This window comes from Corvus cornix, chromosome 3 (genome assembly GCF_000738735.6).
Source record: "Corvus cornix cornix isolate S_Up_H32 chromosome 3, ASM73873v5, whole genome shotgun sequence".
Lineage (NCBI taxonomy): Eukaryota > Metazoa > Chordata > Aves > Passeriformes > Corvidae > Corvus > Corvus cornix.
Window position 1 is genome coordinate 75,297,963 of NC_047056.1, and position 121,484 is coordinate 75,419,446.

The window sequence follows — 121,484 nt, forward strand, 5'->3', positions numbered from 1 at the left end:
TTAAACAGTACAATGTTAAAGAAAAACACATGACATTAAAAAATTTACTTAAAAATAATTCTCTCAAATTTTCTATCCTCTGAAGTTTATTAAAGAAAAATTGAATTGTGCTGGAGTCCGTATCCTGGTCATTCTGCAGCAAATCCAATGTTAGCAACACAGACTGAAGCTGATCATCAGGTTAATATTTTCCCATTGTTTTTCTTTACCAGTCAATCATGTTCTATATGACAATTAATGCACAGATCAAGCATCACTTTAAAAGTGCTCACATGGCTGTTTCCCTCTGTTCTGGGAAGAGGCTCTCCTGGAGCAGCACTGCTCAGCAGCAGCTGTCACCTTCTGATCTCCGGTTTATGTTAGCAACACAGACTGAAGCTGATCATCAGGTTAATATTTTCCCATTGTTTTTCTTTACCAGTCAATCATGTTCTATATGACAATTAATGCACAGATCAGGCATCACTTTAAAAGTGCTCACATGGCTGTTTCCCTCTGTTCTGGGAAGAGGCTCTCCTGGAGCAGCACTGCTCAGCAGCAGCTGTCACCTTCTGATCTCCGGTTTCCAGTGCTGAGGAGTTTAGTTGCCTTTGTTCTTAGACCAAATGTAGTCTCTTTGCTTACAGTAGCCATGTATCCCCTTCATGATCTACAGTCCTCCCCAGAGACACACTCCTCCTGCCACCCTTCTCTGCACCTATTCAAGTTGGTTTCATCTACAAAAAGAATAGAGGATCCAAACTGTGTAGAGTTCCCTTGGGTTTGTGATTTGGTAGCAAGGGGCTCCAGGAGGGCCTTCTGTGAGAAGCTGCCAGAAGCTTCCCCTGTGTCTGACAGAGCCAATGCCAGCTGGCTCCAGGATGGACCCACTGCTGGCCAGAGCTGAGCCTACCAGCAATGGTGGTAGAGCCTCTGTGATAACAGATTTGAGAAGGGTGGGTAGGGGAGGAAGGAGAATGGCTGTGGAAACAGCAGCCAAAGAGGAGTGAGAACATGTGATGGAAACAGCTCTGCAGACACCAAGGTTAATGAAGATGGAGGGGGAGGAGGTGTTCCAGGGCCAGAGCAGATTCCCCTTGCGACACATGGAGGTTCGTGGTGGAGCTGATATCTCCTGTCTGCCCCTGTAGAACCTCATGCCAGAGACATGGTGCCCAAGGGAGACTGTGACCCTGTGGAGAGCGTGTGCTGGAGCAGGCTCCCGGCAGGACTTGTAAACGTGTGGAGAGAGGAGCCCACACTGGAGCAGGTTTGCTGGCAGCACTTGCAGCCCTGTGGGGGGACCCACTGGAGCAGCTTCTTCCTGAAGGTATGCATTCCATGTAAGGGATCCCAGACAGGAGCAGTTTTTGAAAAATTATAGCCTGTGGGAGGCACTCAAATTGGAGAAGTTCATGGAGGACTGCCTCCTGTGGGAGGGACCTCATGCTGGAGCAGGGGAAGAGTGTGAGGAGTCCTCCTGCTGAGGAGGAAGGAACAACAGAGACAATGTGTGATGAACTGACCACAGCCCCCATTTCCTGTCCTCCTACACCACTGTGGGGGAAGCAGGTAGAGAATTCAGGAGTAAAGTTTAGCCCAAGAAGGAAGAACGGGTGGGGAAAACACGCTTTTAAAATTTTTTTTATTTCTCATTATTCACTCTGATTTGATTGGTAATAAATTATTTTTCCCTAAGTCAAGACTGTTTTCCCTGTCACAGTAATTGCTGAGTGATGTCTCTCTCCCCTTATCTACACCCACAAGCCTTTTGAAGTGTCCCCTGTCCTGCAGAGGGGAGTGATAGAGGTGCTTTTGTGGGCAGCTAGTGTCCAGCCAGGGTCAGCCCACCACAGGAGTGTCGCTGTACTTATGTTCAGGCATTGGTAGCTGGTGACAGAGACTAGGAAATAGCAATTTGATATCTAATATAACTTTTATTCAGACAATTTGTAGAAATCACATATATTTCTTACAATTATTCTGAAGTGAAAATGCACAGTTTCAGATTTGACTCTAGTGTATTTACTGCAGAAGAAATAAATAATTCAGCTGGTATTTCTAAAAATATAATTAGTTGATGAGTCAGAGAAGAATTTCATTTTCATAAATGTTAAGGCTGGAAGACTGGGAATATAATGATCAGTGTGTCTTGACCTGTGACTCTGTCATGTCTTAGGAGGCGGTCTGGTAATTCCTGCGTCAATTTGTAATTAAGCTGGAAGATTCTTCAGAGGAGACTGAATAAAGGGCCCAAACCACATTCTTGCAATGTGTTTGTTTGCTTGCGTGAAATGTTATTTCACACAAACAAGCAAAAGATACACCCCACAGGCAAACTTGAGTATGGTGATTCATCATTTTAATAAAAAAATTTAAGAGCATTAACATTTACTAATTTCTGATAGCTCAGTGCAAATTTTTAAAACATCATACATAACTGTGAACCACTATGTCTGTGTGTTTATATATATATATATTTATACATTTATACGTGTAAGACAATGAAATATATTTCTATTTATGGGAATCTAAGCTTTATCAAGAACCTGTCTCAGCCATGGGAGATGTGTAAATAGAAAAGAAAGCAGCTGGGATAAAATGAAAAACATAAACTAATCAAACTCTAGACTGCAATAAAAGCTGCCATGAAAGAAGAAAATGAAAACCAAAAATTAACACCACATAGAGCAAAAGATCAATATTTTATTGACTGGACAACAGACTTCTATGTACTCATTGGTCAGTCATTATCTGTATTGATTTTACGCCACTGCACTTTTGCCCTGGCTTAGCCATGCACACATATTCTTTTTTTTTTTGCTTTCCTGCCTAAAGTAATGGCTGTCTTCAGTATGAATAAAGGCTACTCAAGTCAGCCAAATAACTCTATGAACTCAAGGTCAGAGTCTAAAGAATGACTTAAAGACATGCAAGATGAGGACTCAAACTCTGTTGAACAGAGCAGAACCTGCCATTCCTAACATCACTGCTCCATCCACAATGGCCCAGTACATGAACCAGGCCACTGTAAGACACAGTGTGGAAGAAGGAAGAAGATAGATGTTTGTAACTCAGCTCTAGATGACCTTTAATAGTAGACATTTAGGTGCTGGAGGTCAGCAAGCAGATATAAATGCCGGCTACCTAGAAACTAAGAGCTTGTACTGCAAGCAGAAGCTGCCTAGATTGCAATGACAACATTACTAATTCTTGACATACTGTTAAAAAACCCGTGTGGCTAATGGTGAAATGAATCAGGAATTGGTTCTGGTGAGTTTACAGCCTACAGTCCACAAGCAGGAATTTACAAGCAGAGGGATGATCTGTGAATCAAAGACCAAGCAGGTGAGGCCCTTAACAGGGCTTCAATTGCTGGCAAAGCGGTTTTCAATGGAGGAAAGTACAAGGTTAAAGGGACCAGTATGAGTTGGCTCTTGCATCAAATATTAAAAAATATATTTTAGGCCTGTATTTGAAGGTATAGCAAAGACAATGGAAACAGTCTTAAGGCATATTAGTTATGGGAAAATGTACATCAGCACTATTCAATCTTGGGCAATCCTTATGTCTTGCAGTAGCTGAAAATATGGGTTTATTTATGTTCTACAGCAGCTATACCTAAAAAATTAAGTACAGTTAGCCAGTTTTGGGAAAGAACCTGTGCCATAGTATTTTGGATGACTTCTTTGGGTAGCAATCCCAGTAAGGAGAGGAAAGTGACCTTTTTCCCTTTAATTGGCCCTTGGAATGGGGCTCTCTGTCTCCGTGCTCCTCAGTGTGAAAGCACCTCCTACTCACAATTTCTACCTGTTTTTTCAGCATCTTTTTTTTGCCTGAAGTATGGAAGAATATAATATTTACAAGGTGTTCTTGAATGTTATGATCCAATAGAAAAATGCTTCTGCTCAGCTTTCCATGCCAAGGTGAATCAGTGCTAATGCCTCATCATTATTCATATGCCAAACAGACTTTTCACAATCCTCCTTGGTTCAGAGATGATAAAAGATGAATTTTTAAGCTTCTAACTGCAGAGTGCAGTGTGTTACAAGGAAAACATTTTGGAGTTAGACTTAAAATATATACAAACCTTTTCTGCATCATTTTATTAACCAGAATGGGGCAGTTGTTTAATTTTTGCTTATAAGCAGCTGAGAACTATGACAGAGTTAAACTGCTGAAGGAAAGTTACTTGAATGACTAAAAAACTGTAATATCTTTTATATGGTTTTCTTACAGCAGAGCAGTGAACTACATAGTTACAGAGTGAGAATAAAGCAGCTGCACAGCTTTCCTCGAAACTATGAAGCAGAGCCACATTCGTAGCAAAGGATGTCATCCTGCCGAGTGAGGAATTCCTGGCCCACCAGGGAGACAAAACATTTTGCACAGTTAAAGCATTCCCCATGCCACTGACGTTCCTCAAATGAGATGTATTTGGCACCTCCGAGAGCTGAAAGAGAGTGTGAAAAAAAAAGAAGATCTGAATCCAGTATTTCTGGACATTGTTCAGTAATGCAACAGATGACTTTTTGGTGTGTGATCAGGTCATCATTCATACAGCAAACAAACAAATGAACAAAAACCCATATTTGGATTCGGAAATATTCTTTGTTGGCTGAATTGAAAAATAACTTTAAAATTCATGCAGTGAGAAATATTTCAAGCAAAGACACAAGTCTCTTGCTCGCATATCCCATTGAGATCTGAACACAGTGGGTTTATCAGAATGTCCATTCAGGTTTACTGATCTTCCCAAGAAACTGTCATGAAATTTATTTGCAATATGTTGAAACATATAGTTTCTATACAACACAGAATGAAATTTAATAATTTCCACCTAAGTTTCTTCAAATGGATTCTTTTGGAAATTACTAGATCATGGGATTCCTAGCAGAAGAATCTGAAATAAAATCTTGAGGTTTGGGGGGATTTGGATAGTTTTGGTGTTGTTTTTTTGTTGTTTGTAGTTTGATTTTTTTTTAAATAATGTGCATGTGATTGGGTATTCATCAATTTCTTTGTCCACTGATATATGCAGCATGGACCTCTAAGAATCAGGCAGTACTTTTCAACAGTTGACTCCACACATAATAGGATTAAAATGCAGAACACCAACAAATGCTCTCAGAAAACTTCAACTATCATAGATCAGTGACATACATGTCTAATTAGAAGTCACATATAAGTATACAAGGATGCATTCAATAGAGCTATGTTGCATTTGGCAAGCTTTTTAATTTGACAGGTGTGCCTTACCAGCAGGCGGTTAATCTATGTTCAGTTTGATCACATTTGCATTTAAAAAAAACCTGACGATATCACAGAGGGACTTGTGTTTACTGTCATGGGAAGAACAAAAAAATGCCATTTTTTATATTCTTAAGGAGGAATTTACTACAGAAAGGTCTAAATCCAACAATGGAGGAACTCCTTCGGGCACATAAAACAACTCCTCATCCGTTAGGAGCATGTATGATCAGTATGTTCTAGCAACATACAGGACAAGTGACACACAGAGAGTCTCTTTGGTAGTTAAGTCCTTAAGTCTTTCATTCTGATTGGAGTATTTGAAAAGTTTTTTTCTAAAGTGAAAATCTTCTCTGAGAGAAGAATGATGATTCATTGCTGTCTGGCCCTCTCTAGAAGATGAGACTCACCTGTAATAGGTTTCTTGCAAGTAGCACACTTCTTAGCATAAAATCTGCTGAAACAGTCTACACAGTATGGATACTCATCTTTGGAAATGAATCTTTGTCCAGACAGCTGGGTTTTACACCCAGCACACACAAAGCACTCTTTGTGCCAAGACTGGTCATGGTAGATCACTCCTCCAGAAGTTATAACCTAATGTATTGACAAACAAGGACAGAGCAAAAGAACAAAGGTGTGAATCACGAAGGATTGTCCAATCCTTCATAAGTACCTCCACTTGCTTTCTCTCTTCCCATGTGCACAAGAGAAGAGAGTGTGGTCACATCAACTTTTTTTCATCTGGATTATCCATTTAACTACCTGGAGTTGGGTCCAACATGCTGCTGGTTTGTTATTCTCAATTTTCTATCACAGTAAAACCTTATAATTTGTAATAAACATGTTATCTTTTAATGAAATTTTTGTATTATATGGTAGATAAATGTTTAGAATCAGGCATGCTCTCAGAAGAGAAATTCTCAGTGATAAGCAGTGAGTGAGAGAACTGATGTTGAGATAAAAGTTAATCTCCAACCAGTATTTTGCTGTCTCTCAACAGCAACAGTATTTTAAATAGGAAAAAAGGCAGTAAAGAAACAGAAGTAAAACAGAAAGGAGATCTCCATGGTCAGAAGAAGAAAAAAAATCCTGTTTATCAGTGTCATCAACTTCTCCTTGCCAGCAATACACTCACAGCTCTGCATTGGTTATTTCTGAAAAGGGAAATTTCCAGTTTTTCTATGGCTCTCTTATGTGTGGTAGAGAGCCGGTTTCACAGAAGTTGTAAGAGACTGTACAGAGAAATTTCTACAAAGATGAGCTGTAAGATAGTGTTTCTACTATCAAGTCACATGCATGACAGGGAATGAATGAATGAATGAATGAATGAACTAATGCTGTCAGAACAGCAGGAGAAAAAGTTGGACAAACTTAAGTAAAAATAGTGGTATCATCAAATTTCCCCAGGGAATACAGTTTCAGGAAAATAAAGAATAGTACCGGGTCATGTCAAGCAATAAAGAGATTTAAATAATTCCTGATCCCTGTAACTTTCCAGTTTTGGACTACTTTGTAGTTATGTTTGCTTTTCCATTAAAATCTCAAAATCGCTGGCACAAAACTCAAGATTCAGTTTGCCAATTTAATCACTTTGGGCTCAATTCTCATGTATGGGAATTGATGCAAGTTTCAGAAATAAAAGGGTTTTAGCTATAATATAGAGGGACTCTGCATTCCTAGAATTTTTAAGAAGCAAATCCTGATTATTTCATGTAGGTGCTGCTAACATCAATGCCTCTGTCATGGTTTAGTGTAGTCTGGGTTTTTAGTAAAGAGGGCTCCATCAGCCACGGAAGTGATTCTCTTGCAAAGAGGTGCTTACAGCTTCCTCTATGACCTAACAGAACCTATCACCTGGCTAGTTTGAATATTGGCAACTTTTTAAGCCCCTTAAGAAGCTTGACACACCTCTGTGATCCACATTTAAGAACTAACAGAGCCTGGGAAAGCCCCCTTGCCTTCCGGATTTTGGACAGGTAACTGGGGGGGGGCCTGCAGGCAGCCCAGCAGGGCTGGGCCAGGCCTTGCTCAACCCGGCCGGGTCGGCCGTGGCGCAGCCCTGTTCCATCCGCAGCGTCCCCGCCTCGCCTGGGGCTGCTGCCCTGCTGCCCGGCAAAGTATCTGTGCTGAAATAAGCAAATGACTGTAGCTGTAATTGGGAGCAAAAGTGCTGAAATAAGCAAATGACAGCAGCTATAATTTGATGAGGACCCTTGCTCCCAGGGAAGGAGAAGACCTCTGTTCCTAGAGACGAAAGTGATGAGGACTCTTACTCCCAGGGGAGGAGGAGGGCCTCTATTCCTAGAGATGAAGATGCTCCCAGAGATAGGTGAAGAGAACCTTTGCTTCTGAAGAGCGCATCCTTAAAATGGTACCCCATTAGCTCAAGATTGGACCCTCGAAAGCAGTTGTGGGGAAAGCTGTAGGTCGGGGGAAGGACTCTCACATGATGAGAGCAGAGAACCAACCCGGGCGGCTGTCTCACTGTGACATTGAAGCCATGAGAGAACTTCTTGTGGAGATGTCTCCATAGCATGAGCAAGAGAGACTCCTCTCCCTAAGTGAACTGAAAAAAAGTTATTATGGAAGTGGTAAACTGACTGAACATCTCAAGGGTTGTCTTTTTACCCTGTCAGTGGGAGAAGGGAGAAAGGTGGGGGGAGATAAAATGTTATGAAGGTTTAGTCTGACTTTTTTCTTCTAGGTCTGTTAATAAAATTCTTTATATTATTTTAAGTTTTGTGCCTGCTTTGCTTTCTCCTAATTCTTATTTCACAAAAGGGAAATAAGTAAGTAATGGATATTTTGAACCAAACCACTACAGCCTCTAATAACCATTGAGCATAATTACTATAATTGCCATGTGCTCATTTAATACAAATAAAAGGCTAGATGTAGAGACATGGGAATATATAAAAGTACTTTCTAAAGTTTAACTACTGAAGAACAAAATAGGCAACATATTTTCCTTAAATTAAAACTTTTTGCTAGAGGTAGAGGTTTACAGGTAAACATTAAATAACTACAGAAGATTATAAGTTATTTGATGAAGAGACAAAGAAAAACTCCTTTCAGAATGATGCAGGTATTAAACAAAAAGTAAAATTCTGCCATAAAAAACAGCTTAAAACATTTCCCTAGAGTACAGTACCACACTAGAATAGTATGATGCTTTGTGCATTTTCATCAACCAGAGGCAATTTTAGAACATGAGAAATCAAGGGACAGAAGAACTGATTTATCTGTACTTGGGGGAAAAAAGAAATCAAACCAAGCTTTCTGGTACGATCATGTATTGAAGCAGTGGGACTCTTGACTAGTGTTATCACAATTGAATGTTAATTAATCTACCAAGTGCCTGATACATTTCAAAAAAAATTAGCCAAGATTGTGGATTATTTGCTCAGTTTAGGCGGCTAATTATGCATATGAATGTATCTGAAAAATTATGGAAAAAGAGCCGTGTCTACCAAGGCAAAATCAGAGATTTTCAGGAAAGAAGGGTTTTACATAACTTTCCATTTAACCTTTGCTAAAAAACACAATCAATAACTAAAGAAGCCCAAAGCACTTGTTTTGGTAAATAAGTGTATTTCAGATATAATCAGTCTTAGATTAATATTAACTAGAGTGGACAGCAGACACTGTTGCAGTTTGCTTTCAGCGCCTAATGTCAAAAGGAAGACTCTGCTCTTACTCTGGCAGACATTTCACATGATCCAGGCCTTTCCCTCATGAGCAATATTGTCTCATTAGGGCAATTTTTGCATTGTATGTTTAATTACCTTTTTGCAAGCATAGCAATGGTGAGCAAATTGCTTCTCAAAACAGGGCACACAGTAATTCTCATTGTCTTTGGTGATTAATGGTTTTGTTCCCAATGGTTGTCGACAATACTGGCAAACGAAACAGGATTCATGCCAGGAACTTCCCTTAAATTCCATTTTACGTGAACCTGAAAAAAACCAAAGTGAACAATCCCCTCAGATATGGCGTTGTAATGTAAGTTTTAAATGCTGGGAATGCTCTTGTTTTGAACCTTCTATCTCAGTATTAGATTACCCAAGAAAACACTTATCTTCAATTTAATAGAGCTTCTAAGGATGCACTTGAAATTTCAAGAACACATTCAGTGCCGTATAACCATCTGGCAAAAGATGTGCTGAATTGCCTAAGCTGTGATTTTTAGAGTCTGCTCTTATATGAATCTTTTCGGGTTTCTTCTTTGTGGTTATGCTCCAGTTGCTCAGTTTCTCTCCAGCCAGCCAACTCAGTGATAATGTTCAGGTACACAGCACTTTTATAAATTAGAGATTCATTTGTTGGAGGTTTAGTACATTTATTATTGTTCTGTCTTCTGTCTTCCTTAAACTAAGGCTCCTTCACTTATAAATGCATTATTTATCTTAATCAGCTTAAATTGGCAACTTTCTAAACGTTTTTTCTGTGATACAGCACATTACACTGCCTTTCTCTTATAGCTCATCATTTCTGACCTAGATCAACAATTCTTTTTATCATGTTTAACTAGATGCTTTTGATACAGCACAAGGACAGAAAGTTTCTCAGTTAAATGTTTGTCAGAGGAGTTTCAGAGCTTTTGTCTCTGTGTACAGGTGCTCTATCTTGATGTAGAAGCAAAAGTCTAAGATATGCACATATGTCTGAGAACAATTTTTCCAGTGGATCTCCATCATAACTTCTTACCTGTAGGTAGCATCAGACTGCACAGAGAGGTGCAAGGTGCTTTACCATCCTTTCCACGTGAAGAGGGTGGCTGCTACAACCGATTAATCCCACTGTACCTGTTTCCTGAACTGTGGGGCCAGTGGAGAAACTACTGGCTGTATTTAGACATGAAAAGTTTGCAGCTTCTTCCCAGTGATCAGAAGGCTAGCTTCACTGTCTTTCACAACTGGGTCTTGTCAACACAGAGCTAGCAAGCTGATGAGAAGGAAGTTAATGATACAGAGACTGGCTGGCATTCCCATGCCACTGTTGCACTGTTTCTCACACCTTCAGGCACTTGCTGCAAGGATTTAGACTCTGTCACAAAACATGCAGCATGGATATACACCAGAAGGTAATAATGCAAACCTGAGTGTATTCTGGTACTTTCTTGATCACATCTGGTAAGGTGTGCCTATTTGACAACTTTTAAGCAGTTTATAATCCTTAAAATGAACACAACTATATTTTTACAATATTTTTTTCCACTAAGGCAGATTTTACTTGTAATGAAAAGGAAACAAACTGTAAAAATACAAATCAGTGTTACAGGTTGAATGCAACATGAGTAATCTAGTATCAATAGTAAGACAATAATTTTGCACAGCCTGGACCTTACTGTTTGGCATTAAGATATACTGAAAAATAAATTCCAATGTTACTGCCGAATTTACTGATATTCTCTGTTCCAAAAGTTAGGGACCTACTTTCCTAAGCAAGCAGCTTCCTTTTGCCACAAGTGGTGCTGTGGCTTCTCTCAGATGCCTATGAAGAGGCAGCTTTTGGGTAATCACTCTGCTGTATGAGCTTCACAGATGTGGTGGCAATGGAAAGTCTAGAGCATGTCCTGAACAGCTGAGACGCAGTTTAGTGGAAAGCGCAGAATTATAAAGGTTGCTAAAGGCAGGAGGTAAGCCTATTGTAAACATGGAAAATACTGTAAAATGGACTTTTATTCATTTTAGTAAAAATGCTGCTAATGATTTGAAGGCAAATTGTCATGTTTTGTAAATTTAAATAAGAAATATTTCTGAGTGAAAGCAATACTATAAAGAACACAAGCACTGGGTCTGGTCAGTGTGGAAGTCATGCAGATGACTTGTCTAATCTGGCACTCCTGCTCACAATAGGTCAGTTTGTCTACCTATGCTCACAGCGGGATATGCTTCCTAAGAACTGCAACAGAATCAAGGACGTCACATGAACACACTTTACCATGCATTGAACTCTTAATATTTTTATAAGGATTCATAAGACCTGTCAGTGATGATAGATCAGAAGTGTGCCTGCCCTCTCCTTACTGCTGGGAGAGTGCTACACACTAACAAAGAGTAGTCACCTCAAAGATGTTCTGAAAGTCAAGGACCTTGTAGCTTGGTTATTCTAGGAGCTGGTCATAATTAAAAATGTAGTTCCATTTTTCACCAAAGGATCCCTGTTGTCTTACCTGGCATAATGGTCTTCTGGCAGTGAAAACACTTGGATGAATACTCATCAGAGTAGCATTCAGTACACAGCAAGACCTCATCCTTGGCAGCAAATGGTTTCTCCACAAGTGAGCGATTGCACTTGGCACACCTGAAGCACCCCTCATGCCAGTGGCGGCCTTTGTAGGCCAGATCCTTGAAGAAAGAAGGATCATGTTAAGGTAAACATTTCTTTACGGTGTTTTAATCCTTCAGGTCCTTCGAGAACTAAAATGAAAAATGGAGAGCATTGCAGTGGTGGGTCCAACCAGAGGTGTGCTCAGGAAAAGTGTAGGTACTCAATGTCACACTGTTGTGTAGATCTCTTCCAGAGGCCTTTAGGAGGTGCTTCGGCAGATACAGTGGGCCTTCCTTATGTAACATAGAGGTATGTTTTCATTGGAAGAATCATGTCATATATTACAGTTGTCTTTCGAGGGGAAAGAAGGGATCAATGTTTTTAATGTGCGCAGACCACTGTAGAGGAAGCCCTTACTCTATAGAATTTGAAGTGAACCTTATGTATTTTCAATGTTACTACTTCTTCTTCCAGCTGGCATGACATAATGCTAAATTATTGCAGAAAACAAGCAATTAAAATCTCATTGAGGACAAAATGATTATTAGGAAGATTAAAAAAATAATTGCTTTTGTTTACATCTGATATCAATCCCCCCGAAAACTTGGTAGAAATAATGTTTGTTTAAGACTCAGAGGGCTTAGGGGATGAAAGAACTAACAGTATGTGTATGAGATCCTGGCTAAGAATTCAAAAATGACCAAAGAGCAGATTTAACTTTTCCACAGTTAAAAAAGCAAGGGAAAAATGCACCTCCAAAAAACCGTCCCACCTCAAAAAAATCAACCAGAGCCTTCCAGGTCTCTTTTATAAGAAGCACAAAAGGGCACAAATCCAACTGCATTGTTCTCCTTTATCAAGTCTCCACCTTTTAAAGTGCTAAAAAAGAAAGAAATACCATGCTTCATTTTGAGAGCTGCTGAGCACTTACCATTTTAATTTCCATTGGCTGGCATTCTGAACCTTGCAGGAACCAGGCTGTCAGCCCACAGCAGCCTGAAGCAAAGATTGGGTGAGGAGGAGAGGAAGAAAACCAAGCTCTAGCCCCTGGCAGAGGTGAGACAATCAGCTGTAGATCTCTGTGTGCTGCTTTTCTAGATGTGTCTATCTGGGTCCACTCCTTTCTTATCACCTCTGCTTTTTTCTCCCATTTCTTCCTTCCACTCAGTCCAAAGACATGGCTTTTTGTTTACAATCTTCAACAATGGTAATCCTGTCACTTATTTAATTTTTGATTTTAAAAGTGAAATGAAGTGAACTCAAAGCATTTGTTCTCCTGGTGAATCTGACTGGTGGTACATGTTCAATGTTGCTGTGAGTAAAATGCTAATGAGAGTTTGAGGAGTGTCTTCATCCAAATCAGCGTTTGCCTTGGATGATTCCTGTACTCAGACAATGTGCTTTGAAGTGCTGGGCTGGGGAAGCCTTCCAAGAGGTTTATTTTAATAACTTCCTGTCCTTTTATTTCTAAGGAACATAGGCAAAGAGAGCATGGGGAGAAGGTGAGCACTGCACACTGAGCTTGGCAAAACAAATGCTTTTTGATGGGTTTCAACTGAACTTAAAATTGAAAGTCAAGTGTATGTGCTCTAAATTGAAGTATGGGGTATTAGCAACTCTGTCAGACCACAGAGGAATTTGAATTATTAATTAATATTGTAAAAAATGGAGAGGTGAAAGGAAAGACAAGGTTAGAAAAACTGCCACTAATATGCCATCTCTGAGATGAGCAAGGTAAGCATGGCATTAAGTAGGAATTAAAAAATACTTCATTTCCAAAAGAGAGAATATGCAAATAATAAACATGTTGTCTTCTCAGCTTGACATCTGTGTGTCATTTTTCGATGAACATCTCTCAGAAATTCCAAGGTGTCATCCAACCTGATACACTGAATTACACCAGCCACGCTATCACCCCTCCAACATTGTGCAGCCTCTACAGCCAGTGAGTGACTGGAGGTGAAGGATGGAGCCTAGCTGATGTCCACACACCACAGCCTTGCTGTATGCTTGGGGTATATGCATGTGCAGATTTCCTCATCTTTGGTCCCAGAGCTTTCCTATTCCAGGAAAATAGCACTGTTTCACTCTGCTGTATGTGTGGATGTACAACGGCCGTGCTTAGGTCTCTTCAGCAATACAGGGATACACAGAGGGGGGGATATGGAATCTGCCATTAAAGAAATTGGATTTGTGTATAATTTAACAAAGAACAAAAAGTGTAAGCTGTATCTTTACCTTGGAGTTACACTCAATGGGTTGCTTGCACTCTTCACAGGGGTTGGCATACAGGCTGTCATAACACGGAACACAGTAAGCATTTTCTTCTCTTAGTGCGTATTTCCTGCCACGGAGAGACTGAAGGCAGAAATGACAGTCTGTGTGACTGCTGGTCATCCTGCTGGGGCCCTCCAGGTGATCTGCAAAGATGGAAAAATCAGGTAATTCAGTGCATGACCATTTGCTTGCTCAAATAATAAGTAATGCTGCATTACCTGTGAAAGTTAGACAGGCATTTCCTGGTCATTTGCAGTGCCCTGGATTTCTCATTGCTGGGTTGTTCTACAATAAAAGGGTGGCCTTTAACAACATATACTGAGTACTGTATTACCTACATGATGGGGAGCAGGAGGGCTGCTTCAGCTTATTCTAACACCGTTTCAAGTCAGACACCTGAAAATGAGGCCATCTTCACATTCTCTATGCACAACTGCTGGCATTATGAGCATTATGTACTGGATTCTGAGACATGGATCACCCAGTAATAACGTAATGGAGATAGAAGCAATAATTCAAAAATTAAACCAACTGCAGAGTTAAAAGGCCAAAGAGAAGAGGCAGACACTTTATGGCGTGTTCCTGGCTTTCTCTTGATACTCCTGTCTTTCTGCTTTTTCCTTTCTTTTCAAAATACCCCCACATCTACCTGAACAAACAGAAGGAAGACAAGGGACTCCAGGATATATGACTGGTTTTTACATTATCCCAACTGTTGTGCTAGTATTTGGTGGCAATGTAAGGTCACACAAATACCCCTGGATAGCAAAAGAGTAAAGTATAAAGAAAAATAAACAAAATCATAAATCAAACAAAATCATAACTCAAAGAAAGTTTCCCTTGTTGTTATTGGAAAAGACTGTTTATTCTTACATATTTCTTTATTGCCGGATTCCATGTTGGCAGTGCCAAAATAATGCGAGATAGTTTATATTTCCGTGCCAGACAAGTGCAGGAAATACCACAAATCTATTGAGAGCCAGTTGTATGAATTTCCCATCCTTCAGTTTTTCAGGCTAAAGACGCTTGGACAAGCATCCAAACCTCAGCTGCTTATAGATCTGCAATACTGAATGTTTTAAGGATTTTGGAGATGAAGACTCATTTCAGTCTTCTTGTTGCTGATTGGATCATCACCACTTTGCTAAAATTGGGTCTTGATTCTTGGAAATGAAGGAAGCAGAAACCAGAAAGTTCAGTGAAGCAACCCCAAAAACATCTGCTGGACTCATTGGATTGCACTCTTCATTGAACTCAGAGGAGTTGAAAACAACCGGGGAAGGTCTCCTAAAATATTTACATGTCAGTGACTTTGGGCAGCTGAAATTTTTTCACTTTGAATAACAGTGCAAATTAGTTATCTTAACCAATGCAGCGCCTGAGAGTAAGGAAGAGCATACAGACGACAAGATTCGAGGGAGTGCTTACCCATGATGAGTTTTATGTGATACCCTTGGAAAAATAATATAACAGGGCTTAAGCCTGGACTTCCATTTCCTTAAGATCTAACAGAGATTAGAAGGTGTAACAAATAAACCCATTTATATGAGAAAATTACATCCATCAGCTTGCACATTTACAGAACATGACATATAAAAACCAGGCAGAGCTCAGTGCATTTACTGCACAATCACAGTCACGACCAAAGTCAAGGTTAAGTTTTGCGCATTTTGTTCTATATCAGGGAAGAAGTAAAAACTGGTGTCTAAGGACACAATCAAGGAGTGTTTGTGGTTAACTGTGCTCTATATTCAAGGTCACAGGACAGGCTTGAAACTGGCTTTCAGAGGAATTTTCTTTTCTTTTTTTTCAGTGGGAATTAAAGGTGTGAACTGCCTCGGAGGATAACCCTGAGTGAACCACCTTTCTAATCTCCTCCTTGCTGGATCAGTACTCCTGCTTCCTGAAAGAGTTTCATCTCAGCCTAAAAGTGGCAACAGCAAAATCCAAACAGGACATGCATGTAGAGTTTTGTTACTTACAGTGCTTTTTTGTTGCACAAAGCTCACCAACAAATAGCTTCCTATACCAGCAGAAACATCTCTGATTTTTCGTTCTAATGAATGTCAATCAAGTTTTTAGTTTATCAAAAACTCTGCATACCAAGTAATTTTCTTTAAAATGTGGTTCTCTTGATTATTGCTTTTTTCCCCTAGGAAGTCAGTCTGTTCCAGGAAGCCCAGGTTGTGTGCACAAACAAGACTCACTACTGTAATAGTTCAGAACTCCTGAATTTGCAATGTAATTATACTCCTGAAGCCTTATATGGATATGGGAGTGAAGTGCTATTAATCCTGTTCTACAGATGAGAGTTGTTGCTTGAGAACTTTAAAAAAGCGGCCCCAAGAACAGAGTCAAAGCCTGAGGGTGTCTTTGGGCTGCTCCTCTAGTAAAATGCTCAAGTTGCCCAAGGGTTTTCTTCAGAAATTCTTCAGAGTTTGACCATGAATCATCATTAAGGACCATGTTTGGGAATGAAGCAGCAATGGTATGCAAAATAATGAAGATTTTTGCAAATCTTTAGGCAAAGGTCTGGGTAACCTTTGAGAACTACTTTTACAATTAGAAAATGCAACAAAAAAGGTGAATCTCATCTCTCCCATCACCACTTATCCTTGCTCCAATAAATAAGTAGTGGTACGAGCACCACGCAGTTAAGTAGAATGTTTTTCTTGTGCTTTGATCCTAATCTCTAGAGAAATATGTTTACTTTAAGTTTGCTGGAAGCGAGACTTTGTGTTTTGAAGGTCAGTTAAGAAATCTCTGGAGATCTGGTGTTATTCACTCTCATGGAATGAAACGCTGACTCGAGCATTCCAGCTGCTAACTTGAGTCCTAGGCACAGGGAAAGACTGCCATTCCTTGGGAAAAGAAGATTTTACTATTTAAATTGGAACATTTTAAATTGGAAGCTAAATACTGTTGATTTTTATGTACCTAGTAGGCAGGGATACGTGGTATCATTTGTAGTGTTAAGAATATTCCAAGGAGGTGCAGAGAGATGTTGCCAAGGATGTGAGAATATTGTAACTGGAGTCCCTGGGGTCAGATTTGAGAATGCAGCAATTTCATGGACTTGTTTTCTCTCTGGAGCTAAAAAGCACAGCCACAAGGTTAATATATCTAAATTATTTATCTTGATGTTTTCTATAAATATATGTTAATCTCCCTCACATAATATAAGAATAAAAAGCCCAGAAACATTCATACTACTCAGAAAGGAATTAATATATACATACGGATGCAGATATGTGCATACAGGTAAAAATATTCTATCTTTCACTTCATGGCAATTCTAATGGACTATTTCCCAATCTAAACATACCAGCCTTTGAACTTCATAATCTTTTTCTTTAAGAACATACAGTTATTGGAACAAGGCTCTTTCTCAGAGAGACATAAAGAAAGAAAAATGGTGGGAAAAAAATTCCTTGGAACAACACTGAAGGATAAGAAAAACAATTTGATCTATTATGAGTAGGACACCCCTGCAAGCTTCCCTAGCCTCTTGTTCATTTTCAAGTAAGTATATGTTTTTACCTTCTAATGTGATTTGGCATATTTGCATGAATTTGCTGACTTCATTTTCCCTATTTCTATTTTTGTCTCATGCATTTACATATATTAAGGGTTCTGTTTGCTTTTTTAAAAATGGCTAGAGAAGCAATAGGAACTAGGGGTATATATTACAGACCAAGTCAAACCAAGTACCTACAGAAAAGAAGACACAGATGTTAACTTTGAGCTGTCTAATCTCTGTGGCACAGTACAGCAACACAGCATCAGGTCCTGGAAGCACCTGAGTGAATGCAGAGCTCTCACTGATGAAATTCTCCTTTCAGCAGCCAGGATGGATGCCAACTGGGACACAGCTGTAACAATCCGACTATCCTGCTCCATGGTACACAAGTCATACTGTTGAGGTGTCATGGCAAAGCAGGTATTTTAGAGGTTGATCTGGTAATTCATACTGAATTGTACTGTGTTCACACACCCCATGACTACAAGCAAAAAGGACAAGAGTTGTGGCTTAACTAGGGGAGAAAGCATCTCAGGAATTCTGTAATTTTTTCCTTAATTGGTATTACTGTCTGCTTTGTTTACACCATGCAAATTCAAATGGTGTAGTCATCTAAATTCTTCCCTTTTTTTTTTTTTTTTTTAATAATTCTTACCCACATTTTTTACAAGTTTTCACATAGTCTGGTAGAGCCAGAGTTTCCTCCGGTGTCATTATGGAACTCATTCCTTTCTGACTACTGTCAAATGTATGGAATAAAATGAAGTGATGAAATAATTCAGCTGTGCATTTTTGTAACTTTTAATGTAAAATCCTGTCAGTATTCTTAGTTGTACTTCCCAAACTGAACCATAAGACAGGTTTGAGGATTGCATCTGTTACAAAAGGCTCATATGATGAAGAATACTGAAATTGACTGGTGAGTTAGATGGGTCAGAGTGGCACCCACAGCAAACTGGCAGATGACACCACACCAGCAGGAGAGGATGATACACCACATGGGTGTGCTGTTATCCAGAGGGACCTCACTGGAACTGGAGAAGTGGGGTGAGAAGGGGCTCATGAGGTTCAGCAAGGGGAGTTGCAAGGTGATTCTTTGACGGACCACAGAAAAGTTTATCACTGCTGAAAGACAAAAGAGGGAGGGTAAAAGTCTCCACAAAACCTCAGTATTCTCTTTTGGGCGTTAGAACAGGAGTGGGGCCGTTCTCGTAACAACAACACAGGTCTCCTGTAGATGCCTTGTTGTGAGACCCCATCAAAGCTGGACATGCACTTAGTCTAAACATGTGAGTAATGCGATTGCTGTCAGCTGAAATATTCACATTCTTGAAGCTGAAGGTGTGCTCTAGAGCTTTGCTATCCATAACTTTGGAGCACGGAATTTGAAAGATACTTTCAAAGATAATATAAAAGTGTGATTTTTAAAAGTATAGAACTGATCACAGTCACAGCAGTGAATGCAAAGTCTTCTCCATTATTCTTTACACCTATTTTGTACAGTCCACTTTCCTGCCTCCACACTCATCTACAATCCATGATTAAGGAATCATGAATGATACTTCAAAAAGCATTTAAATAAACAGAAAATGGAAGTTACAAATGAAGACATGCGCTGAAGTCCTGATCTGACACTTCCACCAGTGAGTTCATCCCTATTGTGCAAATCATAGAGCCATAGAATTCTAAGGGTTGGAAGGGACCTTAAAGATCATCTGGTTCCAACTCCAATGCCATGGGCAGGGACATGTCCCACTAGACCAGGTTGCTCAATGCCCCATCCAATCTGGCTGTGAAAACTTCCAGATATGGGGCATCCATAATTTCTCTCTTCAACCTATTCCAGTACCTCACCACCCTCACAGTTAGGAATTTCTTCCTAATGTCTAACATGAATTTCCCATCTTTCAGTTGGTACCCATTACTCCTTGTCCTATCACTACAGTACATGATGAAGAGTCCCTCTTCAGCTTCCCAGTCGGCCCCTTCAGATGCTGGTAGGGAGCAGCATCAGAGGATGCTTTGGAACCATCTCTGCTAGAACAGCATCTGCACAAAATGCCTGCACAGCCGGGCAGAGTCCCCCAAGGAAACAGCAGCATCTCAGCCATTCACTGACACCACCGGGAAGGGACACACCTCCCTGAAAGTGACACAAGCCTGCCTTTGGGACTGAAAGCTTTCCCGGGAAAAACAGCAGCGATAAGAAATGATACCTGTGAGTGAAGTGCTAACAGGTCATGAAACAAACCATCTTGCCACTAACAGGAAGTAACAGAACTTCAATAGGGAATGCTGATGCTGACTGTAAGGTTTTAATGAAAAAATACGCAATTTCTTGTTTTTGCAGATGCTTCAGCTGTAGAGATGAGATTTCCCTGTCCTTATATTTTATTTCAGGAACAGCAAGGTGGATGAAGAGTACTCTGTTGTGTGAGAATGAGTGCATCACATGAATTACAATCCTTTTTTAAAAAAAACCCAAAAAACTACAAGTGACTGTACAGCACAACTTTTTCTAGATGGGTTATTTTAAAGCCTGTGACCTAATTAGAACTGCTTTAAGAAACAAAATGAGCAAAAATAAAAAGATCATCATCAGCAGCATTGTTAGCAACAAGCTAAAATTGGAAAGAATTTTCATTACCCTGTTTAAAAAAAAACCAAACTTGCTCCCCTCAAACCCAAACGTAAACCCCCCAAGTGATAATAAAGCATCTGCTGCAGTGGCTTTTCCTCTTCTCTCCAGCTGTGCTATGCCAACCTGACCTAGTTTTCTGAGGAAAAATATAAACCGAACCACAGCACTCTTTTAATAAAAGTATGACACCTTATCAAAATGAACCAAACCTAAAATTTTCTATCTCAGCCTTGTTAAGAGGTTGTGATGAGTCAGATGGCATCACAGCTTAATAAAAGCAAAGGCTACTGTCAGTAGTACCTGTATGTAAGATCCCTACTTCAATTATCATTGTTCCCAGGTATTTTGATTTGTAGGCCAACTGTTCTGTGGGCCAGTTTTGCTGCTTGCAGTGCTCCATCAGGCTTGACTGCCACCTTCTTATCAAGCTCATGTCTGAAAACAGGGATGATGTGGCTCTGCAGACAGGCCCGGGGCTGCTCATTGCACCAACAGGAATCATTGTTTGTAAAGCCACTGCTGTACAGTCTAAGAAATGCTGCCCACTGCAAATGTAGCACTGCAAATGTCTTTGCCTTATGTGTGAGATATTTGGAGTAACCACTGCTGTGTCAGTCTCCAATCCTTCCCAAGGGAAAACAGATTTCAAGGTGGGCAATTCCAAGAGGCAGGATCAAGTATGGTTTGGGTTGGAATGGTTTGGGTTGGACGGGACCTTAAAGATCATCTACTTCCAACCCCCCTGCCATGGACAGGGACACCTCCCACTAGACCAGGCTGCTCGGAGCCCCATCCAGCCTAGCCTTAAGCACTTTCAGGGATGGAACATCCACAAGTTCTCTGGGCAACAAGGAGAGAAGAAGTCAGCAGAAACATTGAGCAGAGCTAGAAACAGCTTGATCTCTACCGATGGACTCTGGGTTTTTGATTACAATTAACACAGTAGGTATGGGTATGATATTTAGCATTAATGATCCTCTGCAGTTGCACTGTTTTTGGAACACAGAGATACAATTATAACAACAGAAACATATTAAAATACATATTCATATATTGCATCTGCTAGGTAGACAGACCATGAAGCATCTAATTTTCTTCTAATCAGAAGAAAATCTGAAAGAAGTTTCACTCTTAGTATTCTATCATTTTTACAGTAATTAACTGGTTATATGATATAACTGAGACAGGTGGCATTTAGAAAGGTTTCTAGGAGAGCTCACAACAAAAAAGCAACATGAAAATATACTGTAGGTATTCTTCAACAGATTTATTTGACTTCCTTCTGCTTCCCTCTAAGTGTTACCTGGCCACCTGCTATGTCTTCTCTTAGAACAGATCACTTAGAACACTGGTATCTGTATTCAAATTCATGTAGCTGAATAATTGCTCTCAATTCAAGGATGTCAAATTAGGTGATTTAATATTTTCTGGACTAGGGTTTAATTCTGGATTTTAGGGTTGGTGTGCTCTTACCTATTGGGGAGTGCTATGCACAATTTGCTTATGAAGTCCCAGCATCTGCACCAAGGCTGCAGTTACAAAACAGTATAATTCGGCCGTGTATGCCTATCACCAATGCTATGGAATTATAGCAGGGGTTTTCTTGCTTTTATTTTCTGCCCTGGGTGCTTTAAACAGATTGTGGACAGGAAAACCTTATTAGTTTAACTACATAGGTGCATTAAGGACAGGCTGCTGGCTTTTGGGCTGGAGGAAAAAAAACCCAAACATTCAGATATACACATTCTTTTATATCATGTCCTATATTCACTGTTGATAGTTATCCAGCACATATTGTTCTAGCCCAGCCAAAGGATATATGAACTCACAGTATGAAAACAGTTTTAGAAGAGATCTCATGAAAGGAATTTTGAAGGCAGTGAACCTTTTTAAGAGAACCCTTTTAGCAGTGGGGCTGGTAGAAAGAGCAGGGAGTGGAGGTCTTTGGCTCTTTGTCCTTTACCAGGGAGGAAAAATAACAGTGTCACTAGGACAAATATAGAAAAAAAATGCTGGTGGTTTTCCTTTTTTTGCTGTTTTCTTTAAATATGTGGCTTTGTGCATCATCCATTAAGCAGGCAAAAAATGTTAATTAAAGACCTCTTGAGTCTTGAGCAGTTGAGTAGATAATGTGCTGTCAAACAAGATAGGGGATAACATGGCATTGACTCAGTTTTAACTTGAATCCTCACATCCTGTGGCAGCAACATTGACCAGTCCTTACAGAAATTCAGCCCTGGGTTCCTGCCAGTGACATATGCCACCTACTTGAAGTCTTCATGACTCTTACATTACCTGTTCTGCCTACTTGGTAGATGAAATCTGTGGAATAATTATGTGACTGGGTATCCTAACATTTCCCTTAAGCCCGAAAGTCTCTGCACCACACATTAAACATTTTCTTTCTATTTAAAATAGTCTAAAAGTGGTCATGATTTAAAATCAGCAGACCATGGTATTCTGTCTTTCTTTATTGCGATGTGAGGTTACTGACCCTTCAGTAACTGCCCTTCTGGGATTTTTGTAATGCCGTGATATGAAAAAGTCTCTTTTTTTTTTTTTTTTTTTTGGCACTATGACTTTGAGAATGAATTTATTTCTATGATTATAAATACACAATATCTGAAAATTGGTTCCAGTGTAGGGTTGACCTTTTCTGATTGATGAAAAATTAAGGCTGAAGTTTATCTGAACACCCAAGACAGTCAATATTTGATTCAGACAAATAAAACTCATCACTGAATCTTAGAATGCTGGATGAAATTTGGTAAGAATGAAGAAATTCCTTTCTAACTTTTAAGAACATTTTAGGAGCATGTAATTTAACTCAAGGATATTGTGGAACAATGAGTCCACTGATACCAGTAAAGTCTGGTGACGTGGATTTATTCAAGTGATGATGTGAAGATTGTAGCAACAACCATCTTTGCAAACCTAGAATGGAACTGACTGGTTTTGGTAGAGGATGGTGCTCAGAGACCATAACTCTGACCAGCTGTGGTGAAAAAGGTTGGTCTAAGGAGGGGGAGAGTGGAACACAGCAGCAGAAGCTGCACCAAGGAACAAATACAATCCAAGGCTTTCTTGCTAATTTATGTAAAATTTATTAAAAGTTTTCAGTAAAAAGTCCAAGCAAGTAATTAAACAAATTAAGAATTCTGCTACTGTATTTTAAAAAATCCAACAAACCCAAACTGTTTTGAGCTTTTAATTTGAAATATTTCTCAATGCTCTTCAATTTTGAAGCATCAAACTAAACACTGACAATTAGAAGACCAGCATGAAATAGTTTTTACTCTAAACACTTTTCCCCATGCAAATTAGACTTTTAGAAATCTAATTATGCCACAGTTTTGCATGTTTTAATACACAAATGAATCATGATATGGCTGAATTTGAAACTTGAAGAGCTCTCTTGAGCAAGACTGAGCTCAATAAGCATGTTTAAGCCTAATACTATTACGGGCTTCTGATAGATAGAACGAAAACCTAAATCTCTGAGGTATTTTACAGCCTTCCTTTCAAAGGTTCCAGAATGCTTTTCTAACAACAGTAATAAAGTAATGCTAAAACACATTTGTGAGATACTTGTCAACAGAAAAAATCAATACTTGTCAAAGGAAAGTAATTGACTTCCTCAAGGTCCATTCAATGGGTCTTCTCATCAGGCTGTATCCACAGCACTGGCCCAGGCTTGTTAAAAGCACTGTACCAACGTTGCCAACTGGTCAACTCCCAGTGCTAGAGGTGGAAAGCACTTCCAAATTTAGCCAAAGTAATAAAATGTTCCAGTTGCTTACTTTGCAATTGTCCTTTATGACTCTGAAGTTATGATGAATATTCTTAAGCAAAATGTTCTGTCCACAACTACACCATGCTCTAGCACTTGGGCATTCTTGCTATCAATTCTGCTACCTATGTACAAAGACACATTACAGGAAGATTAGTATTTTTCTGACTGATAAAGTCTCTTAAGTGTGAGGCCAGCAACCAGCTAGGACAGCCTGTTCAGATCCATTACCCACACTGTGCTGTGTAAGAATTAACCAGTCCTTTTACATGGACCTTGAACAAATTCAGATTCAAAGGCAGCCATAGCTGGGAAGAAAAGTAGCATACTAGCATGGATGAAGTAGAATCAAAGAAAACTCTTAGTCTAAGAAAGGGGAACAATAAAGGACGATTGTACCACATGGCAACAGAGAATGGGAATACTCAGAGAAATTAACCTAAACCTGCTCAGGCTAATGAGCAAGGCACTTTTTTTGCTAAAGAACAGATATAAATTCCTCTCCAGGGTGATCTAGCAGAAATCAAATTTAGCCATCATTATGAAGGAACTAAGGCAGCATAGCTTCCCTTTGCAAATCTTGTCCTTCACTTTATCTCTGCTACGGAATTTTATGTCAGGGGGTTTTATAAACTTGTTTTCTTGGAGTCATGTTTGCATGTTTCCACAAAACTGTCCTTATTTGATCCCTCTGCCATTTTACAGGAAAACACAAATGTATGAAACAAGGAGCTCACAGCCTCCTTTCTCATAAGAGCTACATGCCTCGTTCCCAGAAGCCCAAGTGGAGCATCAGCAGCATTTCACTGCACCAGCTTCCAAACTTAGGGCTCTAGAGATTTTAATAGAGCAGTTGAACTAGAAATGATTAATTTATGAGCATCATTTTATCCTAAATTGGCAGGGAAGTGTGCAGTAAAACTCAGCTCAGATTTACTCCCCAGGCAATCTAAAAGCCTTGATGGCACCTAGAGCTTGAGTCGGCAGGAGGGCTGCTCCTTCCAACAGGTTTGGAATTTCACCCTCTGATTTTGGGCTTGATGGTTGGAAGCATGCTGGTTAAAATATTTCTTTCTGTCTGTCCATGGTTAGGCAATACTAAAAGTTTTTAACTGCTCTTTCGAGAAATAAAACTCCAGTAGGGAAAATAAACGAAGAAAGCTGGGATTACTGGTACAGAACCGACGGAACATATGTCTTACCATGTCAGCCCAAAAATATGTGCTTTATAAATTATGACTGCTTGCAAATAACTTGGAGACACCATACACCAGAATCTATTTCAAGCAGCTTTTGAATTCATTTTTCTCTTACCCTGCAAGTTAGTTAGTATCATCTCAAGTTTCTACCAAAGAAACACCTTTGAGTCAAAGTGACTCCTGATCCTGCAGTAAAATTACATGGGAAAATTACATCAGCAATCCGATATAATGTTAATATAATAAATACATGACAGTTTCTTCTGTTACTGTAGAAATAACAAGTTGTTGCACAAAGAAAAGAAAAAAATTAACACAAATTAAAAAAAGGCATCTGAAACTTGATTTCTAAATGTAAATTCTAAACAAAATTATGATCCTAAAAATATGATAGCTGAAAGATAACACAAAGTGTCTTATGGAGGGAGAATCGGGAGATGATATTTGTTGTTTACAGCAATATTTTGACTTTTCATAAAAATCAGCTTGGAAACTGGTTTTACTTCCAAAATCAAGAATAATCCACATTAGCTGTTAAAATTACTTATGCTACAAACAAGTGACTTTACAGAAAAGGTACTATCTAGAAATTCTTCTTGCAAAAGCAAATAGCTATGAAAGCTTGCTAGGAGATAAAAATGTCATGGGAAACAGCATATGCATATTTTGTTGGATGGTTCTTTGGAGTAAACAAAACTCATCCTCATCTCTTTACAAAGGAAACCTCAAACAATCTTTCTGCAAATTAGTAGGTGAGCCAATTCAGTGAAAAGAATGAATAAAAAAATATTTTAAATTATTAAGTGTGGTATCTCTTTAGGAACATAAAATTATAAAAGTATTATATATTTGGAATTCTGCATCTAATTTATTTAGCAGTTTTGTGTGTGAGGAAAAACTTCCTGCATACTTGCTCAAAATATTAAATTAAGTACCTTCTATACTAACACGTTTAAAGATTATCAGATAAAGGAATAACAGAAAAGAGCCTCAATACTCACATTTGGTTTTAAGCTGCTTCTCTTGGTAACTTGTGCAGCAAAATAAAAGAAGAAATAATTATGCGTCTTCACAGAAACAAGCAGTCATGAAGTCCAAAAGAAACAGAACACTTTGCCAGAGCTATTTGAGGGTCCCATCAGAATCTGCCTGGATCAGGGAAGGCTGAGGGTCAGTTTGTTTCCCTTAGACCTCATGACATGCAAATATCTGGCTGCCTCACCACTGAATCAAATCATTCTTTGACATACTGTGTTTACAAATTGCAAATACATACAATGTAGGAGGTTGTTAAAGGAACATATTTCTCAGAGTTTTCAAAAGGAAAAAGGCATTTCTGTTAAAAAACAAAACTGTTCAGTGCAAAGTAAAAAAGAAAGTAAGATGGAACACTTTTCATCCTCAGATACATACTGGTTCATGCATAATGAATTCAAAAGACCTCATATGGGCTTGTAGATCAGAAAAGAAAAAGAAGAATTGCAACTACTAAAAGTCTGATTATTGTGTACAGGAAATGGGAGGGCAGGGAAAAACCTCCTCCAGTTTAATGAAAGATGTTCAGGGATACAGCAAAACTCAGAAGTTCTGCTGCTTCTTAAGCAGTTTCTGGGCTGTGACAATTTGCTGCTCTTCCAGCAGGTGGGAAGGTGTTCTCACAGGATTACCATCATCAGAGTGGCAGCAATGGACTCCTCTAGGCTCTCTCTCAGTGTTTCCCTGTTCCTGCCTTTGAAACACAGCCACCTCTACCTTCTGCTTGGACCCAACTGGGGCCAGCTTTCACAGACAGGCTCCTGTATGCACAACACATTCAGAAGTCCTTACACTTTGCATAAGACTCTATGCAGACCCTTAATCAAATGCAGCTGAAAGTAAGGATTTTGTGTTCATTTAAAAAAGCAGACTGCAGTTTGGCAGAGTGGAGAAAGGATGGCTGCTTGTGGTATGAACCACGACTGACCTCCAGGCAGATTTTTCCACAACCAAGAGCCAATAGATCTGAATCACTAGGTCTATAATGTCACGTGGGGGGGAGCTGTTTTGTATCACAGATAGACGAAAGAAGGAAATGTCTGAATGGTTTAAATATGCATTACGTTATCTGAGTACTTTGGTAAAATTGCCAAATCTGGACATGTGCTGGAGGTTATCTGTGTCTAGATAGCGTCTCACAGTTAAGACAGAGCCTCTGACTACTATTGCCAAGAACTGATTATCTCTGCTTGTGGTCTTGTAAAACTTCTCCAGACACTTAATCATTACTTAAACAAGATTGATCTTTTCCCTCCTATTTTTATTTGTGTTATAAGCTTTATTTATACCAAGCACCTTTCATTTCAAGCCTGTGATTTTAGCAGATTGAGGAGAGAGAGTATGAGTTAGGTGTGAACTTGAGTCTAGAATGAGAATGGGGAATAGTTTTCTCTTGTCTTTACTTCCAGAAAGAAAAAACTGATAGCATAGTTCTTAACCAAGTACATTTTCAAGTTCATAAATCAGATCAAGACAGAAGTATTTCCCAAGCAGATCTGTTGAAAGAGCTAATGACACTTAGAAATACTTCTAATACAATATGTTCTTTCCATGAAGGATGAGAAGTTCAGACACGTCCTACAGCACATCACTTTCCTTATGCTTCAAAGACTCAAATTTGTCTCAGCAGTAGACAGGGATAATTCTGCATCAGCAGAAGAGAGGCCCAGAGAAACATATAGAACAGAATCAGGGTTTTTCCCAACAAGTACAAATTAAGTACAAATGAGGAGGTCAACAAAAGTTCTGTTGTTTCTTCAGACAATCAGTTTGATGATTTATCTTGCAGCTCTCGCATTTCTTCCACAACTTCCTGAAACATAAAGCAGGAAGCTTTATTTTAGCTGTCCCCCGATACGACCTGTCTTGACCTACCTTCCTCTTCATGTTGAGGGTTTGGGAAATTCATCAAGCAAATGGTGGTTCTCTTTAAACTACTCAAGTTACTCTTTCCAATTTAGAATATTCATTTTTCAAAAAACAAAACCTCAAAGAGATGGCACTCCTTAGCAATTCCTAAAGAAAGAACTTGTTTTCCTGACAAAATACATTTGGCATTTACTGAATATGTTCTGTTATTTGGGCTAGCGGAGAGTATCTATAATAAAGTACAATTGTTCAAAAAGTTTGGGCAGCATGGATTTGGAGGCTCAGAAAGCACTCAAAGGAGAAATACTACATGCCTTGTTCTTATATTCCTCTCTAAGCGTCCACTTTTGGCCTCTGCTGGAGACACAATACTGGGCTACACTGACCTTCAGTGTGACCCACTACAGTCACTCTCCTGTCATCTCCAAGGGTACTAAACTTCCTCTTAAACAAGAAACCCCAATCTACTCAGATTTGTAGAATTTTCCATTTTCTTGACCTACTGTTACTTACTAGGAAAAACATTCAAGGAACAAACCCCTGCTTGAGTAGCCTTACTCGTGAGCCTACAGAGAGAACAGAACTACTGTAGTTTTATCTGAACAAGCTCTTGGATTCATGCAGACAACAAAACCCAGTGATATTATTTAGAAACCTGTGCCAAATTTTTCTAAGCAGCTGTGAAACAAGAGTTCAAAGTTCTAACAGAGCAACTATTTGCTTATTTCCAGCAGATCTGCAAATAACCAACTACAAAAGTCATCTTTTGCCACTTAAAATGAAGGGAAGGCAAGGCTGTTGCTGAGACAGGTATTACTCTACCTATGGCTAATGCACCCATTCCCGTCTGAGAGCAGCAGCAAACAAGGTTATGAAAAGAACATTTGTCAGTGCTCGTGTATAGGTACATACATGCATCTATACATGTCAGTTTATGAGTCTAAATAGAATGGGGGTGTTTAGACACTGTAAGTGAAGGCCATGAGAGGCTAACAATTAACACTTGAAACCAGAGTAAAAGAGTTCATTTGTACACTCTGTAGTGCCTTTCATTTCCCTAGATATTCCAAAGGGCATTTTTGATTTGTGAACTGCAACTCTGATTTGTAAGACAAGATTACGCTTCCTCCCACATACATTCCTCCTAGGGAGAGGAAAAAACCTGACAATTAGCAAAATTCCTTTTCTTTCTCTTTTGAAAGATACACTTCTGTATCATAAACCAAAGACTGAATTTCCAAATCAACAAAAAATACCTGGGAGAGTTTTTCCAACCACATCTCCTTGAATTCTGTTAGTAGTCAGAAGATATCTCTGAACTGCAGTGCTTCCACTATCTACTTCAAGGAATCTATTTTTTTAATCCTTCTTATAAAATAGGCTGTAATATAGCAAGCTGAACACATGATAAATTCTGTAGTAAGTTCATAATTATACCACCATAAAACTGTATCAAACAAAAATACAGGGACACTCAGAATGGTGTGTTCTAACAGTGCGTATTACCAATTGCTGTTTGAAAGCTGCAAGTTGCAAGATGATCAAACACTGGTGAAGTCAACAGAATGCTCTTTAAATACTTCATCATTTAATGTTATTAAAATAATTTCTTATTTGCATAAAGAATTTCATACGGCATATTATTTACAAAATAGCTCAATGTCATATAAAATTGTTTACATTCATTATAGGAACTTATTAATTATTCTGGCCAAATAACACAAAATCAACCCTATTCCCTGGATACGAACTATTTCTTCAACAAAGTCCAACAACCTGAATATTTTCCATCTTTTATTCCTCACTGTCTTTTACTGTCAGCTGTTATAACCTCCAGCCAAGGAAAGAGAAACAACTACCTTTGCTTCTGCCTTGCAACTCCGAATTGTTTCGCCTTATGGCTGATAAAAGATCAGCATTGGCATTATTGCCTTTTAAATGTGTGTAAAATTCTATTGTTTACATCACCAAAATTACCTTAACATTTGTTACTCTGTTACTGGGGTTCCATACCTGGCCTCTTCAACTTTCACTTGTTGCAATTTCAGGCTTGGGTACGTTTATGATTAAGCTCACAGGATAGGTGAATTGTTGCAAAACAGAAATATTTGAATGGAGCAGAATTTGCACAGAATTTGCTCTCTTTCAGCATCAATTTTGGCAAGAATGGGTGAATGACATTTTTCGTGAAAAGAACACTGTTTCTACTTTTATTACTCAACCTTGATGTTATGCAAACCCCTGAAATTACACACGTGAAATCAATGGGTATTACTGAAGTAATAGAACGTACATATTTCCAGTTTGAAAATTACCTTCTCTTAAAAATAAGTAAGTAGTATATTTGCCATACAAGAATTATGCCATTAATAGTGGCCAAATTCCATTTTTCACATTTTTGCACTTTCCTGAAGACATATAGTACTGCTCATGTAAAAATAACGCTGGCAAAAAACTTGAGGGAAGCAACATTTCTGTCTATGAAGTTTATGTAGAGAGATCATGAACTAAATTCTTTTCAAGAAACTCAGATAAAGAACACTGTAAGTTCTCTCAAGAGCTGACAGAGTGTAAACAAATGCTTCTACCTGCTATGGGAACTGGACTAAGCACTCAAGAAGTCTGCTGAATGAACACCTGGCATGTACAATATGGCAAGTGTAACAGTATTTATCTGCTCCCAAAATGCCAATGCAAAAGTGTCACCTCCTCTGCCTGAATTACAAGTTTTAAACAGACAGCTATTTCAGACATTAGCAGAATCCATCAGTAGTATGAGTGTGCTGATGTTCATGAACTTTCAGTACATTTTGAAACTCACATTAGTAGTGGGTCACTTCCCTTAAAGTGTATCAACATCCACCTGTACTCAAAATGTGTGAGTCCAGTGAACAGAAACTGAAAACCAGAGTAAAGATGGCCTTTGCTGGTATGCTATTAGGTATCAGAGTATGTTTAAAAATCAGTATTTGAAATTAAGATAGACAGGCTTATAGACACTTATACGCAATCCTTACCTCACTAGAAATCCAAATCAGGGAAGTAGAACTATCAGCCTCTGTGTGTGTGGAACAAAATACACTGTTATTTGAAGAGTAATTTCTTGAGGCCTCATATGAAGATGCCAATTGAAAACCACTGATTTCATAACCAAAGTGTCCACAACTGTGTTCTGCCACATCTACATTAATGTGTGTTAAAAGTACACTGTAGTAGTAACAAAACTCCATTTGCCACCATCAGCCAGCAGCTGTGTTCCCTGGCTGTGATTTGCAAATTACTACAAGCCAAATTTTAAAGTTTGTCAAGCACTTTCTGTAGTCTCTTTTTTTCAGCATAAAAGAAAATAAAATCTGACTCTATCATGGAGTTGGATGCACTGAATAATAGTTTATTCCTCTGTTCCAGAAAACTTTCTAGGTCTGAGAACAAGATCTTTGATAGAGGTAGTGATTTCCTGGAGCTCTTTTCGAATGCTTTCTGCTCCTTCCTCCTCTTCCATGTTATCTTTTGTGTCACTGTCTCCGTGTTCAGTTTTCTTAGTCTGGCTCATCAACTGTTTCACCACTAATCCGTGGTATTTGACTAACAGCAAATGCTGATCCTGAGAGCAAAAAATGGGAAAAAAACCAGGGAATGTCAATGTTACAGAGAAGGTAGACAGACCTATAATTAAAGATTTAATTTTTTAAAAAGCATTCTCCCATTCTTGGATAAAGAGAGTTAGTGATACAGAAATATATTTCCAACAAAGTATTTGACAACCTAAATTCTGAGAGATCGTCGAAGCAGCAGAAAACTGAATGTGCATCCATGCTGAAAAACAGGACAATAACCACTGAAGCATAAAAACAATGCAGTTAGTAAACTGCACTAGTTCTGGCACTATAAAATACAGAATTTCAGTATTTGCTCTTGAAGAGGTACATCTTTCTTTAAAGCTGCATTAGAAAAGTTTAAAAAGAAACGATGCTCTGGCTCAGAGGAAAGAGATTGTAAAAACGTTCAGTTGTAAGAATTGTAACATCCCCCAAGACAGGGCTGTCTCCATGGATAAAGGCAAAGGACTAGTAACAGATTCATTTTTAATTTTATAAAAGAAATTTTGGTGACAGATCCCTGAAATGATAGATTTGACATACAATACAGATCAGAGGAATTGTATATTCTGTACATAAAGTAATATTTAGATATGAAACCCAACAGTGTCAGGTTTATGCAGCAGAAATAGTGTAAGGCAAAACTTTCATGTTCTGTCATAGAAAAAAGGTAATTTCCCCTTAAAAAGCTAGAAAATGATACCTCTGGGATCTTGCCACTTAGGAAATTAATGATCTGTGGTACTGATCTTCCTGGTGCATGAAGCATACAGTGAGTTGAAAACTGAAATAACAATACTGATGTCAGGTGCAGAACAAGAGCTGGATCTTCTGTGACTTTGAGCTGTTCAATCAGAGCTTGTCTATGCTGAAACAGGACTTGCCTAAGCAACAAGAAGACATTAAACAAAAATATGATTCTATGATATAGTAGTTGACCACAGATGCTAAAAACTTACCTAACATCAATTAATTTTAATTTTCTCCTCTAATAGACCATTTATTTATATGAAATTCAAGAATAATTAAAAAGTGCTATCACTGGCATAGTTCAGATTTTGAAAGACCCCTAGAGAATTTATACACTATATTGCAGACAGTAGTGAATCAAGAAAATTAGCTAAATGTGAATTCTCCTCTCTTCCTTCTCCCATGGATTCAGGACTGCTTGACTTTCTATTTTTCAGTTAAGGAGTTCGGAAGGAGGACTGCCTCTTACTTACACAGTCAGTGTGACTGCTCCCATACTAACCAGATTTAGCAATATAGCTACATTTCATAGAATAAATAAAATTAAAGTACCTTTCCTTCTTTTTGTCTCCTTTTTTCACCATAATACCACAAATATCCACTGCAGAATCAAGGCACAAAAGAAAATCTTCTATACTCTATTAAAAACAATATAAATATTTAACCTGTGTTAGCAGATTATAAAAAAGTTTAACTACTGTTCACAATTAATCACACAAAAGATGACTGTGAATACACTTGAAATAAACTATAGAAAAAAGAGAAAGTAACATGTATTTAGTAGAAATTACCTTTGTTCATCTTGCAACAGCTCATATACTTAAATACTAACTCAAATTGTAATTCATTTGTCTTGGAAATGAAATTAAAAAATGAATACATGTTCTAGAATTATTTACAGATACATATTTTATTAAGAAACACCTCACTATAGCTTTTTGCATAAAAGAATTAATAAATAACTCTCCTTGTGTCTACACTGCCATAATCTGAACGTTTAGTTTTTTTTCAAAATATCCGTAATTTTACTAGTTAAGAAATACATGGGAGAACAATCAAGAACTTTGGGAAAAAAATACAAGAAACATCAACCACTTTACACTGGAGGTTCTCCCTCAGTTTGCACTCTTCTCACCTGCCCATGAAAGGCACACTGGATTCCATCAGGCAGCAAAGAGCCAGAGGTGACTATCAGTATCAAAATGCAAGATCAGCTTTTCATCTCTGAAAATTCACAGACATGAAAACACAACTCTCTCTCACTGCCTTACATGAATTCAAAAGATTCTTTTACCTTCATTCTTCATGGCAGCAGCAGTTATGTACTACACTATGTGTGCCAGCTATTTATTAGAATTGTATCAGCAGAACAGAAAATCTGAACTTGGATTCACTTTACCTTGCCATTCAGAGAAGTATGCAGTTTAGTTAAAGGACCTTTGGTATCTTCTGGCAGTTTACCTAAAATCTTGATTCTGCCCTGTATGGGACAAGAATAGAAATAATCTGTAATATTAATTATCTTTTTAGATTAGGCATATTTCAACTGAAGCAATTACTTATTGCACAAACATTACTGATCTACTTGAGACTGTTAGAAAGGAACTGTTATATCTGTACCTCACTTGTGATTGTAGAGTAATTTTCTGTTGTCATCATTGACTCAGATGCCAGGAAGTTGAAAACCAATTTGTAATGTCTGTACACAGGGTCTTCAACAAGTGTTTGGCAAGGTTAGTCTGAGTATCATCTGTTAAAAGAAGTAAGTGATTAAAGCCACTTATTACAGGTATCTGATTCCTATGATATTATCATAGCACTTTCTAAACTGGAGACTCCATTAACCATGAGTAGTATGAGAAAGTTATCTGGATACTTGAAGTTAACATCCCTTGTTTGCTGTAACATTCTTGTGGAACATTCTTCAGTGAAAAATGTGAGCTTTCCATTCTGTAAGAACATTTTAATGAGTTGCTAGTATTTCAAGGGTGTATCTGTATAAGCAGTAAACTAACTAGCCCTTGCACAGTCAATCCTCCTGAACCACTGCTATTGATCAAGTCAAAAGCATGCAAAGGAAAATTCTCCAGGACAAGGAGTTAAACAGAAGAACAGGCATGTGACTTTAAGACTGAAATACTGGAATTTAAAAAAAAAAAAGAAGCTACAGAATACATGTCCAAGAACAAAGGCTAATGGGAAATAATTCCATATATTCCAAAATACAGGAGTATCAGGCTGTTTTGCTAGCGTTTCCTTCTGCTAGAAGTTTTACACAGGGAAAATTCTAAAAGAAAGCTGAATACAGCAGAGAATCTTGGAAATGTCTACAGTATTTTCCTAATGCTAACTTTTCTGTCATGTCTTGCAAAGTATCCCCCTGCAAAACTAATCTACCACTTTCCCACAGACTCTCCTCAATCAGCAGGTATGTTCAGTATCAAACCCATGAGATTTAAACAGCAGTTTCTTCGAAACAAGTGGTATTCAATTCTTTCATTAGTGGCACAGCTGACAGAATAAAGTGATCTTACTAATTTTTTCTTTTTTTTTTTCACCTAGACAGTGAAAAATTGGAAGGAATGCAAATAGTTGGGAAAGAAAGACAAGAACAGAGTTATCTTGACATAAGATATAACAGAATATGGATATGAAATAAAGCGAATGTATTTCAATAACTGTGCAAAGTAATGGACTTCAGCATAAGGGCAGTGTTAGGCATAGTAAACACATCACAAGTTTTTTCTTTTTAGATTTTCCTTTTTAAACTCTTGCTCCTGTCTAATCTTTAATGTAGATTCTGGAATAAATTTAACACCCTTGAAGGAGCATATTCATTTTTCAAAGTATATATTTTGTACCTGTGAAATGCTTTGTTCCCTTTTCAAATAACCGAATGTTGTTGTACAAATTTGAGAATTCCTCCTGCAAGTCCTTCATAGCCTGTCTTCTGTTAGCTCCAGAGGAAGATGTTGAAGACGTAAAAACAGAACGCACAACTTCCTGGTAAGTTTTTGTCAAAGGTCTTAGAACAGGAAAGTAGAAGGGAGAAAACATTGAGCAAAGTGTGAAACTCAACAAGGTTTTTCCAAAGATATCAACAATAGAGAAAACTACCTCATTATGTAGTAAATGACTGGGACATGAATGTTATAGAATGGCAAGATAAACAAAAAGCAAATAATGGGAATCAGAAAAAAAAACCCCACAAGGAAATTAAAATTTACTTAATGGCAGATGTACTAATGTTACAGTACGTGTATAACATCCTCAGTGGGAACAAGGTGAAAGACAAAGGATTTTCAGAAACAATACTATTCACAAACTTTCAGGAGTCTCTGAACAAATTTCTAAAGATGCAGTTACTATTGCACTCCAAGTTTATTCGAGCTTGGCTATTGCAGTCTTATTATGTTCCTGTTGCTCTGAACATACATATACACATCCTCTCTGGTATGGAACATCTTTTAAAAGAAGTTGCTCATCTTTGCATAGCTCAGTTTGCTGACATAACTTACTACCCAGTTCTCATGGGTACCAGCGGAGACACAGACACCAGGAAACATGAACATATACCAAAGACTGTCTAGAAGATGAGACTGGTGAAACCCCAGCATGGATCAGTGTAAGGGAGTGAAAATACACCCATGAAGCTGAAAATAAGCTTTCAGGACCATAGTAAACAGAAGCACATTACTGTGTCAGCACAGCTTTCTAATATGTAAGACAGGTGTAACATGGAGATGTACAGAAAAAGAATATTGTGGTTCAGTTCTATCAACAAAGCACTTTTTTCTAATCAAGAAAACAGACTGAAGCATAGGTTCAACTGAAGTGAATCACAGATTTTCTAACTCCAGCTGAATTACTGAAATTACCTTCTTAGATGTTCAGCAATTTCTGTAATAAGCTCTTCAGGGCAATCCTGCATGCGGGTCTTTAAAACATCCTCAATTTCCTCTTGTGACATGAAAGGGAACTCCAGCTTCTTATTCCTACCTGTAGCGGCCATGAACAACAGTCACTGAGAAAACATTCCATTAAGTATTGCTGCAATTACTCTGTGGCATGAGACACTGGAAAATGTCAAAGTCCGAACACCACAGAAGAAATACATTATCAACAGTGGAAAAAAAGGGATGATTACACATGACAGTTGAATTTTACACACATGAAAAACTGACAAAATTTCCCTTTTGATCACTTAGTAGTTTCTGTAATAAACAACTTAAGTAGTGTATGAGGATATGCATTTTTGGTGAGAGTTTTCTTCAGACTGCTTGGCCCAGTAGTTCAGGAAACATAATGTCACTAAGACCAAATAGATTTTAAAACTGAATAGTGTTCCTACTTGAACGATTTCACAAGGTTGGTGCTTTTATTTTTTTAAACTCCATTTAGTAAGGCACACAATCATGTAACACAGTATCCTAAACTTGAGGTTACAGTATAAAATCTGAAACATGATAAATTAAACCAGACAAGGTGTTCCAGTAATAAAATCAACTTATATGCATATGATTTAGTGCATCTGTATTTCGGTTTTGCACAAAACATGAAGTTTTCCCGGTGCTGTAGAATTCAGTTTTTACATATAAGTATGAGATCAGAATGATGACAGAGAAGCAGAAAAGGACATGTTCCAGATGCACCTTAAAACAGGCTTATTCTGCACATAAAGTAACTGAAAGTACGGACACCAATGATGTTCCTCGTTGTGCCACAGTAGTAATGAACATACAAGGTTATTATAAACAAGTGAAAAGTGAGGTCAAATCAGGTTTTAAAAAGGATCTTATTTACATTTGAATGCTTTCATCTGATTTTACCTTCAGATTGTGGTTATAGCTATTTATTATAATACAGCAATACAAGCAGCAATAAGGGTAAAACAGAAAGCCTACATGAAAAAAAAAGTGATTGAACACTGTTTTACTCAGTAACTGAGCAGTGCTGAAAAATAATTCCATTTATATGTGAATTATAGTACTCTGAGAGCAGTATCAAACACAATTACTATACTGTACTTCACACTTCAAATATCATGTTTGAAAGTATTTTTCAGTCAGTATTGAAAGTCTGGACACTATGTATAAATGGAAGCACACATCTCTGGTTCTCCATCGAACGAAAGAACACAATGGCTTCATTCGCAACTACTGTTTGCTCTAAATCTAACAACGTTGGCTTTTGCTTCTTAGCAAGCCATTCATGCTCCTTGTAATAGTGAAGGTAGAGAAAATAGGGACCAATAAGAAGTGATATTAAAACTATCAAAACATTAGTTTTGACTGTATATTTTATCCCTATGAAGAAAAACTGTTTGATTGTGACGATTTGTTAATTTAGACCATTCATTTATCATACACTATGCAGCAGGTGTTACAAAATCAAGTGTAACATTCACCCCGAAGTCTAAGGCATTTCCGACATAAAAGAATAAATATAAAATATTATTATTTCCTTGACTTATATTTCTTTTTTAAAGACTAAGCTATACTTTTCAGTGAACATGTAATGTCCATTTAATTTAAATAGCAATATCATATCCATTGACACAATTTTAACTAAACAGTATTCCTATCTTGTTTGACATTTTATCTGATTTTACCTAAACAGTGGGGGAAGAACAGACGTGTAGAAAAAAAGCAATTAGTAAAATCATGTTGAATAGATATGAATAGATAGTTCCTAAAATAAAATGACAAACCTGTGGCAGTCCCTTGTGACTCTTCATCGCTGTCAGCATCCTTTCTGCCTTTCTTCTTGGTTTTCTTAATCTTTATTTCTCTGGCATTCCCACCGCCTCCTCCTCTCACGCTTCCACTGCCCTCTGGTGGGGAATTACTTGCTTAGTACACAGGAAAGCTGTAGCACTTAAAAAGTTTACAATACCATGGTAATTTATCTGTGTTACTTGTTAATGCTGGATTGAAAACCACAACCTGATTCTAAATACAACCTAGAAAACATATTCCAGAATCTTAGGGCTTTAAGTTTCATTCTTAAGAAAAAAAAGCAACTGAGGCAAAGCTTTGTTTAAGCTAATGTCATTAATAAACATGGCCACTAATATCAAATGCACATGTAATTAAAAAAAAAAAAAAAAAAAAGACCAGCGTCTTTCTTCAGCTAAAAACAGATGAGGTATCAGAGTTCATAACGTAATGGGGGATTTTCTGTTGGTTGAAAATAGCATCTTAGTAAGCATTTAGCATTTTTATTCAATGATGCTAAATAACTGAGCTTGTCAAAAATATTTTAGACAATGTAACTTTGTTAATTTTCAGAGAAAGAATCCTACACTATAAGCATTTATCCAAAATATTCTTGGAAGCACGCATTCAATTAACTAGAGCATGCAATCTTTTTTGACTTTTCCTAGATGACTACAGAGCAACGGGATGTTCCAGTTCTGACACACACATAACAAATTACTTTGTTCAGAAGTCCTGCAATCAATGTATTCAACTGCAGACAGAACCTCAATTTGCTATACAGTCCCTCTCCACAAGGCAAGCTGTTCTGGTCATTGTTCCCTTTTTCATAGCCTCTTCTGTTATTTTTTCGCTTGGAAGAAATTTAAACACCACGGTGCCTTACATGCACTATGCCTTGAGAAAGTAGGCATTTTTCCATTTAAATATGGTCCAAGATTTCAAGTAACTACATTATGTAACTACTATTGTTTAAGAAAAGGAAATACAAAGACAAGATGCTACTACTTATAAAGCTAACTGCAAAATTGGGGCTTTTCACAAGCTTATTTGAAATGTGACTGCACTACAGTTACATAAACCTGTTATGTTGGGGTGTTTTTAGGTAATGTACATTTACAGTCCATAATAAAACATTTCAGGGTAGTGCTTCCTGATGGTGTTAGCATGTTACCTGTGGATAGGAATTTGTCTAGACACGTAGTACAGGCTCAGTAGAGTCTCACTCCTCAGAGGGCTGGAAACCGAAGTAATTCTGACAGTTCAATTGAAGTTCAAGTTTCTCTACCTCAGCTATGGCCTAGAAAAATCTGCCATCTCTTCTGGCAAGAATAAATTTAATTTCCATGTCAACTCAGGCCTACTCATACTTTTTTTTTAAGAGTAGAATGTTCTATTTTGCAGATGAGTATACTGAATTAAGTCAGATGCATCTGCGCTCTAATTCTCTTACTTTCAGTAGCACAGTAACACGCTGCACGTGAGTTCAACAGATTTCTCAGCTGTGTTGTAGAAACACAAGAGCAACATAAAGTTTTTGGGACTCAAAATGCAGTCTTCAGACTGAATACTGTTTTAAAAGTCAGAAGAATTTCAAAGGGTTAAACCCCCACATTTTTATTCTTCCTTCAATTGAAATCTATTCCAAACAGTCACCATACAAATGGAGTAAGGTTTGAGATTAATTTAATCCAGGATATACCTCAAAGTAAACTGTTGTTTTGGGGTGACTTAATCTCCAAGTAACTGTTACACGTGCAAACAACAGAAAATTCTATGGCATGGTTTTCCCAGAAAAGATGTCAAGTATTCTTCAAAAAAAACCTCAAAAAATCATTCTCAATTTAGACAAAGTTATTTTGGACTCAACATCTCAAGACTAATAATAAGAAATATATTAATTTTCCTGGATCCCTGAAAATTAGAGACTAAAAGTGTTATCTATACTGTGTAATAAAACATGGCACAGAGGTCCCTGAGGTAATACTGGTTTTATTCAGTCTTATGTGATCACACTGTATAAAATAATAAATGGACACAGGATTCCTTGCTTCTAAAAAGTTACCTTGTGTTGAACTAACTCGAGACCTTTATGGTACTACCTCTGCATTTCTAAGTCTGAAATTAGTTCTCATGGGCATAGCTGAGATGTATCCACACCCACAGTATAAAGGTAAGTGGTTGGATTATTTCTTAAATATCTTAAGCAATGGACTGGAAGCATTTGATAGATTACAAAATATACTAACTTTATATTGAGTATGTCCAAGACAAAACAAGTTTGTTGTTTGTTTTTTGCTTAAGCTATATATTGATGTTTTACCTGTTGCTTTCTTTCTTCGTTCATCCTTTTTGTCTTTTTTATTAGCATATGAGTTCTCTAAACAAGAAGCCTGTTTTAAATCTTCTTCAGTGATTAAATTAACAGGGTTGTTTTTGATTTCCTAAAATGAAGAACATGCACTTCATAGCAAAAAGACACACATAGCAATGGAAGAAACATAAACATTTTAAGCCATTTGCCATTTTCAAGCGCACTAATCAATCAACATGTTTTCCAAGTGCAACACATGAAGAGAAAAACTGTTAGTGTGACTGCGCTTCCTGAGCGCACCAGAATGTACATTAAATCACACCCATTAAATATAGAAACCTGTTGTTAAGTTGTTTTGCTTTTTCTCCAGTTGAATTTCAGATGAGATGTACAGAAGTGGTAACAGCGACTAGAAAGTCACATCAGCTTTACCCCAACACTCAACGTGAACTGCATCTTGACCAATAAAAAAACCTACTGTACCTTTTCAGCTTTCTGTTGCATCAGATCAGAAAAGAGGTCAGCACAGGTGCTTAGAAATTTCTCACTGACTGCAATGGTGTCACTGAAGACTAAACCTGAAGAGCTTTTGTTTAAAGATCTCATCACTTGCTGAAGCAAAATCCCAACATCTTCCACTGACAATGAGCTGGGCAGAAGAGTCTAGGGTAAAGGAAATCAACGTACAATAATCTTGTATGTGGATAAACAGAATACAGATGTGCCATTTGACACCTGATAACTATTTAGAAAACACTGCACTTTTCAAATAAAGGTAGTAATTTAAGAGTACACACTGTTTTAAATATTCTAGCATCACAAATCAACATTGCTCTAGAAATATGTGTTACCTCTGGGCAAATGCATGGCAACTTCTTCAAACTGAAGCTCAACAGCTACAGACCAAACACATTATACATATGTGTAGTTTCAATAAAGTATCATTTGACACAAAAATAAGAAAAAATAAATAAATCCAGCAACAACCGAAAGGATTGCTTACTGCTACATCTATCCAGTTTCCAGAGCTGATGGCTTCCTCCACAGAGGCTTCAACTTGATCCACAATTTCTTGACCAACACAAGCTGCTCGCAGAAATAAGAGTTGTGCGGACTTGTATCTTTTTTTAATGTAGCCTGCTGGGTCAGGGATGCCAAGTCTATACAATGCATCAAATTCTATAAAATAGTTAGATGTCTGTTAAAATTTAGTTCCTTCATATACAGACAAGATCTTATGTGATGACTTTATGTTGAAAGCAGGAAATGAAGAGTTACACATAGTTTTTACACAAGTAAATGCAGCCTTAAGCTAATGCTGACCTAAAACTTAGCTCAGTACAAGCTACATCTAAATGTTGTTAATAGAAGTATGAAAATTAAATCATGGACATGACTTTGGTCTGAATTTAGAAAACTGTTTTTTTTCAGATTCTTATACCATTAAGTTTATATTTGCAGTCATACCTTTCCAAAGTATTCTAATATAGCACAAACAATATTTACAATACATGCAGTGTCCAAGTGTTTTGTTTTCAACTATTTAGCCGTTCTAGTGTGGAAAACATTCAACGACTGACACATACTCCATCAGTCAAGCAGTATTACAGGAACACTTAATACTATCACTGTAAGTTATGGCAAACCTTTCTAATCTCCAAGAGCAACTGCTACTTAGGGACTGACCCCTTGGGACCATAAGGGTACATTCCTTTCTTTATTCAGATCCACATTTTCCCACAGGTCGTGGTGCTTTAAAACACCATCATCCAGCATCAGCTTGAAGTTAGATAGAATTGTTTGGATTCAAATCAGGACACTAGTGCTATTCACTCCAGTTCTACAAACACCACTGTGGAAAAAAATTCTTCCTGAGTACTGCACATTTGGACTATTAGCAGCCAAAGTCTGGTTGTAATCAGGACATCCAGCCTGAAACTCCAGCCACGATGATCTGAAAACTCTACAATGAGCAGGCTAATAAGTGTTTTCAGAGCAGTAATAGAAGTAGCATTTGTAACCCGTTTTTGAGGAGTAGCAACTGTTTAGCAGTACGGCTCCCTCCGCTGAGATACAGCTCATTGTGATACAGTAACACACATCATTATGATCAAGACAGTCTTTTAGCAAAGGACTATCAACCACTGTATTGATTTCCACTTATCCTTATGAGGCTTCACTCTAAGCACAAACTAGATTAAGATAAGACCAATTACCTAAACTAGTTTTAGAAAGCTATTTTATCTGTAAGAATATAGATTAATTACCTAAGTAACCATTCTGCTTGAAAAAGGAATCCACCCAGTTGTTCTGTGTCCTGGAATAGATGTCTGGAACAAACACAGCCTTATCCTGTCTCCCACCAACCACGGTGCCTTTCAGACGACCAGCGTTAACAAGTTCTTCTAGCAAAGCTACAAGAGGAAAATACATGAAGAGACATTTCCTAAGTCAGTATATCCATTAATCAAAAGATAGTAATTATTTTCCCTGGTTTGTTTCTTCTTTCTTCCCACCAATTCGTGCTTCTAGTGAAACAATGCTGAGCTCTATCAATTATTTTTAACATTTACGAGAATTTCTTCAGGAAAGCTGTGGAAATCAAACAATGTTTCCAAAGAGTGAGCCGAAAGGGCAGGATCAAAATGTTTTTTATTGAACATATATCTGGCCAGTTTTAGCTTGTAATTTAAAAATGCAGACATAGAAGAATCTTTCTCTAGCCAGAAGAGTAGAATATATTAGCATTTTATTAAAAATTTTCTCTTTGAATTCACCTCTTGCATGTCAACCAAGATGGAAAAAAGAGAGATCTGAACATACTAAAATTACATGAAAAGTCATTATCTAAATTGCGTAACACATTTGTCAATAATAACCTTTGAGAAGGTACAAATACTGCTGACAAAGAACATATTGGTAACTGGTAGTACCAAAGTACTAAGCACTTCTCAGTGCTAAATAAGATTTTTAAAATCCATTAAAGTTGCACAGGAATATCTGATTTGCCTCCTATGTTCTGCTTCTGCCTTTTTGTCATACAAGAGATGTATTTAAAAAAATCAATGACATCAACTGCCAACTCTGCTGAATTCTAGAGCTTTGCCAGATGGCTATTTTTACACTCAGTTTATGTTCTTTTCTATTTCATTAAAAGACAGATTTTACTCTGGAACAAAACATCAAATGGTATCACATAGCAAGTCCTCTTCCTCATTAAATATGAGCAGCAGCCAACACTACAACATGCTTAGTACAACACACAGAGGTTTAGCTCACTTATGCAGGGAAGTTTACCTGAAAACCCCGTTCCAGAAGAAACAGTGCATATTAAATCATGATAGTTTTTGTCAGATATGCCCATAGTGAAGATGAGCCTCTGTAAGCTAGCAGCTATTGAACACAACTGCCACTAGCAAAGCTGAACAATACTTACACTGAAAAAATGCAGAAGAAAGAGAAACTGATTTAAACAAGATAGATCTTTATGAAATTTAAGACAAGAGCCAGAAATCATTTTCTGCCATGGTTCAGTTACACTGAATAAAATGGAGCTTATAAGACCAATTCTGGAAATAAAATTAGATTTTTATACTTCCTAATATTTTAGTTACCATAGAAAATAGAGTCAGTGTGCCTATTCCTCTTAAGCAATTGTCATAAAATATAGATTGGTTCTCTGTTAAAATTTAAACTTGTTTTATTCAAAGTTTTTAGGAAAAAGAATTAGACTTCACTACAGCTCCACAAAATTGGCTGAAAATCTATTAATGGACCAAAGTCTTTAGGGAATGAAGATGTCAGAAGAAAAGAAGTAAAATGAAGGTATCAATTAAATTCTGTATTTAGCAAGTGTCAGTTCTAAAACTCCAGGGCAAAGGAGTACTCTCAGAGATTTCACAGACCCTGCTACAATTATATCTGGACAGTATTCTGTTTTAAAACAACAGGACCTCTGTAGAACAACCATAAAGTCACACTTATTTTTAAAGGTGACCAAGTAGTCTGTAGTGTCCTATTAGGTCTCTGTCACAGTCTGGCAAAGACGGTAAGTGTCCCTCTATGTCTGTCCCACACCAGTAACATAATGCTTAGAAATGAAGAACATCTGTGATTTCATTATGCTTTGTAATGAGTGTTTTAAGTGAAAGAGTTTCTCATTTCTAAAACTACTTTTTATCATGACTTTATGCAAGCTTAAGATAAATAGCAGCACATCTATGAGACAAAACCAAAGAATAATGTTTATCCTGTCTAAACCCAAGTGTTGATTAAATAATTAGCTGTTTGCAAATGATACAAATATTACACTGAACTTACATTTTTTTTCTGGAAGAGACAGAAAACTGACAAAGACCACTTTTAAACACATTGCTAATAGTGACAAACATAAAAAGCAAAAACTTAACATCATTAAAAGGCACTTTTCAAGTTTCCATCATTTCTGAAATTGAAATGGCATCTCAGCAAATGGACACAGTAATATCAAATGTGGTCTGGCAGTAAACAAAAAGATAAAAAGCTCTTTGAAACTTAAGAAACTGCAGAGGTAATGAGAAACAGTAAGAAAAACTAAAGAAAAAGATGAACAAACTCACTAAAGACCCCCATGAAAGTACTAGAAATACATATTGTGATGATCACTGGTGTTAGGAAAACAGCTGAACTTCAATTCACATTAATACGGTACACGATCAAAGCATGATGATGTACTTGAAGGACTTATCTGAAACAGACTGTCACCAAATACTGAAATTTGCTGGGTATTGAGACATTACTATAATGCAATTGAACAGACTTTCCCTTTAATCTATGAATACCTGGATGGCATATTAAAAAAAAAAATAAGTGGAATTTTAAATTTATTACGTGGAAGCAGAATGTTTATATGATTTTATTTAAGTACTAAGATTTTAATTTTCAGAATAAGCTTGTGGCAGAGAACCAGAGAGTAAGCAGAGAGATACCTCAGTGGAGCTAAAGTGAGCAATGCCCTGAAGGCAAAAAGACCCAATCAAACAAGAGAAGCGTTAAGGTTCATGAGTAGACATAGAAAACTATTAAAGGATTTTAAAGACCAGCAGCACTTGGTCAGCCAGCATAGAAGACTAACGATGCTTGAAGCAGCATTTTAGAGAGATAGGAGAGGGCACACAAAGCGACAAACAAGTAGTGCTTAAAGATTGCAGCAGCTGAATAGGGAATCTTTATGCATTTCTATTTAGAAAAGGAACTGTGGAAAATAAAAACAAAAAGTTTAAGGATATGTTTTATCCCTCAGCATATGAAGTCATTTAACTAAGAGTATAACAAAAGCTTTGCCTCCATTATGACAGAAAAAGTCAGTAAATAAAATCCTGAGCAGTTAATGCCATTTGGCTACAGAAAATCTGTTCCCTTTTGTGTGCTTCACTGATAAAACTGCTAGCAGCTAAAGGCAAATAATGAAAGAGATGAATAAATAAGTACTGTACTTCTTGCATCATTCTGCCCCCAGAGGCATCTTGTCAACAAATGTTTTCATTGCTTTGGATGGAGAGAACATCCCTTCAGACGAAGGGTTTAATACTTTCTACGCTAAAGAAAAACACACTGTTCTGTATTTCAGAATTAAGGCTACATACCAAAACCCTTCTCTGAAAGCATACTTCTAGCAATGAAGAATGGATTTCCTAACAAACACACGAAATATTCTGAATGAAACTCACAGTAAAGTAAGTGCTCTTGAAATCCATACCGAGTGATCAAGCTACTTACAGGTGTAGGCCTTGGAAAAAAAGAAAAAACAAAACAATATAAATTAATGACATGAAAGTGATGTGGAGAATCCAGAAATAAGAGAGGTTACTCTAGATTAACAAAATTATGTAGCATCTTAGCCTCAAGGTGCTACACTAATGTTTAAAATAGCTTACAAAGTTTTAATTTTGAATTACTGTGAAGTTGTAAGACAAAGCTATGATAATTAATTGTAAGAAAACTTCTGCTAAGTTTTTCTACAAGGTGACACAGAAATTTACTGATTTAATAAGAAAAACTTGTCTATATTCACATGTAGCAACCTCATCAATAAGTAACTGACTAGGGAGCAGTGGAACGACAAGAGGATAGATATTCTACAAGTGAAAGAACTACAGATTGTCATTTTCTTCAGCCAAAATACTAAAGTACTTTGCATACTGTATATTGTTATACGTCCCTCGTTCTCATTTCAAAAGGGGGTCCCCATTTCTAACAAGTGAGTCTAACACTCACTTAACTGAGTGTTGGTCCCAGGAACTGAACTACAGTTAGGGGAATATATCCATAGGTTTTTATTTTCTTTTCTTTTTCCATCACAAGTGAATCTGGCCCATAAAGACCTATAGCAAAAATACTTTAATGTGTGGTTGCAGCCATTGCAATTTACCGAGTAATTGCAGTGAAGAGCCCACGAATGCGTGCTCGATGGCGGGACACAAAGGCTTCTGTAAAAATCACCCCACGGTTTTCCTGGTCTAGTTGTCCATGAATAATTCTGCCCAAACGCCTGGATAATGCCTGTAAATAGACGAATTGAGCTTTTCTAAGCATGCCTTCTTCCATAACATATATGGGTATCTAACACAGAGAACTTGGCAGAAAACAGAAGTATGGTTTGCAGATGCACAATGAAAACTAAGATATAACATTAGCACTGATTTTGTACGAAACAGTGACTTACAGCCATGGATGCTGCAAAGATAAAGAAAGAAGGTGGTCACAACCAATTCTGCATTTGCCAGGTTGGTGGCTTTCATCACCTGTAACAGGAAGTCTCCTGGAAGGTCGTATGCCTTGCAGAGTTCCGATATTGTCACCTGCCCAGATTCCTGTAGTTTATCATTTATTTCTTCCGCTAACTGATCCAGATAACTCCTTTTGTAAAAACAAGAAAAAGACAAGACAGCACATTAAGTGTGACATTCAAAGTCAACCTCAAGATCACATACTGAATAACTGGTCTATTTTAATATACCTCTTTCTGTTGCATCTTTGCAAAAATAAACTGAAAGTTATTTTAAATGAATAAAGGAGAACAGTGTAAGTGAAAATGGGTGTTGTTTTTTTTAAAAAAGCCTGTGAACCAGGTAGCTAGTACTAAGATGGGCCATTTATCTACTTGTATGAAAATTTTAAGAAAGAGAAAACACCATGCCAACGAAAATTAGAAAATGCCTTGAGCAAGCAAGACAGGTCTTAAGAATTTCAAGAGAGCCAGGAACTTCATGTTCTTTGACAAGACCAGATCCTGAAGCTTGATCAATCAAAAAGACAACCCCATAAGAGTATTACTCCAGTGGTTGTTAGTGTGCTGAAAGCCATGAGATAACTAGCTCAAACATCTTAGGCTTGTGAGGTAAAACAAGAGGTGAAAAGGTTTGTCAGTGGCTGAGGCAGACAGCAAAGCCAGAGAGCAAAGGAGATCTGGCTGCTGTACACAAAGACACTGGGTAAGAAATGAAGGCCCTTGAATGTAGGACAGTGAACACAAATGTTCAGTAAGGCCTTTACACAATGGATTCACTGGATGCTTTGCTGAAATAGGCTTCACTTGCCTAAAGTAGCTCTGATCACCACCAAATCAGCCAAGAAAAAAGTATTTCACTTCAGAAGCAACAAAGGTTGGACACTACATTTAGTCTGCATTTTAAAAAATAAATACAGCATGAATTATACATATTGCTCCTGAAGGTACTCACTCGTTTATAAGCTGTCCCAGAACAAGCTGAATACCTTTTTCAGATTTAACTATGTCATTAGCTCTGTTTTCAATGTGTAGAAGGTCCACATTTATTACCTAAAAAAAACACCTCTTATCAGAACTTTAAATTGAAAATCATTCTCAAACATTGACATGTTACTTACACATTCCTATACCTTGAGGAAAGATGCTTTTACTTTTTTCTACTGTTGCATACACACACACTTATCTGTGTTTTGGAATAAAGCACCAATGCTTTAGGGAAAAAAACTCTCTTTGCAACTGTGGCAAGGTTAAAAGAAATCTATATAATAAAAAAAAAAAATCAGAAAGTGATAAAAAAATACCAGAAAATAGAAAACTGCTTTTCATGAAGGTTTTCTGTTTCCAAGTAATTTTGCTCAAGCCTGAAGGGAAAATTAGCTGCAAAGGAATACTACTGGAGGACAAAGACTAGTGGAGACAAGAGAATAATGAAGGAAGAGGGAAGATCCAAAGAGGCATGCAAAGCTAATTATGCATGCTCCTGCAGCTTTAAATTTAAATGGGTAACATATTTCTTTTCTGTCTGCCCTCCTTAGTTTACAAAGAAAGAGTTCATAAACAAAAACTGTATATATCAATGGCGATTTCAGAAGTCCTAGATTATCACTAAGCAGAGAGTTTTCAACAAAGCAATAAATTGATGCATTAAGTAATCTGCAGTACCCTGACATGAGCTACCAGATCTTCATAAATTTGTTCTGTTTTAAAAAAATAACTTAGCTGGAATATAACTAATAAACTGCATACTCACAATACAAATGGTGAAGAAAATAGAGAAGTATAAAGTTTTTATAACTAAAGTTACCTGTTGTAAGTCGACAATGTTAACTCGACCTTCAAGAAAAGTTAAAATACACTTTTAGTACATGAAACATATTTGAACAGATTTAGAATATAGTACAGCTCATTGTGCACACAATATTTAATTACTTTTTCTGTAGACCAATTAAACTAGTCCATGAGTACCCAGAGATTGTTAAAACTTTCTACCTTTGCATGATGCTACTAACAAAAAACCCGGCAAATTTTAATTTAGTTCAAGCTGTCCCACTGGTATGATAAACAATGGCATAACACAAACTGAGGCATACCTGTGGTAACAGAGAGAAAATGGCTAATCTGTATGAACATAATAAGAAGTTAATTTTTCTAAACTTATGATATTGTGAAACTCATCCTTAAGTATAACTCAAAGTACAATACACTGCCTGCTCATTAAAGCCATCAACAAAAAGCTGTCTGAAGAGTACTTGCTTCCTTATATATCTAAGTCACATCTTCCAATACAGGTGGCTCTTTACATGGGTAAAATAAAACACCTGTCAACGATAATTTGCAAATATTATTATTACTAATGGTGTGAAAGGAAAATGACCTTGAAATTCCAAGACAAGCCCAAACATCTGGGCCAGGTACTTAACTATATTAAAATGCCAAATTTCTTTAATAAGCATTTTTATACAACTTTTATGTCAGAAATTCTGCATGTGTGAAAATAAACCAAGTAACATATCTTGATATGCTTACCTAAAACCTTGACACAGATCTGAAGTGAAAATAAAATAGCAGTAGATGAATTATTGTGTAGATGAAGCAAATGGAAGAAAGCTTTTTCTGAAAGATTAAGGGCACTGAAAACTTTCAATTTCTTTCTGTAGCCTTTAAAATTAACTTCCAAATACAAACGAAGAAGGAAAATGCCACACTTACCACCACAAACATGAAGCTCATCGTGGATCTCCTTAGTAATCTGTGCTGGAGTGACATACTCCTTGCCATCAAGAGTGTGCACTACTTCCAGCTGCTTTTCTGCTATCAGCTTTGTGACAATTTCTATACAGTTCCGTTCTGACAATCTATCAACAGCAGAAGGAGCCAGCAGTTATTCTAAGGAAGTACGTGCTAAAATTACCTTTAAATTGATGTTTCAAATATGCTAAACACGGGAAGTACAATGAAGATTACTTGCGGTTCTTTGCGAATATACTTTTTCAGACAAAGAAACTAATGTCTTTATCCTGCTTATCACCCACCAAATCATCCATATGGCTTCACTTAGGGGAGTCATCTCTCCAAAACTTTTACTCTCCTCCTGAGCAGTTGTCAGCCCTGTCAGTCGTAAGAACGCACCTGCTGGTGAATTTAGGAACGCCTATACTTACGGAATCCGTGTCTTTGATACTTCTGCGCGTTTTTATTTTACTTTTGCGCATTTCGGATTTATTTTTAACAACAGCAAATTCTGGGCAACTACCTCAATTGGTCAACCAGACATAAAGGAAGAAACCGAGCTCTGGTGCCGTGACGATTTGAGCAACTCGAACTTAGGTGTGACTACACACTCAGTCGGTTCCGTGGGCCTGTCCGCGCTCTGGGGTCCCAGATGGGCCCGCGGGGTTCCCGGCACTGACACAGGGACCTGCGGAGGGGCCGTACCTGGCCGGGCCCCGCGGGGGGCCCGGGCCGGGGCCGCGGGGGGAGGCCGGCGCGGGGAAGGGGAGCGGCAGGCAGGCTCGGTGGCGGGGCCGGCGCCGCCCTGCTCACCTGTGGGCCACCTCGGCGAACTGCGCCCGCTGGAAATCGGCCGCCAGCCGCCGGATCTCCTCCCAGGCCGCCGCCATCGCGCCGCGACACGTCAGCCCCGGGAGGGCGGCGGCGGGCAGAGAGCGGGGCCGGTCTCCGCCCGCAGCGCCGCCCCGCGGCACGGAGGCGCCGCTGCGCGGGCTCGGTCACTGAAAACAAACAAACGGAACAAAAGCCAGCTACGGAAAAAGCGGTTTCCGCACTCGGGCCTGGCTCCAGCAGCTGGATCCCGGCGGGGCGGGCACGGGAGCAGCTCTCCTGTGCTGTCAGCGGAGGCGCGGCTGGGCGGGGGCGGGTGCCCCGCGCCCCAGGATGCGGCAGCGCCGGCCCGAGAGCGGCTGCTCCGGGGCTGTGGCAGGTGGGCCTGGGGTGAGCCTTGCTTTGAGCGTGAGCCGCGCTAAGAGCTGCCGCTACCGAAACCTGCAATGACATTTAGAGTACAAGTAGGGTGTGAGACCAATAGTGCTGCCATATAATGGGACCGCTATTACGCAGTGAGGGGCAAGCTGAATTTATTTAGTTGTCCAGTGGTGAGCTGCACATATTTAAAGGCCTTTTTGGCACTTACCTGAAGCTGACTCGTCTGTGGCAATGGCAGAGAGCAGTGCGCAGGGAGTGCTCCCGCCCCGGGGCGAGCAGCGGGAGCCTCAGCCACCAGTGCACCTTGCAGGCGGGACAGCAGCACGGCGCTGCGAGCTGCCCAGCACCGCGAGGGTGGTCCGTGCTGCTGAGGCTCTCTCCTTGTCCTGCCAGATTTCTTGCTCCTTCCTGCACAGCCGGTGTTTTCACTGACCCTGACTGTCACTCTGTGACTCTGCCTTCCAAAAGTCCCAGGAAAATGTCTCTGGCACGATTGGTGTCGTGCTGGGTGCACTTTAAATAGCGTGAACAAAAGTTGTAACAGCATTTATAGTTTTAGTTTTACTGGTCGTTCTCTTCGAGATGAGAAATTAGGGGCAGGATTTATTTTGCTTGGGCATCTGAGGTGCGCTGTTGAGGTCTGGTCTTGGAGCCTTTGTAGGGAGCGAGACAGGCTCCTCAAAGAGCAGCTCTTCCTAAAACACAGATGTAAACCAAGCTCTAAACTAATTACAGCAGGACTCCTCTGCCGCCAAAGAGGACAGCAAGGGAGATTCTTAGCCAGATCCTTGATTTAGGCATACTTCTATGTAATGAATAGTGTAGTGGAAGAATAGAGGGGAAAAAAAAATGTGATAGTAGTTTTGGGGGCAGTTTTAATGAAGATTATATAGAAATAGCCTACCAGAGGGAACATCTGGAAAAAGAACTGGGGTCTTAGAACTGGATTCCTCCTACCTAACCCGAAGTGGATTTGTAGTCCTTCAATTATGTGTGTACTCTACCAGGCTGTAGAGAATCCCTTTCAACTAAAATCTGAATCACCGGACTGGTCAAATGGGGCATTGTAGTTAAGATCTAAAAGTGATGTATAATGGCTTGGACCTTCACTTGTGTGTGTATGACTTGAATTCAAGTCACAGTTTCCAGATTTTTGGAAATACTAATCTGTAAGTAGAGCTGAGTTATTGGGCTTTGGGGTTTTTTTAAACTTAGACTTATGTTCTACCCGTGTGCAAAGAAGGAGCAGATGAATCATATTAATACACAATAGTTATAAGCATTTGATATTTCCAAATTGCAGGTTATGAGTCCACAATCAAAGACATTTTGTAAGAACTCATTTCTTTGGAGATGTATGCACAACAGATGCATTAATATTTTCTATACCTTATTGCTATTCTAGTAACAATTCAGATTATTTTTTCAGCAGAAATCAATTTTCTTTATACAGCTTATAAATTATGTTAAATCTGGTTTTAAAAATAGAGTAACTGATTTATTTTACTATACTTGCACAAACCTCTTGCTGTTAACTGACCTCTAATGTTATTAGCATCTATTTTATGCAAGAGGTGTGATGCTGAAAAATGAAGTTGATACCATTTATTTTACTACCGTTCTTCTGAGTTCACTGATTCCAGAGCTATCACAGTAGCAGAAATGTTTTTGTTTCATTGTTGCAGGTGTATAAAATAAGTGCGAAGGTTTTTGTAGCTTTAATGATAGTAAAAGTTTAAATAAAATTTTACATAATTATTATAATATGGATTGTTGGCTATACTCCATTGACACAAAGCAAAGGAAATAATTTCTTATGAAAGCCATGCACAGTATTGCATTGATTCACTCTGGGAATATCAATTACCCTGTCTTAATTGGGGACAACGAAAGCAAATGATGAGGTTATTAATCCTGTCAAAATGAATCAATGCTGTCTGTATGACATAAAGTACATTGTGAAAGTTTGTATTCTAGTATTCATGTAACGATATAATAGTAATGTAGTGGGTGGTTTTTTTGACTACATAAAGTATTTTTAGGAGTATATAGAAAATTCATAGAAAGAATGAATAATGCAAAACAGAGAAGAACAAAGTTTCTAAGAGGTGTGGTTCATCACAGAACTTTTGGCTTGGTATAAAAAATGAATTGGGGGAATTCTGATATGCACAGTATATTTTCCTTTCCCTCAGAAAGAGCAGTGCCACACCTTGTTCATCTAGGAATGGAATCTTACCTGATATTTACAGGGCGGTTGGATTGTGTGCAAACTATATGTTTTTGATCTAAGGAATTTATTAAGATAAAGATAGGAAATAGCAGTGTAACCACTTTTTGGATGAAAAATTAGAAATTATGCAGGTGGAAATGAATAAATAATTGTATAATAGGATGTCTGAAAACAATTTGTAAACTGAATGAAATGGAGTATAAATTAGAAAATTTTAAATGGTTCTTTCATTCTGCATATGTCATGATATTCTCTTCATAACTTGCTGGATATCTATTCCTACTAAACAGGTAAGCTTGTAAATTTGAATGCTTTAGCTGTCAGGTTTTGCTCATTAATGTGTTTACTTTGATTTTAGCAGTCAAAAAGGTTACCTCTCATCTCATTTGTTTTTTACTGTGCTGGTATACAAAATATTAGTAACAATTTTGATGTGGTGACTCATCGGGATTACTCTGATGAAGGAGCAGGTGCCTAATGACCCCTTCCTTTATCAGAGAGATCTGGCAGGATAAAGCACAAGCTTTTTTTAAATGGTAACTGGCTGTTGGATTTACATTAGAAGAAGGGTTTTCACTCTGGCTGTTTGTGCCATGGGTAGCTTTGGCTTTTTTCATTGTCACAGTCACTTTTTAGTGCACAGTTATAAATAGCATAATGTTTTGCTTTTCACTGTACTCTTTTCCTGTCATTTGCACTGTGGCTGTGCTAATGGGAGGGTACTTAGCTTAACCTCAGGCAGCCTTTTCTGCATAATTGGTTCGGTTAGGAAACAACACACTTTCAATTAATTAGTGTGATTACCTACCTAACAGGAGGTAGGGGAAATATGGTACTCATTTGGTCTTTCTTTGCAGTGAATATTCATGTCAATAATAAAGTCTTCCCTGAGCAAAATGAATCTTGACATGCAGGGCATTAAACAGCACATGTATGTATGTGGAAAATCTCACGAGTACTAAATGCATCAGCAGCTGCCTCATTCATACACTTTGTTAATGTGGTTCAGACATCTACTCATAAAATTATATTCACATAAGTACCCTTTTTTTTACTATTTTAAGTAGCTCTTTATGCTAATATATGTATAGTGCTAACAAAGTTTTCTAAGCTTTGAAGTACTGAGTTCAATTTATATCCTTGTTTGGAAAGGTAGTTTTCTCTGTTTGGATTAGAAGACTAAATGTACTGAAGTGTTCAAATGAGCAAATTCCCACATTGTGTTTGACAAAACTGCCTTTGATCTTTTCTGAGGAATGGTTAAACATAATATGCAAAATTTAGAGTAACCATTTGTTTGACCTGATCTGTGAACATAATTCGAGGGAAGAGAGGTATTCCTGCAGTTTTCAGCCATATGCCCAGTTGAAAATTAAATGTTTGTAGAAAAAATTGAAAAGAACAAAAGCCACTGTAAATGCCCATGTTTTGTCATTCAGCTGAATATTTTGATTAATGCTAACTAGAGGATCAATTTTTCAGTAATAGCATAGCATGTCATAGTGAGACATTGCAAACATTAAATATATCTTCCTCTAATATACTGAACTATCATGGAACAGAGCACTGAAGTAGTATATAAAATTTTTATTCACATTGTGCTAGAAGCCCTTGTGATATATTGCAAACAATACAAAATATATGTTGCTGCATAAATAAACAAGCATTTATACTACCAAAGGCAACAGAGAAACTTTTAAGGGGTTTGTCAACAGAAGCTCTCAAAATCCAATGGCAAACAAACACTTAAGTAGCACTTAAGACCAGAGAATGAAAATAAAAGCCCTTAAAGATAGAAGGGAAGTACAGATTTATTGTTAATATAATTTAAAAATGCAATGTGGACAAATATGCAAATAAGAAGAAAACCAGACATTTTTTATTCCCAGAGTGCTTTTTCCCCCAGTGGTATATTTTCAAATACCTTTATAAGCTGCTTTCTTTGTATGAGGATTATGTTGTAGCTGAGCTGATCTCATCCTAAACCATGGAACTGAGATTTTGCATATTCTTGACAGGCTCTGAAACATCAGCAGAGGTGCCAGCTCAGAGCACAGCGTAGGTTCAGGTACTAAAGGTGCTGGAATTCCATTGCCGTAAAATGGGAGGGAACTTCATAAAAGCATAGCATTCAGTATTTCACACAGGAGGGGGAATTTTAGTGGAAAGGAAGGAACCAGGTTTCAAGCCTCCCTGTCTGTCATCTCGTGACCTCTGAAATTGCCCCTTTGAACCATGTCTTTTCCATCACTTTACAGGAGAGAAGGCTTTTGACTGCAGTTTCTCTGGCTCTCCCATCTTCCTTGGGCTGCTTTCAGCCCTGAATGAGAATAGAAACTTCAGATCACTGCTTTGCCTTCACTCATGTCACTTCACAGGAGACCACGTGTTCCTCATTTCAAAGTACGAGTAGTAACTGTGTTCTTCCCTCATGCTCTCTTCCAACTGGAAAACTGTTTTGGAATCAGTCTGTCTAGATGATTTAATCCAATTTCCAGATTGACTTAATGAGCATTAGTGTTTGTGTCACTATAGCACTTTAGTTGAATTAGTCCACAGAATCAGTGTGGCCTAAAAATGTATAATATTTGTGAGAAGGATTAATATGATGCAAGGATGCTTGAGGTCAGATATCTCTGGTAAAGATGGGAGTGTTAATGCCATGTTGAACGACAATGCTTATCAGAATCATGTACAATTCTAACTGTCCAAGTTAAAAGGAAAGGAAACCCTTTAAGATCTGTAGGTACAGTTTATGAGGACAAGGGAGTGGAGGGTCTATTTTACAAGAAGGATCTATCTTTGCGTTTAAGAAGTCTGAAATATGGTTGAGCTTTTAATCAGAAGGTAAAAAACTGATATATAGGGAAAAGCTATAATTAAGTAAGAGACAAATTTCTCTTAAAAACCCAGGACAATGAAGTTCTGTAACTACTTCAAGATTTGAGTTACAAGGCAAACAACTGAACTGTTTTTTAACTGGAGTTTTCCAAGGGAGATGAGACTCAGTTGCCTAAAATACCCAGGGTGTGGATCACTAACCTGCCAAGTTACAGTAGCCCAAATGCTTCTGATTGTGTTCTTGCATACTGTTTGCTAGTCCATTTCCTGACTGCTCTTACCAAAATTCATTTACATTTGTAAGTGAAATAAACAATCCTACACTTCAGCTCTTTTGTGAACTGAAAAATAAAATTATTTGAAAAAGTTAATTTTAACATCTTTCTAGAAAACTAATTAAAAAGACTCGAAGAAGTAGAAATATTTTCAGAGAAAACCTTCAAAGAGTGAATTTTTTATTTCTTTTTCTGTTTGTTTCAACTTAGAGCAGCACCAAACCTCTGAAATAATAGCCATGCTCAAGCAGAACAACTCTATTTTAGCTCAACATATTAATTAATTCAGTTCTGTGTTGTTTTGTTTGAGGGTGCCTTTGTGTTGCACACACTGTAAATAGCACAGATGTGCTAGGATAAAAAAAATCCAGTATCTTTTAGATGGATCTTTATGAAATACCAATGCATGCTGGGAAGCAAATTCATCCTTCTACTGGAAACAACACAGGAAAAAAAAATTAAAATCTCTGCTAAATGTGCATCTGCAAGTATTAGGTTTGAGGGGGGGAAAAAGATCTTCCTGTGCACCTGCAGAAATTAAGTTTGAGTAAAAAAGTCTTCCTAAGTGCTCCGAATAACCACTGAAACTAAGGAGTCAAATATTTAGGGGAAAAAAATATACCTTAGTTTTTGGCATTCTGCACAATGTATTTATTATTGCATTTCTTTTTTTCAGGACTGATGTAAACTTTAAATCTCAGAAAATTAGTTTGTAGAGATTTTCCTCTTCTGTTGTCTCCACATGGCACATTGTCTCAACATTTTTTCCATACAGAGGTCACCATCTTTTAATGTCAGTCTAATGAAAGGACACAGAGAAATGGCTGCTGGTGAGTAGTAGGAGAATTAAAAGCCAAAAAGTATAAGGGGAGAAAAATCATAGAGTTCATGAATTCATCTTACTTATCCCTTTACTACGGATTGGGAAGTGATGTCAAGATTAGTGGATTTTCTTGTACAATTGAGATACAATCTACAATTTAAAAAAATAATCTGTTTAACTCTGTTTCTTAGATGGGATTTTAAAATTTACTTTCAAATAGTGAAAAAGCTTTTGTATCAGTTTGGCACATAGGAAGTTTTCATAGAGGTTTTGTTTTCTTACAGAATTTAACAGATTGCTGGTATGTAGAGAGCGCTTCACACGTAAAGACGTGTCATGATTTCACTGTGCTTCCTCTACTGCAACAGGTCTCCATCTGCTATGTCTTGTCTTGTTATTAGATTGCAGGTTCCTAGGGCAGAAGTTTGCCCTTTTGTTGGTTACATATATATCACATAAAAAAATGGAGGCTCAGTTTGGGAAGAGTACCTAAACAGCTGTGATGGTACAAAGCTGTACCAATTGGTAGCAAACCAATGTTCCTCAGTTTTTAGGATGGGTTTTAGAGATTTTAGTTTTTAGACTGCTGTCTAAGGAGGAGCCAGCAGTTACATTGATGTGCGTTTGAAACTCTGTGCGTAACATTGGCTCCCATAATTTTGGTCTTACTAGTAATAGAATAGTCTTCTTGATTAATGCCCTCAACTGAAAGTTCCCGAGCATTTTATGCTTTTTGGTTTTTGCTTTTCTTTTTTTAATCTCTTCTAACAACCTTCTAGTTAACTTTAAATATAGATAAGAAATCTTGCTTGGGATTCAGTCTGAGATTAACGCTTGTCACCTGTGTGGATTTGATAAGTATAACAAAAGGCCTGAAAGAGTCCTTCGCATTTCTGAAAGTCGTATGGAAGACTTTAAACACCTCAAATGGTATTAGGTTCATATGCTTAGTCAACTAAAATGAACATCTAGTCAATATAGTCAGTGGAGCCCAGAGGAAGCTTCAGGTGACCAACTATGAGAGGTGGTTGTGCAGATATTGAGTGCTGTTTGAGATATTAAAGAGCTACTCTGCCGATCTTTAGCCACCACTCCAGAAGGACACTGGTCTTCCCCAAGTCCTCTGTCATGTTTGGGAGCCATGAGTCTTGAACACCTGATGACATCAGAAATAATTCTAGGTGTCTACTGATGGGCAATGAAATCAAGCTGTCAATATCTACTCAGTAAGATGGTGCTTTTTAGTCTCCTTGGATTATGCTGGTTAGATCTTGATTAGTTGTAATGAGATCCTAAGGAAGCAGCATGATTGTAGGCACACCTACCTTTGGGAAGGATTCAGCCTCATGTATGTAGATCTCTAGTGTCATTTATGTTTTGTAGGACATTTCTTCTGCTCTCTCACAACCCCTGTAGAAACATGTGTCTTCCTCAAGCATTGTGTCATGTTTACCAGCCCTATGCGGGTGTTTTGAATAGCTGAAAGCATTTTATATGCACTGGATGTCTGCACTTACTTTCCAGCTTTCTTAACCTCATGCGGAATCCCAGCCATTATCTTCATTTTAGAAAGAGAAGAAAAACATTTCCTAAGATAGCCCCAAAGTGCTGTGATCAGAGGTGAAATTTCCAGTTCCTGCAGAGGAAAAAAGACTGGGGGTGATCAAACTTTTAGCAGAAAGGCTAACACCAGTTAATTGACCATGAGAAGTTAACAACTTCAGTCTGAGGTATTCATGAGCCAACTCCCTCACTACTTCTGTAACACCTCTGTGCTTTTTTGTTTTGCTTATTCCCTCTCTTATGACGCATACTTACGGTATAAATACTTCTGGCACTTGCTGCATAAGAAAACGGGAGAATTACCATGTCTAATATTGTGTATGCAGAATTCCAAGCATGATGATACATTTTAAATAGTAAATCCACAAATAATTTGGGCTCTTTGAATTAAGTTTCTGCTTTGTTTAGTTTTGCTAACTACTGTAGCCTTGTCAACAGCTCCTCTCCTTGGAAATTTCAGTTTGTTCATTTCAGACAGGATATTTGAAAAGTTATTAGCAGAATTCTGAAAAGTCATAGATTTTTTTACTGAAGGCTCATATATAGTGCTACACTATATCATGTCTTTAGATATTAGTAACTGCAGGCTATGTAATGACTGTGTTTTAAGTTCTGAAAGATTTGCACTCAGAATCTGCCTGTCGTTATGAAGCCTGCTTTTCTAGGTGTTTCTGGACATATATTCCCAAAGAAAATGCCTATGTAGATATCTGATAATAGAGTTCAAATAATAGATGTTTTATGCAACCTTTATCCTATCTGACTTACAATCTTGGAAGCTGTTTAAGTTTAAACACTGAGTTTGGAGTCAGTGAAATGAATTGTCTGCAGGGAGTGATTCATCTTTTCTAAAACACCAGATTTAGGGTGAGATGAATTACCTTCTGGAGGTGCCTCATTCATTCTCTTCGTACATATAGGGCTTAAGGTTACTCATTTTGAAGTAGTCAACTTTGAGTTGACTGAAGTTGATGATACTAATCTTCCCTTTTGTAACTGGAATGTGGACTGCTGTGAATGTGCTAACAAGGTCTCGAGTTTTCATCAAAACTGCACTGACACTGAACACTCAGATTTAGCTTACAGATGGTAGATGTTTCTAGTGGTCTTTTGGTGTTGCCTCCAAAACAGTATCACAGGAAATTGTTCAAGTTTGCCCATTACTCAGCCATGAGAATCCATAACAAAGCTGCTTAGAACAGCTTAACTACATTTTAGACAAAGAAAATATGTGATGCATTTAGTTATTCAGCACTCACTGAGACTGTCACCCCAGGTAAAATTTAGAAATATCTATTTAATTGCTATCCAATATCTACTTATGATATTACTTTAGTTTACTGTGAGGTTGGCATGGGCAGGTCGAGCGTGTGGCAGTAATGGTGTTACACACAGCTATGTGAGCTGTGGCCATGAGGTTTGTGGGGGGCATGTTTAGTTTTTCAAGAAGGAACCTGCTGGGGGAAGGTCTTGCACAAGAGTGGGAGATGCCTGCGCCTGGCTCCTGTTTGCTTTTTAACTGGCATTTCAGGAGAGCAGTAACCTGGAGTGCTGCAAGCTGGAGCCACAGAGACTTGGCACTTAACTACCTTGGTAACTGGGTGAGCAATGGCTGTCCCTAATGCTCAGCAGAACCTGATCTAAACTCCGAGATGATGAGTTTTACTTTTCTGTCTATATTTTAAAATTTATTTTTTGTTGAAGGAATATTTTTTGAGTTCTCTATTTGCCTTCTTGTTTTACAGCTTTTTTGGTTCACTCCTTATATGTTCTCAGGAGCTATGAAGGTTGAAGATATGGAGGTTGATATTCGTCAAGAATAAAAATTAAACTCATGGAATTAAAGTCTGAGTAATATGCTAGTTTTCATGGCAGTTCATAAAGGTCTGTCTCTCATGGGAGGGACCCCATGCTGGAGCAGGGAAAGAGTGTGAGGAATTCTCCCTGGAGGAGGAAGGAGCAGCAGAGACAACCTGTGATGGACTGACCACAGCCCCTATTTCCTGTCCTACCTAGCCACTGGGGGAGAGGAGAAAGAGGACTTGGGATTAAAGACCAGGAAAAAGGGGTGTGTAGGTGGAAGGTGTTTTACTATTTCTCTTTATTTCTCATTATCCTACTCTGATTTGTTTGGTAATAAATTAAACTAATTTCCCCAAGTCAACACTGTTTTGCCCATGATGGTAATTTCTGAGTGATCTCTCCCTGTCCTTATCTTGACCTATGAACCTTTTGTTAAATTACCCTGTCCACCTGCAGAGCAGGGTGACAGAGTTGCTCAATGGGCACCCAGTATCCAGCCAGGGTCAATCCACCATAATATGGAGGCAAAAATCATCTTGTGGGAATGGAGTTTTAAAAAATAGAGAAAAAAGTGAAATGGATTTACAGAATCTTATTTGTGTAGTCAGAATCTGATATTTTAATCCAAGTGCCATATAATGAACTCAAATCTATTTGCTGCAGCTTTCCAATCTCCGAAATCAGCTGTGACTTTTTTAAACCTTTCATCCTCTCCTTGCAACAAATTTTATCTAATGAAAGCAGGGATCTAGACCTTTCTTAAGTCATTCTAGTTCCATATAGTAAAAAAACTTGTGGTATGAAGTGTGAAATACCTAATGAAAGAAAATATGTGTGCCAATGGATTAAATATGCTTTTATAAACCTCTGTTTTTTCTGCATTGGGCTGTGAGTGTGTAGGTTTCATGACAAAAATGCAGCTTGCAGGTAGCTGGGGCAGTAACTGTTAAAAGACTGGAAAGCAGAGTGCATAGAAATCTAAGTAATGTTTATAACCATTGAGCTGATAACATCTTGGATGATTTACAAATAAGTTCCACTATTTTATTCTTGGATTTTGCACAGAAGAAATCTGTAAAATAAATGCCAATGAGTTTGAGTAGCTGAGCTTAACACTAAACACTTCCCAGCGGGACTGAATTGTTATGGATCGTGCAATCTACCGTTAGCCAAGAGATGCTTGCATGCAAGGGCTTTTTGTTCCCTGTTTGGACTGCAGTCAGCAGTAGTAAAGCTGTGAGTGTTGAAGAGTCTCAGCTGACCTACAGCAGAAAGTTGGTCATCCTTTTTTATATACTTGAATTCTTGACAGAGTGCTTACTGGGAATTTTTTACTGATCATCTCAGTTCTCCTTATGGCAAGCCCAGAAGGCACTAACATTGTTCTCCTGTTCTTCAGCTCTCAGTTGAATAAAAAATCGAAACAGATATGAATATAAGGAAAGAATAAATGTGCTAAAATCTCATAGTGTTTGCAAGTAGCTGATATGTTAGGTAAAGAGCAACTAAAATGCTTTAATAAGGACATGCTAAGAAAACAGTCCTTTATGTTGTTTACGTGTGAACAGGTGTGTCCACATTAAGCACAGTCTTACAGGTGTCAACTTATTGAGGGCTAATAAGGAAGGGATAATTATGGCTCAGGAAGCCCAGAATAGTATTTGCCTCTGCTTTTCTAGCCATTTGGGCAGTGGAGCCCTTCCTTTGTGGGTAGGGTGGAGGAGTGTATGCCCATGAAATGTCCTCACTATGTAACGTATTCATTGTCTTTCCAAAGAAAACACAGTAATGTTTTCATTTGTGTGCCTGCAGTCCTGCTGAGATTGCCTTCCAATCCCTTGAAAAATGCTCTCTGCCTCACTCTATTAGCTGAAAGTCAGATGTCTTTTAGCTTCATTGAATCACGGGTAGGTTGCAAAGGGTGACTGCTGAACAACCCCAGCCGTGCATCCAGCAAACACCCCACAGTGGCTGTTGGTTTAGTAGATTTCAGCTGCTGGTAAAAAATATGAGAGAGAACACTGGTGGCTTTTAACCACCTAGGGAATTACAGATCAAAACCGTTATCTAGAACAGCACTAAAAATTATGTGCTGAAATAAATATGAGCCATCTGAGGTTCCAATGAACTTCATTATACTGCCACATGGAATACAGCAGCTCTGGCATTGCTCAGTGGAAGCAGACAAGGGTTACTGAGAACACAGACCTGATACTCTTTTCTCTGATCCTGTAAGATGAAGGGAAATTAATATTTCTTCCAATATACAGTCTTGGAAATACTTTCCATTTTCTCTAAACAAGCAAACAAAAAACCTAAGCCCCTAAAGTCCTCCTAAACCCCTCACCTAAAACTTAAATGTATTCTAATTTAAAGCATTAATTCTTGTCTGTGTTGAGAAAAGAATTTATCACTGCTCATGAGTGCTGGCATTTAATTCTCCCAGGCAAGCTACCTTTTGGATTTTACATATTGATCCTATACCTGTCTGAATCCCATCATATTTGTACTTCCCTGTTTATTAGTTTTAACTCTGGAGAAAAGGACTGTTATAAGCAGTATTCCAATATAAATTAAAACCTTAGGAAATATGGGTTTGTGGGGCTCATGAGAGAATGAAAAGTGAATATGGGCTCCGCTGCCTCTCATTTTTCCAGTGCAGTGCTAAGTCAGATAGCTTAGCTGAAATTGAATGGAAGAATCACACAGACCACTTAAGGCATTCTTTTTCAATCTGCTGGTTGTCTGATTTGCCCTGAAGTAATTGGCCACACTACATATTAGATACTCAGTGTGGCTCCTGATCTGTGAGCTCTTGACATCCTTCTCCTGGAGGGTTTCCATAGGTGACCAGCAGGAAGCAGACAGGGGTTAGGAAGTTGGGCAGAATGGAGGATCTGCAGGTCAGGTTTCAATTTCAGACCTAAGGGAAATACCTTCTGAAGGAAGTATCTTCAGTGATATTGTCTGGTCTAATAACCCTATATTTAACTAAGACTTGTTTTGCTTATGACCTTTGACAGTTGTGTCTAATGTACCTCTAACATCATGTGCTTTGTGATCCTGGAAAATGGCATCAAGGTGGGTGCTTTTTTTCAGTTTATACCTATAACTTTAAAATTTGTTTCCCCTATGGACTGATTTTCAGGATAAGTTAATCTCAGGTCACTGCCACTCATCCGGAATTTGTCTTCCCATTCTCTCATTAGCTGAAGTAATCAGACATGTCTGTAGGATATTGTCAGCTCCTTTCTGCCACACTTAATGATAGTTCCTCATGTGAGTCTGCTGTGAGGCTGTGGAATTGCTACCTGTGTTTCTCACTTCATCTCATTCTTCTTTCCTCAGTTGGTTTTCCATTTCTCTATCTATACTCTAAACTCCAACTTGTATTCTACTTATTTTTTTCTGTACATTTCAAAGAATTAAATTCCATCAAATAAAGGATTAACAAGAAACTAGGTGATCAGTCCAGGCTAAGCAACTGCATATTTTTGTGCCGTTCTTGTATAAATGGGGTTTGACTTTAGCAGTGTCCTCAGTTCCATGGGTTGGGTATAGCTCTCCAGAACACTAATACTAAGAGGCACCAGATCTTCACTATGCTAAAGGATATAAATAAAACAGTAACTAGTGAATAGAAATGTGTGAATGGAATGAATGGGCAGAATTTGTCATATTTCCTTTTAAATTCATCTGGTCTGGAAGACTGTTTGCTTTCCCTTGCAGAAGAGAAAGTTGGCCTGAATAGTAAGGCAGATGCAACAAAATTGCCAATACATTGCCCCATTTGGCAAAATTATAAGTATTGCATTGCCTGTGAGTCATTTCCACACTGTTTGTGCCAGTGCACCAGCAATGTACGCAAACAGGGTTTCCAGTACAGTGCAAACTGATGCAGACTGGTTCTGTAGGTTGGAATAAAATCTGAGCATGTGCAGTCCATTGTCAGATCATAACATTAACAGGCCAGATGTCTATGTAATAACAGACATCACAAACCACCACAATGATAGATAAGGAGAAAAGGTAGCTCTACACAGAAAGGGAAGATGGGGCAAGATTTACAAGGGCATGTAGTGGCAGGACAAGGGGGAATAGCTTCAAATTGAAAGAGAGTAGGTTTAGATTAGATCTTGGGAAAAAATCTTTACTGAGAGGGTGATGAAGCACTGGAACAGGTTGCCTAGGGAAGTTGTGGATGCCCCATCCCCAGAGGTGTTCAAGGCCGGGTTGAATGGGGTTCTGAGCAACCTGGTCTAGTTGAAGGTGTCCCTGCCCATGGCAGGGAGGTTGTAACTAGATGATCTTCAAGGTCCCCTTTCAACCCAAACCAGTCTATGATTCTGTGATTCTATGATATTGTATGGGACTGAATGGATTTCCTGATGGCATGCTTGTAAAACACATTAGAACCTTACTCTCTTGCCTATTGTAAGTGATATTTTTTATTTCAGTAACAATGCCCTTAGAGGGAGCCAGGGAGAATAAGCTACTTTGTCTTGTTTTCACTTTTGCCATTCAGCGTTCTTATTTTTTCACAGGAGGATATGGGCACTTAAACCATAGTTAACAAACAGTCTTGAGTTCCTGCTTTTTGAGGACACAAGACTATTCAAGTCCAGGGCCCAGATCCAAGTGAAGTCCAGCACTGTTAACTCTCTTTCTAGCATGATTTTAGCCCATATCAGGTAATAGTTTTTCCTGGACAGGACTTTAGGACTTAGTCTTCCAGGGCATAGTCTGGAGAGTAGACAGCACTTCCACTTCATGTTTGGTGGAAGGAAAATGTAGGTGCATGGTTTTAAGTTGTACTTAGTTACATGTCTCTATGACAGTAGTCTCTACTGTAGGCAGCAGAGGTATGAATCCACTCATTAGAAGAGAACTGACCACAAACCACGTTGTAAACCCTTAATTTTACACAAAGGGGCCAAACCAGTCTTAGCTCTAGTGCTTCCTGGAGAAGAGAGAATCCTTGTGTGCATGGCTCTGCAGCAGGACTCTTTCAGATGCAGCCTGACAAAGCAGGTGTGAGGCTCACTCAACTATTGAGCAGGAGGTGTTGGGTGTTGGCTCTCTTTCAGCTGCCTCCAGCTGGGAGGATCGTGGGGCTCACTGAACAGACACTGTCTTCTCAAGCCTGCTCACCACCATGCAGCACAGACACAGGGTAAGGCAGTGCTGATTTAGTTCAGTCAAGCTGTACCCTTACCAACAGCATGGAGACTTTGGCTTAAGCCTTCTGGATCAGCAATCAAATATAGTAAAGATCTATTCACTGTCATTCACTAGCAGGCAGAAGAATTGCAGATCAGCCTGTTACTGGGAATATGACCATGTTCAGAGCTCAGTGGAACTAGAAACCATCAATTTGATAACAGGCCAGCAAAAAGAAAGGAAAGAAACATAACATGAACTTGAGAAAAAACGGTATTAGAGTGTGAAGGAGCAGTAACAATGTTGTGGAGGGGAGAAAGACACAAGAGACTTTTCCATCATAGTCCTATTTCTTGTCCCAGTTCTGCTTGCTAAAGTATGCATGACAAAGTATTGCTTTGTAATGATTGTTGCTTACTTCTAATTGAAATCTATAATCCCATTACAAATGCATCCAGACACATTTAATCAAACCATATCCTGTTGAGCAAATTGAGATCCAGGTTTGTAGCTCATTTCTAAACAAATTACACACAGTGTGAGAGTCCAGGCATGGAATTAGGCATCTTGTAGCAAATGCTGCCAGGTCCTTCAGGTTAGCTGTGAAACTGGGTTGCTGCTATTTGCAATTTCTAAAGCATAGCAGGATAGCTCATTTTCCAGGCTGCCTTGGATTTCCAGTTAGGCTGCCTCATGGGGATATTTTGTCTTCTGCAATATTTTACTGATGGAGAGAGAGAGAAGCTTAGATATACTTTCTTTATGACTTTTTGAGAACTGGCAGGCTTTTTCATCAAAATTGAAGGCAAGGTTGCTCAACTAGAACATCTCTTATTCTGCTGACCATTATTTTTCAGACCTGGAAATTGAACTGGAAATAAACCTAGTTTTTAAGTATTCTGATAAATGGTCAGAATAGCAGCTCCAATTTGTTTTCCCATGCTAAGTTCCATCGTTCCACCTTTCAGTTTAAGATCTGATTTTGACCATTTCAGAAGGAAGCTACTTTCAAAATTCAAGATTGCCTTCTGCTTGCTTGACTATTCTTTCACCTTTTCCTGCTACATACTCTCCCAGAAACCAACACCCCCACCTCCACACAAATTGAATATTCCTGCCTGAAAGCTACTCTGTAATCCTTGTGTTCAGTGTCATAATGCTAGACTCTAGGTGGCAGCATCTGTGAGTGAATATTAGATGTTTTTGCTAAACTGCTGATTTCAAACATATCAGTTGATAACCATTGTAGAATAGTCTTCCTTAAAGCACTTATTTTTTTTTATTCCTGCTCTTTATTACATTACTTAGTAATGTACTTAAGGTACAGGTGTTGAAAGAATTCATACCAGCATGTTATCAGGGCTTCCATGATAGTTCAGTTCTTTACTGTAGCTTGAAGCACAGATGGAGAGCAGCATGGGGTGCTGAGCCATTACAGTTTGAAACACAAAGGACAATGTTTGGGTAGAAAATGTGCATTTTTGCTGCTGCCATAGAAGGTAAGGTGTGCCTCTGTGTCTTGGCTCTTCATCAGCTGCTTATGCTGTAACAGATGATTCCTTATCAGGGTTATAAAAGCCCAGGCTGGGAGCATAGCTACTGGAGTATTTTTCACCACAAAAATTAATACTCAAGCTGGGAACAACAATGTGCAGAGGGACAGCATTCATTCCAACAGAAGCATAGGGATGGTGAATATTACTGCAGTCTAAGGATGATCTGAGATACACAAAGCAGCCAGCAAAACCAAGTTAGCTGAGCACTAACATACTACAGCATAATTCAGGCAAGGAGCTTAACTGCATCTCCTGGACCAATGGGCATCGATGGAGGTCAAAGCAATTAAAATTTATTGATGTGCTGAGGACCATGACAATTAATTATCTAACTCCGACTGTTAGACTAGTAAAACTTTAAATGGAATAAAAATACATTCTTAGCTTCATTTATATGTTATGTTCCCTTTTGCTTGTAACAGGAGTTTAAGTATAACAGCATCTCTTTTAATCCAGCAGCTACAGCTCTAATTATAGCCCCACTGCCATAGGGCAAGTACATAGACAAGCCTGTGCCCTGATATAGTATGAGCTTGACCACTCTCACTACCTGGGCAAATCTCTTTTCAGCTGTTTCCCGTGACACTTCATAGTGATTAAATCATTTCTTTAGAGCATTTGTACAGGTACCGCCTTAGGCCTGAACAATTGGATCCCTGAGTGCAATGAGCACAGTCCCAAAATAGTTTTATTTTGTAACGATCTGATGTTACAGTACAGCACAGCACTACTGTTACTCAGGGAAAAAAAGAACCAAAGATGAGTAGCTAGGTCACCTGTCCAAGCCCTTACCTATGTGTGTAAACACACATACAGACACATAATTAAAACAGAGGATTAAATTAACTTGCTATGTGTTCCAGAATGGGCACTGAGAAGGGGGTGAGCTTGATATGTAAGCAAAATCAATTAACCTTTGCTTGCTCTCAGCTAACACTCCTCCTCACCTGTATCCACATCTATGTAAATAGAAAGTTACTCTCTATAACCTACAAAAGATGAAATATAGCAGCTGTTGAAATTCCTATTTATCCTTAAAAATGTCATTTGTCTCAGAAGGTATCTGTACTTCTCATTAACAGCAAACAGACAAGAACGTGAAAAAAATGGTGCAGATACTTTTTTCCCAGCTGTTAACATGTGTTTAGACTTTCCATTGTGATATTCTTGCTTCTGTGATTAGCACTTGGCTGGGTATGGATACATTTACAGACTAGAATCCTCAGAATTCCTGTGCAGTCAGAACAACAGAAGGTACCACTGATGCTGAAATGATTTTTGCTTTTCTATTTTCTTTATATATATTTGTAGCTCTGTAGACTATTGTTGTATTGTTGTGTAGTTCCTAGCTAACTCCTGTACTTTTCCTCCCGATAGGCAGAAAGACAAAATACATTCTCCAGAGGCTCCAAGCCCTGGGGGTCCAAGACTAAATTCTCTGGGAAGCAAGGATGGCCTACTCTCCCCAGACACTTTCTCATAAACAAAGTACAGCTAGTACCAAGGGGAGGGTTCCATAAAAGGGTTTAAGCAGAAGGGGGAATTCCCTCATGACCTGTGCTTCTAATTGTGAATTATTGTCAATTATACTAATTTGCTAAACTTATAAAACTTTACTCACCCTGTGTGGGGTGGACATTCTTCCATACCTTCCCCTGGAGGAATTAAAGAGCATCTCCATTAAAGAGCAGCTTTTATATTACCTCCTACACTAATGTTGTCTCAAAAGTGTGTTGTTTTATTTCTAGATCTTTAAGGCATCACCATATATCTACATTTGCCTCAGTCTTATGCTCTAGACAACAAGAAAACAATCTGAAGAACTTTTCAGTATCATCTAGCTGAGTGCTGCTTTGTCTTCTTATTCTGTAATAATTTCATTGTAATAATTAGTGATATGACCAGTGATACTGTGCAGTTCTATGGGACTTATTTTATACATGGAGTGCAGTGCATATATATTATGCTTTCCTTTGGATATATGCAGGACTGAATATAAGGATGTTAAGATTTTTGTATATGCATATATTTAAATAGTAATGAAAATAGGTTAAATGGGGAGACTCAAGAAAATGTCACACAAAACAGCACTCATTTTGTATACAAGCTCCTATACTTTACTCAAAATATGGCCCTGAAATTCTAAAGATTGTACTGCAGAATGTGAAAGAGAATTTTGAGTAATGCCTGATGCAGAAGGCAAAACAGTGGTCTGAATTCTGACTTGATTAATGAATGCTCTGCTCATAAAGCAAAAACAACATAGATATAAACTGGGTCAGCTTCATGGAAAGCAGTCTAAAGAAGCAAACCAAATATGAGCTGTCACTGCAATACTGTTTGGATTATTCCCATAACCATTGCTGCCATAACCATTCTTATTTATGTCAGAGCTTTTCAGAGAGACTCCTTGTTTCACTTACACTGATTTGCTCATACCTAGACAAGAAGGTGAGGTAGGTCTCAATCAGGTCCCGATATGGATGCAACAATATTTATGGTCGTATTTAGATGCTGGTTTCTCTTCCTCTTTGTGAACTAAACTGAAAAACAGAATCTGAGCTCCCTCAAGTTATGAAAATTAAATTCTAGTTCTTACTGCAGAGAGCCTAAGGCATAAGCATCTTCCTGAAAAAGAAGGGGTTTGTTACAAAAATCTCCTAAACAGGCATGTTCAGGCTAGCATTGTTCAGTCATCCACAATTTGTTTATGGAAAATTATCCATGCAGCCAGAAGGAGCAGAAAAGTTATATTTATGTTCTCTCAAATATAAGCTATGTCATGTGTGCTAGATTTATATTGGATTTACATAAAGCTGTTGGTTTGATGCTTTGCTTTAACATATAGCAAACATAAACACGTAGATACTGTGATGCTGAGTGTAAGTGAAATAATACAATTAAATAATTATGTAGAATAATTCTGTAGAATTTTTTTATTTCCTCAAAAGTCACTGAAAACAAATTCAGTCCCTTCTAACCACTACTCATGATTCTAAGGTCTTTAAACTGTTACAGATCTCGACAGAGGACTCTGGAGCAGACTTGTGTGTGAACATGCATGTAATGCGACATACTCAAGAAAACAGTATCATACAAAACAGGAACATGTAGGTTTTTCACTGTCAAAATAATGCTAACAAAATTAAGGTGTTTGTTGCTTTATGTTGAAAAATGGGGGAAAAAAAGGCCATCCCTTTACAAAGGACCTTGTAACTTTCTCACCACAATTTTTGCATTTAGCCTAAGTGAATATATGCCTACTCTGCAAGTCTGTGGTTAGCACAAGAAATCCTTACTCGTGGTACCCTGTAAAGGACATGAATCCACCATTACTCTGTTGGTTATTTAAGGAGAGTTTAAATGGAAATGTCTTACATGTTCAAACAAATTCCTCTGTCTCTTTCAACAAAATTCTACTGCAAGGGGAACCTCAGAAAAAAAGCATGCCAGCCCAGTCATGACAAAAATTTCCTCATGGGAGAATTTCAGGTTTTTTGGCTATCCATTACCAGCCCCCCTGCCAGTGCCAGTTCTGAAATTTCTTTCTTGCAGCTCTAGCCTTAGGCAATAACTGTAGTTTGACAGGGCTAATACTCCAACCAAAAAGAATCAATATTCCTAAAAAAAAATTTACGTGTAAGTCTTTACTTAACTGTAAAAGATATCTTCACAGTGTCATTTGATTATTTCTCTTTCTCACAATAGTAACCAAAGCCCTAACACCAAATCCTACATGTCATGTGAGTGGCACAAAAGACCAGATGGACTTTGTCTATACTGAAAACTGGCCAAAAGAATACTTTTTTTGGAACTCACAATTCCCTCTGTCAGCCCTTTTCTGACTTAGTCTCCCTGAAGTTCTGGGCTAATTCTTCTCCTCAACAAACCTAACATTAACAGAGTTCCCTAAGCCTAGCCTGAGCATAGGAGAGGAAACTCTCTCCATTCCGATAAACAATTAGATAAATATGATGCAATTCTCCAGTTGTAGTATCAGCTCTTACTGAACAATGGAGGATACATTGCAGCCTCACTATAACTTCGTTTCAGATTTCACTTTGTCTCTAAACCTCCTCTGGCACTAACATAAATGCTTGACTGATGCATAAACCAAAAACAGTGTTCCATGCAAAGATTCAGTGTTCTTCCAAGGAGAGTCTGCCCATGGGTTTCTTTGTCAGCTGCTGTCCAGATGGGACCAAACTTAGCTGTGGACTTTCAGTCAAAAATAACCCTAACCCAAACCCTGAAATGAGCCTCATAAAAAAAATCCAGTGAAGATGAAAAATTCCTAAGGAAACAATTATTTTTGCACCACTCACTTCCTTTTACAGCCCTAATGATTGAGAGGAAAAGCCTAGAGCTACAGCTTGAGTGGTGCAGAAGAAGGGCTGTCTGATAAAAAAAAAAAAACCCTGTAGGCTTGATTTCCCCTTGGAGTAAATTCTTTTCTGGGTAAAATGAAGAAAGAAACTGCCTAGATTTATTTTATGTTTGGGATTATATTTAGGAATAAAATTGCAATAAACTATTGGATAGCTGTGTTTAGGACACTGAAAAATCTTCCAAGAGAAGGAGCAGCTGAGACTTGAATTTTCCTCTAAAGAATCCGGAGCCTCTGATAGAAGCAGGAACTGAGGCTGGAACAGTCACCTTATCAATTGGGATTCTTAGGAGTCAAGAAAAATAACCACAGAAATCCAGTTGGAGAGCTTCAAACAGGCTGCCACAAGACAGATATAGGCTGCAGAAAGAAACCTACACCTTTCTGGGCAGCCCCTTTGCAATGCCACCCCACTTCCAGCTTTAGGTCTCTCTTCCTGACCCTAACTCTCTTCCTTAGCTGAGCTTTCTCCTTGGCTGAACCCCAGCTCAACACCCAGTGCCACAGCAGGGATGAGCATGTCTGGAGGGAACAATTCTTTTGACAGTCTTGTTTTTTTTTCAGCCCCTTTGCAGCCTCCATCTAAGCACTTCTGTAGATTTTGTCCCTTTCCCAACCAATACCCTAACCCTTAATACTGGTCCTGGCCATAGCTGAACCTTTGTTTGAGACCCAGTGTCCTGGCCCAGATGAACAAGTTCTCAGGGGACAATTATTTTTACAACTTTGCCCTCACTTTTTCAGCCTGTTTGCAGCCACAGTCCGATGGGAGGTCTAGGTTTTCTCTTTCCCCTAAATCCAAGGGAATCATAATCCAAATCCTAGGCACATCCACATTCCCAGACAAGACCAAGCTGAGAAAATTTTCAGGGAATTTACTAATTCTTCCACCACCCCTTCCCTGCCCTCCATCACCTTTGTTTTAGCTTTGCCTTTGCAGCCCTATTGCAAACAGAACTTTATGCTTTCTCTGTTTCTTAGACCTAACTCCTACCCATTGCAGGTGGTGCTGTCAGCTTTCTCACAGGTTAAAATCTTACCACATTCTGACCTTTGTGCCACTGTTTCCACTGCCAGACTCGACTATTTCCATATGAGAATTGTGCATCAGCCCATTCTTGGTTTGCTGGAGCTTTTCCAGAGCCCCAAGGCTGTATCTCTGGGGTTTCCCTTCCTCTCTTTCCTTATTCTTATGTACAGAGAGACTGTCTCACCTCATGGGTGCTAATATTTGAGGACTGTTCCATCCATCCAGTCTCAGCTCTTACTTTGAAATGTAGGATCTTTTTCTTGTCAATGAAACTTTGAGTTTTCTTTTTGTCTTTGCTCTGACCTTAACCCTAAGAACAGAGGGAGTTTATAGGCAAGGAAATAGAACCCTTGTCCAGAGAAAATTTTCTTAGTACAGAGGTCTTTTTGCAGATCACTTTTTTTTTTCAGCCCCTTGAACCTGAAACTCTGTATGTTCTGTATTTTTTTAATGTGTACCAACTTGTTAATCTACCCTCCCAGGTAGCCTAGTGTCTGTACTTTGTCCCAGTGTGCAGTGTCTCTAAGTGTGGATTTTATATGTATTCATAATTTCTTTCTCCAGCCTTGTCACAGATCATCCTACTGTATCATCTTTTGGTATTTCTTTCTTTGAAGCTGTTGCTTCCATTTTAAATGTTACTTCTGTTGCACTATGGCAGTATTGTATGTTGTTAATAAAACTAACTGATAAAGGAACATTTGAGGGAGAAACATAGGTTTCTGTTTAGGTTTGGCATGTTTGCCCTTCAGGCAAAACTGTCTTTGAATTCCACGATGGGCTGCACCCTCTAAGAAAAACAGTCATTCACGTGAGAGTTTTGGGAGCCCTCAACAGCTCCAGCCAGGTGCTTAAATCAGTCAGTTTTGAGGCCATCGTGTTGCAGCACTTGGTTATAAGGACCATCTTTGAGTTGAGTCAAGTGCTACTGCTTTTTGAATAACATTAACACTACTTGCTGCATTGATATATGGATACAGAAGTATAAAAAACAACTTTTCTTACAATAAAAACCCAGTTCTTCCTGCTAGTTTTGTCATCTGTTTATGAGTAGTTTTTTGTTGCTATTAATAGCACTTATCATTTAGTTCTCATCGAGTTATGTGCATGTCCGTAGGAAAGCCCAGTCTTGTAGGGCTGTCACTACAGAACCAAATTAAGTATCTATACTTTGAATCTATGATATTTTCAATTTGACTTGAGGGGATGAGTTTTTGATGGAGTAAATAACCACATAAATATTTTTTTCTCTTCTGAACTGCATAGAAATAATGGCATATAACTCAGTCTTCTCTGGTTAGGCCCTTATTGATAGTACTTGATTTTTTTTTTTTCTACATAATGAACTAGAATATCATATTTTATTTAAATGGCTTGACTACTTTCAAGCTGGTAAGAGAAGTGTGGGTTGGACTGTGGCTGTTGGCAGTGATAGATGGCATATTTGAAGAAATTTTCCTTTTAACCATTTGATAAAGTCAGTGGCAGGAATAAAATTCTGTTAAGACTACTGAAGGGAGGGTATTGTTTCATTTATGTTTTATCTTCTTTTATTCAAAACTCTTACAAGAATATTGGTAATTAAAATAAAGACTATTTCACTTTTTCCTGCCACTCTTCCTCATCTCTTCCCTATCTCTTCAGATTACTTCAAAATAGAATCTTCCTGTCTGAAAGTGCAGTAGTCTGCTGCCATAGTCGTAAGGAAGCCAGCATTTCAGCAATTGTGAGGTGACTTATTAATCAGTTGTCATTTCACCCATGCCTATGCTTGCATAACTTGTTCAGATGCCTGCATATTTTCATGCAGGTTATTCCCCCCAGGTGGTATAAACTTCCTGGCAGAGGTGATTATTTTGAGCAAGCAGGTGTTTTTTTCTGAATTATGTAGATTCTTTCAAGTACTATACACTGTTCAATTTCTCAGCTATGATGAGACAGAGTTCATTTTTCTTTATGGGCAGGTGCAGGAAAATATGGAAAAATATTTTAACAATTAGCTGGAGAAAGATAACTGAAGGAATACAAGAGAAGCCTGCACTTTTGTAATTGGAAACTGGGAATGCCATGTATCTTTTCTTTATGTTACATCTTGAAATCATCTTAGCTAAGGATTCTCCACTGAAAATAAAATCTAACAGAAGACACATGTATCTGTGCCCCTTACTGTCTAAAGGATTATTTATAAGATGGATTGAGCACTTGAGAAACAGACAATCTGAAGCTTTCATCAAGAGAATATTTGCTGTGATACTTTCAATATTAGTTGTGATTTCATCAGAAAATAGCTATAAATCAGAGAAAACTTGCTGTGTATTGAGTCATTGTTCAGGGAAGCAAATTACAACTGCATATTGTTTCCTGTTGTAAAATGTTTCAACATTGTAACGCAAGTTCCATATCATCATGGTATATTCATTCACTTGATATCAAAGATTTATACAGTGAATTTCATGCAGTGCCTAGAGATGAAAATATAGGTTGCTTTTGATTAGTGGGTGTTTCACTCAGGAAAGCTTGCTTCTTTAAGCTTGTTGGAGAATATTAATGAAATGCTTTTTACACACATCACTATTATAATTTTAAGTGAACTGACAAAAGAGGATTTAGCCTTCTCTACATTTGATTTTGATCCTCAATGTTTCACAAAGATCAGTACAACTTCATATATTTAAATTACCTATATTCTGTCTCTTCTGGTTATACAAAATTATTAGTTATCAAAATTGATGTAAATTCTTAATCTCTATAAGAATATGGGAAACTGTCATTGCACTGATTATGTTCATATAGCGATATATACTGTGCTATTCATTTCTCATGGTCTGAAATATTAATTAGATCATATTTGTAGAATTACCGGTCACATATATGATCACTCCAATTCTTAAAAAGTTTCAGAAAATAGATCACAGAATCACAAAATATTCTGAGCTGGAAAGAACCCATTAGAATCATCAAAGTCCAGCTCCTGGCCTTGCGCAGAACCCTCCCCAAAAGTCACACCATGTACGTGAGATCATTGTCCAAACACTTCTTGAACTCTGTCAGGCTGGTGCTGTGACCATTTCCTGGGGAGCCTTTTCCAGTGCCCAATCACCCTCTGGGTGAAAAATTTTTCCTGACATCCAACCTAAACCTCCCCTGACAGAACTTCAGGCCATTCACTTGGGTCACCACGGGGAAGAGATCAGTGTCTGCCCCTCTTTTTCCCCTCATGGGAAAGTTGTAGAGTGCAATGAGGTCTCCCGTCAGTCTCCTCCAGGCTGAACAGACCTCAGCTGCTCCTCATATGGCTTCCCCTCAAGGCCCTTCGGAAGCTCTGTAGCCTCAGTACAATTGGTTTTGCAGCCATATCACATTGCCAACTCCTGTCTCATTCACTTTTAGATTTCACCTTTGGGACTTCTTTATCATTAATCTTACCTACACCTCTCCACCAGCCTGAGTGTTTCTGTATCTGTTTTTAATTGGATTTCCCCATTTTTTTTTTTTCCCCCCCGGAAGAAGAAACTCATTTTTCTCCTTTTGGTTTTGGCACAGATTTCTAATCTTTCCAGATCTCTTTGTGTCATATCATCTAACTCATTGCTTTTTACAGCTCCATTCAACAGGACTGTTTCCAAGTGACTGTCCTGTTCTCTCTAGCTACTCAGTCAACCCTGAAGAGCTGACCGGAACCAGCACTAACTGGAGTCCAAAGCCAATCAGTAGGCCATTACCTTGCACTCCTGTTTAGCACTTGTTAACCCACATAATAACCATTTTTGCTACCCAATTTGAATGATACCTCAAAGCAATTTTTTTCCCCGTATTCTTTCTTAATTTTTAGTCTAGGACCACAAGTCATGATGAAATTGCTGGTACTAAAAATGTCTTTTGTGTCCGGAATACCCATAATATGTTTCTAGTTATTCATGTAGGATTAAAATATAAATGGGGAGGAAATATTATGATTTGCATAATAACTTGCATGCCTGATTGTTGATTTTTGCATATTTGTAAATGGTATAGTTTTTATTTATTATTAAAAACTAATTTTTCCCTGACATTTAAGTGAGACAAAGCTTGAATTCCAAATGATTCTTATGCTCTTCAGCTGAAACATGTACAATATAAGCAACTTATTAGGGGGAAGAAAAATGTGGAAGATTTGTTTGATTGAATAATTAATTTTTTTATCTGATTAATATTAATTGCTTATGTAATTTTAAATGGCTACATAGAAAGAGGTGAATAAAATCAAGTGAGATTTGAAGTAATAAAAGCTGTCTGTCCTGTAAAGTCAAATTTTATTTAATCTGTTAGTGTACCAACCTTTTAATAACTGTATTCTGCACCTTTGGAGTTATTAATTTTATCCAAAAGCCATATAAGCTGGCTTTCATCTGTAAGTGCTTCAAATCTGAAACATATCACTTGGACCTAGCATTCTCCAGTTTAATTCCTGCACTGGAATCAAAAGCCACAAAATGTCCCATTGTGCTACACAATAATGTGAAAATACCAGATGCTATTAAAAATTTCCTTGCTTTGTTTTGTTTTGTTTCCTTCTCCTCTTCAAAGGCAGGGTTTATGTTCTGACCTGCTGCAAGGCTGTGTGATGCCTTGTTGTCACGCAGACAGTGATTGTGCTGATGGGTTGCAATTACATGGAACTAGACTACCCATATTCACTTTTTGTTATTATCTGCCTGTGGAGTGTTTTCATTAACTGTGCACTGGGAACATCCTGAATGACATAAGCATCTTCTGCTGTTTGATTTGTGCCTATGTATGTGTGTATGTGTAGAATGCAGGAATAGCAGGTAGTCAAATGTGAAATTCATCTCAGAGAAACAATGTACTGTCAGAAGCATCAGTTTCTACAAAACCTTTTAATTGCAAAGAAACCATCAAAACATCCATAGCAACCACCATCAGGGTGGCTGACCAAGTGAAAAAGTCTGCTGTGATCTCTGTTACTATGGGTATATATGAAATGCATGCAGGAATTTCTAGTTAAGTTTCATTTCTTTTAAATTCCAGACCTTTGCTATGTGCTTATAGCCAAAGTGAAGAGACAGATCTTTGATTGCAGTATGTGTCTCCTTCATCAGTTGCACAAAGACAACAAAAAAAACTACTGAAAAGGGAGAGAGGAATTCTCAATTAGGACATGTTATGGAAATATGGAAGGGAATATGAAAATAATCAAGGGCATGTAATAGGCAGAAACAGTGTGAGACCTCAGATGAAGTAAAAAATGGATAGCTGCATGACATTGCTGGGGGATCAAGATGAGTCCCCCTCAAGCAGAGTACAGGTGTACCCTTCTCACCTATGTGGTGCCACACCTGAGAATACTTCTTCAGTTCATACCATGTACAGAGGAGCAAACTGGTCTGCTTTTGATGGCAGGTGGCTTACAAACACTGAAAAATCTGTCCTTTGAGAACTGAATTTACTAACAATTCCTCCTACCACCTGCTGCCTGCTGCAAATAACCTTACATATGTCTCTCAACTCTCTAGGATGTGGCGAGTCTCACAGTTTTTGCAAGGTACATCAGGCTTTTTTTTTTGTTACAAGGTGACTAGAAAATAGTGGATGTATTACTGATTTATATTTTTTCATGTCTGAGTTCAATGTGTGAAACACTAATGCATTAGTAATATTTATGGATGCTATAAAGAAGATTAATTCACTTGTAATGACCACTGATGAGCTGTTTTTCCTTAATGCTTCATTTTTTTATAAGAAGATTTAAGTACCTAGCACTCTGTATTCCATGGAGAAAATACAAGCATTTTATTTCCTTCTTACATTTTCCAATATGGGCATGAAAGAATGCTGATGGCATCCTGTGCTGCAGTAGGCTGAGCATTACCAGCAGGTCAAGGGTGGTGATCCTTCCCTTTGCTGAGCACTGGTGAGGCTACATCTATAGTACTGTGTCCAGTTCTGAGCTTCCCCCTAGAAGAGAGACACGGTCAGGCTGGAAAGTTCAGTGATGGGCTACGAAGATGGTTGGGTGTGACAAGAAATAAGGAATTTCCAGAATGTGTGACAAGTCTTGCAGATCCTATTAATTTCACTAATATTATCACAACTATTAATTTATCCTGTGTCCTTGCATTAATTTAAACTCTTTTGCTTACTTTCTTCCATTTCAGCAAACAAGAATGAAAAGTAAAACATACTGACAACAGGTCACTGGCTTTCTATCAAAAATAGAACCAGTCATCCACTGTGTACAGCTGATAGAAGTAGCACTTTTCTATTAAGATTTGCCTGTTGTTTCTCTTCCTTAGCAAATCCTGCCCAGAACATTACAGTAGTCAGTAACTAGAATAGCTTTATCATTATTCATGTGCTGAAAGCTTTAAAAAGCTGAAAGGATGCCCAAGTATAGAGGTACCTCACAATAAGGACACACATAGTGGCCAAAATGAAGGACCAGCTGGCTGGAGTCCTGTTTCTGCTATCCAGTAGTGTATGACAGTACAGAAGAGAGCCAACTGCCTATGGCTCCTTGCTAATCTGCCCTGATGAGCTTGAAAAGGCATAGACTTTGGTGAAGGTTACTAGCACATGTAAAGCCAACTCTGAAGGGTGCTACCTACTGTGTTTAAGTACAAAGCCCTTTCAATTCACACAGAAAGAAGATACTCCTTGTGACTTCAGGTTTGCAAGCATAGAGATGTGGGTTCTGACAACCTGAATTCCACTTCTTTGCAAAGTGCTTCCTATTAGCCACTCATCTCTGAGGAACGGCAGGAGAATTTCAATGTAATTTCCACCACTAGAATCTGTGCTAATGAAAATGTTCTAGTGCTTTCCATCAGCTTTCAGCTAAAGAGGCATAAAACCCAAAGTCAACAAAGTAGGAAGTCAGTCATGGGCAGAGTGCATGATAGCATCATATTAACTGAGAATAAATACATGCCACACTTGTTAGATGATCATTTCTCTTGGGGAGAGAATATCAGACAAAAAGTTTACTTCTGAGGGAAAGAAAGAAAGAAAGATGGAAATATCCTCAGCAATCTGTGTTTGTGATTTGTGGGTTGCTGGAGGCAAAACACAATATTTTCAAGGAAAGACACATGATGTGACAATTTTATTATAAAAAATGGAGTAAAGGGAAACAGAACAAACAATAAATCTTGATTTTATTCCAAAACCTAAATTTCAGGCTCTATTTCTGTCACCAGTGCTAATAATTTGCTGGTCCTTGTTGAAGAAAGGTCACTGTTGTGGTTTCACTTACAGAACAAAAAATATCATTGAGCAAACCTAAAGAGAACAGATAGAAAGCAAAGAGGGTATTTTTTGCCTTCCCTCTGCTCTCCCCATCTTCAGTCAGGGAAGTGTGTAAAGCTCAGGTATGGAAAAGATGCCTAGTATTTTTAACTTATGGACATGGAAGCGTGTCAGGGCTTCCAGCCACTAGTTTGAAAACAACTGCAGAGAAGGACCATCAGTGTCTTATCCCAGCTGAGGAGCTGATGTGCTGGATTACTCTTTTCAAAGTTCAATAAGCAGCTTAGAGACGTGTATTGCTATCTCACAGCTGTACACCCAAATGAACAGCATCAACCTGAGAAAGGGTATTGATGTGATGAAGCTGCAATTTGCACATGTGATTGCTTGTTGCATTCAATGAAACATCATTTGCCAATGGGAATTCCATGTTCCTCCTAACTGTGAGTACCATTTAATGAACTCAAATTAGATCCTACCTTTGAAAAAAACAACACTGTTCCTGGTCAATTCTTCATATTTTACCTTCTTTCTCTTCCCTCTGGTACTACTGTGGTTTTATACCATTAATCATTTGTGATTGCCATTTATTTTCTTCAGGTATCTGAGATACACTTTGTTTTGTCAGCTTGAGACAGGGACTGAGAAAGTACTAAAGAAGCTTTACACTTATTTATAGTGCCCTGCAGTACTTTCCACTTGTTAGTTAATGCTATGAATAGTAAAGGTTCAAAGTACTGATGTTTTCAAACAGCCATATGAGTTTCAAACAATTATTTACCTTACATATAAAACCTCACTAGTGTATGGTGTAATTATAAATCATTGTGTTCTTTCATTGTATTTCTAGTATTTTTGCAATTTAGAGTTATTTTATAAATCAGCCCATGTTATCTGTGTCCCAAGTAAAGAAATAGCAAGAGAAAGTATAGATCCACTAAATGACACTGAGAAATTGATTTGTAGTAGACCCTTGCATCATAAATATAATTTTTTTTGGAGATTCCCACTTCCAAATGACTTTTTGACATTTCCAGAAAGTTTCAATGATTTTTTTTCCCTATTAGCTGCTATTCAGCTGATACTACAGAAAAACAGTCATGTACTGATAATGTAAAGGGAATTACTAAATTATTGGTCCATAAGGAGAACTAAAGCTACTTAACATTGGCAATGCTGCTGCTTGCTTGTTTACCCTCTAGTAAGCTTTGCAATAATTACAAATTCTGGAAAGGCATTAGAAAAAGAAACCAAGCAAGCTGTTGGAGAGGGGACTGAGAAGACGACATGTGCCTAGAATGCTGGCTACTGTTGTAGACTATATCTAAGTCTTAATAAAGAGGCAATGGGCAATCAGAAAAAAAAGAATCTTCTTATATATTACTTAACAGATGATGCAAGAAAAACAGTAGCAATATTCAGTTGTCTGATGTTCATGCTTAGGAAGACACTCTGATAAACTGCTGAACACTACAGTCCTGAGGAAAAAAAAAATCACACAGCTTCAGGCTGAACCATAGATACAAATATCTTTGTGTAAAAGCAATGGATGAAAGAGCTGAGTGTGTATACAGAGCTCCCTGTGATAAAGATTTTAAAAAATTGAGATAATGCCTCTGAAATGTTTTGATGAGACAAAAAAGAAAGCAAATAAGTGGGATGCCATTGTTAGAAATGCTGTATGAACATGAGAGAGCAATTTGATGAGTTCTGAGACAAAAACTGCAGATCAAAAAATGTTCAAAAAATGTGCACTGTTAAGAATTTGTATATTTCTATATGATTTCAGAGAAAGAAATCCCCAATCAAAGGCTGAATCTCTTGTGGAGTATGTGAATCCAGCTTGCTAGGGAGATTTATGAGAGGAACAGCTTTATCCCTATAAAGATATCTCCTACTGAATTTCAGTGAGAGCACTGAAGTAAAACAGTCATCAGTTTGGAACAAGTGTATCAAGCTAAAGGAAGACAAGAAATAAGAAAAGATCGAATAATGGAGAAAATAACCCTCATAGGCTAGCGTGCTGGAAAGAGCATCAAAAATTCAGGAAGAAAAAGTACTGTGCTTTGGTCTATTGCACAGAGGAAAGAGGGAAACAAATCCAAGTCAAATCCTAAAGTGCAGATAGCCCAAGGATAAGAAATTCTCTAAGTACACTAAATGAAAATATGGAGGTATATAATGCACAGAAGTGCATGTCTAGCAGATCTATATGTTCTCAGTGCCAGGCTTCACTGCCAGGAATTCTTCTGACATATATAAGACCAGTTCAGTGATCAGTTAGATTATTGCTGGACAGTTCATCGAGTGGCAATGGCATCTCAGCAATAATAGTAAGTGGTAATATTAGCTTAAAAAATGTGATGGAGTAGTGTTGATATTTATAAAACTCTGCTCTCTAGGCAAATAAAGATATCAATAAGAATCTCATGTAATAAAACCAAAATTACTAGACTTTGGGAAAACCTTTTCACACAATTTTCCTTACAATAGAAATCTGTTCCAAAAATGCGGACATCAGCTACCTTAAAATACACTGAAGCTTGTATTTTAGAGATAAAAATAAAAAAAGTAGTTAATAATCAAATATTTTATTTATGCTTTCTGTGGAAAGAAATGCTTGGGATCATACAATACGTTCATGTTTCAGTGCTAATATGGACTTTGGGGTTCTGCTCTTCTCTCATGATTTTTTACACAGCTGCTGCTGCTGACTACCTTTAGAGTCAAGTCTCCTCAACTGAAGACTCATAATGGGTTTATCTTTCCACTCCTAGCAAAGAAGTGTTCTTAAATCATCTGGCAAAATTCCCTGTACAGTTAAGGCAGGAAGTGGGTGCCTTAGAGATCTCTCTGAAGACAGATCTTGATGACCATAGTTTAGGCATGGAAGTAAGCTGGACAACAACCTCTGAAGGCCTTCAGAAACACCTGCTGCTTTCCATTCAGTGGTTATTGTGCTAGAGCATGAAAACAGCATCCCTAGTTATCTAAAAGTGAGGTTCAAATGACAAGCTTCAATTTGATTGACTAAACTGCAGGCTAGTTCTCTAGTTTCATGGAAACAGCAGTAAAGGGTAGGAAAAGCTCTTTGGATGGGTAAAACCTGAAGCAAAGTCACCTCTGGAAGCACATCCAGTAGAGCCACTGGCCAATCCATATGGGAAGGGGATTGAATTTCTGGCTGGAGTTAGCTTTTTTGTTTTTACACACCAAAAGTCTATGATGTAGCTTAAAAGTTCATGGGAAGCCAGGCTTTCTTAGTGCCAGAGCCTATAATTCATTTTGCTGGAAGCGTTGAAGGCTAAATCCTGTTCCCATGCTACAGGATTGCAATCAAAGATGAGATCATTATGAAAAATCGGTAAAAATAAAACTCCTTAACACCAATGTAACATTAAGAAGCAGGCATTCTTTATTTGGCTGGATGCACAAGGCGATATCTCCTCCAAAATATCATGCATGCTGAGTACAGAAAAAACTTCCGTTTTTATACTACATTTTACATACATATTCATTGATTTTCCTGGAATAAACATACATTTGATGATAATTTCCCCAGAATTTTCAACATATATTCCCTTTGTGCATGTGTTCTTCTGTCCTGGGGGGTCTCTTTGGTGGTCCCTGGTGGTTGGTGACCCCAAAGTCATACTTAGCTGCTTGGTGAAGTGGTGAAAATTTGGCATAACTGGGCTGGTTACTTTCCATTCTTCTTCTTGGTTAATGTTTAGCACGATCCTAGAGAATAAGTATTGTGCAGTTCCATAGGCCAGTGGTTTTTGAAGAATAAGCATTGTATTAACCCACCAGGTGTGCAAACAGTTCATCTGGCAACAAGAACACAGAAGCAGTGTTACTAAGAAAACATAGAAAATTGTTGGACTGAAACATTATTTCTCTTGAAGCTATTAAATGCTCACTTGAAGATAGTGAGGGAAGATGAATTTACTTTTACCCCGGTGTTTATATAATTACAAATGTAAGACTTTTTTCCATCTTGAATGACTCAATTTTTCTGTTTGGTTTGAGAGATCTTTAGTAATTACTATTGTTCAGAAACACACATACAGCCTGAAATACTCATCTGCAGTGTGAACAGGGCCTGCATCCATCCTCTACTGCAGTAGTTAACTCAGTGGGAATCCTAAGCCCTGTTCACGGCTTTTGTGTCCACAGATTAGTCCCTATTTCTGTACTACATATATTGCACTTCATACATATTTTAGTATAATGTATCCTGCCTGAATGGACGCAGTTTACTGAGCAATTTACCAACCGTGGTGGTGTTTCATCATCATTATTTAGCATTCCACTTATCTTTGCATCAGTTGATACAATTTTATCAGCAGTAGGGTTATGTTATTTCCATATCACTGAAGAAGATACTGATTAATGTCAGCTGTATTGTCATACCCCACCGAATTTCCATAGAAAATAGTCGTAGGCCAGTATTTTTAAAGATCTTTCTCACTGGATTATACCCATATGTTGAAACTAATAATCCTTCATATATTGTGCTGTTTTGATAAGTATTACAGAGAGGTTTCTTAGATACAGGAAAACTAAAGATCACAGAATTCCATTCCAGAATATTGAGAAATACACCTCTTAGGAATCTGGAGGGTCTAAGTGCAGACTTCACTCTTTTTATTCAGGCTAAGAATTGGATTTCAACCCAGATTACCCATATCCCAAGTGAAATCTTTTACCTTACTGTAGTCATTCTTAAAAGGGTCTCAATACCTGTTTCTTGTTTTATGTATAGACTTAGATATTCACTGAGGGAGAAGGACAATGTCCTCTGTGGTGAGATGTTCTAATTTTGTAGCAGTTTTTACCATAAAATGCTAATGCTTTTTGCATTGCATTGCATTGCATTTGTCATGGACAGGAAAGCCTTTCCTAGTCTTTTTTGGTAGAAGCTCTAAGTGATGTTCTCCACTGATTTTTGGAGGTTTATTAGTTGGATGATTAACTCATTGCTCACAAATACAGCTAATTTTTAAATTGATATTTCAGATGTCAATACTTAGCTGTTCAATTATACTTGTGCAGTTATCTTTATCAATCAAACCTGTAATTTAAAGCAAAATGAAATCTTATTTGTTTGACAAAGCCTATTTTCATTCTAGCCACACCAAGGGACATTAAGTGTACTCTTACCATTTAATTCTCTCTTACCTGCATCTTTTCATAGCAGCAAAGGCAAGGGGTGTGATTGAGAAATGATGAGCTACTTTATTACATCAGATAGTAGACATGATGCAATAGGGGGTGAAATAGCTTAGAATAGAATACTGTGTAATAAAGGACATGACTCTTTCCTGGTCTCATCCACATTTTAAAAAACACAAACAAAAGAAAAAACAACAACAACAAAAAAAACCACCCCAAACAACCCCCCAAAACCCCCCAAAACCTACAACAAGCAGGAAAAAGATCCTGTAAAGTATATTCCTTTTTGGGAAAGAAATGTGGTGCTCAAAAAGCAACTGCATAGGAAATGTATCAAAGAGCATAAAAGACCTCTCATTTCCAATTTTCATATTGGACTGATTAGATGATCTTCCTTTACCTGTTTTGTTAAGTGGTGATAAAGCATAAAGCAACACCCCAATGACCCTTGGTTCTCAACATGCCCTCAATTTTATTATGCTTTGATATGTAATAGTTCTTTGCTGATGAGATTCTCTGTAGCTCACATAAATGGGTTGCTCAGATGAATCAGCTGCTTTCAATCAGTTTGTAATCTAGCTTGAAATACATCTTTCCACTTACAGAGTTATCAAACATCAGAATACTTCAGTGACATTGCCTGACAGCCTGCCATCTGACTTTTTAAAATAGTCCAGCTATTAATGCCTGTCCTGCCTTTCTGAGGCAGTGCCTTGTCTAAAGTCTCTACACAACCAAAGAATCAAAGGGAAAAAGTTCTGTCATTCTTTAGAACTATCTCACATTCTCCCGCACTAGTCTAAAATCATCAACTTGCATCAAATCAGGAAATGGACAGGAAAATTTTATTTCTTTTAGCTAGAGGAGGCCAACTTCTACACAACATAAATTTTCTATAAAACCATGTTTTGATGTTGATGATTAAAAAAACCCACATGCATTAGGAATGCCTAAACACTTCTTTTCATCAAATTTGAAATAGTAGCTTCAGTTCAGCATTAACATGGGTCTCCTCCTGTCAATGAAATTTCATAACATCTATCCATTAGGTGGTTAGAGTCCTGCCTCCAGGCATTCTGTAATCTATGTTGCCCAGATGGATTATAACTCCCATGGTGCCTTTTGATTGGAACATGTGAAGAATCATGAGTGTCAGTGCGCTGTGAAAGATGAAGTCCTGACACTGAGCACTGCTTATGAAGTAGATTATGAACTGGTGATGGTACAGCTCCTGTGAGACCATGTGGGATGACAGATAATCCAATTTAATGTCAAACTGACTCATAACACAATATTTAGCTATTTGTGAATCAGGGTTTTTACGAACTTTTTGATGAGAAAAAATCCTCAATATTTTGACATTGATTTGGAACAAGAAATTGCTTTGCTAAAGGATTAGAAATTCAAACTTTTCCTTATATTATTTTTGCAGTATAATGTGGTGCTTCAAAAGCTACAAAACCTTGCTGAAAAGGCAACCTGACTCACAGACTACCTAGATCATCTTATTCCCGCCTTCTCCATCATCCCACTAAATGTTTTTTTAACGTTGTCTTCCTCCTACTACTTAAGGGATGAATTTTGCAGACATTAGGAGTCATGCCTGCCTTCCTTTCCTTCTTAACTTTACAAAAATCTTTGGTCAGTGAAAGTAACATAACCATGTTTAAAACATTGTTAAGGGGAACTACCAGTCTAGGTGGAGAATATAATTTTTTTCCCTATTTCAAAGATAAGATGGTCCAAACTTCCTCCAAAACTACTACATCCCTCTTACTTCCTAACTAATAGGTCAAAGAAAAACTGGGCTTCTGTGGTAGTTGCCAATTTAAATGATAAATGAGCTATTGCTCACAGAAAAAAATTAATGCAGCATAATCACAGAGTAAAGGTCCAAAAAAGTCTAAAGAGCCTTGCTGCAAGATAATGACTGTCAAATAATGATAACTCATGCTGTCAACAAATAACATTAACAGCTCCTGTTTAATGAATAGTAACTTGAGCTGGAGTGTGACATTACAGAGATTAAAAAGCTTAACACTTGCACAGTCTACAGTTCTGCTTTTGTAAGTGGACTGCAATTTTCAGTTTTGACTGCTGGATCAGTTGTTAAGCTAAAAGAACAAAGGTTTATAACAGTGATAGCTCTCTATGGTTTGGCATAAGAAAGGGAAAAAACCCTTCCTTTAAAACGATTCTGCCATTGAGGCTTCACTCAAAAATTTCAAGTATTAAACAAAATAAGTTGTATTTTCATATGGAAATTGAAGCATTTGAATTTTCCCCTAATGTTATTGTAAAAAAGTAGAAATTAGTTAATTCCATCATCTAGCATATGTAAAGCTTCATGATTCCTGAGAGTATTATATATTTTTAGATATTTCTATCCAGATTCCACACAGAAAATGCTTAGTTGTCAGCTGCTCTTGGCTTCCCCCACAAACAAACCACATAATCTCTGTGGCCAATTTTAACGAAATTTGACAGACAGATAAAGATGTGAAACATATACCCTATAGTTGTTGTGAAATAGAAAGATATGAAGAAAGTGAATAGAGTAGTTCTCCACTACAGGGAACAGAAAAGCCACAGATGAACTTTATTAAAGACACCAAAGGATCTACATGGGAAAAATATGTAGGGATGGACTGCAGGAAAATCCTTTATCAGAATTCATGTTTTCAGAATGTTAGGTCATCCAAGGGCAGGCCATAGACCCATGGGAAACCACAAGGCTCATACCTACCCATTCTGGCTTCAGGTTTGACATGACATGGAAAGACACAGAAATGTTTTATTCAGGCTTCTGAGACAACGCTCAGGAATATTCTGTACAGTTTTCCTTAGAGGTTTTGCAGCTTTCCAAGGCCAAGGAGTGAGGCAGGAAGTGCTGTGTGTCCTGGTCAGTGGCTGGGAATTAATGGGCGAAGGAAGGAGGGAAGGAGCTGGGGATCTGCATGGCAAAAGCACCACTCTGCAAGAGGTCCCAATGGTTGCAAACAACTTTTTCATGCCTTACATTTTAAAAGGCTGATTAAACCCAAGATCTTTCACACCAACTGCCTGAGAGGATGGCACTTGCTCGGCAGCTTCTGTCTCAGGCACTGAGAGCTGAGTTTCCAAGGCTCATTGTAAAAGCATCAAGGTATTTTATCCCATCTAAATTGTCTTATTTTTTTAACACTACACATTTCTTTGGCTGTGGGTATATCTCTCCTAAATGAAGCAGCACAGATGGAAACAGAGTTGAAATTAAAGATCTCCTGAAAAAAACAAAAAACAAACCAACTGCCTGCAGATATCCAGAGGGAGTGGGAGAGCCTATTCTTATTTTAAAAAAAACCAAAACCAACCACCACATGAATTCCTTTGTATTGTGTTCTGTCAGTCTCCTGTCTGCATCTTCCCATATGGAAAGCAAGTTGAGTTAGGCTTCCCTCTGTGGTTTTTTAAGAAAAGCATTTGGGACTCTACCTAATAAGAAGCTCATTTTAGTGGGGGTTGAGAGCATTCACCATCTTAGTGAATCAGATCTCTGGTTCCATTTTTACCTTTTACTCTGGGAAAGTGCAAGAGCAAAGTTGTTTAATAATCTGTTCTTTTAGGCCTGTTCAAATGGAAGTCTTGAAAATTGAAAAAGAATCCATTTGTTTTTAATTAAATTTACACCTATTCTCACATTTTAACCTGAGTAACTAAACTGGGATTTTGTCACTCAGTACCACTTTTTTTTCACTTCAGGTTTACATTAAGAAAGCAATAGAGCTCAGAGACTGGACAGGCAATATTTTAGCTTTTTCTACTGACTTCTGTATTTTCTGTAAGAGGTGAGAAGAAGTCCTGACATAAGAGACTTTATATTTATTTAACAGTATGAAAATTACCTGCACATGGTCAGAGAGCATCTGACCTCTCAAGTACATAATATACCAAAGTACATAAAGTGGCCGTATAAATGATTTCTATGTGTAAAATTCTTTTATGTTCTAATCCTTTGATGGGATATATAAAGTTCTTCAGCTGGGGAGGAATAGCTCCATGCCCCAGTGTATGCTGGTGGCTGACCAGATGGAGATCAGCTCTGCAGGAAAGGGATAAGGATCCTGGCACATAACAGCTTGAGAATGAGACAGCAATGTGTCCTTGTACCAAGGAGGGCCAACAGCCCCTGCACTGCCAGTAGGATGAGGGAGGCAATCCTTCCCCTCTACTCAGCACTGGTGAAACACACTTGGAATGCTGTGTCCAGCTGTCCCTCTGAAGTGCAAGAGACAGGCAGGAGAGAGTCCCGAAAAAGGCAACAAAGATGATTGAGATTGCAGGATCTTTCCAGTGGGGGTTGGTCAGCTGTGAGGAAGGGATGTATCTGGGCAATGTGTATAAATACCTGATGGGACAGTGTTAGAAGGCAAAGCCAGACTCTTCTCAGTGGTGCTTAGTGACAGGACTGGAGGTACTGGGCACAAACTGAAACACAGGTGGTTCTATGTAAATATAAGGAAAATCTCTTACTTCACCTCTGGGTGTGACTGGCAATCAAAGTGTACCCCTCTTTCATCCAGACCTTGTGGCTATAAAGATAGAGCACAAAGGAGATATTAGTTATTGCATAACTATGAATAAGACACCCTTGAAAAAAAATCTGTGGTGGAAAGCAATTATTCTCCAACCATGATCAGTGGACATGAACACTTCTTAGCATGATTGCTTGTGTACCTAATATTGCCCTTGCATGTTGTACGTCCTTCTCCTCTGTTGCACTTAGCTGTGTTTGAACATGCTCTCAGGAAGTGTCTCCACCAGAATTTAAACTGGCCATAGTACGGATGCCTGCAGTCATGTGGTTCCCATGTTTGCCTCTGGTGCTTGGGAAGCTGTAAGGCTTGGGGAGACAACAGGCTGGGGAATCAGGGGTGCTGCAATTTCCTGATTTAAATCAGCTGGAACGCTGAATACAATGCCCTAACCCTTTAAAGTCGTGTTCGGTTGTATGTCAGTCTGAACAATAAAATTTGACAGCAATAAAGACTGAGCAGGCAGGAAAGTAGACATATGATGTAAAGCCAGTCACACTCCTTCTTATAAACTGTCATTGCATGTGAGTATGAGGAATTAACCAAGTCTTGTATTCCTTCAGCTGCCTGTGACCTCTCCCTGCCTTTCTGTCGAGGCTTTTCCAGTCCATAGTTCTCTCACAGCACCTGTATACTTCATAGCTAAGCCATGCTTGCTTATATATAAAAATGAGCTATAATGCAATGCAATATAGAATTTTATTGCTATTTTCTAAAATAAATTACTCAAAAATATTGAGAGTTTTTGGATTGTTTGATTAGTACAAAAAGGAAATGTTAGTTGTCAAAGAAGGAAGCAGTGAACTCACATGTGTATCTTCCAGCCACTTTTTTATATTGTATCTTCTGTTTCTTCATAAAACAAAATCTCACTTTCTCTAGAGCTGGATGAACTTGAATTTTACTGTAGGGTCCTTGGTTTTTGCAGAATTCATGCTCTGAGATTTGCATTGCAGAAGCAGGCCAAGATAAACAAGTGTTTTATTACCATGAAGAGAAAGGCTATAATCTCTTGTCTCTTTTTTAATGTACTCAGAGCTAAATTGTCAAAATCCCTGCCTCACATGAAGAAAAAGTTGTATTTTGCTGGTGACAGAAGTTTCCCTCAGAAGAATAGAGTCACAATTTCCTATGGGTTTGTTTCTTTGTTTTGACATCTAATAAGGGATTAACTGCATTGCAGTGGAAATGGGAGATGTCTCCTCTACTGATCTTGTCCTCATCCTGACCCTCAAGCATGTCAGAAATGAGTACCTTTGGACTTCTGCCTTGTTGTTAAGTTTGGTGGAAACTGGCCTCTGAGTTGAGATTCTTTCAAGGCTAGATACATAGATGAACACAAAGAGACAAGATCACAGAAGCCTCTTCCTCTGAATGTGAAGCTGAGAAATGGATGAACCTTGATGCAAAGGAAAAGCCCACTCTTAGATACTGATCATTAAGACTGGAATAATCCTAATGGCAATGTGATAATTATCATGAGAGCTTTAAGAGGAGGGAACTCATAGTACCTCCCTAAAGAGGAGAAATCTGAGGATGGGCTAGTCCAGGTTGCAAAGCATTCTGTGAGAAGAAGGCAAATAAGAAAGAGGATAAAAGTATTTCCTTAATTCTTTGGTATAGTTTCTCAGGAAGACAAAAAGTAGTGAGAGAGGCTTGTGAGGCTGAATCTCTCCCACTCTTTCTTTCCTGTGAAGAAAGTGAAAATTCCACTGTATTTACAGTCTTGTCAAATCACTTCAGATTACCTCTATATCTGTGTGTATGTGGTGTAAGAGATACTTTCCCACACATGCCAATATATGCACATGCACAGTCAGACTTACATACATGTATGTGGTATGTTTTTCTGTGCCAGATATTGTCAGTGACAGATTGCCATTAAAGACTGACAAAGCAAAATGGTGATGAAGAGCAACAAAGAATATGTTGGCTCATTCTCTTTTAAGATAAAGTGCTTTATGTTTTGCAAATTTTCAGTTTGTCTTTTTATTGAATATTTCATTAGTAATGACACTAAATTCAAGTTTTCAGGCATATATTTAATGAGATGTCCTAGTGATATTCTCACTATAGTGTCAGGCATGGTATGAAACTAAAGATCCTTATTTCTTACAATACACCCAACCATGTGAAATTAGCACTGAAAAAACAAATTTGATCTCTCTTTGATGATCACAGGAAGCTGAAGGGTGAGATGAATCCTTATCCATAACATGTTCACCTCAAGGTGCCTTCCTCTAGGTTCTCTGTAAGTTTTCTTAAAAACAGGTCTCCACACACTTAAACATGAGTATCTGTAACTTCAGGGAGATAAAAGTCAAATTTTAAAGCTTAATGTAAGAGTTTAATATAAACTAGAAAGATATACTTAACTTTTTCAATACAAGGTTAGCAGACATGATTCTTCATATGGAATCAGTAACACTACTGAGACACTGTATCATGCCTTCTCTTATGTTGTAACGAAACTGTGGGATAGATCTCATGACCTATTCTTGACAGATAGCTATCAGCTGGAAACTTGCCAGAGTTTTTACAGTTACTTGATGGACCCCAGCTTTCAGGTTCCTTCACTTTGGAGGACAATTCCTCCAAAATAATGCACTAATGGAAGTTGAGGATCTATTCCTGCTTCCAGCAAATTTTGAATTTTCTTTTCCATGAAGCAAAAAAAGAATAATCTAAAATACATCTAAATGTTTTTGTGTGTGTGTGTGTGTATACTTTTGTGGTCTGTTAAGTGTATCGAGTCCTTCTCAGACTGATGTCAGCTTGTGCCTTTAAACTTAGGAGTCCCTGTTTCAGACATATAGTGAAAGAAATCCTGTTCCTGTATTTTGAGTCTGCTTCGCATTTTGAAGTGAAGTATGGTAAATGGGTAAAATCTGAAGATTTGTTTAAAAAATACATTCCTGATTTAAACTAAAGTGCTAAAATAGACCACCCAAATCCCTCTTTAGCTTTCTCCCACTGGATTTTTATCCCTGTCAATTTCCTCATGACAGAGAATAAAGGTTTTGAGCAGATCCTCTAATTTCTCTTATCTCCAGGTTACCTCTCTTCAAACTTCAGAAATGCCATCGAAAGGCACCCAGAAAACTTTAAGTAACGCTAATGCAGTCTCTGAGATCTCTTGTGCTGCTCAGACAATGCTCGGCTGAAAAGCAATTTCATTTGGTGTAAATATCTCCAACAGACAAACCAATTAGAAACACAGACGGAAGCAGAAGTGCTTAACAATCGTGCAATCAGGTAAAGTCATGGAGAGACCCAAGTGATGTCAATTCCTTGCTAAAGGTCAGAAATGCTGCCACCTTTGAACCTTTTAGCTCAGATTTCAGACTTAAAAAGTGAAGAGTTGTGCACAAAGGCCTTCAGAGGGTTTTAAATTCTGTGACTCTCCTGAAGTTCATGTTGAACTCCACAGGCAGAGGAAGGTAAGGTGTCATCCTGCTTGCTTGGCATGGCCAGATCTGCAATCTGACAGGAATCCAGCTGGCTGGGTTGTTTTGCAGACAGAGTGACTAACTTATCTTTTCCATGCTATGCAATTTCTCTGAGTCAGGGTGAACTTTAACAGTTTGGCCCTAAAACAAGGCAAAGATTTGGGCCAGCTTCTTCCACTGCAGGGGGTGGCTCACCTTTATTCATTTGCAACATATGAGTTTATTAATACATCCAAATACAACCAGTGACCTTCTGTGACAGATGGTGAATCATGTCTTACTTCCAGTGCATAAATTAACATTTTAAAAGGCTTTTTAAAACACTGTTGACTTTAGCAAGTGAAACATAATAAGAAGGATTTGCTGAAGTCTGATGCTGTAAGTTTGGATACATTGAAAATTCATTATCTGAGTAAAAATCTAGAATTATTGTGCCATTAACAAGGACACTGCAAGCTGCCATTTTTTTTAGAATGATGTATAGTTTATGCTGTTGAAACTGCCATCACAGAGAAGTCACAATGATTTGCCTTGAAGATGATTTATGAAACATGACTCTAGAGAAAATAATTCCTCTCACATAGCTTGTTGAAAGTCAGTTCTCTTAGCATTTGCTTTCATCAGGAAGGGTATCTCCTAGTCCTCAAAATTTGAATCTGGAACCTCCTAAACCTTATTTTAATCTGGAACCTACCCCTTTGATTTAATAATAGAGTAAATATTCCCATTGTTAGTTATGCTGTCTTTTAGTCCTTCTTTTTTTTTTTTCCATATCATGTTTAAGGAACATTATCAAGACATGGTAACAAACACAATGCCCTAGATAAGATGTCGACAACTGAGGGGAGCTTAAGTTACATATCTAAGCATGAGTGTGAATTAGAGGATCCAGTAAACAAATGTAAATGCAAATGTAAATGTAAATGCCTTGCAGCATTTTCTCTCCCCCTGACAAAAAGTTGCATTTGTACAATAAGAACAATACACACTGACTGAGCCCATAGCAGACATTCAAACCACAGGGCACAAGTTATATAGAGCTACTATAGTTTTATTATGTTTCTTCTCCATTCATATCACATGTGGGATAATGCTCATCATTGTAATCTCTCATACTGGAACAGCAGCCTGCTAAATTTGAACGCCAGCGAGAACAGAGAACAACTGCACATTCTTGCCCTTCCCTCACTTCTTTTCCAGCTGCAGGTGGGAGGATCTTTCTCTTGGATATGGAGAAGTTGCTTGATGAGATTTGGATTCTTTCTCTTCAACTGAAGTACTCCTTTGTCTGAGACACTGAGATACTTTCATGAACTGGTGATATGTGAAGTCTGGAAGAAGCACAGAGAACGTTAAGTATTGTGGTATTTAAATAAAGCAACTCAGGAAAAAAATGTAGTTGAATGGATGCAAAGCTATTCAGCCCTTCTCTTTGTCCTATGTCCAAAATAAGAAAATTAAAATTCTAGCAGTGATCTTGGAAATATCATTACATTGCACAGCAAGAAATCCTAGCAGAACCAGAGTACCTTGCACATTGTATATAAGATGTGGAGCACCCAAGAAATCCTCCTAAATTCCTGAATTCCTTTTCCTCCGTAGAAGTACACTCATGCCAAGGTGTCAGGATGCTAAAGAGGAAAGGACGAGATCTGACCTAAGGCAGTTTTGTGCTGTTAAAAGTAAACAAGAAGTAATGACAGAATATGTACAGACTTTCATGGATTACAGTGTAATTACACTAAGCAGATCTAAACGTAATTAACTGGTAAACTGCTGTGCTGTTTGGAAGACAGAGAAGGCATATATTTATCTCATAATCACACAGGTACCACATGAAAATTAATTGCCATGTAATTATATGATCAGCATTTGCCATGTTCAAACAGTATTTGTGCCCCTTTAATTTGAAGTGCCACTTCATTTTAAAATATTAAATTACTAAACCTCCTGTGACTGTGATCTAAATCTAGAGAAGTAATCGCTGTGTGTGGTAAAGCAAGTAAGAAAAAAAGGCACTGAATGCTGAATGACCCAGTTCACTTTCTACATGCAGAAGGAAAAAAATTAATTCTGGCTGATGGAACTTCACAGTGTCCCTCTTTTGGATTATTTTTTCATGTGCTCTTTAGAGCATTTCTGTTTTGACAGACCTAGAGGTTTAATCTAGCCTAGCTCAAGACAGCAATTAAGTGTATGCTCAAACCCAGCTAATCTGCTTGAAGACAGGGGCTTTAGAACATACTGTAAGGTCAGGGTAGGACTCAGTGCTGTGTTGCACAGAAGTAAGTCATGGCTCTGAGCTTATGTTTTTTCAGAGTTAATACAGTGATTTTCAGCATTATTAGCAAAATTTAATATGCTGCTCTAAAAAGGCAGTTCAGGTTTTGACTGACCCCAGGTTACTCCTGCCAGAGCAGCACCAGAAACAGAAGAAAGGGGACAGAGGTAGATGAGGAGTCAAGGAAGAAATTCTGGGGAGACTGGCTTACTGTTTCAGTTGAGACAAGAGGGATGGCAATGACAAAGCACAGGGTTTAAAGCTTTGATGGGGATCGGAGCACCATAAACAATGGCCTTCACCACCTGCCTCTCCTCGATGGCAGCAGCAAAGAAAGCTGACTTTTTTCAGGGCTCTGGAGTACCTATAGTGAGCAGTGAGCCATATCCAGCTCACTCTCAGCAGTGTTGCAAACTTGGGTCTGCTCTGTTTGCTTTAAGTGAGAGATATTTTTGTTTCACATTGGAACAGTACAGTTGCTTTGTCCATGAGGTCCTGGGCAGTGGCCTGTTACCCTGTCTTAGCATTGGAAAGCAGAGGTTGCTTTTGGGATTGAGAGGGAAAATTAGGCTCTGTTGTTTTCAGGTGTCGCTGTAATCTAATTGCTGTGGGAAGGTGTTATAAGAATATCTGCCCTATAGCAATTTCTCAGACCATCAGCTATCACTCATATTTTCAAGCTGATAATAAATAATCTTTTATCTATGCTTTGGGTGATAAGACAGAAAGACTTTGATTACCTTGAAAAAACACTTGGAAGTTAGTATGATAGCAACACAGAGCAAATAATGGACTTGGATCAAATAAAAATTAATGAATTAAAGTGGAAAAGTCTGCAACAGTATTATCTCTGAAACTTTATCTGGCTTCCTCCCGCTTGCTGTTTTCATACTTAGTTAAAAGTGGAAGTTCCATCAGTGCTTGGCATTTATGAACACTTCTATAGTGCTCTACACAGGTGAAATTTGGATGACCAATGCAAGGCAGCAGAGAATGAGGAGGGTGCCTTTCCACAATCCTGAAGCACAAATGCAAAGGTTCATCACTGACTGATTGTTCCTTCAAGGGAAGGTCGTTGCTGACCTCCCCTCAAAATCTACATCATCCAGAGCTACTGAAGGGCAAATGTAAGTTGTACAGAAAATCCAAACCAGGATCTGTGTGATATGGTTGGCTACTCCCAAGCTCTCTTGATCTTTGGGAGCTGAAATTCCAGGTTTTGGTCTGAAATCTGCTGCTTTCAATAACTTCAAAATCAAAGGCTAGAGTGGACTGTCCTTTTTCAGAGCCAGTTAGAAGTAGTATCATCCCTGGAGCTCCATCAGGGTATAGTTCACTTAACATTTTGATTTTTTAACTTATATTTTTCTTTATTGTCTCTTTTCCTTGGACACATCTTTTGACCATTTTTTTCTAGTTTGGTTGTAGATTATAGAAATGTGAATGGTATTAGTCATCATCCTTTGAGGATCTTATGAAGACATCTATTCAAACACATGGATAGGTCATAATTTTTGTGCTGACAGCATGAAAGGAGGTACAGTGCTGGGCAAGAAAGAGAAACTTCGTATGGATATTCATAGTTTCATATTTTTTAAAAAAGAAAGGATGAAAGACAACCCACAAACCACCCAGAAATTCTGAGTATATAAATGCAGAATGTCTTTTACCCTCTACTTTTTAAACTCAGAGTCTTGCAATCTCCGCATTCAGTGCTCTCCTGTCAAATGAGATTAATTTTTCATGCTGGCAACTAACAAGCATGGAAGATCAAATCCTTATATAAAATCAATAACTTTACTTGAGTTAGACCAAAATGAATTGATTTTGCTTACTGATTGTGGTCCCAAACTCCCTTAGCTCTCATTGGGGGATTTGTTTAAATAACGCTTGTTGTGTATCCTCTCCTTTGCCTTTTCACCATTTAAATTAGTCTCTGCTCTGAAATTCTGAGTTAAGAAGCCACTAATTTCTTCTGCCTTTCTACATTGGATGAAAGAATGCTGTGTTTAAAAAACCAAAATGCTGCTCATTAATCATCAATAAACTGAGAAAATGGTTTCCAATTAGTTCTAACCATGAACAATGAGTGGGATAGAAAGAATTACTTAAAATGGCATTGTGGCTTTTAAATATAAACACTTGTTTACACAAAAAATACTCTGGGACTTATCAGAATGATGGTTTCTTTAGGTGTTCTTACAGCTGGGAAATTATTTGTTTGCTTTGTTCTATTTCTCAGAAGCTGATCAAGGGGATAGAAGCTGTCCACACCTTTGTTTTCTGAGTGAGTTTTAGAGAACCATATAAAATATTCAGTTAGGGTGGTCATAGTTGTCCTCTAGTTGTACTGATAGAAATCCAAAGAGATTGCCAGTGAGGGGTTATGGTAGATTTACAGCAGAACTGAGTGTATGATGGTGCATCTGTATTTGTATGTCTAGGGAAAAGCGTTTATCACATGGTATACAGTATGAACCAGAATCTTCACATACTAATAATAAACTAACAGATATGGAGCTACTTTTAAGTCTTTTGATGTTTTAAGTCTTTTTGCTGTTTATCACAGCTAAGTTCAGTTGCTTGTCTTTGAATATATAAAAATGAATAATTTTGAATCATCTATCCCATTTTCAAAATATCAGTTCAAAATGTGTCATGGTTTAATGCAGCCAACAACCAAGTCCCACACAGCTGCTCTCTCTCACTTCTCTAACAGTGGGATGGGGGCAGAATCAGAAGAGTAAAAGCAAGAGAACTTGGGGGATGAGATAAAGACAGTTTAACATGTAAAGTAAAAGCTGCACGTTCAAGCAAATCAAAACAGGGCATTCATTCATCACTTTGCATGGGCAGGCAGCTGTTCAGCCATCCCCAGGAAAGCAAGACTCCATCACTTCTAACAGCTACTTGGGAAGACAAATGCCATCACTCTGGAGGTCACACCCTTCGTCCTTTTTCCATTTCAGCTTTATATGTGGAGTATGACACCCTATAGTACCCTATGCTACCTGCTATGAAGAAAATTGACTCCGCTCCAGACAAAATGAGCACAAAATGAAATTTTATTAACCATACAGGTTGGGATAAGACAAAAATGAAGAGAGGCATATATTTTGGTATTCTTGATCGATGAAGTCCATACTGGTGAAAGTGAAACTATCTGATATGATCTGTTATTCATACATTAAATGTATGATATGTTATTCATACATTAAATTGATGTGGGATGCTGAAAACCCTTGCTGGAACCCAGACCTATAAAAAGTGAACAGCAGGAAGTGGTGTGTTTTTTCAGGATCTTATATGGGCTTTGTTTGCACACAACACTTGTTCCCTTGAAGTTCTTCTGCCCATTACTAACACATGGTAGGGCACCTAAATAAACTGACAGGATTTCCACATGAAGCTGTACTTAAAGGGCAGTTACTATTACTCTTTATCTCTTAAATCAGAACATTTAGTCCCATAATTCTTAATTTTAAGGCTATCATTATGATTGAAAAACTCTGGTTACTGTCTTTTGAAATTCAAAATGAGAATTATAGTCCCAATTTTGCTTGGTTTCTATTTTCTCATCTAGGCTTTCTGAGCATAGGATAGGAACTGCAGGTCATAAAAATACCATCTGCTGAGACAGAGACACAGGCTACATAATTTCTGAGAAGGTGGTACAGCTGCCAGTACTTCCACTGTGTAATGTGTTGCAATTAAGGATATGTGGTTGAAAATGCTATATAGCCTTCTGGCATTTTTTCCACAGAAAGGATAAGAGACAGTTTTCACATACAATTACAGAAAGTTTTTCACTTAAAAATGTTTTGAAGACTTCTCTTTCTGGAGCTGAAAGAAATCAGAATTCGTATACATTCATGATATGTTCCTGACACTGATTTTTTCAAAGCCCGTTCTGATGCTTAAAACTTTAAACAAAAACACAGCAACAAAATTAAATCAGACAGGAAGACAATATTAATACTAGGGAAATATGTATATATGCAATGACACTCAGGATAATATTGGTACCAAAGACTGTGCTCTAATTTGTAACAGCAGCTTTGCATAGTTATTAACCTAATAATCATGTTAAGGACTGTATCTGCAGAGCACTTTGACTCTCAAAGCTTTGTCCTTGTGGGACATATGGCTCCACAGAAAGGAAATGTAAGACAGTTTTTTGGCACAATAGAAGGAGTCAGTGTGAAACTGAACCTTTCATTTCCAAATCACTTCATAAACAAAACCAGACACTGTAAATATCACTACCCCCATTTCAATAGATGAGGAGAATATAATTTACTTTCACACTGCCGTGAGTCATTCTAAGCAATTTCAGGACTGCTCAGTTTCCATTTCTTCACTCTTGACAAAAATAACACAGTGATGAACAGACTACTATTACAGCCTCTTGTCCATAATTATTTCAAGCTACAGTCTATTTACATTGGACAATGTGTGTGTATACAAAAAACCTGTGAAGGTAGGACAGCACATGTATTATGTGGTATTCATGCACGTGTGAAGCTGAGGGATAATTAATTAGATATATAAATTATTTTTCCTTTGTTGGAAGCTTAAAATTTCATATTCACAGTGTTAGTTATTTAATCTGGATGGTTAGTGTGATGGTTGTGCAAACTGGTAATTTTAACTTCATGTATATTTGTTTAATTGTCATTAAAAATAATTAATGATATGAGGCATCTAGGATTTTAAATCAGGTGCCAATAACATGAAAACTGCCATAATAAAAATGCACAGATGATATCACAGCAGAAAAACTGACCCATGCAAAAGAGGTTAATAGTTTGTTTTATTATTTATTGACACATATACACAGGTTCTTTAACCTCATTGTCTTTCCAGAACATGGTCAATGTATCTTGCACTTCAATAGAGCTGGAAAACAAAAACAAGGAATATACTTTTGCAATCATTCTGTATTGTAATTATTTCAGGTTTTCTGATAATGATTTGTGCTTGCACAATTTGTCAAATAGTGAGTATTAGTAAATATAACAGATGAAATTATTGAGCTAGCTAAACATGTAAGAGCCAAATTAAAAAGTTTGATATAATACAACATCTGTTACTGTTTTGTTTTTGGTTTGGGGTTTATTTGTTTGTTTGTGGGTGCTGTTGTTGTTTTGTTTGGGGTTTTTTCATATCAGTGAAAATTACAGTAACACAAAGCTGCTCTTGAAAAATCTGTGACTTTACTTGGTTTCTTTGAGGCCACTTATATGCCTTTATTCATTAGTTAATTTCCAAAAGTTAAGTTGGGTTGAAAGTGGGGTTATTCTGTTTTATCTGGATTTATTAAGTATGGTGGCCAGTCAGCCTGTAGTACAAGGCAGAAAGAGCTCTCTGGTAAGAGAGTCCCCAGTACCAGGGACTTATGTCAGATCACGGTGAGAAAAGAAGCCTCTCCCAGGATGCTTTGTTCTGTTCTGTTAATCTAGCCCAGTTCTGCTTCCCCGGTTGGCTGTTGGCCGCCCAGCCCCCTTGCTACCTTATATGTTTCATATCCTAGAAAGTTCTCCATTCCAGGTTCCCCTCATTGGCCTTTGCCCCTCAACACTCCCCCAGAGCTTCCCCATTAGTCCCCATCCCCTAATCCCGCCTGTGTACTGCCCCCATGCCCTCAGATCATTGGTCTCTGGTGCTCCCTCTGCTCCCGTACTTAAACCTGTACTCTCCATTGTTCTCTGTCTTTGGCCCTGGAATCCTTCATGGTGTGGAAGCAATAAACGGCAGCTCTATGCAAAGACCCTTCCTGCCTCTTCACCATCAACCCATATTACTGAAGCTATCCATGTGTTTGTGCAGGCACGTGGGGTGTGTGTGGCTGCCCTGCCAAGCAGCTTATGACATGCTCTTGGAAGATCGCAGCACCTCGCTCTCCGGCACAGAAGCCTCAGAGAGCTCGGGTTAGTGATAATTAAGATCAAACTCCGTTGTTTTTTTTTTTTTTTTTGAGAATTTGGGCCTGTTTGGGAAGAATGTTTACTGCAATAACAAGATGACTTGTGTATTTCTGGGTGGAAAGAGAAATGCATAAAAAAGCTTGTCATACCTGCTGACCATAGTTAGGTATTTTTCTAGGTAAGTGGAGTGCTTCATAAGCAAGAAAGGCTGAAGGTGATTTCATTCAGCACAGTTAGAATTCATGACAGGTTCACTTTAAAACACTAGATCTCCGTTGGCAGTTCTGGCTTCATTCTGGGCCTCAATTTCCTTTTTACAAAGGCACAATTCCTGTCATGGTTTGCTGAGGAAAGTTTGAACAACATGACTGCTTGACACGGCCACAAATGTTGGGATTTTTATTCTTTGAAAGGGTTTTTCTTACATCTAGATCAGAACAAAGTGCGTAAGGAGACTGCATGTTAGCATGATGAGGTCTAAAGGTTTTAGCAACATTAGTGTTTGAATCTCACATGAGTAATCAGGCTAAAAGTCAATCACTCAGGTCACACTGAGTTAAAATATACCAGACAAAGAAATGAAAGCTTCAAAGATTTTTAGGAATTCTAAGAAGACTTGTGGTTGCCACTTGTACAGCTGTCTTCACATTCAAGCTATACGAACTAAGAATTCAAAAAGAAACTGCAATAAGACCAAAAAAAAAAAAAAGAAGAAGAAGAAAAAAAAAAGAAAATGACCAAAAGCAGTACTTACACTCTTAGACATATAATAACCTTGCATGTTTCATCAATGAAGTTTTTGAAGTTTTAACCAAAGTAATCTTGCATGTGTGTTAGACAGAGTAAACAAAAGAGTCAAGAAATGTGATTCACTGGAAGCAATGAAGAACTCTCTGAATATTTAAATCTAAATATTATAGTAAATTTGTTTTTTCCTGCCAGTAAATACAGTTGCTTTCAAGTAGAAGGCTTTAAAGGTAAAGATATATGATAAAATTCCACTAAAATCTTGAACCATATCACAAATACAAGCTATATATGTGCTGCATATAAAATATTCCATTAGTATTATATATATAATTAATATTATACATAAAATATTCCATTAATACTGCAGCAGAGGTCTTGCAAGACAGGTTTTCATCTCTGTAGAGATTTCACTAGAACCATAATTAATGTGTAGCCAGTTTTAAGAGAGTCTGCAGTAGCCCTTCACTCTTTCAGTCTGGACATATCATAGCAAAATAGAAATACATGATAAGAATAGAGGGTTTACATGTTAACCTGCAGTAGAGCACAGAAGCTGACATGGCTGTCAAGATCATGTGACAATCTCTCTACCCGATCCACTGGCCTAAGTCAATGGGGTCCAGATCTGCAAGGTCTGTGCAGACCCTAAATAAATCTGCCATATTTCAAAAATGATTCTGCCTCCTGAGATTCCTCCCGCAATACCACTGCAAGAATGTTCCTCTAGGTATGCAATATGGATAAATGCAGATGTGGGCATCAGCGTGGTAATGTAGAGACAGCCATTGTACTCAGATAGAATAAATACTAAGTAGACAGTGATTTTGATTTTGATTTTGTGGAGAAACTTGTCTGCAGTACAAGTTCTGCATTTGCATGTGTGAGACTCCGTATGACAGCTATAGCCCTAAGCTTGAGCTCCAAGTAGGATATTTAAATATCAGTAAGAGCCTGCAGCCTGACATCCTGACTAACAGTGTCAGACCATAAATATTTATAAACATATATTTTTGGAGGGATGTTTTTGTACTTTTACAGAAACTTGTTTCACCTGTACTGTAAGTCAACAATGTACTTGCCAGCTTTAAACTGAAAGCACCATGCTTGGAGTAATACAGTAAGCCTTGCTCAGAGCAAAGTGCTGCCTAATGAAGCCATGGCAGTTCTGGATAAGACCTTGCTTGCATTCTGCCGGCTCCAAGTACAAGCAGAACAAGCTCAGGCCTGCCTGCAAAAAATGGCAGATCCTGAAATGAAATAGATTACAAGCTCTTCACTGCAAACTTAAATAATGGATAACTCCCCAGTTCTGAGAGCAAGCTTGAGACCAAGCTGTATTTCGAGTAGCCTTAAGCTAGTATTTTCACTTAATTGTGGAGTGCTTGTATGTAGGTCCAGTGCTGCATCCTAGAGCTTGAGTACAGCGTAGGTATACTTGAGGGTGCTTGTCATGGTTTGCTCTCAGCTGCCAGCTCAGCCCCATGCAGCTGCTCTCACACTCCCCCTGGTGAAACGGGGGAGAGAATTGGAAGGGTAAAAGTGAGAAAACTCATGAGCTGAGATAAAGAAAGTTTAACAGGTAAAGCAGAAGCTATGCACAATAGCAAAGCAAAACAAAGAATTAATTCAACATTTTCCATCGACAGGCAGGTGTTCAGCCATCCCTGGGGAAGCAGGGCTCCATCAAGTGTAACAGTGACTTGGAAAGACAAACACCATCATTCCAGAAGTCCCCCACTGCTTCCTTTTTCCCCTAGATTTATAAGTTGAGCATGACACCGTATGGTAACAGATATGCCTGTGGTCAGCTGTCCCAGCTGTGTCCACTCCCAACTCCTTGTGCACCTTCAGCCTGCTCACTGGCAGGGTGGGGTGAGAAGCAGAAAATGCCTTGACTCTGTGCAAGCACTGCTCAGCAATAATGAAAGCATCTGTGTGTTATCAACGCTGTTTCCAGCACAAATTCAAAATACAGGCCCATACCAGCTGCTATGAAGAAAATTAACTCCATTCCAGTCAAAACCAGCTTACCACAGTGGTGAAGAGACTTGGGTTTAACAAGCATAATTTTTCAAATATTTTCAAGTTTTTTAGATATCCCGATTTTATTTTAGTGTGGAAAGTCTTTTGGGGTAGTGATATGGCATCAATATATATCTGTCTTTGTGTGCATGTTCAAGGTATGTATTTGTTCTTATTCTTAGATGCTCCAGGAGAAAAATAGTGAATGCATTAGAACAACAGAGGGGAAGTCAAACGCAGACACTGGAGGCAGAATGCATAATATTTTTAAGAGTGTAAGGTGAAGGTAAAACTAACTTCCTGATCTAAATTCCAGTAGTCCATAATTTGTTTTTCAGTGTTGATACTCGCATCATTCATCAAATATTCTCTTCCTGCAGGCAGAAATCATGTGGGAAGAACTTCTGAAATCCTTGTGCTTTAGCCAAGAAAACTGTGAGAGAAATCAGTTATTCCTGAGTGCATTCAGACCAGCAAACCATGCTTGTTATCTGCTGTTTTCCCCAAGTTCCACAGGATATTAGCCTGCTGAATGCAGATTCAGGCACAATTAGATCCTGCTGTGCAGAGAAGTGTGGCAGAGGGGGTTTGACTCTCTGCTGCCCAAGGCCTCACCTCCTCATCTCCCTCGCTCCACCCCACATCAGTGCAGGGCAGTGCATGGCAGGGGAAGGCAGAGTGTGGTGCCGATCTGGTTGTTTTCTTCTAAAGCAATGCATTTCCCAAGGATTGAATTCTCATTCCCTGAGTCTGAAGGTTCAGACTTCTGTGCTCCTGGGGCAATACAACTACACACTGCTGGCTATTCAGGGCTCACAATAAATTGACAGTCTTACCCTTAAAAAAGCTGGGTTTTTTCAAGGTGAGAAAAGTACTGCTGGAGAAAAGAGGGACACATTTCAAAGTCCTGTAAATAGCTTAGCTCAGTTAAACTTGGTAGAATTTGACTGCTAACAGCAGTTCAGGATTTTGATAATATTTTGGCAGAAATGACCCTTGAGGTTCAGCTGTAGTGAGTTCATTGTTACTGTTATTTTCTCTCCAGGTTTCACAGCAGGGAGAAATGAAATGACTGTGAAATCTTGTTAGCTATCTGAAGACCATCTGTATTTTCTTAATGAATGCTGCACTCCTCTTGGAACCATGAAATATGCAATATTGCATGTTGACTATAAAACAAATTGTGCGGAATTGAAACTTTGCATACACACTGAACCTTCCTTTATTTAACAGATTCTCCTGCGAAATCTACCAACGTGATATTAATCATTTAGCAGCTGCTGCAAGAAGGAGCTCTTAGAAGCTTTGACTTAATGTCTTGCACTGGAGTAATTACTAGGCTATAGGCACTTGATTCTATGTAGTAAGGAATTCTGAATTTTGGCTTATTACTTTTTATGATGACTATGTCCTTTAATGTAAACCTTTCATTGGTTGTAAGCAGCCTGTCTATACTGCAGCTATAAAACACAAGGATGGGGGAGGAAGAATTATACATGCAGCCTACCAGAAATCCTTTGAAATCCTTTGAGGAAACCTTCAAATAGTACCAAATGTTAATACAGAATAGCAGTAAAATATTCAGCTGAGTTTCACAAAAGAAGACGGGTATTTCATAAGTGTCCCAGAAGACCTATGAAATGTCAAAGCTTATAAGCCATTAAGTATTAGGCTGATTTGATTCTGAATTCACAATTGGTATGCTTTAATTTTTGTGTTATCATTAACACAATTAAGCAACACATTGAGGTTTCACAGAACCTTTTAAAAACCAAAATGGCATGAAATGTGGTTGGGGGATAAGAGACAGGCTGTGCCAGAGAATCTCCTCTGGTGTCACCAAAATAGTTCACACTTCATTATATGAATATTGTGGGATCTGGGACAGGTTCACAGCTCCTCAGAGCAGATGCACATCCAAGCCACAACCTCACTCCCTGTTGGCAAAGGAGACAGGCATGAACCACCTTTATACAGCTGCCTGACCCTGGTTTCCTTTAAAAGAAAGTTTGTACTACTGAGGTGAAGATCCATGGTGCATTTTCCCACATTCTCCAGTCTGGACAATGAGGGATCAGGGCAGAGAAAATGCCACAAACATATCTGCACTATGAGCTAGATGGCCAGGGAAACAAAGAACTTTTTAATAAGTCTAATTAAATTCTTTGCTGTGTGTACTTGCTTGACCTTATCCACTCATTACTTGAAGAAATGGGATAGAATAATTTGACTTTATAATCTATAAATTGGTGGGTTTTTAAGAAACCACCATCTATAAATTGTGTATGGGAATGAAAAACTTAGGTAATATAAGTATTCTAACAAAAACTGTCAGGGACCATTAACTTCAGGCATTGTTACCGCTCTGTGAACATTGCAATTAGGCATCTGCTTAACTTTGAAACATTAAATAGTCCCAGATTAAATGAACTAACTGCTTGCATATTCAACACAGAGCATAAAATGTTTGCAAAACCACCACCACAGCGGAGATTGTAGACAGCTGTTTTTGACTATTGCTTTTTCTTATATAATTTAATGAAACTTTTCCTATTCATTTGTATTCCTACACATGGCACAGAGTCTTGGAGGAAATACCACATTTGCATCTATGCAAGTGGAAGGTATGGAGATTAGGACATCCTACAATACCTCTGTGTAACAGGACATTTAATTCCTCAAGAGACCTTACTTTTTGAGCTTGGAGAAGCTGAGGTCCAGCTGAGGAAGCTCCACAGGGCTGTTCCTCTATTAAAGCATCACAAAGAATGAAAAAGAAAATGAGCCCTGCTTAACTATTTGACACTAATGGTCAACAAAGCAGTAAAAAAAAAAAAAACTGTGGCAAGAACTTCTTTGCTGCCTGGCAGTTCCGTCTCCTTTTCCTTCTTCCCACTGTTTAGTCTTGAAATTCTCCTTCCTAGAAGTCTCTCACAGCAAAGGAGTGTATGAAAATAACACAGAAACCCCTGCCACATAGGAAAAAGCCTACAACATTTCAGAAAAGAACACAGTGGCATTTTTAAGGACAAAGGAATCAGCTTTTGCCAGGGAATGAAGACATTACTTGTTGGGAGGCGTGGGCAAGAGGAATCTGAGAACATTTTTTGGCTATCAGAAAGGTTATGTGAGAATATGCACTTTAGGCATAGGATACTGTCTCATCTCAGTGCCCATTGTGTCCAGGCACAAGGACTGACAGCATGCCTGGACCCCAAACCTGGAAGCTTGGAGGTCCATTCTCAGCCTGGCTCTAATTCAGAGCAGGGCCTGCCCAGTGCCTCTCCTGCTGCTGCTCGTACAATCCACAGTGGCTGCAGAAGAGGAGGTGCCTCAGCACAGTGTTGGTAGGTGTGTTCGTCTCCATGGTGACTTCACCTGAAAAGAAAACTGCTGCATTAGACACAAATGAATTTCTGCTCTTGGGTAGCCCCTGGATTTTCTGATACACAACTTTCCAATTAGCTGTGCTGGTGTTTGCAGAATTGGGAGTTATTTCACTCTGTGTCTTCTGGAATTTCCTGGCAGTTCTTAAATGGAGGACTTGCAAAGAAAACCTGAATGTTTTGTGAAACTTGACTTTCATCACAGACTCCAACATAAAAGGATTAATCTCTTAAGTGAAACTCTGTGTAGACAGGAGATCTGTTTAGAATTACCCACCATGTTTATGGTGGTACACTGCAGTATGTATAAGCTGGGGAATTGTGTCATGGGATGTTGTTTAGACCATACTTTCACTTCTTGTAATATATGCATTGGTTACCCAATAATATCAGGTGCGAGGGTGGATAGGATTAGTTACAGGCTCTGTTTTTGCAAGCAGGATGCAGTTGCTTAGATTGCTTATGTGTGGGTGCTGAAAGTGAGATGAAAAGCAACAACTGGTAACGACAGTAGTTCAGAGTGAACCAGAAAATAGTACAAAATGAGGCCTTGAGTTTGCTGTTTGAATTAATGTTTCCTTTTTACTGGCTGGACCTTGCCATGAGCTGTAGGGGTGTTGGTGCAGACCTGATGATCTCTGTATGACCATACAAGGGGCCTGTTTGGAGTGGGATTTTGTATCTCATAATGATTCCATATTTTTTCTGTAGAGTTCAGAAATCCTGAGCATTCAATGAAGCTAATTGCAACCTGCATCTTTCCCCAATCCCACAGGCACGCATGTAGAAGACTGAGGGAGAGATTTAATTCCACATGCTAGCAAGGATTTAATCTTGTGACGTGTTGGATATATCTCATCTCAAAGTCAATCAAAGTTGAAGGCACTGAGGCTTCTCCAAGATTGCATAAATAGAGATCATAATGTCTTCCATAAAGGGAAAAGAAACTCCATATTAGCCTTAATGTTCTTTCTAGAGTTAGTAATTCTTTCAAAAGAACAGTGGTGCTGTTTTTTTTAATACCTAATTTCTTGTTTTTGGTAATATCTAATTTATATCTAATATCTCTTGCCCTCCTAACAATCCATTTGTAAATACTCCTACTAACAGTATAGAATTTTGAAAGGGGATCATGAAAAGTCTTTCTATGTTAAACTGAAAGCTAGGAATTAAATCAGGCCCTTTCAAAACTATTCATGTCATTCTCAAAGCTACCCCTGCAGTTAAGATGATTCAGTCATTAAATCAGCAGTAATATTTCTGCCCATAAATATCAGGTGAAATTCTACCATACCAATTAATTGTTATTTTTTCCTCTCAATTCACAACACTGCAAAGCCAGGCTGTTTTTAGAACTCCAATATTTTATTCATAAATGCACTTTTAAAACAACAATAAATTTTAAATGCTGCTAAAGCAAAAATCATTCAAGTTTGAAGCAGCTATAACTACTTCCTCTCAACCAAAATAATTAAATAGGGATTGTAGTATTATTTATTTTAATGTAGTTGGAATTATCTTTCCCCACATATAGTCGTTCCTCACTGATTACCTTTAAGTTAAAGAAAAACAAGAAGAAAAAATAAAAGTCAAATGTCCATCAGAGAGCTTTGCTTTGCATAGACTTCAGAGCACAGAGAAGGAAATAGAAACCAGCTCTGTAAGAAAAGTGCTTTATAATTTAAGAGTGAAGTACACAGAAATCAACTGCTCTGTGTTTATTGCCTCATATGCCATATGAAGGATATTGCCACTCAAACTTTTTAAATAGCTCTTCAAAATAGGATTGTTCTGTATGGCTTGCAGCTGTTTGCAGTTTTATAAGTCTGGAGGAAATGTACAAATTATAGATAGATTTGCACCCATTCAGCTTGTATCTCAAAGATGTTTTAGAGATCAAACCAATGTAAAAAAAAAAAAAAAAAAAATTAGCAAGGAAGAATAAACTTGGAAAGACTTGGCTTTGCCTCACAAAATGGTACCGAAGGACAGCTAGGTTTCCTTTTCATCACCATTAATTTATTTGAATGTAAGTTCTGAAAACTCAGTGGTTTTTGATAAGAATTTAAATAATAAAGATTATTTTATTATTATCCAGAACCTGGATAGTAACATTAGGTGACCTTTGATTGTGTAGCAAAGGCGGAAGTCAGCTGTCTAAAACTCAGTGCAGGTCCTGGAAGAGGTACTTAGATGATTTCAGCCTCCAGCAGCAGTGTATTTTGGTTACCACAGTGCCTTCCTGCAGCTTTTCTACTATCTCATTGACTTTCAAATCCCATGCTGCCTTTGTCTGAGATCCAAAGAAAAAATCCAACCCCATTTTATTTAGAGTATGTGATAAAGTGTCAAGGTGAAACACACCTAAAACAATTCATTTTGTAATAACTTCTTTCAGCCTCATCTTAAACTTTATAACTGTAATTGTGGATTCTCCTAGTTTCCAAATAGCCCTCAGGTGTAACTAGCCATTCCATGTTTACCCTTCAACACTAACAAGCAGAAAGCTGTTTGCCTCTTGATTCTACCCCTTGCTCAATAAATTTAACATTCCCACTGAAAATCTTCCTCTACAATTTACTCTATGTTTTACACACACCATAATCCTTTCCCATCCCTTTATACTCATTAATGCTCTCTGCACACTGCAACATTTCTTTGATCATTCAAGACTGAAAATTCTGTGCAAATCAAAATGATGTTATTTCAGGCTGGACTTCTAAGGTAGGATATGCTTCATTGAATTTATCTGCCCAGGATTTAGTTATTTATATAAATAAATTATTTATGTATTTATATTACATACTTTCAGCCATTCACCTAAACTTCATTTACAGTTAGTGGAGAGAGACAGGCATCTTCAAGTATATATTGATCTTAACTATCTAAAATGCATATCTTATTAGTCATTCTGTGGAGATATTTGAAAGGAGAAAGCCTAGGTGTCAAGACTATGTTGTTAAACTATATGCCCAGCCTTAAGACATCTGAACTTAGGTGATACAAAACAACTTTACCAAAAATCTGGTTGGTTTCTATCTGCTCATTCCGGTTCGGAGGCCACTGGTCCCTGTACATTACCAAATTACTTCCTGCTTTTTTTGTTTTTTCTTTTCTTCCAAGCCAAATAATTTTGTGTAAACGTATTTCCAGCCAATCTTTTTCTGGATATTGAGATAAGAGGCAGTCAGATTCACATCAGATGATATAACTGAGGATGTGCTAGAATCGCTAACTTCTTACAGTGGAATAACATGAGAAAGTAGTCATGGTTTTAGAAAAAGTGATCTCTTCAGGGTTGCTTAGATCTACCCAACTCTTTCACATTACTTATGAACTAGATTTTTTTTTTTGACATCTTTGATTTCAGAAATAGTTGATGTCTAGATACCCCTAGAAATTTTGTGTGCAGAACAAATGCATGGAATATCATAACAGGCACTGGTCTTCTATTATTTATTCCTTGAAAATAAATGGAAATTGGTTAATAAAAATTCAAGGGTCTGGACAAAAAGTACAAACCAGTAAAACCAGTAAAAGCATTCATTTTTTTTCGCCGCTCTTGAAGTATTTCTTTCATTGACTTGTTATTTTTTTTCTAGCTGAATTCATAAGTTGAACATAGCAAATTTTGTGGATTGTGAACTTCTAAGAAAGATCTTTGCTTTACATTTCCCTGAAAGATGCTTATTTTTGAATCTCTCAGTCTTTCAATCATTTTTACTCCCATCTTTTAAGCAATAAAACCCAATTTCCCAGCGTTGTTTCCTTCTGCTTATAGTTCTTCTAGAACAGCAGTGAAATTCTGTCCCATTTCCTGCTTTGCTGCTATGACACTGAAATTGTTGTGTTTCCAGTACAAAGAGGTGTCTTTAGCTACAGCCATGCATCAAACCCCATACATATGGGGAAGGATGTGGTAGGTAGAAGTGTTCCCTGGCCACTTGGTCGGACATTAGGAGAGAGAATTCTCTGTACCTTACATGGTTGCAGCCATTAATCCTAATTCCCATTTCTGCCACCAGAACACTTTTGAAAAGTTCCTGGGCTCATGAGCTTCCTCAGTTTCCTTTCCTGGAGAAAACTGACAGGTGATGGGTGACAATTCTGTTTCAATTCACATCCCCATCTTCTGAATCAGGGCCAGAATATTTGTCGCCTCATAGGACAGTTTCTTTGATGAATGTATGCAATGTACATCAATCCAGTCCAGCTCACCATATTATCTGCCAAATGGCTTCAAAGAGAAATCAGAAAGATCAGAATACAAAGGTTCTTTATAAATTGAAGAAATAATCTAAAACTGAAAAGGCAAAATTCAGTAAATACAAGTTCAGGATACATTCAGGAAGGCAAAATCAAAGGTGTAAGTACAAAATGAGTAATAACTGAGTTGTTAGAGATATAGCAGTGAAGGCTGTGAGAGTTGTAGCAGATCACAAATGAAACATGAATCCCTGCTGGGATGTTATAATGAAAGAAAAAGTATCTCTAATTCTGTGATATATTAGCAAGAATGGTGTATAAAGGAACAAATTACTTCCTCTGTTAAGGGCTGGTGAGAAACTGGAAAGTGGGCAACAGATTTAAAGAAGAATTTATAAAAACCTAGAGAAAGACCACTGAAATTAAAGAAAAAGCACATGGGAAGCAGTTGGGTTTATTTGATCTAGAAAACAGAACAGATGGGAAGATGGCAGCAGGCTGTGGCTACTAAAATGTAAGTATAAGGATATTCTCCACAGTTATCATAGATAAGAGAAAAGTTACTTTGCAGCAAGGAAGATTCAAGGCAACTACTCAGACGACAAACACTTTTATCCCTCCCTTGGAGTATAGGAAGGTCCTTCCTGGGTGGTTTCTGGCACCCTATTGGCCAGAGATATTGTAGTTAAAATCAGTTTACCTACAGATACCGCATTCTGTTCTTAAGTTCTCTCCTTGACAAAAATGCTTCTGATTCTACACCATGATCTCTGAAACCAGTCAGACTTTAACAGTGGTTGTTTTATTCTTTTACTGTGAAAATGTTTTGAAAGAGATGAATATAAATTTTCTTAACTTGAGAGACAATGCAAGTACAAACAGAAATACATGGAAGCTTATTTATTCAATTCATAATTTACTGTGGAATCTTGCCAAGGTGAATTACTTCCTTCCAAAATATTTAGCTGAAGGATGAAACAGATGGGCAGGGATTTTTTCTTGCTATGTGTCTATTAAATTATAATTTATGCCTACCAGACTATGATCTTTGTCCAGCTGGGAGTCCATACATATGCAGATTCACTTCTACTAAGAGATTATATGCTTAGTAGGTAAGTTGGTGGGTATAAATTGAAAATCAACACAAAAGAACTTAGAAGACAGACTAAAACCAGAAGATATGCTGACATAATTTAGGACAATTTGGTGAAATTAGCTTTGTGTAATTTTGGAACCAAAATAGATTTTTCTCCAGCAGACTCTTTGTTGAGCCTCACGGATCTAGTGTTGTTGCAGAATTATCTGGTGTGTGTTAATTGCATGTTATATTAGTGATGTTCCTCAGTTAGCAAACCAGGCATTAACCTGAAAAGGCTGCTGGGCCACAATATTTTGATAAAGAATTCTATTTGTAGGTATTACCAGTGAGTTCAGAGGCAAACCACACCTGGAAGCCGAACACGGCAAAATACAAAAGAGGGATAAAGTATTTTCCTTGATGAATCCAGGAGATTAAAAAGTAAGCAAGCCTTATTACAATAGTCAGTCTTGCCTGCAGTTGCATGAAGGTTCAATTATTGTGCAGAGGTATAATCCTCTCGCAGTCAATAAGGTCCATTCAGGAAAAAGGGTAAGTGAACATATCACTACAGTCAGCATCACCTCAAAGTTTACGAGTAGCATGGGAACAATTGAGTTGCCATCCCAAGACTGAAATAGAGGGGTCTTGGCAGCTTATTGATGTTTCTGCCAGAAACTGGAGGAATAAAGATGGGATCTGAGGCAGAAATAAAAAGAATATATAAAATTTCAGAATACACACCTTTCATTCACACTCAGCCAAGATATCTGATGGTATCATCTTGCTGCCATGAGGTTGGTTCAGAATAGCTTGGGATACTGGACATAAATTTAGCTCAGCATGACCTGATTTTTTTATAAGGGATGTTGTTCATCTAGCTAGCTCTGTCTCTCATGTTTATGTTTAAGCTATGTTGTTATGCAAATTTGTTTTACTGAGTTTTGATGATGAAGTCATATCCCATTACTTTAGAGAAAAATGCTGTGTCAGTTGAGTTTTGGATGGAGAACCTTATTTTCTTGTATTGTAGTGAAAATTAGAGCACAAGAAAATAGTAGTGGGGTTGTAAATATGCTAGCACTGCTTTTCCTTGTCTGGGTGGCTTTTAGATTTTAAATTTTACATCTACTAGGTTTCACAATCCTTACTCAAAACCTCAAAAAACCTCAAACAATTCATACAAAATTATTCTATTTCAGGATTTTTATCTGAATGGTATGGAAATTTTGAAGCATGTTGACCTAAATAATGAATTAATTTCCTAGCTTCCTTTTGAAAGGTGAAATGCAATATGTGTGAAATAGGTGAATTTGGAAGGGCTCTGAACTTCTATTTAGTTATGCTTGCAAACATGCAAACATTCATTTGATTCTTTAAAATTCTTCCATTCAGGGCCCCTGACCTGCCATGGTGAATTTCTCTTATGTTTCTACAAATACTTTCAGTCCCAATTTGGTAAAAATGTGTCCCCAAATTCAAGGAGGTTCAGCAGATGCTCATCAGAAGAGCAGAATTTCTTCTGCTTGCTTTGATATTTCTCGACTACCAGTTCCTGTTCTGTGCAGCTTGTATTTGGAAATATGTGCAGAATCTTGCTTTCTATCTATCCTTTTTGCCTGAATAGATATTGTGTGATGGGGTTTGGGGTTTAATTAATGGACTATTTAATCAAGAACTATCAATTCTCCAAATACCTGAAAAAGACTGAATTCACTCTTACACAGCTGAACTCTGCAGGAGGGCTTTCATAGTAATCAAGGGGAGGGAGGTCATTAAACAGCACAAAATTTAGACATAGATTAGGTTCACATTTTATGTCATATCAGTTGTAAAAAAATTTGTTTTCATTAAGGAGGAATTGCCACTAAAAAGGGGTAAATTCTTGTTAAATATGGGAGAGTAAATTGTTAGAACTCTGCCAAACTGATCATGCATTGAACTGTCACGGAAATAGATTTTTCCTAAATTGAGTTTATGGCTCTTTTAGCCTAACGTGATTACCATTCCCAGAGAATATGACAATGCCTATTTCAGGTGGTGGGATGTAATACTGTTTTAGTTCCTGAGAAAGACTGTTCACGAATTTAAACAGGTACTTAGTATTAAAGGCTTAAATCTATACTTTAAATTTAACTGCATTTTACTAGTGAAATATGTCCGTGACCTTTCTCTGGGACTAGCCACAGTAGCCACATATGTCCACACTAGTAAAATGTGTCCTCCAGAATAGAATAGTCACATATTAAGTGCCTCTTGGCATGAGATGACTCCTGAAATATGCTAGGGATGTACTGGGAGGGCAGCAGGAGGTCTGAAGCATAAGTGGGAGCAGGTTTCACTCTAATAATGTAATAAAATACATCAGATTACAAAGTCTGGGATGTGATGGAAAAAAGTGACCTTTTATGTCTGATTCCCACTGTCTGTGCCTAAATTTGAATATTTGGCTCATAGTTTCACTAAAGGTGGATTTAAGAGAGATTTGTGCATTCCTCAATCACTTTTAGGGGCAGGCTGGGAAAAAATTTCTATGGGGTCAAAAGTTGTGGAAGTCCATACAGCCAAGCAAGGACAAGTCTTCTGACATTTATGAGAGGACTGAGACATCTGTATCTTTCACTCACCTGTGACTCCAGAAGGATAATGCTGGCTCTGGAATTACTTAACATAAACAGGTCTGTATTTTACAGAAAAATATGGTACAAAAAATTCTACTGGTGATTCCCCCCACAATGTCATGGTGCTGACAGTAGTAGTGAGGCAGCTCTATCCACACACTGCTGCCTCTAAGGTATGCAGTTGGCTTGTCCCTGCCAGCACATTGTTTAACACTTCTGCAGGTGTTGACATGGAAGCTTTCAACTGACTCACTCAAGAGACTTTGAGATGAATGATGCTTTTACACAGGTCTGCCACCTGCTGCCATGTCTGAGGCTGACCAAAGAGGCGCATGCTGCTGGGATTGCCTGAAGAGTGCACACAGATTGTTAAGTATCTAAGAGGGGAATTTTAGAAGTTGGCCAGTGAATGTGGTGCTGACACTGGTCTGTAGAATGAAAAGCTGTGGCCGCCTGTGGGGCAGTTTTGAGATGCTGTGGTGGAAAGCTCACCATGGCAGTTTTGTGTGAGGACATAAGAAGGATCAAAATAGGTTAGACTAGGAGTCTCTCCAGCCGGTGGTCTGTCTCCAAGAACAGATACAAGCAGATGTCCAAATGTGCAATATCATAGGCTGCTGAAGAATCATTTTTTAATGGCTGTTTGGCTGAATGCTTATTTGTGAGCAGCTTGTGTTTGAGTGAACAGTTGGGAAATGGTTGTCCTTCAGCAAAAATTCTTAGCTGTCATTCTCATGTTTAAAACATTTTATCTGGACATTTGAGAAACAGAGTTTTTGTATGTGAGAGAAGAAAAATATTGTGTGAAAAGAGCTTCATGTGAGTCTTACAAAATCAAGACTGTCTGAGGAAGAAGGAAAAGGTTTGAAATTGGGTTAAAAGTGAAGCAGCAGTTGTTTCAGCACAGAGCCTGGCTTTGTCTTTCATGTTACATGGAAGGTGAAATGTTGAACCTGCATTTCTCTAAGTGTGTAAAAATGGCACAGATTTATACTGCTGTATGGTAGAAGAAGGTATTTATCAGAATTAGACATATTAGATACTCCCTAAGGATATGATGCCTAAGTGATTATTTTCCTTCTCTGCTTGTCTCTACCTGTGTTTCCCTTTCTGCCACCATCTTTCACACTTCCTAACTTATCAGCTTATCAGCTGGTTTCACAGTGTTAGTAGATGAAAAGGTAATATGTTCACATTATGTTCATCAAAATGGATGATGGAATAGCTCAAGCAGACCTCTAAAGTTCCCCCTTCTGAAAGAGAACCTGATTTATGAATGCAACCCCCCAGAGACATGAGGGAATCCACAGTAGAGAGCTATTATGAGTGCCCTAATTGTGAGAAAAGCTTTAATCAGACATCATGCCTAATTATATGCTAGAGAATCTAACTACAAGACCTGAATTCATAAACTAGGCTTCATTGCTTCCTCTGCTAGAGATTGTTAAAAGGAATATATGTCTGTTAAGAGAATGGGGCTGCTGATAAACTTAGCTGAAAGACTGCTGTGGAGGGGCATTGTTATGTTTGGTAAATAGAGTGAGGAAGAGCACCATATTGTCTGGGTTAAAAAAATGATGGTGAAGTGGGATGTTTTGAGAAACTTTTTAAAACCAGAACGCATTGTGAATCAAAACCCACAGAAGCAATTAGCTTCAGAAGAGATAACAAAGCTTATTAAGCATGTATTCTTCTGTCCACGGGGTGTAGTATCATACAATGGAGATATTACTGCTAGTATTAGAACAATGAAATCAATGCCTTGAAATTAATGTTTCTGGACTTCACAAGCAATTTCAATTATATTATGCTAATATGTTAAATTGGGAAAATAAAATCTGTGTAAGACTTCTAGATAACATTAGGGTGCTGAGCTGGTAAATGAATGAAGGGATTTCTCCTATAGTGGGGATAAGTGACTGAGAAACTCTTAAAGGAAGGTAATTGGGAAATGCCTTCAAACTAAGCAATCAGCTATTGGGAGAACAATAAGAAACCACTATAAGACCTGAGAAATCCCCAATAAAGTTCTCCTTGGGGAGGAAGATGGAAAAGAAAATGAAAACTATTTTTGAAATTTTGAAGCTGGCATGACTAAGCATCTCAAGTACTGTATAGATGTCTAGTCACTCAGATTCAGGAATTCCTCTTGACAGCTAGGAATATCAGGGCATGGCAAACCTGTGATGTGGAAAGAAAATGGAATAACAAACTAAAAATGGAGATGGGATGCAACACTGTGGAAGCACATCATGAGCATAAACTTAAGGGAGGAGAAAAGTATTTTCCCTCCTAAGATAAAGAGCAGTGCTCTGACAAGGTGAGATGGACTTCCATGAGAAGGAATGTTCTGGCTTAAGAAACAGATTTCAGAGCAGCAAAACACCTTCAAAAGTAGTTTTAAGCTTAAGTATGAATTGTATGCTCAGATTTGCTGAGAACTGCTAGTTCTGGGTGTCCTGGCCTAGAATGTGTCCTTTCCAGTCAAATCTTCCATATCATGTTGCCAGCAACTGTATAAAAAAGGCAGAAGGCTACTACAAAACCAATTGGTAGGAAGAAGACAGCTCTCTCTTCAGTAAGGGTTTTCCAAAACCTTAAATGTTTCCCTGATGACAGGTTATAGTTGTCTTAAAAGAATTGTGCTGAGAGTTTACGAGAAGAATCTTTGAGATGTCTTTATTAATGTGGTGAACTGTAAAAGTACGCATTAATATCCACACCAGGGAGGTGCTCCCAGGTGACTTAGTCACACCTTTCATTATGGATTAAGAAATTTAGAAAAGTGCCTAAGGCCTGTTTTCTGACTAACTTTCATGGGGGATTCTAGAGATTTTCAGAGTTGAAAGGTTTAGCAGATCGCTTGCATAAGTTCCATGGCTCGAAGTGAGCTTGCTTGGCTGCTGGGTCAGTGCTGACAAGGATTTGTATTGTTACACAGCAACGCCGTACAACAGCTGAGCTCGTTCACTCTGCTCATGACTGCAGTGGGCTGTGCAGGCAACGCAGATAGCTCAAGTGTGGTGTTACTCATCAACTCTGCCTCAGTTCTCTAATGCAAAGATGAAAACATGATATTTATACAATAAATTTTATGTAAAAATTAAATGTTTTTGTGAAATAAAATATTTATGCAAGGCACCAGTTTTCTTGGAAAATAAAGGCCATAATTCTGCAAACACTTTTACAGATGCTTTACATAAGTGTGAAAAGAATCTCAGAACCATTTAAGCCTACAATTTGCAACATCAAAGGAAAACATTTTTATAGATGCTGAAGGGTCAGATCTATTTCACCAACTCTTTGATCTTCTTGGTTGAATGGGACTGGTGGCAGTGAGAATTATCATCATTATGGTGCACATTCCTGCATATTTTTGCTGATGAGATGGAGTTCATAAACGATGTTTTCACTTACAAATACATATGTGTGCCTTACAAAAAAGGTAAATGATCTATGCCTTGCTATACAGTATGTTTATCTGTAAATGTATTCATCTTGAACACAGACTAAAATTTAATGCATCAGAGACATTTAAAATCACTACAAAGATTAAGGTTTCGATTCTGTAATTTTTGTAAGAGGTTTTGAGTGATCATTTTAAGTGCCATTGCTTACAGAGCTTTTTAATATCAAACAAATGGAAGATAAAAGAATTTTTCAGAAATCTGACATGAAAGACTTGAAAAGTGATGGAAACAAAGAAAGCTGCACTTTTGAACGTATTCTCTTGTTGACCTAGCTCTTATATGGCTAATAGCTAGCCTACAGAATTAATCCTGCACACCAGGCAGTGCTGTCCAGCTCTCAGGAATGCTTGGAGATGCATCTGCACTTTATTATTTCTGGGAAGCTTGTCCAGGGTTCTGGAGAGTTCAGTGGATTCAAATGGTACCCTGCACTTAAGAAGCCAGAAGTGCCAGACAGATCCTAGATGCAGACTCAAGGGCTGTGCTGAGACAGAGCTGATAAACCCTGCTGGACACAAACTGAGCTTGTGCAGGTAGGTAGCACTGTAGTAAATTATTTGGTATGCCTAGATGTATTTGGGTTGCTTTTTCTCCTGTTAATCAGAGAGTATCGGATAATTGCCCAAATAATTATCTCGTGCTTTTGGTCTGTGCCCTCAGCATCGCTTGCTGTCTTTGAGCTCAAGACTGGGACTGGTATAACCACATGGTCTTGGATCTGCATTTGAATAAAAGGTTTCAAGGGTAAAACCACCACTCTGGATGTAATTGTTACATCCAGCTGACTGCAGTGCAATATATTTGTTTGACAAGCTGAACTGATTAAAAATCACCCAATTGCCCATGTACCTTGTTACATTTCATTTCAGTGCATTAAACTTAATGTGAATTAAATCTAATTTAGTGACAAGGAAGGGGCAGTGGCATGAGGGTGTAGGGCTCACTGCTTCAAGGTTACAGAGCCTTGTATTTCTAGCTGGAAATAGTTTTTTTATTTAATGTCAAAATGCAGACAGAGAATGTAAAGATATACAGTCGGTGTAGAAGGACAGGGCATGATATGGCTGAGGAAACCACATGGATATAAGGCAGACAGAATGTCAACAAATGTCAGAAACTGTAGTGACAGGACTGGGCAGCTTAAAAAGCAGAGTGAAGTTCATAACTTGACAGTGTGTATGTCTGAAAGCTGGAAATCAGCCATTAAATGATTGCTCCTGTTGCAGGAATAACATAATTGTGGTATGGCAACAAGTCTGTGACTATATAGAAATTATTTTGAAAGCTTTTGCAACTCTTCCATATTGATTAACCATATTCCACTGAGTATGTGTTCTTCACACATGAGAGAACTCAGATGACAGAAGGTAAGAGAAGAATGAAAATGCAGTTGATGATATTTTCCTCATTGAAGAATCCTGTCATAGAAAGATAGACTCCTTTAGGAAAAAGAATAATTTCAGAAAAAATGTGTTAAAATTAGAATGCAATTTCTTGAATTAATTTTATATAGAAATTACTGAAATTTTAAGTTTTTGATTAAAGGCAAGAATTTTGAGAGTGATTTTGATCTTTCATAAAAGCATCAATTAGAACATCACAAAAAACTAATTTTGACTGAAAAAAATTAAGTTAATTTTCCACATTTTAACACAAGCAGTTTTATTTTCTTTCATTTTTCTGATTCATTGTACATAAAAATCAATTGTAATAACAATTGTTATCAAACTGCAAGTCATTAAGTTATTTTTTAATGTGATCTTATACAGGATTAAAGATGAAAACACTCTGAGTAGGTGAGCTGAGTTGGTCTCAGACTCCATTTACTTTTTAAAATTACTTTACATTCTGGAAACTTAGGAATTCAATGCTCCCCTGTACACCCACCTGTAGAAAACTGTTCTGAGGTACCTTAAGCTACTACTAGGTCTATGGTCTAAAGACTTGTTATTCTATCCAAAGGCTTTATTAGAACTAAAATATATGTTGAGATGATATATTTCTTGAAAGCAGGCTTCTGTTTTAGTCTGTGTGAGAACTGACATGAAGTATTTTGTATTTTGAGTGGTGCTAGCCTACTCTCAGGCTCACTGGCAGCACACTTGTTTCAATGAAGTGTTTTGTGCTGAAGTATCAGCCTGTGTAGAGCTCATGAAGAGCTTATTGGTTGTTTCACTGCATGAGGAAGTTGTGCCAACAGCAGCCTTATCACCCAGAGATGTAGTTTCAGCATCTGTAATAGCATCGTATTGCTGGCAGAGTTAGAAACTTGCATACCTTCTCTGCCTGACCCGTTTTTCTTTCAGATTTCACTTCAGTGCTGTGCTCTCAGAAGCATATCATTAAACTGACTGCTTCTGACATTCAGGGCAGACACCAGGCTTTCCAAACACACAAAGCTTTGTTGGCATATCCAAGGGAAGTTTGTGAGAGGAAGTAGAAATTGATAACTTAAGAAAAAAGGTCTTTTTTAAAGACAGAAAATTGTACATTCTGCCCTAGGTTGAGTTTTTGAAGTGGAATTTGAATGTAAGAATGAGAAAGGGTTGTGTGTGTGTGAGAGTGAAATGTGGCAGGGACTTCTGTCACATGTAGTATTGAAAAGTCTGTCTGTCTCTGTGCTTGTCAAGGATGAGTTCAAGATGATGATAAGTTTGCTTTAAGTAAATGTCAAGAATTAAATAAACTTTCAAAGACTG

General features: G+C 38.1%; 2 protein-coding genes and 1 long non-coding RNA gene across 4 annotated transcripts; 1 reads left to right on the forward strand and 2 right to left on the reverse strand.

Moving 5' to 3' along the window:
• Positions 1-2,324: 2,324 nt before the first annotated feature.
• Positions 2,325-30,938, reverse strand: FHL5 (four and a half LIM domains 5). Of its 2 annotated transcripts, XM_010403888.4 has the most exons (8): positions 30,854-30,938; positions 25,934-27,780; positions 14,001-14,067; positions 13,744-13,925; positions 11,408-11,582; positions 9,018-9,187; positions 5,640-5,826; positions 2,325-4,432 (listed from the first exon to the last, which is right to left on the reverse strand). In XM_010403888.4, exons 4-8 carry the CDS (start codon positions 13,900-13,902, stop codon positions 4,281-4,283), a joined length of 843 nt encoding a protein of 280 aa, XP_010402190.1. In that variant the 5' UTR covers positions 13,903-13,925; positions 14,001-14,067; positions 25,934-27,780; positions 30,854-30,938; the 3' UTR covers positions 2,325-4,280. The 2 variants fall into 2 exon arrangements, with proteins under 2 accessions (XP_010402190.1, XP_010402181.1); XM_010403879.4 differs by lacking the exon at positions 14,001-14,067.
• On the reverse strand, positions 29,317-50,650 carry UFL1 (UFM1 specific ligase 1). The gene is given in 20 exon segments (XM_010403867.4): positions 29,317-31,440; positions 32,139-32,319; positions 32,738-32,823; positions 33,585-33,665; positions 33,806-33,873; positions 33,876-33,935; positions 35,047-35,210; positions 36,064-36,184; positions 37,896-38,018; positions 40,226-40,346; positions 40,700-40,879; positions 41,220-41,395; positions 42,484-42,630; positions 45,925-45,983; positions 46,626-46,756; positions 46,999-47,113; positions 47,938-48,035; positions 48,790-48,818; positions 49,695-49,840; positions 50,529-50,650. Coding segments are annotated over 20 exon segments (2,376 nt in total). The 5' UTR covers positions 50,606-50,650; the 3' UTR covers positions 29,317-31,227.
• A 34-nt stretch (positions 50,651-50,684) lies between these two features.
• On the forward strand, positions 50,685-60,826 carry LOC120411627. The gene is made up of 4 exons (XR_005604088.1): positions 50,685-50,925; positions 55,419-55,563; positions 56,953-57,106; positions 60,408-60,826. It is a non-coding gene; the product is annotated as an uncharacterized LOC120411627 (long non-coding RNA).
• Positions 60,827-121,484: the final 60,658 nt, after the last annotated feature.

Excerpts from the sequence above, each read along its gene's own strand:
- FHL5 (XM_010403879.4), bottom strand. The coding sequence starts at position 13,902 with ATGACCAGCAGTCACACAGACTGTCATTTCTGCCTTCAGTCTCTCCGT. Across the intron at positions 5,827-9,017 it reads ATTGCTATGCTTGCAAAAAG|GTTATAACTTCTGGAGGAGT; the intron begins GTAATTAAACAT and ends TCAATACATTAG. Across the intron at positions 4,433-5,639 it reads TTGCAAGAAACCTATTACAG|CTCTCGGAGGTGCCAAATAC; the intron begins GTGAGTCTCATC and ends ACTCTCTTTCAG.